General features: G+C 39.8%; 2 protein-coding genes across 2 annotated transcripts in view; one reads left to right on the top strand and one right to left on the bottom strand.

Annotated features, from left to right (window-relative positions):
* Positions 1–2,303, top strand: part of RAB20 (RAB20, member RAS oncogene family) — a 21,428-nt gene extending 19,125 nt beyond the window's left edge. Inside the window, exon 2 of the mRNA XM_026068030.1 lies at positions 1,234–2,303. Within this exon, the coding sequence (XP_025923815.1) occupies positions 1,234–1,766 (533 nt within the window). The 3' untranslated portion in view covers positions 1,767–2,303. The remainder of the gene's footprint in view (positions 1–1,233) is intronic.
* Positions 2,304–9,310: 7,007 nt separating this feature from the next.
* COL4A2 (collagen type IV alpha 2 chain) lies at positions 9,311–111,586 on the bottom strand. Its single transcript, XM_026068029.1, has 45 exons — positions 111,512–111,586; positions 63,792–63,926; positions 63,665–63,709; positions 61,379–61,495; positions 60,567–60,638; positions 58,863–58,898; positions 58,716–58,778; positions 56,347–56,382; positions 55,639–55,680; positions 55,037–55,111; positions 53,608–53,652; positions 52,367–52,429; positions 51,536–51,580; positions 49,524–49,577; positions 49,186–49,252; positions 47,691–47,792; positions 47,112–47,267; positions 45,408–45,500; positions 44,939–45,105; positions 42,349–42,421; positions 42,154–42,260; positions 40,508–40,709; positions 39,683–39,742; positions 39,137–39,199; positions 35,654–35,761; positions 33,156–33,377; positions 28,896–29,057; positions 28,078–28,248; positions 26,905–27,048; positions 25,425–25,550; positions 24,877–25,058; positions 23,916–23,979; positions 23,317–23,391; positions 22,584–22,691; positions 21,519–21,626; positions 20,256–20,327; positions 19,723–19,848; positions 18,165–18,281; positions 16,418–16,579; positions 16,193–16,291; positions 15,320–15,466; positions 14,597–14,713; positions 13,578–13,769; positions 12,953–13,239; positions 9,311–9,853 (listed from the first exon to the last, which is right to left on the bottom strand). Exons 2-45 carry the CDS (start codon positions 63,873–63,875, stop codon positions 9,599–9,601), a joined length of 4,911 nt encoding a protein of 1,636 aa, XP_025923814.1. The 5' UTR covers positions 63,876–63,926; positions 111,512–111,586; the 3' UTR covers positions 9,311–9,598.
* Between the last annotated feature and the right edge of the window lie 18,716 nt (positions 111,587–130,302).

Raw genomic sequence — 130,302 nt, 5'->3', positions numbered from 1 at the left:
CTCTTCCCTCTTCCCTCTTCCCTCTTCCCTCTTCCCTCTTCCCTCTTCCCTCTTCCCTCTTCCCTCTTCCCTCTTCCCTCTTCCCTCTTCCCTCTCTTCCCCATTTATTCACAATTCTGTTCTGTAGTGATCTCAGGCTGACTCTGAGGACCAGCTGAAATCCAGTGTGCCTAATCTTTTCTCAGTTGGGTTTTGGGAATTAAAGTGAACATGCTACAGCAAAATTCTACACATTGCTGCTGATTGGAGTAAGTTGCAGTTCTCCTTGGGAGAGGAAAATACTGTTTGCCTTTCTTCTGTCTCATTTCCCGTGGTCTCTTGGAAGCTACTGAAGAGCAGTGTTTCCTTCCCAGAACTTTAAGAAGGGTAAATTTTGTCTTCCAAGAAGCAAATTTTAAGGATACCATTAAGGCTTTGCTGGAAGTGCTGTTAGAGATTCACTGAATGATGAGCAGGAAGAAATGTTTTATTATTAATTGTTGGTGGTTGTGTGATGGTCAGAACAGCTTCATGAATAGATAAATTACTGTTAAAATGAAGTTAGGGTTCTATATTGTGTGTGTTTAATGTTCTTAAAAAAAAGTGTAAGTATTTACGGTGGGGCAGACACATAATAGTGCAGGATTTATATGGCATTATTAAAGAAGAAAATTCCTTTCCTGTAAAGCCAATGTACCCTGAGAACTGTGAACATGTACTCTAAGTATAAATTGCTTACTAAATCCTTCAAAACCTAGGAAGAAGTGGGTTACTGACTTTGAGCCAGGGTTTCTGAACTGGATTTACTTACAAATTGTGTACTGTATTTATACAACTAATATGCTAGTTGAGTTTGGAACACTGGAACTTAATTTTTGTTTGTAAATGGTTAGATAGGTGGAATGGGCCATCTGTTGATGCAAGCAGGGTAGCTGTTCATGTGGCATAAATAAAATAACATGCTTTCCCCCCCCAACTGTGAATGCTGTGCCACACTTGCTCAGTCACTCATCTTTACAGATTCCCTCCTCTAAAATTGAGTACCCAGTGAGCTTAGCTGTTCTGTGGCACTGTTGCGCTCTTAAGGAAAAACAGAAGGAAAAACTGAAGATGGTATTAATACCGCATTTTCACCTTGAATGCTGCATCCAAATCGTGAAACTCACCTAAAAGTTCTTAAACTCTTTTACTCAGTTAACAACGTGGCTTCCAGTACACTAACTTTTTTTTTTTTTTTTTTTAAACCTTTGCCAGGACGGGAGCAGTTTCATGGCCTTGGCTCTATGTACTGCCGAGGAGCAGCTGCTGTGATCCTCACGTACGATGTAAACAGCCTCCAGAGCCTGACGGAGCTGGAAGACAGATTCTTGGCACTGACGGACACTGCAAGCGCTGACTGCATTTTTGCTATTGTTGGAAATAAAGTTGACCTCACCGATGATTGTGCTTTATCACCCGAAACAGAGGATGAAAATAGACCTGAAAAGTCCCTTGCCAGCTGTGGCTCTATCAAGGTGCGAAAACAAGTCCGTGCGGAGGATGCGATTGCGCTCTATAAAAAGATACTGAAATATAAAATGCTGGATGAGAAGGATGTTCCAGCAGCTGAGAAAATGTGCTTTGAGACCAGTGCCAAAACAGGGTATAAGGTGGACTACCTCTTTGAAACTGTCTTTGAGATGGTAGTACCAATAATTGTACGGCAGAAGGCTGAGGGATCACCGCAAACTGTAGACATTACTGATTACAAACCAGCAAAAAGGACAAAATCTGGTTGCTGTGCCTGAGCGACTTAGGTGATGTAGGAAAAGGGAGGGATTGTTCACCATAGCAATCTGAAGAGTAAGAAGTGCTTAGAGTTCACCAGAGAAGACAAAGAATAGACTAAAATGATGTAAGAAGAAAAACAAATCTTCTGAACATTAAAGGTTTCTGGGAAACTCTGTTTATGAAAATGAGAATGAGTGAAATTATGGAACAAGACTTGCTGATTTCAAAGGGCTCTGAAGACACAGTGCATGTTTGTACAATTGGTAGTGACAATCGTTTGAACAGTCTTGAAGGAGTCTTATTTTTAATGACTCACCATTTAATGTTGCATGTAAACTATCTGTTTATGTACTGTATACTGCTTTCACATGACTATCATCTTTCTGCTCGTGGTCCTAACTTTGGAAAATTGAATGGTACTTTTTTATTCTCAAAAAAAGAAAATCCAGATATAATTTATATTTGTAGCTAATAAAGAAATTACAGTCTTTTAATGTCAGCTATGACAGTGTAAGATTCAGAAGCTGTACTATTAAAATCACTGTGGATATGGACTATTCATTTGGAGACTTTATTAATGTGAATTCTGCTTCCTTTGGGGGCTTTCATGTGTTAACAGGCAGCATCATATATCTTGCTGCTTTAGTTGTAAGTTGTAGGAGAAAGGTTTTCTGTTCGTTTTCTTTCATTTGTAATTATTTTTACTGTGGCTTGCAAAGTTTGTGGGGAGGGAAGGAAGCTATGGTTGGACTTTATTTTGCCCTTTTTTGCAGACACCTCTTTATGACGACTATGTGATATCAAGGTGTTTAATACCTGTGTGCCTTCTCCCTGCCAACTCTGTAGTTGTGTCCAGGTGAGGCTGCAGCTTTGATTTCAGCAGCTATGCATGACATTGCCTCTACCTGGAGGGAAGTGAGGACTGGCATTTTCTGATGTGCAGCAGGCTAATGCTGTGGGAAGGGAAGAGAAACTGCCTTTTGTGCAGTAGGAAGGCACACAAAGACACACTAATGAGGTGTGTGGTTTCTCTTCTTGCTGCAGTGAAGAGGACGGGCTGATACTGTTCATAGCGCTTCCCAACCCTCTCAGCTACAAAGTGAACATGTGCAGTGACCCAGGATCTCACACAGAGACACCATAACCATAGTGAAGAACTGTCAGTTAAGTGGAAGGAAAAAAAAAAAAGAAAAGGCAGCTCATGTGTTTCTAGTTCTGCAAGTTTTTGGTGGGCGACTCCTGCGTCTTCCTATAAGTTCTTCTGGGATCAGTTCCTAGAACTGAAGGGCTGGTTGTTTTTATGTTTGATTGTTCCCTTTCTCTGTCCCACTCAATTCATAGTTCTTTAGTGCATATGGAGACAATTCCCAAACAAATAATGAATTAAATTACTACTGAGTACGCTTTAAACATTTTTTCAAAAATATGTCCTACTGAGCAACTTGCTGCAGAGAAACTAAGCTAAAGGTCAAAGCAGTTTTATTTTCCCCTTTCAAGATTATGCACAGTACATATTAAATGTGGTGAGGAATAATGGCTCTTGAGGAAAAATCTCTATCACATTTAAGAGTGGTTCCTTTGTCATCTTTCGGATTTGCTAGGGATCTGCAGTTTTATGCCTGCTAATTTGTCAGATACTTAAATGCACCTGCTCTGTGGTGTTGACAAAACCCAGTTGAATACAAACAAAAACCTCCTAGCTAGTAACAAAATTTCAAGGCCAGTGTCTAGTCTTTCATCAGAACTGGGAAAAGGCAAGGAGGCTTCAAACTTCAATCCTATTCATGACCAAAGCAATATGCCAACACGTTTGTGGCAAGTCCATAGCTGTGGCAACTGAATATGCAGGGCTCAGAAGCTGCTGTTGTTCCTTGAGAAATGTCTAGGGGTGCCAACCTGTGAGGGATAATGGGGTTGCACAGCTGAACCTGGGAGACTAAGTAATACTTGAGGGTTATTAGTGAAAGATAATGAGAAAATCTGCGTTGTTAAAGGTGCATATTAGTCCCATTTCTTTACTACTTTTCCAAGTCAGATTGTGCCTTCAAGCAAAACCTGAAGGTTTCTGGAGTTTGATGTAGGAAAGAAAAAAATATATATATAAGTAATTTAAACTCTGCTTCAGCTGAGCTCCATTTTACAGCACTGTGTTGATGCTATCTATATCTGCTGTAGCTGTGTCTGTGCTATCTGCAAGCATGATTAGAGAGCCCAGTTCACCTGAAAGTATACAGGTTTTTTTTCCTGTGTAGTGGTGCAGTCTTTTTTTTTTTTGAACAGGATAGAAGAATAATATTACAATCTGGCCTGCTCCTGTTTCTGGAATCAAACTGTTTAGGTTTGTGCTTATTTAACTGTCCTAACATTAATTCATTCCTTCCCCTGCTGCTTCTGCAGTTGCATCCTGATATTGCAGCACTGCTAAAGGCATTTTTTCCTCCATACTACACAATTCTACTGGAAAAATTCTGCTTGGTTTACTGAAGCTGCAGCATAGGGACTAGTAGCTGAGGAAATGGCACTAACACACGTGTTCTAATAATTTTTTTGGTCTTAATATTGACCTAACAGTTAATGTACTTTTGAATAGCAATGTGCCATCTGATAGGATGCCATAGGCTTGATTAGTAGTAAGCTGTGACAGAGCTGCTCTTATTTTGGATGCTGGAACCTGTGTTAACAGTCATTTTGCTAAGTATTTTGGGGGAACAACTCTTTCCTTATTTAAGTGAATTGTACTTGTGTGGATTGTTTGTAAAAGTGACTGTCTCAAATGATGAGCTGGACAAAATTCAAGCAATATTGGAGAACTGCTCTTCTGTGGTGCGTGGGGCTTTTTAAATATCTTTATTGTTACAAAAAAGTCAGGGATACCACTGGCGCAGGAGCTGTAGCAAATGTTATTGCTGGTGGGTTGCTGTGGGGAGGGTGGAAACAGGACAGAAGATGGCTTAGCACCTACAAACTCTGCTGTTTGTATTGAAGTGGCCTGTCCATGCAATGTAACTTAATTTTCCAAAGAACTGAAATGCTACTCTCCCTATGTTGAAAATTCAAATTCCCTTAGCCTTGAGGTAGTATGTTGGTGTGTTCTTTGGGATGTCTTTGCCATGGACTTGTTTCCGGCGAGGAATTCTTCTGCGTCCTACCAAGTGCAGTGAGTGTTTTCTCTCTGTTTCTCCAAGGTTGTTTTCCTGTTAAAAATTTTAGTGCACAACCTGGACTTGGGCCATTTGTGGCTGTGCACTCCTGGAGTCGGGTGAAATTCCTCATGGATTAGAGACAGAGTATGAAAACAGAGTCCCCAAGGAGGGGACCTCATTTGGCAAGTATTTACTTCTCCTCTCTCTCCATTACATTTGACTGGATTGTATGACGTATTTAAACAGTGAGATAAGAGACATTATTTGTGGTCGTTCTGGGTGAACGTGAATTGCTGGCCTGCTTGTGCCCCAAATGACACCCAGGCCAGGGTGTGAACCGCGTGGGGAGAGCAGGATAGCTGCACGGGTGCAGACCTGAGGAACACCTGCCAGCACCATGTACGCACGCCTTGCCGGACTGGCACCCATCTGCAGCCTGTCCCCTTCCCTCGAGCTGCTCCCTGAGCTCTGCCTGCCCTGCGGGACTCGGGAAGGCAACGCCGTGCTTCCCACCCTCTCTGAGGTGCCAGCAGTGCAAGGCTGGCATAGCTGGTAAAGCTCTGTTGGGATCAGTGCGGTCTGAGTTTTGGGTGTTCCTGAGGGGGGGTGGTGCTGCGAGAGGAGTCTGAATCACCCAGATGCCCTTTAATGGCTCTGAATGTGGCAGAGTTGCTGCGTCATTTGTTTCAGCATCATTGTGCCCTCGCCCATGTTCTGAGCACGGGCGGGTTTGGTGGAAAACACTGCTATCTGCATTACTTCCTCTCTGGAATTACCCTCCCTGGTCGCAGGGCTCAGCGAGATGTTTGTTCCTTTTGTGGCCGGCCTCTCTTGCACAGAGATGGGGCTAGCTGCTATCCTGCTCTGACCCGCAGCCTCCCTGTGCTCACTTGGGCCATGCAGATGGCAGTGTCCGGCAACGTTCCCAGCCCCGAGCGGTAACAGGCTGCCGCTGACGGAGGTTTGCGCTGCCTGAAGTGATGGCTGGGCTGCAAAACCACGTTTGCACTCTGCATCCGCGGTGTGGCAGCTGCTGGGCTCTTTTAGGGCGCGTAGGACCTCTGCTGCCATTTCAAGCTTTGGCAGACTGAATTGCTCACCGGGAAAGAGCTAACTTCCCGGCATCCCTGCTGTGAGAAGGTGGTCGGACCAGGGGACATCCAGAGGCCTTTTCCAACCACAAATATCCCATGATTTTAAGGTAGCTTTGCCCTTCCTGCACAATGGGGGAGCCCATCAGCGCTTGAGCAGTGACGTCCTCTGGCATCGCAGCGCGGTGATGGTGCTCAGGTTTAATTCCCTCATGTGCCCTGCCAGGCTGGCTAGCAGACATCACGAGAGCAACTGCGTGCACATTTAAAGCATGACAGGTACGTGTTGTGGAGGCAGCATCAGGGTAAAGCAGCAAAGGCAAGCCTCAAACCTCCAGCATCCAGATGAGATGCAGCCAAAACTTGTAAAGCGGTGGCCCTGTAAACTCTGTTGTAGTAGCCATTTGACACCTGCTGTCAGAGAGTCATGTTTACCTCTTGCAGTTTGCTAATTTTCCATTTCTGGCTGCCTTGGACAAGTCCAACTGCATAGTCTGTAAACAGACTCGGCAGACTTGGTTAATACGCTCTGAGAAAAATGTTGGTGAAAACTCACATAGTTACATTGACATCACTATACAAATGCCAATAAACTGATGCACTATACCCTACAGAAGGGGAATGTAATCTTGTTTGATTTTTCTGGGCTTAGGAGTATGTTACATCTTAGGATGTTTTCAAAAAGCAAAGTGTAGGAAACTGACCGCGTGTTTTGAAGCAAAAGATCTGATTGCTAGTCAAGAACAGGCAAAACACTTGTGTTTTTTCCATCCCAAGGCTGGAGCTCCATATTTGAGTGAAGAGATTGTTCTGTTTCATTATAGCTGTGTTTTTCTGTATAAAAATCTTTTAAATTCCTAAGAGTAGGTGCTTTGGGGATGTAAACTTGTGGCTAAGGAGTGATTTGAATTAGTGTTCCTCAGTGCTCTGTAGTGTGCTCAAGGTTAGCTCCCAGGGTGAAATCCTCTGGCTGCTTGAAGTAGTCCACGTGTTTTTGTGTGCCAGCTCCTTCCCCTTTTAAAAAAAAAAGTGATTAAGCATGCTTTGGGAACTTGGAGATAAATAACAGAACTGAAGTACATGACGTACAAAAATGAAGTGCAAAAGTTCAGGTCTGCATGGCACCATTACTGTTTTTTTGTTTTTTTTTCTTTTTTCATTCCCTGAACTATGTGCCTGACTTCCTAACTCAAATGCTGTACTGATACTGTGCTGAACAAACTTGTTAGGAACAGATTATATGATGTCAGTGAAAAATAAGATGTAAAGCAACTCTCAGAGAAAGACCTCTGTTTTACATGCAGAAAAATTAACTGCACAGAAAGCTTAGGCAACGTATTAGCCACTAAAATCCAAATAACTAGCTCTTGTCCCTGATTTAATCTTTTTAACAGATTTGCATAACCTCTGCATGAATTCCCTTAAAATATTTACTGTGCTGAGTGGCACAGTAGAAGTGCACGTTGTAAAAGTCTTAAGTGATGAATGTTTGATCATCCCACAACCATCAACGTCCAGCAAGACCTGGAAGAGGTAAATTAATGATTCTAGGGCACTTGTTACTGCCATGTGTAATTTAAAGTGACTGGCAAATATGGGACAGCTTTGGCTAATACTGCCTCCAATATCTTTCCAATTCTGAGCGTTTTATTTAGCTGAAACAAATACTAGTGTGATGTTCATTAGGAGGATGCCTTTTATGCATATAGATGGCCACAAAGCTGATTTCAGGATCTGCTGTCACTCGGTAATTTCTCTGTGAATACAGCTAATCTGGGTTAGAGAGTGTGTTAGCTGAGAACTTTAACTTAGTTTATACTTTCTATATTTTGCAGAGGTAACTTGTTAAGTTTGGTTAACGTTGGTTTCTTGAACATTGTAGAACATTAATAATAATTCACTTTAAAGTGCAACATGCCAATTTTTCCTGTCTAACAACAGATGAAATACTATCTTAGTAGCTCAGCTTAAATATGTAATTCTAGAAACACAACTTCCCTTTTAGATCTTTTATAAGTGTCATGAGAAAAACAAGTGTATAACTGGTTGAAGAGTTCAAATTTTAGTGGAAAGAGTTTTTTGGCCATGCTTTTCTTCTGCCTTAGGTGCAAGTAAAGTAATTCAAAAGAGTAATCAATATGTATTTGATAGAAAAAAACAGTTTACAAAATAGAAATTGTCAACAAATAGAGGTGTAGAAAAAAAACAAATTTTATTTTTGATACAGCGAGGATGGAATGTAATTACAAAAGCCAATAGACACCTGAAGCAGGAGAGAGGTGAACTGCTGAAAAAAAAATTACCATTTTTTTAAAAGTCTCTTCAATTTCAGTTTTAAGTGTTCAGGTATATAACCTTACTATGTGAATAGAAAGCGAACGAGTGGTTTGAAGTTGATTCTTTTTTTTTCCTCTCTGGCTGCAGTGACAAACAACTTGCCTTCTTTTTATAGAAGGAAAGAGCAGCTTTTTGGCCATTTAGCCTAGCATGCAGTAGCGTGGTTCTCTATAGGAAAAGATGGTGTCAGGCAGATCTGCTTCCTTCCCCCCTCCTTTTCCAAGCATGAAGGTACACTGGTTGTCATAGTGCCACATGTCCCCAGCCACCAGGACTACGTGCCTTCAGGACAGGCAGTTGGCAGGTCTGAAAGGTCTGGATTTGAAGATAATGTGGCATTGAGCAATGCACCCTCCTGGAAAACTACCCCACGTGCAATAGCTGTTTCAGCAGCGCACAAATAAAATCTGTTTGTGATGACTGGCTTGGTTTCAGAGGGGAAAAGCTGCAATGCAAAAAATACTCAGTGTTGATGCTGTGTGCGTAGTGTGACACAGAACGAACGTTCACAACAGAACAGGAATGCAGGAGAGCATTTTAGCGATCCTTTGGTCTGGGATATGTCTAGAAAAATTCATCAGGCTTTTAAAATAATATGCTGATTTTTTCATCATAAAGTCTAATCAAAAGAGAAAGAGCACTGCATTTAGCGGTTTCTAGTTTTGGAACACCTGTGGGCTTCTCTGCTATTGCCAATGCTAAGAAGATAAAGTGGGGTGAGGCTTGAAAAAACAAATACAGTAAAAAGATGATTGTTTTGGGTTTGTTTGAAATGCCCACACATAAAATACTGACATCAAAGTCAGGTTTTAATGCTGGATACAAGCCTTTTCCAGAATATACTTTCAGTATTTTGCAAGGGTTTAACACTTGTTTTGATCACTGTACATTAATTGTTTGAGTGAACTACAGCTGTTATTGTTTACTGTTATGACAAATACAGTTAATAGAATAGATACATATATTCTTTTAGAGTAAATGCAGTGGGTATCTGACCAAGGTAACCATTTATTATTGGAAGTTTTTTGGTGTTTCAAAGCTGAGAGTATTTGTATCAGTTGGCAAATGACATCATGTTAGACTAGCAAAATATATATATTGTATAGTAGGATAACACAGCACTATGTATGTGTGTTATACTTAATTTGTGTTGCACCTAGGGATGAGGTAATAAGTTAAAAAAGCACCAAATGATTTATTCATAGGTCTAAACATCATAGAAGATTTCACTGTATAAGAACCATGGTATAAGCAGGTTCCTCATACTATGAAGGACTTCTATAAATTTTTCATACAGACTTGACATCTGCTGATATGACTTCGGATGAGTCCTGCCTTGAGTGTATCTGCTGAGGGCTTGCTTTGGAACGGCTGATCAATCGTAGTGAGCCAGAAGCTATATTTATTTGCAAAGTAGTGACAAGTTCCACGTGCGCCATTGCATTCAATGAAAGGAGTAGCTCTGAAATCTTCCAGGCAGCTCCCAGGAGAAACCAGCGACTGTCCTCCACCTTCATCACCAGCCGCAGTGTGCTAAAGGAGACAAGGAGGGTAGTGTTCAGAGTATAGCCTCAGGCAATGCTGTCAAAAACTTGCACATGGGGAAAGGGAAAAAACAGAGTAGAATTGCTCCTAATTTTTATCTCCAAAAGCTTAGAAGCAGAGAGAGGGCTAATCTTACACCTAGGTAAAACTTAAGGGTTTGGCTATACTTTATCTATGCAAAGGAACTATTTCATATGGTGATGTCACTTTAAACTCTTCTGACAAACATTTTAAGATTGTCACTGTTGGAAGTTGTTGGAATTGAAGACTAACTTAGGTAAGAAGGGCCCTCTGGAGGTCACTTCAGCCAATCCCCTGCTCAAAGCAGAGTCAACTTCAAAGTTGCATTAGGTTGCTCCAGGGCACTGTCAAGTCGTGATTTGCTCCAAGGATGGAGATCCCACAACCTCTCTGAGTAACTTGTTCCTGTGTTTGGTTGCCCTCACTGAGAAGAATTTGTTTCCCCATATATTTAGTGTAATTTTACTTATTGTAGTGTCGTTAATACTCTGCATCACATAGGAAGAGCACAGTGGGGAAAAATAGCCTCTATTCCAATAAATAATCCCCTCTATGCCACATTCATTGACAGTAAATTAAACCAAAATTAGGCTTCTTTAAACCACTCAACTGTTACCTTTAACATGCACTGCTGTAATGAACTGAATGTTACTTACTTTTGTTTTGTCAAAGGCATCTCATCTCTAAAAAAAAACCCAGGCATTTCTTGTCTCCCTTTAAGAACCATATAGCTGCATTTTTAAATGAAGCCATTTAATTTTCTGTTAAGAACTGAAGGAATTTGGGATATAAATAAAGCAGCCTGAGAATAAAGTTGATCAATAGTTTTGCAAATGTAGGGACAAATCTACTGGGCACATTCAATATGTTTTCCTGACTTTGTTTTAATAAACACCATATTATTCCTCATGTATGAACAAAGGTGTACACCTTAACTGCTTGGCTTATGCTGCACATATATGTGCTCATATAAAGGAGTGACAGAAGTGGCCACCTTTCAATAGCATAATGGACTCTGATCTTTGGCTGGTGTTACATGTTGCTGAGGTCTAGGTATTTTTCTTTAGTTTGTTTGTTTTTTGTTTTTTTCCCCCCTTTTTAGCCCAGTGGTGAGCATCAGCTGTCTTGCAAATTCTCAAGATCATGCTAAGCTGAAAGGCTGTCATGCTAAGCTGTGAAGTTCAGGAGCTAACCTATTCTTTTATCCCTCTGGAAGAACAAAGCTTGTAAGAACGAGGGATAAACTATTAGTAGCTTTGAGGTTTTTGCAGTGGAAGCTGGAGAGCAGTTAGTAGCAACTTCCCATGCTGTTTGATCACTGGCTTGGAAGCAGGCCTGCTTGACAATGAATTTGGCATTCCTACGCTCAGTGTACGATCTCCCACTGTAATTTCTGTAATATCTATTCTTTTATTGGCCACGGCTTTTATTCTTCTGCAAGACTTTTACCACCCTACCTTTTAAGGACACATTATAATGGAGTGCCCTTCTTACATGAAATCTTTTTGACCTAGCAGGGCTGCTTGGGCAAGGGCCCATGACTACTCCCTTCACGACTGGGCCTTACCCAGGGGAAGGAGGTGACAAATTTCAGCCAAGGAAGCAAAACAGTATGTACTCTGAGATAACCATGAATGGGTGTACTTTTCCTTCAGCAGTTGCACAAGAAGCAAAAACTTCACCAAGTATGTACACCAAACACTTCATTTGCTTTGAACACTAGCTGAGAAAAATGTGAAAACTTATCTTCTGAAACTCTTCCCAATATATGTTCCTTGGTACTGGCAGACTTTGTCCTAGCAAACAATTCTTGCCAAGGTGACAACTTTGCCCTTAACAATGCTCGCTATTTACATGGGGCTTTACAAATGTTTAGTTACTCCACAAGCATTCCAAGGATTAATTATGAGATTGGTATCAAATGTGTTTTACAGAAGCAAAAGAAAGGTCAAGTGTAGGGCTGGTCAAAAATTTTATCATCTGCCTCAAAACTTTTTTTCTGTAACTAAATGAAAAATATCAGCTTGCTTTTTACTTTTATTTCTGAAAAATTAAAGCTTTTGCCAAATAAATGATTTATGGGAAAGGCTGACTAAAGTTTTTCTGTGATGTTTTCTTCCAGAGAAATCTTTTTCTTTCCTCTAACTTTGTTTACTTGGGCATTCAGTCCAGTGTTTACTGAGTTTCTAAAACAGGCATGCTGTTGCAGGTCTTGCCTCTAGTCTACAGCAAGCAAGTCAGGTAAGTGAATGTGTGTCAGATCATTCCCATGAACATATTCTAGCTGCTGTTTACTGTGTTAGCTCTTCTGGGTGCTTATGTGATCCCTCTGTATAGCCTAGCTCCCACAGGTAACAGTTTTGAGTTTAAGTGAGCAAGAAAAGCAGGCGGCGACCCTTCATTAGGTCTCCTACTGCACATCTACTGCTAAACTTTCCCATAAGATCCCATTTCCTAGTTAAAAAAAATCACAAGATTTAAGAGATTCTATGAGCAATAGGATATATACAGCTCCTGTTGCCATTGGAGATGCAACATTGTTAGTTTTAAAAACAACAAGAAAACTGTCTCTCTCTTTCTAGACTAGGTGAAATATTTTAGCTTCTAAATCTTCTACCAAACATCAGTGATTTTGAGTTACCAAAAGGAGGGGAAAAGTTTTTTTTTGTTTGTTTGTTTTGTTTTCCAGATCGGTTTCTTAATAGTGATACATATCAGTAAATCCCACTTTTCCTCTAGATATGAAAATGCTTTTTAGGCTAATGTTGCACCTCAGTGCATTTTTATTTGCTTATCCACAGCTGTCCCTGTGTTCTGCTCTCAGACACAATTCTGTGTATAAAGTAAGGACTTCAGATGCTATTCTGACAAAGAGGTAATTTTCTCTGCAATTCAAAAAATTTTGTTTCTCATCTGCTTCCTAGAAACTAGCTTTGTAGTCCTGTTTCCTCAGGACAATGCATGGTTTTGGTGTTACTGGACCTAAAACAGAACAGTTTTACTAGTATCTAAGGCTCAAACTTAAAACTTAGTGCCGCACAAAGTGTAACGTTGGAGAATAAATACCATAAGGAAGGAATATCCAATCCACAAGCTGCGCCAGCCTTCAGGGCAGCGAGGTATTGAAGCTTCTTGGCTATGGACAGCAATGGCCACAGCCGGGGCCTCACAAACGGAACAGCGACTGATATATGGTTTAATTTCTTCTTCTGCCACAGGCATCATTGGAAGAGGTGCTGTAGTTGAGAGCCAGTAGGATTTATCATTTCGATTTGCATAATAACAAATATCTCCAGGGTTACAGTAGAGGAAAGGCATAGTACTGAAACGAGCCAAACATGAGCCGGCCAGCCCTGTTTAAAAAAGAAAAAAAAAATTATGGCTATCCATTCTCACAGAAGATGATGCACATTTTCAGCTTCCTGCACCTCAGTGTGCGTTAGTAAAACCCTGCGTGCCGTAATGTTTCCCTCGCTTTACAGTTCCCCTCAAACAGCCCTAATGACTTGCAGGATTTCTCCCAGGGGCACTATATGCAGACATACAGTTTTTATCGTATTTTGGTACTTCCTAAGCCTATTTGCCACAGTCTCAATTTTCTCTCTATTTTTTTTTCCTTTTTCCCCAGTCAGTGGATATGGAATGGAGACTTCTGCTGATGCCAGTAATTCCTAGGGAAACGTAGACATACCTAGGTCCTGGTTGTGTGCTTTTTCTTGTCCTTCGAAGTACAGTAGGCTGTACCCACTCCACAGTTTGTTCATACCAATCGGACACATTGGCTCTTGCTCGGACTGGCTGTGCTTCACCAGCAGGTAGCCGATGCTAACACTGCGACCTGGCATGCCTGGCAGCCCGGGGCTACCGGGGCGGCCCGGCTGACCTTAGAGGAGGGGAAAAAAAATAATACAGCTTACTTCAAGAGCCCACAAATGCGCTGATACTAGCTGATGTTTCAGCTAAGCTGCCTATAAACAAAGCTCAGCTGAAAGATACCATCTTCTTATGGCAAATTATTATTAAAACAGCTGCAGTTTTGGGATTATGAAGTTGATGGGTGCTGGATCAGGCTCCCTGGTTTCTAAATGACATACTTCATTATCAGAGACCGGGAAAGTCATATATAAGGTTCTGATGAATTTTAGCATCCCTTGTACAATACAGATGAACATATTTTTCCTTAAAAACATTTTACTCATTCAAGATTAACCAATGTTTTTTGAGTTTCTTGCATTTGCTTCATAGAGTTAAAACTATGTTCTGCAAATACTTTTTTTTTTGTGTGTGCTTTAGCTAGTTAAGATGGTAATGTTTCTGCTTTTTGACTGAATAAGCACACAGGTGTTTCTTTTATAAATATGTTCCCTTAAACATTACCTATCACCTATCCAAACATTTATTTACATGAATGTAACTGCTAGTAGAACTCTAGGCAGAAGTAATTAGAGACAACAAATACAAACATACACTCAGATCAGAACAAACTTATTCATATGAACGCACTGAGCACTACTTCTAACAAAACTTATTCTGAAAACTTTGGTTTAAACTGCCTCCCTAAAAAATTAGTCAGTGGTACCTTGTGAAAGAACTGTGAAGACATAAACTTTCTCTTCCTGTCCTCCCCTGGCCAGTGATACAGTAGCTACAGAACAATTTATGGCAGTGAAATGGGAGAGAGGGAAAAAGTGCTTGTGCAATATGACTTACCTTCAAATCCCACCGGGCCCTGAAACCCTGTTGCTCCTTGTTCCCCTCTGACGCCGGGAGGAGCTGGAAGGCCGCCCCTGCCCTGGGGTCCCGCGTCCCCGGGTGAGCCTCTGAAACCTTGCACCAACAAGGGTAATGAGCACAGTGACTGCAGTGATAGACACACGCTACCCACTTTAAACTGCTCTACTTGCACATGTTCAGCCCTATCTGCCAGGTTTACCAATTTACACTAAAAGCAAGATCCTATGGTTCTTGCTCAAAGAGCACTGACTTCACTGGAAAAGGCTGCAGTGATCAAGACTACACGAGTCCCACAACTCTGACCTTTCACTCTTGCTAGCACCACACATCCCTGATGAGGTCAGTAGGCCAAGTGTGCTGCGTCAGGTTTGCACATCACTAACTGCGTTACCTTCCCTGGGTCAAAGCATGCTCTCATGGATGCACCCATTTCCATCAGAGACTTTCAGTCTGGATTTTAATGAGATCCTTGAAAGATGTTGCTTGGGTTATGTGAGTGTTGCCAAAGTTTTCTCCTGTCTTGGTTACAGTCTGAATGTTAGGACAAGGAGGAGGAAAGCCAACCCCCTAACGTTGAAAGACCCAAATTTGACTCTCCTTTCTGAATCGTAGAACTTAGCATTGGAGAGAGCCAAAGCAGTGCTCTGATGGCCTCGTTCTAGGGGGAACCAAGCTTTTCTCTGAGCGTGTGACTCTTACCTGGATCACCCGGTGGGCCCTGAGGTCCCATGTCTCCTGAGCTTCCTTGGGGTCCTATAGTTCCACGGGGTCCTGGTGAACCTTGCTCAGCTACCAACCTTGGAGGAAGCGGGGGCAGCCCAGGAGAGCCTGGAGGCCCCTGAAAGCCTGTAATAGGAAGCAAGAGGAGATAGTTTGACAAAAAGCCTTGTATTTCTTTAGTGTGCTTTCATCTACAGACTTGCTGTTGCTTGGCTGCAAATCTGAGAAAGGGATCATTTTCTGTAATTCACCACCTTGGGTACAGCAGCTATATTTACTGTACTGGAGGAATGTGTATGAAGATGGGGAGTGTCTTTTCTTGGACAGCATAAAGATAAGCAAAAGGAAATCAATGATGCTATCGCTCCCTTAGTTATGACATTGGAAATTGTGACGTTTCCCCAAAACAGCCAACAGCCCTTGGAAGTGCAGCATTACCTTTTGGTGAGCTTCTGGAGACATAAGTACATGACAGTTCATATAGATGGAGAGAGGGATTTTTTTAATATTTCTAAATATCCAGTAGGCCTAGTCTGCAGGTTTAGCACAAGTGTTAGTTTAAATCACAAATGTTTCCTTTTTTTTCCCCCCTCCAAAAATGGCTCTGAATTTGAAGTTGGCACCTCGAACAAAATAAATTTAATTGAGGCAAACAGTAAACTACCCATGTTAAATTCAGATATCTGTCCACGGGAATTTGCCAGGGCTCACAGAGAATCATGTAGGTTGGAAGGGACTCCAGAGGGCATCTAGCCCAGCCTCCTGCTCAAAGCAGGGCCAGTCACATTGGCTCTGTGTAGCTGCAAAACTAGCAGTTTAGAAAGAGGCAAGCATCTGATTCTCTTTACTCACCAGTAACTCCTCTATCCCCCTTGGGTCCGCTGGGTCCCAAATCACCTGGAAATCCTACTGTGCCCATAAAGCCGATGACACCTTGTTCACCCTTATGACCTTTAATGCAAAATGACACATGGTATTATTGCATTTCAATGCAGATCATGTGAATTCAAGAGTAGTGCTACTAAATCTGCGGTAGCACAGAATGGCCCCCAGATGACCAGCCTTCCCCACCCTTACCTTTTGGTCCTGGGTACCCTGAAATCCCCAGTCTTCCTGCTGGTCCAGGATCACCTCTAATTCCTTTTGGGCCAATTTGTCCACTCACACCTGCTTGTCCACTTTCTCCTTTGCTTCCTGGTGGAGACGGTATCCCAGGCTGCCCCTGTAGCCCTGGGTAGCCTGTTTAGAGCACATTGGGATTATAATCTGATTATACTGCCTTAAAACCTGGACATATGGAGAACTAACAGTGCTTTCTAATTGTACCCTGTCAGGTTTTATTTCCTTAATTTAAGCAGGGAGCTAATGCTTAGTGCCTCAATAGACTCATTCAGCACTCCTACTACTCCTGCTATTAGCCTGGCATGCTCTTCTGCTGCAGTGGCAGAGGAATTAGAGCTAAATCCCATAAAGCATGGTGTCATCTAAAGCCAGACTCCAGCAGAACTGAGGTGTCTACTGAGATACAGCCTTTGAGGAGCTGCTCTTCCCCAGCAAATGCCCCACTTCACTAAGTGCCTCCCTGTGGGGTCCTAAATTCTCCAAATAACTGGAGGGAAACCAGACAGCACTGAGGTACCTGACTCAGTGCCTGGTGGTAAATAAGGTTAGGACTTACTGTTCCACTTCAGTGCTTCAGTTGAACATCTGGCTACAAATAAGTATCTCATTCTGTCTTGAAATTATGGTAACAGCATTTTTTTCTGGAATTACCTATTGCCTGAAGCTAAACCTGGCAGCTTTTTGTTCAGTTACCACCTCTGCCTGATGCAAGATGTAGATTTGAACCTTGTTTCCAAGGAGAGAGGGACTTACTAACTAAGGTTTGGAGTGCAGCATCTGCCACTCTGCCTGTTAAAGTTGGATCACATGTGGATAAGAACGTGAGAAGCAGTGGGCCAAGTAAGAGAGCACCATGTCTATCTCAGCATTTCAGCTGGGAGATGGTGTTCTGGTGCTTACTCTCCTGACTGCTTCTATTTTTATTTTTTTTTAACCCAATGACAGTCTGGGAAGTGGGAAGCAGTATCCAAAGTTAGGCTAACTAACATTCTCTTTGCATTTGAAAACCTAGGTATTTTCTTGGTTTCATGGCTAGTTTACCCATTTAAGTTTTTGCTGAGTTTACATTAAAACTTCCATATGTCATACAAAGGTGACACTGGGACACCTGTAACTTCTGCTACAAGTGCTTCACTGTGGCACTAAAGTTTGAAATAATTGTGCAGTCCAGCAAACAACAGGTATATCAGCTTCCAAATATACAGAGCCACAGACTGGTTGTCTCGAGTATACGAGAGAAGCAGGCTCATGCATGGACTTTTAGAAGGAAGAAGAGCTAATGCTTTCCCACATAATATAGTTTGCCTAATAATTTTGTGTAGGAAAAATTGGTGAATGATTAAGATAACATTCCTAGGCTTGCAAGTGTGCAACCAATCTGAGATTTTAAAGTATTAAGCTAGCATAATGCTTCTGAAAGTTGTTAGAAAAAATTGGATCATTAAATCCGTTATTTGAATGAAAACCAAACCCTTTCAAGACAACCCAGAGGAACTGCCTTTTGCATTGGATAGTTTTATCCCTATTTGATATACCATGAGTTTTCTCTAAAGCTTATTCATGGAGTATCGAGACATGTACTTTTGTGTTACCTTTAATAGGGATGCTTTACTGAATCAAGACGAAAATCACAGTGATTGCTGTTGCCTTACACTGTAATTAACCTTCTATTGTTGTCTGAGGGGCACAAGGCATGAATTACCTGGCACTCCGTCTAGACCTGGAGAACCTTTATCACCAGGATATCCTGATATATTTGAAATCCCAGGAAGCCCTGGAAATCCGTCCTGCCCTGGAACGCCAAAGGGTCCTTGTGTTCCTGAAAGGAAGAGAATAAATAATCAGCACTGCAGGGAAAATGCACAGCTGCAATTATACAGACTCAACTTATACTAAGTATGAAGAGTAGGATTTTCAAAATAAAAAACACCTGCAGCTCCTACTGATTTTTGTTTTATTTTTTCAGACTATGTTGCACAGTTTTTTTTATAAAAAACAAAAAATTAGATCTGCTCCGAAGCTCTATGGATAGCTAATTACATCTTACTGTGGTAATAATCTTGTGCCTCCAGGCAAAATATTTTTTCAAGGTAAAATATATTCTCAAAATATCCTAGGTACATGAAGCAGAACACAAAGCAGCTTTGCACTTCTGTGTCCTATGGTGTCAGGGATCACAGACCCTTAGGTTTTTTTGGTTCAACTAAAACCAAATAATCTGAATCCAAGGAAATTCTCTCTAGACGAAAATTGTTAATCAGCCCACCAATGACAAATTATCCTTTTGAATGGAAGACTGATGCAAGTTGTCAGGAAACCACAAAACCCCTTTTGGCTAGTCAATATTTTAATAAAAATTTATAAATATTAAATCCTGACAAACAAACATGAGTGAAATAAGCCAAATAGCTGCTTCTTCCAGGACTTGGCAGTAAATCTCGAGTGGTGTTTGAGAAGACACAGCATGTTAGTAATAACAAAGCATAATACAAATAAACAGGAATAAGCCACTGAAGAAAGCAGGCAGAAGCAGTATGGTTTCATGCATATGCCAGTCCTTATTCCTTTCAGAGCCAAAATGTTGGAAAACTTTAAAAAAAAAAAACTGCAGTCAGTTGATTCATCCATAACGCCAGCCTGGTGATTCCCTGATGGGAGAAGAACAGCCAGTGGCGAGCGTCGCTGGGACAGTTGCTGCTGCAGCAAGTGGGGCTGAGCGGGAAAGCTGTGTGGTTGCGCAGCACGGGAGGTGACAGCAGGAGCAAAGGGCTGTGTGTGAGGACAGCGCTCAGGGGAGATCACAGCTACAATCACGCGGTGATGGACAGAGAGGCTTTCTGAAGAAAGATAAACAGGGAAGGACTTGCAACAAAAAGGGGGAAAAAAACCCCCATAAGCACTGATGTAACTGGAGCCTCTTTACACACTTAGAATAGTGTGTGAGCTGGTGGCCGGGAGCAGCTTCCGGCCTTTGCAGGGCGCTGAGCTCGGTGGGCGCTGCAAGGTGCCGCTGCTCCGGGGGGGGGCCCAGCCTCACGTGGAGGGGGCGGCTTGTGCAGCATTTAGCAACACACGTCTCCCCCTCTGAGCAAGGGCTGCCTGAGCCCTGGCAATAAGGTCAAATAATGACCGTCCCCACGTCGGGCACTGCTCCTAGAGTCGTCCTACACAGCTGTCTGTACTATATTGCATTTCATGAGATTTTGCACACCCACAGCTGAAATGAGGAATAAGCAAATCCCATTCTCCAGAGCACGAACCTGGAACACCTCTGTCTCCCTTTTGGCCCGGAGGTCCTCGGCTGCCTTCAACTCTGCTTGGTTCTCCTGCCTCCCCTTTGTCACCAACAATACCTTGGAAACCTGCAGTGCCGTAGTCATCTGGACCTGTTGTGGAGTTGTTTACAATTAAGCAAAAAGCTGAAAGGTTTCTGGGTGTGATAATATCTCAACATGCCAATGCACATGTACAGAGAATGCTGTTTTACTAAATACATAAGCCTGTAATGGAAAAAAAATTAACGGTCTTAATGCTTTCACTTTACAAGAGCAAAGGAATTATGATTTGAAGTTGTGGTCTAAGTCATCTGTGTTGCAGTATGTAAAATATATTTAGTTGTTTGCCAGATCCCACAATAACAAGACAAATTCCACCAGGGCCTGATCAGCACACTGGGCTTTGCATTGACACAGTTAAGAAAGCTACGTTGCAAAGATCTCACACATCAAACTTGCAGCGTAACAGCCAACACAATAAAGTGCCTGTAAACAGGCCGAATAAAATTCTCACTTACCTGGTGATCCTGGTAAGCCCTTAGTACCTGGTAAACCATGTAATCCACTAATTCCTCTTGAGCCAGGTGAACCTGTTTAAACATTACACTCAAGATTATTTTAATAGTATGTATAAGACTGTACATATTCTTTGGCAAAAAATTGAAGTGCTTGATTAAATACAATTCTGTGTCAAAATCTTTTATATTACATGCAAATGAATTCATTACAATAAGCTTATTAAACAAATACACTCACTCCATATTTTTTGACAAAGTTTAGTATTATCTAATAAACTAACTATGAGATTTTTTTTAAAAAAATCTCTGATCTGTCTGGTAACAATCTGCTCTTCTACTCTTGCTACCACAATTTTGTTAATACCATAGTTTTCCAAAAACCTCAAACCAAGACAATTATGGCATAATTGTACACTCTTAAATGTGATTATAAAGCTGCTGTTACAAGTAAAAATTATCCCATCTGTTTGTACCTGTCTAAGAGTTAAGCATGATGTTTAAGCTAGACAGGTATCTCTGTAATCAATGGACAGAGCTACATAGCTCTGGGGGACAATTCAACCTGCACAAACATAAGTGTCTGTCCCTCTCTTCACTGTCTATAAAGGCAGCTTTCATGACCATATTAGCTTAGATTTCATGCAGATTCAGATAGACGAAACTCACTAAAAACAGGGCAATTTCTGGCTATCCTATAGACAAAAACCTGCTTACTTTCAGGTATTAAGGGATCAGACCAAAGAGATTCTGTAACCTGTGACATAAACAGTTTCGTTTTCAAATATTGCCTATATTTTGATAGCAGAATTATGTTTGAGTCATAAGTCACCTTTCCAACTACACATGTTGGATCAGTTAACTGTTTTTGGTGATGATGTAGGACAATTATATTGTTTGCTATCTAATGCCACATTCTAATATTCTAATACTGTATATCACCACTCTTGCTGCATTTTAAATAATCTTATGGGTTTTTTTAGCTGTCATGAAAAATGAAAATATTTACTGGAAGTTACTTTCTTGGTTGAGAGGTCACAATCACTTAATGTGAACCCCCTTACATTCCAGTCCTTCAGGGCACATAAATCACAGTGTAACCACACAGGTCTTCATTAAAGCATCTGAACTTCACGAGTAATGAATGCTTATTACAGGGAGCTACGTCACCCTGAACTGCAAAAAGACCCCTTTCTTCTTCATCCCTAAGGAACCACAGCATGCGCTCACAGTGAAATGACCAAGTAGCTAGAGTGGTACATATACCTGCTTGTCCGGGTAAGCCAGGCCAGCCAGGAATTCCCTTTACACCTTGGAAGCCGGGAGTCCCGGGGCTTCCTTGCTGCCCTGGTGGGCCGACCAGTCCTGGCAAACCTATACAGCAATTATAAAATATTGCTCATGAGTGTCCTTAAAACATGACAGCCTAAAATGCTGACTTGTGCTATCGTTGTTCTCACAGGTAGTGAAATGAAGGCTTTTTACCCTGAAGTTGTTGTACGAAATGACACCATTCATCCAAATGTAACAAAACTCAGGAAAGAAAAGGTAGGAGGGACAAAGTATGCAAAACAATTAATTAAAATTTCATGTCTCTGATAACCTGAGAAATATAGCGGGCTTCTCTTATTAAAACAATCATTTTACTACCATTTGCACTTACAATAAGTAATTTCATTTGCGTGCGCCTCAGTTTCCCCTTCTGCCCAATCTGTTTAGTCTTTCAGAATGGAAAGCTGATCCGACTAGGTTTGTTCTCAGGGAGGTACCTACCAAAACTGCTCCAATCTATCTCAGCTGGAGTTTCTAAGCCCTATATGACAAACATGTGGAACAGCTGGTCTGAGAGAGCATTTTCATGCTCTTCCTACAACAAGATATGTTTTTAAGCTACAAGTTCATGATCCAGAGCAGAACCTGGCTTCTGTTTCCCTAAATTCTTGTACAGTCAGCCAATTAAACTGGCTTCATAACTGGGTCCTGTGGGATATTTTATTTCATTTATGTTGGAAAAGAGCATTGAAATGCCCACTTCCTTATAGTATTGAAATAGCATTAGAATACTTGAGTATGCCAGCAATACAACACTTTGACTAGACACATGACCACTATAAAAAAGGAAAAAACAGTATGATCAGGGTTCATCTTTTGAAATTTCCTCCTAATAAGTTCTCTTGGCGGTTCCACATCTTTTTTACTGCTCTTTATCAATTTACAGAATGATCAGTATTTTAAAAACTTAATGACTTTCTTTTCAGGGAAGACAGTATTTTTTCTTTCTCTTCTTAACCAGTTTTACTCTTAGGAGTGTTAAAAGGAAGAATATTTTACCTTCCTGTCCCACAGAGCCAGGGATACCCTGGATGCCCTTGAGGCCTTCAATTCCTGGGAAACCAGGCTCGCCCCCTTCTCCTTTTTGTCCTGTGCCTCCTCTTAAGCCTGCAACAATATAAAAACCATATATCCTCTCAATAATTTCTATATGACCCGAAGCTAACAAGCGTAACATCAGTTGCCTACTGAATGGGTCCTGGTCTTGCTGCGCAAAGAAATTCTTCTTATTCAGTGTGCTTGTATAGCCTGGGAGAACAAATAATCTTCCATAGCATGTTAGCCAATCTGTCATTAAATTTGTTTTAAAAAGTACTCCCCACATTATGTGGAAAATGGCAGTGTTATTAAAGTGTGCTGGTTGTGCTGGGATAGCTCCAATTTTAAACCACTACCTAACCAATTCAATCCAAAAACGACCTGACTTGGCCATCCTATCTTACATAATTATGGCCTGATATTGCTCCTTTTGTCATCGATGGCAAAATGTTATATGAAAATGTTTTACTAGAGTTGCATGTGATTGATGTTTACTGCCATACCTGCACTTTCAGTTTAAGAGGTAAACATAGCACATATTCATTTCAATAAAGAAAAGACACATCTCTTCAGGAGCCGTCATGAGAACATAGCTTCTGCAGCCGTCAAAAGCACGTGCTAAACTCTCTGTCTTTGCCTCTGTGGACTTTTATATATGAAAATAATACACCCAGAGTAACTGTGAAATTAATACCTGTTAAGCCTGGCACACCAACTTCCCCTTTAAGTCCTGGCATTCCTGGTAAGTTTACGGTTTCTCCTGGCTCACCTATTTCAAGGAAAAATTAACAAACGAGTGGTAAAGCTTTAATTCAAATAAATAATTCCTGTTATTTTGAATAAGTTGCAGCTTTCAAGGCAAAGTTCACTGATCATTATCTTTCTAGAAAAAAGTGATAAAATTAAAAAAGAAGGAGAAGTTAAAGAAAGGAAAACATAAAGTCTTTAGAACAGATCCTCCTCCCACCCCACCCCGGGATGGACTTATTCAGGGGCAATACATGTTGCATGAAATTAACAATATTAACCTTTTCACAAATGTCCACATTTACTATATTATGCTGTAAGACTATATTATGCTTTAAGACTGTCTTAACAGTCTTACAGTGTGATATACTCACTTACCACAGTCTTAGAGTATGACATACTTAAGAGTCTTAGGGTATGATATACTCATTTACTATATCATACTCTAAGACTGTTTTAAGACTCTCTAAGACTCTTAAGAACTTAACGGTGTGAATTTGTTGATTAACAAATACAAAGAAAGCTTAGACAAGAGAACAAACTCACCTATTTCACCATGTGAGCCAGTAGTACCAAAATGGCCTGAAATTCCTGGAATACCCTTTTCTCCCTATTGTATGATGAAAGACAGACAAAAGTTTATGAAAATGAAGATTTGTTCAGCCTTCCAAGCAGCACAGTTTGGAAATATTAAAGAAGTTCATTGTATTTATTATTTCTGAGTTTCTGTAGTACTTAATTTCAGCCATTTGGCTAAAATTAGTTAAACCAAACCAACGCAAACCAGGTGATAAGTTGTGCTGGCAAACAGTTAAATTTGAAATTGGGAACATTATATTACGCATATATAGTAGTGCCAGTTTTGAATCCTGCAGCCCTCAGTTAGGAAAAAGTCCCATTGCAATCTAGAGGCAAACATACCTGAGAAAGGAATGCAGTTTTTGAGTCTGTTAAATAAAAGGTATGTGTGAGTCTGTTGTTAGGCCTTTTGCAAGGCTCTTTTTCTTTTTTAATGTGACTTATTTTGCTGTCACACTAAATCTTGGTGAATTGCTCAGATTCTTAGACTTTGTATTCTTAGGACGAGTAACAGTGAGTGAGTAATTTATAGCTGTGGCACAATCAGTCTTGAGAGAAAGGGAAGAGTAAGCCTAGTGTTGAGAATGATTTTTACCAGCAGCTATGGTAACAGTACCAAGGAGCTAGAAGGAAGATCTGGGTCCTCATCAGCTAAAAGCTGGTGTCTGGAATTTGGATAATGTCTCCCAATGAGAAAAGTAAGGTAAAGATTCTTAGGAGTGCTCAATGAACAGTGCAAAGATCAAAGGAAAATATTTTATCCAGAGGATGCCTTATACCTTTGGCCCCTTTACTCAGTTTTTATTGTATTTGTTACCTTTGTACTTTAGCTGCCAGGCAGAGTTTTAAAGGTGTGAGAGATGCTCACTAAGCTTTTGCTGAACGCCAGCAAAAGGACACTGTTACTCCCTCTCGGACATTAACTAACCCTGCCTCCTGTGCTCCCAGGGAAGCCTCTGATGCCAGGAGAGCCAGCTGGACCAGGATACCCCTTCAGACCTGTGAGTCCTTTAGCACCGATGTCCCCTTTCACCCCAGCTACATAACTGGGATGCCCGGGGGAGCCGGGAGTTCCCGTCTTCCCAGGGAGGCCGGGCATTCCTTTACTACCTGCGGAGGCGGAAAAAGAAAAATGACTTAAAATATAAAAGCAGGGAAGGCTGATATGCCGTTCTCTGTATGCAAAAGTTATGCCGTGCTGGTGGCCTTCTCTAAGCACAGAGAGAAGGCACCGCAACGCTCTAGTATAAAAAGGCAGTGCACACAATAGCGTAAATACAGAAAAGATTTCACTGGGGGTGGCTGTCTGGGAAACTCAGCCAGGAGCTCAGCTTTTATTATCAGGGAGTTTTTTGGGTGGGCAGCAGCACAGTGGTACAATGAGTGAAGAATATTTAAAATGGTAACAGACACAAGTATTTAGACACCGATCAACAACCCTGAATGCGCTTGCTTTATTTTGCTCCGACCACTGACCTTTCAAGCCAAAGAATCCCTTTGTGCCAATTTCTCCAACTTCTCCTTTTTCACCTTTAACTTCCTTCAGCATGCCAGGCTTAAGCTCTGGGGGTTCTCCTGGGGGGCCTTGATCTCCACGGTCACCTCAAGGGAAAAAGACAACCAGATTTACAAAAACTAGTTGGGTGCACCATGCTGGAAAAAGAGCGAACAGAAGAGCAAACTTAGCAAAAAGTCTTGGGGTTAATGGAAGCTATGGAAAACCTGCTTGTACAAAAAGGGACCTGTATCAATACAACATGTCAGCAGAACAGTTAAGCGCAAAAAATGAAAAATGAAAAAAAAAGAAAGTTAAAAAGAAAAGAAAATTGAGTTAAACTGTTGTACATACAATTCTGGGGAGCTGAACCCAGGCTCCTCTCTGATAGATAATTTACCTCTCAGCAGATCAGTTAGGTATCATGTGATTATAAAAGCCAAAAAGCACACTGGAGAAAGCACAGAAAAGTAGGTTAGTTCCTGTGAAAGGGAAACTCTCAAGTCAAAGAGGTCTTTAGCAGACAGGCTTGGGCAGAACAGTGTTTGGATTTGTAAAAAGCTATTTGTTTTGTTCCTCTTCTTTCTTTGGAGATTACCAGTGACACCCGTAAATATCCTGAAGAAAGAACCCAAATAGACTGCGTGTCTGTCTCTTTGTGCAGGAGACAGGCCACCCATCTAGGCTTGTCTCCTATGATTATATATTGTCCTATAATACACCATAAAAACTTTTCTTCACTAAGTTAGGTTTTTTGACTTGAGGTGCCTAAAAGTGATATAAGTTAACCTGCATTTAGCTAGCAGCGTGCTGTTTTCTTAGTTGCATTTTGCTCAGGTATCCACTGAATTACCGGGAGCACTGCTTTGCAGCCTTTGAATTTCAGGCCAGTTTTTCTTAAGTATCTATCTCTAGGTCCCCAGAACGAACATTTTGGCCTTGTGACAAAAAGTGGATTTAAAGATATTTCTATGCAAGGAAAAGGGGACTGAGTTACAGTGTTAATTTCATTTTAAATGCTATGTTTCTGAATCCTGTCTACTTACTTGCATGGTTTTCTGAATATTTCAGTGCCGTGCCTTTGATCTTTGTTACACATTTTTAGGTGCCTTCACAGTGCAACTGATGCAAAATCTAAGTACTTTCCCCCAAATCACCTCATCTTTTCTGGCAAAAAGCTCCGTTAAGTGCTGCATGTGCCTAGCGGTGCCGCTATCTGAACTCAGTCGAACAGCAAGGTGTCTGACCCCAAACTAAGCATGTTTTATATTTGCAGACAACCAACCTCTCCTTGAGCCTAAAATCCAGGCCTCTCAGACTGAGGCCCATGTGTGAAGTAGATGGAGGAATTTCTGAGCTAAATTTACCATGTCAAAAATGTGTCCTCTTTATCTTTGTATCCTTGTAAAATAGTTCTTCATATGTGAAAAGCAAACACCGGTAACACCCTTAAGTAAATACCTTTAAAGCCTTGTGCGCCCTGTGCACCTTTATCACCCTGCGAGCCAAACAAGCCAAATTCTCCTTTGATTCCTTTGATTCCTGGTCTGCCTTTTAGGCCCGTCATGCCTTTGAAGCCATCGACGCCGGGCGAACCCCTCAAGCCTTTGAAGAAGAAAGCGGAAGAAAATTGTTGCATCACTCAAACAGATTTCTGTGGACTAAGTAAATGTGAGCTAAGAACGCAGGACTAAAACTATATGAAAAGGGCAGCGCTGCAGGGCTTGGTTTTGGTGCCTTGCTGCATAGGGGAATCTGCAGCTCCAAATTAGGCACTCGAGTTCTCTGCTTCCCCAGAAGGGAAGTCTGTGGACATGGCAAGAACTAAAGGGCTGTATCTGAAATACCAGTTCAATCCCTCCTCTAGAGATGAGCTAGTACCTAGTTCCACTCCAGTCATCTCCTCTTTTTGAAACAAGAGGTGCTATTTTACCTGGGACATTCTAACTACAGATCTTCATTCGTCTCAAACAAGAAATGACCAAAACTCCAGAGTAATCCCAGGCAGAAAGTCTTAGCTGAGTCTGATCTCCCCAACGGATGAAATTGCCACATGCGTTTTAGGCATGCACCTCCCCTTTCTGTTTCAGTCGCTTCCACGTAGAGCTGAATTCTGCTGAAACTCTCCGTGTGGCGCAGACACCTTGCATTATACGTAGCACTTTTGTAGCTGGCAAGTGAGAATCTCACCTTCTTTGTATAAAAGATTAGTATTCTGGTAAAATTCACCGTTAAGGTCCTGTGTCTGTAGATGGCATTGCTCAGTATATGACTTGCCAACCTTCAAAAATTTTAAAGCAAGGGTTTGGGGAAACATCTCTCTTAATTCCACTGAGAGTCAGTGGGCCTTGGACAAGGGAAAGACTTTTGGAGACAGCAAATAGTAAATACAATCTATTTTCAAAAGGAGAAATAAAACTGCCATTGCCCTTCTAGACAGGGCTATGTGTCACAAGCTAGCTTTTAGGCAAGCATAACACAGGGGGAAACAGTAACAGTGATTTTGAAATATATTTGGCCTGTGACCATAATTCTACTGTTTTAACAGAGTTACCCCAGCAGCAAATGTGTCCTGTTAATCTCAGAATAGCTTCGAGCAATATATATTTTTTAATATAGCTGCTAAGAGCTTACCTTTTTCACCTGGAAAGCCATCCATTCCACTTATGCCAGGGGGACCAGTCACACCAGGTATGCCCTGTAATCCTGGGTAACCTGTTTCACCTTTGTCACCAGACAGACCTTTCAGGCCCACGGGACCAGGAAAACCTCTTTCACCGTCTTCCCCCCTAGCCCCAGGTGGACCTGCAACGTGAATGTGGGAAAAGGGAGATGAAAAGCATTCTGAAATACATGACTACTTCATACAAGGTAGCTAGACAGATTGAAAACTGCTACCATACCACATTGAAGGTGAGGTGGAGGGATTAGGATTTTTTTCAGCAAACAACTGCAGAAATGATTATGAAGAAAAAGCAGCTAATCAATTATAAAAACATTTTCTTAGATAAAGTACAATCTTGGTGCTACAAAGCAGATCACTTCTTCTCAGAGGACAATTGCAAACCAGCCTCGTTTGCAGTTGCTCTGTCAGTCTGGTTCTATACCCTCTTCTAACTTTTCCCTCCCCATCCTCTTTAATTTAAGTCCTTTTTCCATGATGCAATTCCCATTTTCGCAGCTCTGTTCTCCCAGCCTGTTACCAGAAAGCTCTGACCTGGCCTGGCAGATGGCTCTAAAAGGAAAAGCAGCAGCCCTGACAGTGAGGACCATCGTCACTCCCACCGGTATCTGCGACATCAGCATAATTCACAATCACTGTCCATGAGTGCCTGCATTATTACTGTCATTTTGCTGATTGGGAATTAAAGCATGGCATGTACCACAATCCCAAGATTATGGTTGCCCAGGCATAGGAGGAGAAGTGATATAGGACAGCAGTAATTGCTCACCGACTGGTCCTTGTGGACCAGGCCCACCGTCTTGCCCGGGATTTCCTGGTGCCCCTGGGAATCCATGCGTTCCTGGTCTTCCTGGCAAACCGACCAAACCAGGGAGACCTTGGGGCCCCGGGTCACCTTTGGGTCCTGGCAAACCTGGATTACCATCCGATCCTAAAATACCAGAATCATGCATTAGAGAGCATAAATATCTAGAGAGCTGGTTATTATATATTACTTCGCTAAGCTGGTGTGTATGCACTGTTCTTTCAGAATACGTTTCTCCTCCAAATATTCAGTGAGTACAGGAAGATCAAATTAATAGACTGCTTATTAGTTCTTAAATAACTGACATTATCAGTACTAATCTCAATGTTTTCATCGGAAAGACTGACTAGGTCTGTCAAATGAATGGAAACAATTCAGCATCAGATAGACATAGGCAGAGCAGGTTTCTTCCATTTTTGACTCCAGTAATTCTGTAATTCCTGAACTCTCTCTTTATCTCTTTATATATCTTTGTAAGAGTTAAATAAGACAGCTGACAGAACTACAGAAATAATGCTCTAAATGTTTTCTGAAATGTGGTAGGCAGAAATGGGAAAATTTAAGGCAGACAATGTGTTCTGGTTTTGTGTTATTGCTCAGAAATTTTCAGCTAATGTTGTTATAGGGCATTATTACAAGATTCATAAATATTCCTAGGCAAAACAGCCCTGGTCCTACAGTATTTAGTGCACTGGAAATTAACATCTTTACTAAATAAAAGCAACATGGGTGTCAAGTCCTTCAAGATTAAAAAAGTAATGCCTGCTTTGTATTCAGAATGGAGAAGCAGTAGTGTATGGGACTTCAAAAGTACATAGCACATAAAATGCAGGTCAAATAGGTCTCATTTCTTTCTTCAGCTCATATCAGTGTATGCCCATTGACTTGAATGTAGCTACATGTGCTTTACAACTGAGAGGAAAATCAGGTCACATCAAGTGAGTTTCCTCAATAATAGAATAAAGATTAGAGCTCTATTCTGAAGCACTAATGGAGCAGATGATATCAAGGAATCACTAGCTGCTTCATATAAAACTAAAATAAAAAATAAAAAAAAATCACTCATACAAAAAATTCATGTGCTTTTGGAGCTGTTTGGCCAGAACTGCAAAACACATCAAGAACAGACACGCTAATCACAGAATCACACAGAATCACAGAATGGTTGAGGTTGGAAGGGACCTCTGGAGATCATCTAGTCCAACCCCCCTGCTCAAGCAGGGTCACCTAGAGCACATTGCACAGGATTGCGTCCAGGTGGGTTTGGAATATCTCCAGAGAAGGAGACTCCACAACCTCTCGGCAACCTGCTCCAGTGCTCTGTCACCCTCACAGTGAAGAAGTTTTTCCTCATGTTCAGATGGAAGCGTCTGTGTTTCAGTTTGTGCCCGTTGCCTCATGTCCTGTCGCTGGGCACCACTGAAAAGAGTCTGGCTCCATCCTCTTGACACCCTCCCTTCAGATACTTGTACACGTTGATAAGATCTCCTCTCAGCCTTCTCTTCTCCAGGCTAAACAGGCCCAGCTCTCTCAGCCTTTCCTCCTAAGAGAGATGCTCCAATCCCCTAATCATCTTTGTAGCCCTTCGCTGGACTTGCTCCAGTAGTGCCACATCCCTCTTGTACTGGGGAGCCCAGAACTGGACACAGGACTCCAGATGTGGCCTCACCAGGGCTGAGGAGAGGGGGAGGATCACCTCCCTCGACCTGCTGGCAACACTCTTCCTGATGCACCCCAGCATACCATTGGCCTTCTTGGCCACAAGGGCACATTGCTGCCTCATGCTTAACTTGGTGTCCACCAGCACTCCCAGGTCCTTCTCCGCAGAGCTGCTTTCCAGCAGGTCAGCCCCCAACCTGTACTGGTGCAGGGGGTTATTCCTCCCCAGGTGCAGGACCCTGCACTTGCCTTTGTTGAACTTCATGAGGTTCCTCTCCGCCCACCTCTCCAGCCTGTCCAGGTCTCTCTGAATGGCAGCACAGCCCTCTGGCGTATCAGCCACTCCTCCCAGTTTTGTATCGTCAGCAAACTTGCTGAGGGTGCACTCTGTCCCTTCATCCAGGTCATTGATGAAGAAGTTGAACAAGACTGGACCCAGTACTGACCCCTGGGGGACACCGCTAGCTACAGGCCTCCAACTAGACTCTGCACCGCTGATCACAACCCTCTGAGCTCTGCCATTCAGCCAGTTCTCAGTCCACCTCACTGTCCACTCATCTAGCTCACACTTCCTGAGCTGTTATGGGAAATGTTTTTTTTTCTTTTTTTTATGATAGATTAAGATATTTTTTCATTTGTTCATTTTTTACAACTTTTTCATTCTTTAAGTAGAGCAGTTTAAAGCAAAGATATGATGATGCAACTGCTCTTGCAGCGCTCTGGTTCTATGGATACAAATCCAAGTTTCACAGCCTATCTGCCACGTGGTTAAAAGCTTTCCAAAAAAGCTTACAGGAAGCAAAATAGAAGTCTAGATCCTTTGCTGGTTTGGTTTGCTACAGTGGGACTAACCCTGATTTTGCACTACCTGAGCCAGCAGCAACAGTCCTTCACATGCAGGAAGAGTGAAGGCCACCAGGTCTGAGCTCAAAAAACAGTGAAGGGGAAAGGGAGAGGAGGGAAGCTGCTGCTTTCTACACTGAGGAGCACTTCTCTGTGATGAGGGGAGGAGGAGGGATGGGGAAGAGGATGGTGATGCCCTCATAGGAGAGTGCCACCGCATCAGGGAGTATGGAGCAGATGATGCAGGTTTTATCCAAAACAAGCTATGATTTCAAAGTCCAGTTTGACCAAATTTGTTCCAGTCCAGCCCAAGTGACTACCACAGCAGAAATATGTATTCAGGTTGGGAGGTTGGCAAGAAGAGATTTAGGGTCAGATTCTTATTTCAGACATGCAGGTAATGCTTCTTCTCTTTGCTGTAACTATTTCTCATTGTTAGTTCTACAAAAATGCTTAGAAAGGAGGTACAAAATGATAGACTTTTTTCTTCTTTTCAGTCTATGTTTTATCTTGAATTTCTTCCCCTTTTCAGAAAACTGGTCTAGAAGCTTTAATGATGTTTTCTGCCTTTTTTCAAACTTAACACAGCTTACCACAATGCCACAGAGCTTCCTTCATTTCTTTTGTTCACTCTGTGGCTCTTGTGAAGGTGAAATCAGCTTTACTTGCTTCAAATCATTCATGAAAAATGACATGCTCTTCTTTTCTTTTTTTATTTGTATCGAAAATCATGGGAAGACTCTCTGAAATGAGTCCCTCTGATACACCTCCTTGCTTTGATTCACTGACATATTTACTATTCCTTCTTCACTTCTCACTTGCATCGCAACAGGGCAAGGCAGGATTCACAGTCCCAGTTTTAGTGCGTGTCCAATCGCTGCTGAAACTCCGTAGCAGAGGGTGCTTAACTCCCATATGTGCTATAGAAAATCTCTTATAAAAGTCAGAGACCTACAAAGTCAGATTTTGTAGAGCAACTATGATTTTCTTTGTCTTCTACAGAGACTTTAGCATGGTTTTTAAGCTCTGTAAAATAATGAAATAAAATGAACCCCAAAGTCATGAATAAATATAGAAAGTTATCTTTCACTTGTTCCTGAGTGCCCAAAGACTGATCAGGTAAAAGGATTCATGAACATTTTACTATAGGCTATATGTATAATATCCTATCATGCTAATTGGACCTGAGAGGACCTCAGTTAAAATTTACAAATTCTGCATTGGAGCAACCTGCTATTCTGCAAGGCCATATATTATCTGAACATTTTGGGGAGTGTGAAGTAAGCTCAGTATTATGCAATACATAAGTAAAATGTCAGAATAATGACCACACCAGTCTAGCAGTGTTACTCACGTTGTTACAAACCATTCCCTTAACTACAAAGGTAAAAATGAAGAATGCGTCTGAACACAACAAAGACGAGCAAAATCTTGTTCTTTGGTATCATGTTGTAGCTGATTTCACTCCATGCAGTGTGAAGTGCAGTGTTGGTCACAACCAATGGATCTCCAGAAGCTGTTTGGAGGAGCCAGGCATTTTGGTAACTACATAAGATACATCAGGAAGGGATGGGAGACCGTCTGGCACTGGGATTTAATGCTTAGATCACGAGTAGGTCTCATGCATCCTAACACAGACTCTTACAACTCCATATCACTGGTTTGGCTACATTTATACCTCAACTCTTAGTCAAATATTTCTTTACTTGAATTAGCAGTTACCTCTAATTCCTGGTACTCCTTGATCTCCTGGAGTGCCTTTCAATCCAGGAAAGCCAGGGAGTCCAGCATCCCCTCTGGAACCTGCTGCTGCTCCTAAAACTTCACCAGGAATGCCTTTCAATCCTGCCAATCCAGGAGTACCGGATTTTCCTGTAAGGCCTGGGTGCCCCTGTAGTCCAGGTAAACCATTTGGGCCCCTGTCTCCTCTGGGTCCCGTAAATCCTATAAATAAAACGGTGATTAGGCATCACAGTGTTCACTACAAACGCTGTAGTTCAAATCCCAGAAATGCCACCATAATACCAACTATTGTACATAGTTATTTCCCTTTGTTTAATACCACAGGTTTCGGATAAAAACTAACAGTATATAAATGTTGTAAGAAAAGTATGTATAAGGACATTTGAGCAAACATGGAAATTGGCAAAACTTACAAGATGTGCCTCAGGATGTCCATGTACCCAGTGCCCAGGTGATAAAAGATCCACAGTGCCACAGACAGTCACTCCCATGTAAATATTTTGAATTGGCTACTGCCAATTGCTATTGCATTTTATGAACACCTTATTCTATTAGGCCACCAAAATTGTTCCTGTACACAAAAAGTCAGTTAGACATGCAGTAGGGGTAAGGTGTTCCTCCCGCTCCTGGCAAACTAGTCTTTCAGCTCTGTTGTGCCTGTCCTCCACCTTGTAGCTGAACAACTGGGAGGGAGCAACTTCCCATTACCAGAAGTAGCAGGAGAAGGTTTCTTGCGGCCTGCGAGACTGGACCAAGACTGGGAGTTGAGTATAAACACTGGTAAGAACAATATGGAAAAAGGCTGAAGATTGGTTTGAGTGCTGACTATCCTGTGGCCTTGGAGCCATAAGGTTGAGGAGCACTGATTTAGCATTTAGAGCACTCTGCAGAGCTTGGCAGGGAAAATATGGGTTCATGTTCCTGCCTCAGGCTGCACAGAGCCAGGTTTATGTCCATAACCCTTTCACATTAACCAGGACATGCATGAACCCTTCTTTCACCCTTCTCTTTTGCCACTACATGTGATGCAGAGTGCGTGCTCTCCTTGGGTCAAATCAAAAGCTGAGCACTGCATTTGAGAAAGTTGGTAGCACTTTGGTATCTGTGAGGATTTAGGCCTTGGAAAACAGAAGCAGAGAGAGAATTTCTAAAGAACTCCCAAATTAAGTTGCATCAATGGCTTCTGAATTATGCTACAGATAAAACTCAGTGCCTGTTTCTCTGACCAAATTAACCTGGTCAACCACAGAGACGTAAAAGTGCTTTCTCTAGATTAGAGTAGAAAATCTGCAATAAGGGACTGTCTAAGCAGCTTTCACAGATCTAACATTTTTTCTACAGTGAATGTGGGGAGAAGGACAAGAAGATCCATATTGTTATGAAGATACTCTGGCCTAATTCCTTTACCTTGCATATCACCATACATTTTCCAACACAACAGGCACCTCCAGTCTCATTTTGTTCCAAATTTTGCTTGTTCCTTGGGAATCTGAACTGCATTATCTGCATTGCCAAAGGGCCTTCCCATCCACAGTAGGAAAGGCAGTAGTCTAATAAGTTGTATTTTGGTATTGCTCACTCAGAAATATGCATTCATTTTATTTTAAAATGTATTAATCAATATCTATGCAAACTTACAAAAAAACCCCTGAGAACTGCAAACATTTCCAAACCAACCTTAACAGAAAAAAACAGAGATTTCATTATAGCTACAACATTTCTGAATTTTCTGAAAACCATCCTCTTTTTCTACCTGAAAATTTTTTACAAGTGGAAAACAGATAATGTTAAACCATTCATTTCAGATTTTCTGGCAGTAACTCTTGCTGGACCGACTGATGACCTATGAATATGCCCAGACTGTTTCTGCAGCTTATGTGTGTGTGCAGTAGGCCTATTTTATACTCATATGACTTACTGTGCATGAACAGAACAACTATACATGCAGTTAATTGATGTGTCTTGGACATGCTGGAATCCCTGGAAAGATACAGAAGCCCTGGATTTAATATGCGCCTATTACAAACTTCTATAAGATGTGACAGGCACTGAACACTTGCAAACACTTCGTATCACTGTTTAGAAGCAGAGTCACTTATGAGTAAGGTGACTAGCTGGCATTCTGTCTTTAACATGTCCAGTATAATTTATATTAATGCTGGAAAGAGTTAACTAGAAACATTAATACTAGTATTTTCTCCCTCTCTGCATCATTGCACTGAGTATATTCCATCTGGAATCTGACGCATCTTAGTAGTGAATTTCTTTATTTCTATAGCAACTTTATGAGATTTTACTGTCACATTTATAATTCTGCACTATAAAGCACATTTGAAGGTTGGAATCTATGTTATTTTTCATCATTACAGAAGCAGCATGAAATCCTTGTGGCTTCAAAAAAAGATGAATCTTGGATTCCTGTGACTATAGAAAAGAGGTCAAAAGTAAATAAAGAATGACTAATTATTTCAAGATACCTGGAGGACCTGGGACTCCTTCCCGACCTGGATCACCCCGTGTACCATTTAGTCCTGGATATCCCACTGGACCTGGATCACCTGGGAATCCTCTTGCACCTTTTGCACCTAAATTATATAAAAGAAAGTAAAGCAAGTGAGATCCAAACAAGCGAAACAGAAATGTGCATATAATGGAGGCAAAGATTGTGGTGAATATCATAATGAAGTATTTCAGGATGCAAAGATTAATTTTTAAAAATTTAATTGGATGTTGTACACTGTAGATCTTTAGGAGCATCCAAGGTCCCAAGACATGGATGAAATGCTAGACTAAGTGCTCTACAAATGTGTATTAAAAAGACTGCTGCTGACTTCAAGACTAATGATATGGAGGCTACTAGAGTGAATATCATAAATCTAATAGACTTTTGGAGACTTTTTTAAAGAATGTTTTGTAAATTAAGATTTTTAACTTAAAGTCAAAAGGCGATGTCAAAGGAAGAATGCTCAATGGAAACCGACATAGGGGAGAGGCTGTAGGAGGAATTAATTTTTTCCTTCCTTGCTAGAACTGACCACAGAACATGAGCGGGGTGGTTTAAATAACCACAAAACAGAGAAATAAGGCTAATGGTTAGATCTAATCAGCCTAGGGACAGAATACAAAGTAACTTGTCTACTTACTATGTTTGCAATAGTGCAGGTCTGCAGCTTAGATAGTCAAAGAAGGGCTGTGCCCTGAGAAAGTGTTCCTCTGGCACTGACCTCATGTTCATACTGAAGTTCCGGCTTCAGGAAAAATGAAACCCTCACTTCCTTATGACGTAGTATTTGATATTTCAGTAATGGCAACTGCATATTAGTGTTTCTTAACATCTGAAAGCTTACAAGCATTTAGTAGGATTCTTTTCTTTCTGTTAAGTTTGTAAGGTTATACTATTTATGCATTTTTTCATGCAAAAATTCTATTATATTATTCTCATTAATATGTTGTATGCCAAGATCAAGATATTTGGTAATGTTTTTTAAAAATAATTCCTAAGGAATGCTTTGCTTTTTCTTTCCGAGAACTAGTTCCTTGAACTCCAAGTTCCCAGATCATACTTGAAGGTCAACAACATGCATTAACATTTTTAGTGTTGTTGCTTAGCATCATCATGAATTACAACTCATTTATTTATTACACTGAAAGCAAGTTTCTCTTTATTCATCTCTAACTATGACAAAATAATCAAAATGTCACTTGAATTTTGATGCTTTTTCCATTTTAGTTTTCTGATTTTCTATTATTTAGCCATCAATTTTTGCAGTTTTAGTTGTTGTTCATGAAGGGGAGAAGGAAATTTTAAAAAAAGGTTAGAATTAAGGAGCACATAAACAGCCTATGCAGTGTGAATAGCATTTTCCTAGTGCAATACAGTACCATTGTTCTCTTCCCTATATGAACAATAACTTCTCAGAAAGCAATTAAACAGAAAACTCCTAGGCTTTCAGGTCTCAATGAAAAATTCTAATGTGCCTTTTACCCAAATAGCATCTTAGTCTTGTTTCCCATCTGTAATAACTGACTTTCATTCATTCTGCTCAGAATTGTACTAATTAAAAAGCCATGTTAGAGAAAGCAGGCAGCAGATGGAGAAAGCAACCACTGCTTATCACATATTTCAGTAACTTATTATGTGATGTTAGCTTGTGTTAACATGTTGTGCCAAACAGTAGTAAGAAAAAGTTTGTATTTTAGAACAATGTTCAGTTTGCAAACTTCTAAGTGGTATGGTTGCAAGAGAAAACAGCTTAAATATCTTATCAACAGCAATCTTGAGGGGAAAAATACAACATCCTAAGAAGACAATGGTGATAGCATAAATTAGGCTTTGGTACTTTTGTGACAATATAGTGATACGGGCAAGCATTACACTCCAGGAAACTATGGATGGAGCTATAGCAACAAGAAGCTGAGAAAAGCTGTAAAAAGCATCCTGTTCTTCCCAGTTTTCTATCTCCAGAACTTTCTCAGGTTTAAAGGAGGCTATAAACACAGAATTCTGTCCTCAGCTCAGCAAGGGCACTTTTCCTGTTGTTGGAGGGCAGGGAGACAATAAACGTTAAAATTACTGAGATATAAACTGATGAAAACAGAGAAAGAGCTGTTAAAGGGCTAACCAAAACTCTAAAATATGAAACACAAGAATCAGTGGTGCAGCACCAATGTACAGCAGTCTTAGAGTGAGAAATTAAATCTGTCTGCATTCGCTGAAAGGAGAAACTTAAAGCTCATATAAATGAAAGCAGAAACAAATCATCCTACTCAGGAAAAGTTACAAAGATCACAAAGAAAAAAATCTTTAGCAGCATTGATCCTAGTGCTCAACTAAGGCATTAAGACTAAGACAACATAAATCAGAACTATACATCATCTCTCAACAGAGAAAAAATGTCTCCTTTTAAGAGCCATGAATTTGTGATAAATCAATTCATAGATGCCATAATAAACCTTGTGCTGAAAAAATAAAAAGGTTGACCTTAAATATTATAGTCCAGATCTCTGACCTTGGCTAAGGCACAGAAGGTGCAGTTCAGGAATGAGTGCACCAAGAATTTTACATATCCCAAACTCTGAAGGACCAAATCATGTTATTTGTCAGTATCCCTGTCAGCTGGAGATGAGAATTATTTACTGAAAATCAGCTTTATTACTTAGACTGGGAGGAAGCATGCTTATAGGAACTATCAGTGGTGCTTAGAGGCCCACCACTGAGCCTCTTTGAGGTCTAATGTTTTGACCTCTTAGCACACCTTGTCTGTGTTTCTCTCATTCCCCATCTCACATGGTCCTTCATACTCTGTCCCCACCTCCTCTCCCTTTATGAAAGAGGTGAGAAACCCTTGTTTCTGGGATTGCCAGATGATCCCTCTGGGCCTGGGTAGATGAGCTCTGCAAGGAAGGTGTGTGTGGGAACAGACAGTGCAACTGCATGGCATCAGACAGCCTGGCCCATTACGCTGAGCTGTATCAAACAGTTTAGGCTGACCCTTGTTGAAGGGCTGTGTATATCATGTGAAGAGAAGCAGTGAGAAGGACCTGTCACAATCCTCCATTGCAACCCCCTCCTCCAAGGTTAACAGGAATTATTGCCCTGCTCTTAGAGGACAGGACTTTCCCTGTGAGGTGCCCAATCAGCTCTGAGGGACGGCAGGGATTTCTTTCTCTCTGTTTACTCTCACTTACATGCAGCGGTGAATAGCAAAAGGAAGGCACTTTCTGTTTCTGTTTCATGGCTGAAATTCATCAGCAGAGGCAGAATTAGCTCAGGAATGGTGCAGCCACCAGGGCTGCATGCTGCTTACCACCCCTCTGCCTACTTCAAGTTAATGCTTTCCTCTATTGTCACTTCCTGGGCCTAAAATACACTCACTGCTAAGACACAACTTTAATAGGTTTGGCAAGATCTTCCTCAAAATGTTGTGCGTATGGGAACAAAAGTAAAGGCAAAATGTTACCTGTGGCTCCCGGCAGTCCTGGCTGGCCTTGGGATCCCTTTGGTGGTCTCACACAGCCCGCGCCTGCAAACAGACATGATTAGTTGCATGGTATGCGCTCACACACTGTCCCTCATCAGCTCTGCATCCTGCAGTTGAGACAACATCATTAAAGCTGGTGAATTAAATTTAATGGGCAAAATCTCAGCTTAAAAAAAGCTGTCTTCATTTTATAAAAGGAATTTGCTAATGGTGGCATTTCCTGGGGAGCATTCATGCTGAGCTCCACCCCAATAACGCTGAACCAAGAGCCATTCTTCTGCCTCTTTTATGGGGACTACAGTGTCTGCTCTAGTAAGACTGGCAAAGCAAGGGTATTCCGACTTTATAGATGGCTGTTTTTCAAAACAAAGAGATACTTGTTTTCCCTGTAGGCAATGTTTATTTTTGACCTGAAGTTTACAATCAAGAGTGTCCAAAGTAGTAATCAAAAAGAAAGTATCAAGCCATAAGAGCAGCATAAGACTAAATATTAAGGTATTTTCAAGCCACTTCTATGTACAGTACCTGACCAGATTGGCTCAGTTCCATCTCCTCTGGAAAAGTCTTCAATGATTTGTCCACAGTCTAAGAGTGCAGAATGGGAAAAGATAGTTATCATTTACAAGTGAAGAATTCTAAAACCTCTTCAGTTCTAGCCAGTATCTATTACAACATCATATAATGTATTCTCTTAACTATTGTGCATTGGAGAAACCACATGAAACAAAAAATTATAAAACATTGGAACTCTTCTACCTGTATATTTATTAGAGCCAGGCCTGAAACCTAATTCTCCCACTGTTAGAAGCCTATGTTCCCCCTGCAGTGTACTGGGTGTGCAGGTGCCTACTTCGGCTTGCAAATTCTGCCAGACACATTGAAGCTGAGCAACACAACTCTGAGCCAAAGTCTTGTGAATATAGCCCCAGCATTCTTATGCTGGGAGGAATGTGGAAAGCTGCAGAGATACCGTGACATCTGGAAGGACAGATACACGATTTTCTCTGGCCAATTAAAAGGTTAAGTTGGATGGGGAAGACTAGAGAGAAACATCTGTGAGTACTCTAAAGGACAGAACATTGCTCTATTGCCTTCAACTGCTCAAAAAAGAATAGATTTTACTCACTGATACTGACACAGTCATTTACGCTATTTCAACACTTGAAATGAAAATACTGGGAAGTATTTCTTTCTTCAAGGCTTCTGAACAACTAACACGGTCAATCCCTTTTTACCCATATAATCTCCCAGCAAATGCTGTCTTTTCAACAGTGATGCTGTAAAGATACTGTACACAATCCAATAATGGTCTCTCATGGCTTTGATACAAGACAGAGCATTCACTCTTACCTAGCTGGCCAGGCTCTCCTGGCAGCCCAGGCAAACCTGGAGGTCCATGGCTTCCATCTGGTCCACGGTCACCTGGAGGACCACGGTACCCTTTTGGGCCAATAAATCCTTCACCTGGCAGGCCAGTTTCTCCTGGAAAGCCCTTTGGGCCCAATTCTCCTGGATAACCGGGATCACCAAGGAAACCTCTGATACCATCACCCTGTGGGAAGTGGATAGAAGTGGTCACTCTTGACTTTGCTGCGAAACAAACAAAACTCAAACAGTTAACTACTCTTATGACTAACATTTTATAGGCAGCTACTCCTCACATATCACATCCCAGCTATTTAAATCAATACGCAAATAACATATATTTGAAATAATCAGACTTCAGTTTAGATCCCACAGCAGAAAAGGTACTCAAGATGCACTCTCACAGGGAGCATCCCTGTAAAAAGGCTGGCCAATGAACAACATTGGGCAACATGAATTACTAAGGAGGACAACCTTACTCCCCCTTCTGTGAAGCTGCAAGTGGATTTTGGGGAAACCACACACATCACTACAGAGCTCCTTGCTCTGCTGATTACATGTGTGGCTCTTGGTAGTCTGATTGGAATGTAACCAATATATTCTCACATCCTTCTCCTCTGCTCTCCATCAAGAAAAGGGAAAGGGAAAAAATTAGAAACATAATGTCCTCTTTGTCAGAGCAGACAGAAAGACAGGAACTGAGGAGGCAGACAAAGGTTACAAAGGTTACAAAAGGTTACAGGATAGGGATAATATTTATCAAGACTAATAATAATCATTAGAGTTAGGTGCAGCTGGTGTCTGAATCCCAGCTAGTTTTGGTGTGGCATTTAGTTTGCAAATCTTAAGAACAGCTGGCATAAAATTGTGCCCAAATAGGTAGTTTTGGGGGGTCTATTATTCTAGTAATATTGCTGCAATCTTAAATCAACATCTTATGACCAGAAAATGTTTCCGTCCTTAGAAGTAGTAAAAAGCATCATCTCTACTGGTAGCAAAAACCACTGTGGTCCAGATTTGATGTTATGTCTCTGGCCCATCTTGTGATGGAAGAGCATCCTAATGGTCCAAACCAGCATTTATGATAGGCAAGGCAAATTGCACTTGCAGGGTGCTCTTTTGCCTACAGTGGGACACTAGAAGACCAAAAGATGTCTAGATGTCTAACTTTTAGATGGCTACAGTTAGTTAGCTGAGATGCTACCAAGCATATGCATGATGACATAGCCTACATTTTGAGGATGTAAAATTGTAATAATTTTTACTTTTCTGTAACTCAGTCACAACAAATCTGTAGAAGTTCTGTGACTTTGAGTATCTCTGAGATAAAGTTAAAAGGAGGTGGTAATAAATGACTAATAATCACTAACAAACCACTAATACCAAAATGGCCTAACTGGGTTATACAGTACTGCTTATTTGTTTAAATAAAATGGGAATGAAAGAGAACAGTTGTTTTAAAAAACCCTGAGAGTAAAACTGATGTTTGATATATCAATAACCAGCAAATCTAGTTTAGTTGTGTATCACTATCTGCGAATGAAGGACAGTCAGGTGATGATAATTTCTCAGAATTAAATTCATTAGTAATTGAGTGTGGCTGAAATGATTTAGCTATATTTGCTACTTACTGGAAGGCCAGGTTGTCCTGGTAAACCATCTAAGCCATCTCTGCCTGGGAAGCCATCTTCACCTCTGACACCAGGCAGCCCAGGATCTCCTCGAATTCCTTTGGTGCCTAAAGAAGAGCTCTCATTGTGAGACTAGTCCCTCATGAAAAGTATGAGTAATTGCAAAACACATGCAACATGAATTTTTTACGCTACCTTTAGTAGTTATGCGTAAAGAATCTCCCTTTTCTCCTTTTGGTCCAGGAAATCCATGCGGACCCAACAATCCCTGGTGTTATCCATATTGAAAAAATAAACAAACAAACCAAGAACCACTTAAGTATCAAGATTTGTATTTCCAGTGTCCTGTCTGCTCTAAGTTTACTTCTTTTCTGTTACTTTCTATGAATAATTCCCTCTTTAGTATTCCCATTCTTGTGCCTGAACCTTTATTAATATGCTCTAACTGTGTAAGGCCACTGGAGCAAGGTCTTGTGGCATGACAGGGGTGCTTCTGCATGAGGAAGGCTCTGGTAAAAGTGCTGCTTCCTATGAGCTGGAGTCCAACAGATGACTGCAGCTGGAGGATGGACTGCATCAGAGGAGGCATGGTAGATTACTTACTGTTCACCAGTGAGGGAGTTGTGGTAAGCAACTCTTCGGCACCACAGAAACACAACTCAAGGTTATATTTGTCTGTAGGCATTCTCTCCTGCCCACCACTACAAATAACAGCCCCATAACTATCAGTGGATTATGCTTCACAACACTGGTGTTGAAAAGTAACATTTTCTTCATTTACGAGGGGCAAGAACTTAGGCACAGAGCGATTAAGTGACTTGCCCCAAACCACAGAATCGTAGGAAGGTTTTGGTTAGAAGGGACAGTGGAGGTTTCCTGTCCAACCCACCGCTCAGCGCTAGATACAGCAGGTTGCATAGGATCTGGTCCAGTTAAGTTTTGAAAATCTCCAAGGATGGAGATTTCATCTCTTGCAAATGCAATTTGTGGTGAAGCTGAAGACCAGGCTCTGTGATTCCCGATTCCTTCATATAACACAAAGGTCTCTTTTTGAATATCTCATCTGAAAGTGGCATTGCTAGCTTTCTGGCCAAGAACCTTAGGGTCACAGGACCAAACCAATGGTAGGTGCCAAGGCCCAGAGGTTACAGATTCATTTACCACTAGCCATTTTACATCAGTTAGTTCTGGATAGTTATATTCATGCTCACAAAAATATAAGCCATGTATGTTAGATTTTCCCTAGCTTCCTCTTACTCAATTCCAGGGTATATATTGAATGAAATGAATCTTCCTGATACATATATTTTTTGCTTAAAAGATTCCTCTGCCATAAATTATTTAATAGAGTATCTTTTCCACCACGGTCTTTTACCGACTTTCTGCAAGAGTTTCTTGTGTGAAAAGCATGTGTGGAAACTGTTTCTCAGCTGCTGGTCATGTCAAGAATACAGATTCACAATTCTGTAAGTCTAAAGGGGGGATCAAATCAAAGTAAAAGGATCCTGGTTTATCTGGACATATTTGAAAACTGTATGTTAATTATCAATGAAGCCATGTCTAGATGCCAGTGTAGAGATTTTGTTTCAGATGTTCCTTTTTGCAGGCCAAAAGGAATCCCAGAAACTTGCTAAATATGCTGAATTATTTCATTGATTATATAACTGCAGAGTTCTTCAAGAATAATTGCTGCAATAATTACATGATTTTCACTTTTCTATTTTTTGTTTTCAAGGTTTAGATGTTGTGTATAATGCAATTTTAGCACACAGGTGTTTTCCAAATGGTTTACAGTTGTTTCTCATCCTTCTTTTCCCATAAAAAGGAATGCCCATTACTTAGGATCAAATTTTATTTTCATGGAATTGATGTAAAACTGATCTAAATTAAGTTAATTCATTCTCTATAAATGTAACATGTTTACAGTCAGAATTATGGAGTTCATTCTGACTAAGAATATAAACCAAGAATATTTAAGCTAATTTTTCCTACTTCAAATTTTCTGCAGACCAGAAGTTTAGATACAGTTGGGGCTTTGCTGCTGAGTGATATTTTGCTATGCTATGGTATGTCTGCATATATCTTAATTCTATAATAATTTAAAATTGAATTATTGAGTAAAGATATTGAAATTCTTCAATTCAAAAGCAAAAAATAACTTGCAAAACTTTAGGTAAACCAAAGCTTCAATACTTAACTGTTCAAAAGTATTTTTTTCAATTTTTTTCCCCCGTGACCCTGGGAAAGTAGAACTTTTCATAAAAATATTTCAATTTGCAGCAAAAAAAATCTTTTTTTTGTTTTTTTTGACATCAACAATCAAGCCAAAATTTATTTTTAATTTTTTAATGCCAAAATAAAAAAACTTGAAGACATTAAGTTTGCTCCGACATCTTTTCATAACCAAAATCAGTTTTGGGTCAGTTCTACAAAAATTTTGTTCTAACATCTTGAGAGAAGATGTAACTTCCTGAAGTCAGTTCTGACTGTGAGAAAACATGATGCAGTTGGCATACCATAGCACCTTTAACTGTAAATAATAAGCAAGCAATCATTAGCAAAGCAGTCTTTGCAGAGTTATTCATTGGTGGCTTTTAAGAAAGACTTAGTGTATTATAAACAAGTTTGGCAAGTTGACATATGCATCTTCTTAGAAACAGGTGTTTTGGAACTGCTGAAATTGTTATCCTGCTAGTTGGCCAGATCATGATCAGTACTACAGCTGGTCATCAGCTCATTTCTAGTAGGCATATGAAACCGCACATTAAAGAAATAAGTATCTTACTTTTGCCCCAGGATAGCCAGGAGTACCATGTCGACCTTGATCACCAGGTTCTCCTTTTCTCCCAGGCTGGCCAGGAGTTCCCGGAAAACCACGTGGGCCAGGGGGACCAGTAGAGCCCCTTCTGATTTCCTCACCCACAAGGCAAGTACCACAGTCCCCTTCTTCGCCTAAGAAAATGGTTTGGAAAGAGAAGAAAGAATGCTCTGTCAGAACAAATATACTTTCACCTGTATCCATAATATACATATCTGAGAATACTTGAGAACTTTCTCAAATACTTCAGAAAAGTACTTCTTCCTTTTTTCATATAAGAAACTTACACAATGTTTTCCTCGTTGTGTTAGCACCAGACCAAATTCATTGGTCTCTGTGTACATCATGTTTAGACAAAACTCAAACTGAATGCAATGGGAGTTTTACGCAATTGCATAACAGCAGATAATTTGTACACCTGTTTGTTATAACCTGCCTTTAGGTCCTTTTGGTCCTCTTTGCCCAGGAAAACCTTGTGTGCCAGTTCTACCTGGAGTCCCCTGCTGTCCTTTTAATCCAAAGAGATAACCTAGAAGGTTAATTAAATAAAAATATAAATTAATGTATTGTATTTTTACTTTTCTTCTCTTTCCTCCCTATTCCTTTGAGCTGCACTGCATCTGCATTTTTATGCTTTCACTCAATGTCATTTACTGCCTAACCCAGTTTGTTCTTATCTACTACCTTCTCTCTTTTTTCTCCTTCTCACAGCTTCCCACATACATTGCCAGTAATTTCAATTTGCACAATAATGGCCTATCTGCCCCCTTCCTTATCCAGCTCTTCACCTTCCTGCCACTCTGTACCAACACAACCACCCAAAAGGGCCATTTGCTTGCCTCTGCCTTCCTAAGCCCTGTTTATTTCATCTGTTTTCAAAGAATTCACCTTCTTTGATATTTCTTAGCAGTGATAACCCCCCTGATACCAGCTTGCCTGTCTTTTTCCTCCCTATAGCTATGATTGTACTGCAGGAGAGGTGCACTCCAAGGTACATGGACCAGGAACTGACTGGAGCACATGGCCCCAGGCCCAGGTTTTCCTGGGCTGGAAACCACCAAGAGGCATACACGGACAGTATATGCTCAGGTCTCATCTCAGTGCAGTTATAGAACATGGCCTCAGCACATATATGGCCCCAGGACCCAGGAAGTGGTCCGCTATCACAAACACAACCTTTGTAGCTTCGGGTACTCCTGGTCCTGCTCTCCCTCGGCACAATGTATTTTGCAGTACCACAGACTACCAGCTCTGGATCACTTCCTGCAATCCTTTTCTCCACGCCTGCTCTTGCACTGTCTGACACTTTTCATAGAAGCATAGAATAACCTAGGTTGGAAGGGGCCTCCAGAGACCATCTGGTCCAACCCTCTGCTCAAAGTAGGGCCAGACTTATAGTTAGAGCTAGTTCCTGAGGCCTCATCTAGCTCCTTGTTGCAATTTGTGACCACTGCCTCTTGTCCTTTTGCTGTGCACCTCAGTGAAGGGTCTGGTTCCATTCTTCCTGTGACCTCCTGAGAGACAGAGGAAGATAGCAGTAAGCTTCCCCTTAGCCTTCTCTTCTCCAGGCTAAGGAAGAAACCCATCTTTCAGCCACTCCTTGTGCATCATATGCTCCAGTCCCCTAACCATCTTGATGTCCCTCCATAGGTTAGTGTCCTTCTTGTACTGGGGAGACAAAAACTGGACTTTTCTGCAACTTCTCATTTTAATCTCTATGTCTGTTGAACATGCTGTTTACAGTCAATGTCCTCCATTTGAGACGCTGTTCAATCTGTCTTTTATCTCTTGCACACTTACTAGGACCCTTTTACCAGAGCACTGGTATACGTCTTTTATCTGAAACTTCAGCTGTAAAAAAATCTCTTATTCACCATGACACAAATGCAAGTCTGAGCATGAAATCTCCATATCCCTCCCACAGGCCAGCCAGGTCTCCGTATTTCAAATTTGCCAGGATTGTCTAAAAATCATGCAAACCTTTCTTTCATCCATGAGCATACAACTTTTCTCTCCTGTGTCCCCCCACCAGCCATCCATTTTGTTTCATTCCCTCAGTCTACTTTTTCACTCTGCCTTGCCAACAACTGTCTATAAAGATGCTCCTGTGAGTTCTCATCATTTCTCTTCATGCACTTACCAGGAGATCCACGGGGACCAGGTGGACCACGGAGTCCTGGTGTGCCGTGCTTACCCGGAAACCCAGGCGGGCCTGCCTGATAAGCAGGAGAACCTATTTCACCTTTTTCACCCTTTGGTCCCATTTCTCCAGGTAAGCCTGACTTATCCCCGTCCCCTGGAACAGAATCACAAGCAGGGGAGAAGCTCAGCAGAATTTCTTAACAAAGCTGCACAAAGAGCAGTTACATAATGGAAGTGAAAATTCATGCAACTACATCTAGCACACAAAGAAAAATAGAGACATTTAGTGCATAGCAAAAATGGTAACAGCATTTTTCACTCAAGCAATCAACAACAGCTATTGAAGCAAGTAATTGTTATTATCCCTACTGCAGTTGCTCTGCCAGAGCCCCATGGGAGCCGAGGCAGGAATGCAAACTGCACCTCTGAGTTTCTGCCCCAGCAGTTAGTTATCTATCACATTGTATTGCATATTACACACAGCACCCCCCACCCCCACACACACCGCCCCAACCCCATTCCAATTACAACCTGTTGTAAAATTCAGTTGTTAAAACACGTGATGCTGGCATATTACCATCGGAGAATCCAGGAAGACCAGGTGCTCCAGGATCTCCTTCCTCTCCGGGGTCTCCCTCTGGTCCAGAAGTACCTGGAAAGCCTGGATCACCTCTTGCACCTGAAAGACATCCCCAGTTCCATAGAATACACATTAATGTGATGCTGTTTGTGATGCATAAATACTGACTTGTGATATGCTGCAGATTGCTCAACCTACTGTAATTTTTAAAAAGTAAAAATTAAGAACTTCAGCTGCTTTAGAATATGATAAATTATTTCTTAAAGGCAGCTTTAGAGATGTAGAAACCTGCCACCTCTTGCCACCTCAGTATGAATGCAGTCTATCTGAGAGATTTCCGTAAAGCCCTAACATCTGGGGCTGAGCATGTCCTGTAGCAGGAATGGTGTGGAGCCAGCAGGCCCAGGGAAAGGAAAACATCTCTCTGCACTTTCTAATATGCCCCTAGAGCCATGTTGCTCCCAGCAGGCACAGGAGGCCAGCCCTCTGAGGAAAGCCCCTCCTTTTCCTTATGTGAATCAGTCATGATAGCAGGTATGTATGTGAGCTTTATTCTGCTCTCCAGTACCAAAAGCATGTCACTGGGTCCAGCTGTTGCATGCAGAAAGTATCATGCTTTTTGTCAAAGGTCCACAATGTCAGAGGACATGTGACATGTCCAACACGCTGCCTGCTTTCTCCTCTCTCTGCACAGTCTCTCCTGCTCCTATAACCTTGGCAAGGTATTCTGGGTGCTTTGAACAATGTCTGGGGCCTTTTACCCTCTTTTTCAGGGAAGAAGGGACCCATATGTTGTTAGTCTCTGGCTTTCAACAAGACTGGCAAACTCAACAGGATGAGAGCCCAGGCTTGAGCAATGGCACATGATCATCCTTTCTGTTTGTTAGCGCTTCCCCTGGCACAGTTTTGGCGTTGGCAAACTGACATGCTTCCTCTGTGTGTTTCTGGTCTGGTCAGCCAGAGCCGCCACTGCTCTGCAAAACAGCTGACAGTGAGTAGTACAAGCCTACTGAAAAGATCACAAAAAAAAAATTTTCAGCTTAAAAAAGGAAGAAACAAATCTCCTTCTATTCCTCAGGACTTCTTTATATATATATATACATATATATATATATATATATATATTAGATTAGATGTATGGTCTCTGCTCTGCCACCATTGTGGCATTTAATCCAAAGACTCTGAAACAGGAACAAGAACACATATCTCCCATTCTTCTTTTCACAGTACAACTATGTCACACTCTTTTTTTGCTTATTTTTTCTCTGTGGTCTCAGGAATGCATGGATGCCTTTTGTATGGTAGTCCAGCATCAGTAGGGGAGACAGAAAGAAGCCGCTTGCCTGCAAAAAGGTGATTAGGGCAGTCTCTGGGAAGGTAACTATACCTTCTGGAACAGTTTAAGGAGCTGAATTCTCAGGATTTCATGCTTTTGATCTACGTGGAAGGTGGTCCATGGATAAGATAAGTAACCTAAGCAAAAAAGACATACCTTTTCTTGGAATGGGGTAAGGAAGATAAGAAGTTGGTCCTGGAACACCTCTCTCACCCTGTTCTCCCTGTGTTAATAGAAATTGAAGTATTGCATTTAAGCATGTTATTTCAGAGGACTTTTTTTTAACAGAAATGTATGCCTATGAAACACAAAGAAACAAGCTTTCAAAAGCAATGATGTGAATTTTAAGAAATCTGACAGACTCCAAGTTAATGACAAAACTGGTTGTTCTACAATGACAACAAGCACTTCAATTGTTATTACATTACAGGGAAGAAAAGAAAGCAAAATTACACCTCATTTATTGCTTCTAGCAAATGAAAGTAAGGCAGTACCTTGCTTCCTCCAGGACCGTAGCCACCTGGTTCACCATCAAGTCCTGAAAAACCCTGTAATACACATCAAAATGGTTCACTTTTTCCTTATCCCCAAAAGGATAAAATTATTTGGTCTGTATCAGCTGGCTTCCACTGCTGTTGGGGTGAGAACTGTGCAACAGAGCTGAACAGTTCATCTTCCCTGGAGTGTAATAATGAAGGTAACACCATCAAGTGTCCTTGTGTTTCAATGTTCCATTTGTTGGACCAAGCCCAACTCCGGTCAAAGGCCAGGGGACCTGCTGTGGCGCAGGCTCTGCAGCTCCTGGCAATGTGCGGAGGGATAGAGTGCCTACCCTCGCACCGTCCCCTTGGACATCCCCCTTGCGCTCTCCTCCCCTACTCCCTCACATCCATGCTGGGCACACTGTATCCCACAGAAATTTTCCATCCCCCACCACAACAAATCACAGAATCAAAGAATCACAGAACAGTTGGGGTTTTGAAAGGGCTCCAGATACCATCTGGTCCAACCCCCTGCTCAAGCAGGGTTAGCTAGAGCAGGTTGCCCAGGACCACGTCCTGTCCAATGCTATAACGTTTAAGGTCCTGCCCCCTTCTCTCAGCTGAAGTGTTTGAAATCCACTTTGGAAAAAGAGTGATGTTAAAAAGGTGAACTTTTAGGAGAAAACAGGGGCCAGATCTTTAACTGATATCAATCCACACAATTTCACTGAAACCAGCAAAGGTGTGTAATTCACACTAGTTTGGTTATTAGCTAGCATTTTAAAGTAACTCCTGAGTTTCACAGTGGGGTGAACTCCTGCACAGAGCAGGAATTTAATAACTGGTTCTACAAAACATTTACTCAATTTTAAAGCACTACAAATTCCACAGCACTCAGCAAGATACCACAAACAGAACCATATGCATCAAAGACTTTTCCATAATGGCAACTATACATCAAAGTATCAGAAGAGGAAACTGTTAAGTAGTAGTTGTAAAATCTCTTTACACTAGATGGAGCTGGCAGTCTAAAAGTGAAGCTGGGGGATCAAGTCATTCATGAAAATACAACAAAAATGTGCTTACTGGTGAATAGCACATTAAGAAGCCCATTCCTTTGCATATACATATTATAGAGTGATATTCGTCCAAACCAATGTACACTCCACTAAAATTGTTGCCAAGATTCACTTTCAATAAAAGGAAGCCCCTGAAGGTTTCTGACTGAAGAACGAATATAAATTAAGGGAAAGACAGTTATTTGGCTTTAATAGATTTTGCATCAGTCTCTCAATGTACATATTACTGATTGATAGCATTTTTCCTTCCCAACCACCAGGTTTTGTGACTGGACTGAACAGCTGTGAAAATTTCATGTTATTATTGTCCTGGCAGGACAAATCCTTAAACCAACTAAGAACGGGGAAGCATGGAGAAGTCATGCATCCCACAGTTATTTGAATATCTCGTGGAAGTGATTTCTAATACCGATTGAAGAGGCCTTTTTCTGAACGCAGATAAAAAGTATGAGCTCTTCCATGTCTGGCAGAATTCTATTTTAAATATTGTGTCTGTTTCTATGGCGACAGAGATTTAACTGGTTTATTTATCAGTTTCCTTCTCTTCTTTCATTTTGCTTTTTGATATTCAAGATGTAACACAGACTACAGATTTCAAGCACATCTGCAGAAAGCTAATTAAAAGACTAAGTTTCTGCATGGCAGGAAGAAAGTTATAGAAAGCATGGTAGTAGTAATGGGAACAATGAATATGACACTTTCTCATGGTGCTCTGAAAACGTGCTCATATTGAAATGGCAAAACACACTTTAGTTATAGGCCTCCTTTTTTATTTCAACTGATGAGGAAACCACCTGACCCAAAATTACAATGATAGATGAATCCAGATGATATTTACCAGACCACAGCTGGTATAATTTCAGGCAGAATTTGTCCTCTGCAGCTTGCTTTTCAGACAGCTTGTCTAAATACACGTTAGAAACAAATCTTGTGTGAAATACTCACTCTTTCTCCACTGAGTCCTGGAAAACCATTGATACCAGGCAGTCCCTATGAAGACACATTAAAATTAGCAAAATAAAGTGGCATCCTAACAAATCTTTTAAGAACCATTATTACTTCTTAGATAAAGTAAGTTTGACAGTAAGTTTGAAGTTCTAAAACTAACAGTCATAATTCAGATATACTTTCAATGAGATACATGTATGATGCAAACAGAACAGATCTGAAGTTTAATTTAATATTTGACTTTTTCCACCTTATATCTCTTGATCAGTACATTGAAAGTGATCATGAAAATTTTAAAGATATCTGATATTTTAAAAAACATGTGTTGAATACTATTCTTATGTTGTTTATGCACTCTAGAAACAGTGCAACTAAAAGCATCCATAGATGCTACAAGGTAGCAGCATTTAGATATGCTTTTTATTTGGGTTCACAGAGTAGCTGTAGTCAAACTCATGTTTGTTAATCATCATGCAAAGAGAGCTAAGATGGTCACAGTGACATGAAACTCGGGACTAGTAGAGGAGCTACAGTGAGCGAGTACAGCTTTCTGCACCTGCTGCCCAGTGAGTGTCACGAATGGCTTCCCAGTGAGGACATACGCATATCTGCGAGTCTAGTGGTGCCCTCCTCCCTTTACCATTTCAAAATGGCCTTTTCCCTTTCCCATACCAGTGAGTTCAGAGATGGCCTTTCTTTGGCATCCATGGGCTGACAAACTATCATTTCTATGGTTTCTTAATCTGTTTTTTGTTTCTAAAGGAAAACTCTCAGCTTGGTCTTGCCCCCATTTAGCTGGATGAATAATGCCTTCAATGAGTGACTCACCCTTTGTCCTGGGAAGCCCATTACTCCTTCTTCACCTTTTTCAGGACCATAGATAAGCAAACCCTAGGAAACATTACAAGTCAGTTCAGCGTATTTGGATGTTATGTGCAAAACAACTTTCACACTGACTTTATAGAAGCTGAACAGGAGGAAAACATCACTATAACACATGGAGTGACTAATAAGAGCTAAATGTGAAAGAACTGATCTCCTTAAAATTGAGTGTAACATGCTTGCTTCATTAGAATAACAGGATTAGGCCATTAGACAGAGGACAGGGTTTCCCTCCTGCCATCTCCCACATCTTTATTTCTTCTGTAGTTGTGACTCTGAAGAAGAGCCAAAGCAACTGTTTAGCTATACAACCTTTTAGGCAACTCAGCCCATGTGCAAACTGTGGCTTCAGAGAGCTATTTGGCAAATGGAGGCATGTTACCATCCATCCTACCATTAATAAAAATGAGAGACACACATATCCCTGTCTGCTATGTCAGCATAAAATCTACAGTATTTCTGTTGCAGTCAATAAAATACTACATGTATAAAATCTGAGGAAGAGCTAAAGAACTGGCTAGCAACTGCATGCTGAAGGCATAAGGGCTCACACCACAGCCACCTCCCATAGCCTCACGGGGAAGTTGAACAGACCATCTGAGAAAATAAAGCTCTGCAGGATGCTCAGTGAGGCAACCCTAATTGGTAAAGGCTGTATTTTAAACCATCCTCGAAAGCAAAAAGGAACCACTCAATAGCAAAACTATTCAGAAAATCTACAGATTGCCTGTGAGTTAACTAAATCACATTCAGTCAAGCATGGTTGATAGCTCTAAATGATACAGCAACACAGGGCATTACTGTCCACTTAGTCAACAGACTTAATGACCAGTGAGACCAAAACACTATATATGCTGGACTGAAAATGTTTGATAACATTTCCGCGCATACTTATTTAAAGGAATTTTTAAATGTAGCAGACCAGTAGAAATACAGATATTCATTATTAGTTAAAACTAGAATTAAAAAAATACGTGAGGGAAAATCTTATTTTGGTAAACCAATAAGAGAATGACTGATTGCACTGTGGAGTACTTATACATCATGCTGTTCAGTCTTTCTAAAGCATCACAACTGGTGCCCCAGATTATGTTGTTTCATATCCACATCACATAATTTAAATGAAGAATGCACCAGTATTAACTCCAATACTGTTATTTGCCCTTGACCTTCTCCACTTGACTTACTGGGATTCCAGCTTCCCCTTTTTGTCCAGGTTCGCCTCTTTCACCCTAACAACAAAGAAGCAGCATTCAGATATGTTAGCTGTTCCCATTTATATCTTAACAACTTTTTTTACAACACAAAGTGACAAATATTTGGCAAGAGAAAAAACACCACTCTTGTACAGTTCTTCAGGTATATGCTCATCATACGAAATGCATGTTTTTGATGTTTGATAATTTTTTTCTGAAAAGCTTTCTAAGAATGTGAACACCGTAGGATGTCTCCAGGTTTGCTGCTCAAATTTTAGGGTGACAAGTGCCAGAGAAATGCCGATAAATAAATACACATTCTCCCAGTTCTACCTACCAATTATCTGCAAATGGTCTGATCAGATATAGGAGTTTCTATTAGGGTGAGATAAATTGTAGCCTAAAATATGCTCACTATATCAACTCCATCTCCATTGACTATAAAGGCTGTCCAGGCAAGTAACTCATATGTAGATGTCTCTGTTTAGTCATGGAAATCCCAATTTGTATGTTGCTTAATGCAGACTGCAGATCAGGAGTAACAAAAGTTAAACTAGCTGATGATAATACCTGACTAAAGCATGATTTTTAAATTTGGAAAGAGGGATTTCTGCTTTAAGAATGACAAAGATCAATTAGTGACTACAATTGATCATAATTTCTTTGTCTTTTGATATAAAGATCAATGTAGTAACTAAAATTTCAGCAGACTAAAGTCTGCTGAAAGGATGACTGAAATCAGCATCACCTATGAAGATAAGGAATACCCACAAATGGTATCTTTGGCAGGTGTCAGAACTATCGGTACCAGTCAAAGGCACATTTGGATCTTTCATTATCATACCAATTTACTTCTTACCTTTCTGTCCAATGTGTGTGTGCCACGTGAACTTAAAAAGTACTGGTCTGGAGGCTGGTGACTGATATGAAATATATATACAGCAAGAAGCAATATATGAGAATAAACTGCATCTTGCTATAGAGGATTTTGCCAATATGTATGAACAAGTATACAAATATCTGTACCATATAAACATACACGACAATTCAGATCGAGTCTCTAAAGATATGCTTCTTTTAAAGCAGGATAATTTCACTCACTATTAGGAAAAAGAAGATACTGAATGACTTCTAGGCTGAAATTTCTGACTGTAGAACGAGAAGATGCCAATGATGGTCAGTAGTTGTGTACTACAGTTTACTTCAACAAAAAGAACAAGTGCTTTTTTGAATGACTTTACCTATCATAGTCTCAATAAATATTTCACAATCCAGGCTATGGGAAATCAGCATATTTCTCTTTTCATGTGCTTATGTTTTCTAAGTACTGCCTCTAAAAGCATGTTTGTACAATAATTTAGTTTTGATACAGCAGAGCTCTTAATTCCTCATGTATTTTGGCAAGATATTGCGTAGTTACCTTATGTTTGTCAGAGGGGACACCCATCAGTTCCCTTGTAGGAAGCCCAGGTGGACCTGGAGGACCTGGGGGGCCCTGCAGGGAAAGCAAAAAGGTACATTTACTAACAATTACAACACCTTGTGAAGTTGTCGATCTGCACAGGATCTAAGGAACTGGAACAAAATAAGCAATGCGGATTTGCCTCTGCTAGTAATATGGTTCTAAACCTCTAAATAAATTGACAGCAAGAAACGAAATTTATTTTGTGCTGTGATTAACWTTTAACAATACTTGCTCTTGCACTGAAGGCTTCCAGAATGACTGTAAAGATTATTGCTTTATTTAAAGTAGCCTGGCTCCATAAATTTCAGAAGTGTTACCTCTGATTTATGTTGGTGTATGAGGATAGTTAGACATAGACATGTAAAAGCGTAATTCAGTTATGACATTCATTATGAAGATTATCATTATTTTCAAAGCTAATACTTGTTTATTTTTCAATATAGTTTTGCAATATAATTGCAAACTAAAGAAGTATTTAAAATAGGGCCATTTATAAATAACAAACTACATCAACTTTTTCTATTAGTAGTGATATAAATTCATTAGTTTTCCTTTACCTGTTCACCTTTTTCTCCATAGAAACCAAGGCCCCTGTTGCCCTGCAAAGACAATAGGTCAAGATTTACTAAATGTACATCTCAGTACCTGTAAAATTTAAATTTAAGCAAGCTTAAAGGCTGTTTCAGGTTTAGAATTCTTTAGGACACCACTGAAGAAGTGTAATCATATAATAGTCTAGTTATACTTCAAGGTATTTTTATAGATTTAAAAATATTTTTACAGACTTAAACTTTCAGAAAGAAGGCTCTAATTAAAATCTCATGCTAGCAGTGTTTCATATAGCAGGCTTTGAGTCATTCTCTGAGTAATAAGGTGAAAAGATCAAACATTTCTTCTCCAAGTTTTTTAATAGAACTAAATGTTAAATAAAATACTTAAGTAGGTTGGAACAATGAACTCATGTATTTCTTCCGCTGAGATACAATGGAATATTGTACAGACTGCAAGGATTCTCTGTTCAGAGGAAGCTACTGTGACTACAGTAGCAAATTAAATCTGGCTCTAGAATTGGTTTAATCATTTCAGGGTAGGTGATCCCTGTGTAAGATTAACTTCTTGTGGTATGCAGCCAACACAGAAGTTCTTGTGCTCCACTGCCTATGGTGCAGTCTGTGGTTCTTTCTTTTGCTGGCTTCAAGTGGGTCTTGGATCAAACCTCAGGGGCTCAAAATCAACACAAACATAACTTCCACACAAAGACTTACTTGTGGTCCTGGTGGTCCTGGGGGCCCTGGAGCTCCCTAGGGAAACACAACAGGGGAGAGAAAGTTACCTGTCACTTAGCAATGAATACATGTAGGAGCTCAGTTACTTTATGTCTGAAATATAAATACACATTTAGAAGGTGGTGCATTCCTTAGCATTCAATCTGCTATCCTTACTACACTAGCTATGTTTACTAGTCTGAAAAATCTTAAGTCATACAACAATCTTTCCTAACAGCATAAAAGTCTCCCACTAAGACCTAATGAAATCCTATTTTTATTTCAAGTAATAAGAATTTGCAGTTTTGGATCCTGCTTTAGCAAAATTTTAAGTTTATGCTTAGAAGTAAGTATATCTGATGGACTGGTGTCCTGATACTGAATCATTCTGTAAAGAACGAGGGACCCAAAGGGTTTTTTTTTGTTTAAGATTACCACCTGCTTCTCAGATTACCTACTTGGTATTGAACAGAATGAAATCAAAGGAAGATGTTAGGAAATAAAACAGTAACAGAAATAATGCTGCCAGAGAGAGTCTTGCAAGAAGATCAGTAGGAAAGCTATTAAGCGGAGAGTGTCATCTGCCTGACTCAGTCAGCTAAGGTGGATAATGGGGTCCAAAGGACTCTAAACACTAAAAATGCTGCCAAATGTCGGAAGGGTGGGGCGACTAAGAAGCAGCAGCTGTTCAGAGAGGAAGATGGTGAATAAGAGGAGTAAGAAAAGAGAGAGAACGGCAGATGGAACCGCTCATTTACAGAGCCCAGAAGGGGATGCAACTGGGTTAAGCAAATCAACCACAACCTGCAAGGAAAAGATAACATTCAGGTGAAACCAGGCCACTACTGTTTTAAACCTTCTCTGTCTTGCTATGTACCTTTGTGTGCATAAACAACAGACTTGTTCTGAAAAAATTACTTCTGAATCAGGCTTGATCAGTTAAGAAGTCTTTAAAACTGCCTGGTCTGCAGGGCAGATGCACTCTGTAGGGCATCCCACAGTGTTGAGGCCCTGCAGGGACCTGGTGGAGCTGAGTTTGCCTTTGTGTGAGATCTAGGACATAGAGAAGAGGAATGATGCAAACTCAGACATGGGAAGTGCTCCCAGGTCCCACAGGTGAGTCACAGCTTTAGAGTTGTTAAATACAGTTAGATCAGCTGTTAACAGCTGGGAGATGTGGGGATCCATCCACTCTGGAAGAATGTTCAAAAAAAGATGTTGCAAGGATTTCATCCAGAGGGATGGATGTACTCATGGGGCTCAGAAAATGGTACAGCTCATAGTGCTCCTTACATCCATGACACTGCACTGGGAATAAGAGCCATTGTAGGCTGGAGGTCCTGTGTGAAGCTCATGGCTTCACTTTAGAGAGAGTGCAGGTAAAGGACTAAGAAGATTTCCCTTCTGGGGGACCAGAGGAGAAAGAAAAGCTGCAGCTTATCCCAGATGATAAAGCAGGCACAGCAGAAAATTAATGTTGGAAAGGCTTAGCATGCTGTGGATCTAGTACTAGAAAATTTGTGGGTGAGGGGAGGGTCCCTGCAAACACCTGTGGAGGCTGTGTGTAGGAAGTCCTGAATTAAAAGAAAATACATTATGTTTCCAAAATCAGTGACGTAGAGCAGTTCTGAGGTGAATATTGACAAAACAAAGAGAAAACACCCAATAAAGCAAATGCTATACAGCTGTCTTAGAGGGGGAAAAAAAGCAAACCTAAAGGAAAATTAAATACATTGAATTTGAACATTTATTTAACGTTAACCATGCTAATAGGAAGTGTAGAAAACGATATCTGGAGAGAACACAATGTTCGCAAAGAACTATTCAGCAACAGTAGTCAACTCCAATGCTGTAACTGTTGATTTGTGAAAAAAAAAAGACTGAAAGAAAAGTTTAAATATAAAATTGTATTCTAAATACTAATGAAGAAAGGTATCTATTTAATCTTCTGTAGGAAGTGTGGACAGCTAATATACATACACTTTAAGAGCAGAAAATAAAACATATTTAGGCCCTAATCTCTTTCACAACTCCTTGTAGGGGGATGCAGACACTTAAATGGACCACATTCAGTTATCTGTACCAACTAGACACTTTTCAGGACCTTGAAGAAATAAAGTATAAATGAAGAGCCTCAGGCAATACAGGATGAAAGAAAGTATACTTCTTTTTGAAATATTCATCCTTGTAGAATTAGTGTCCCACAGTACTTTTCTCTTTCAAAGTTTTAGTTCCAAGGATACCTACTTATTATTTCTAAACTGTTTTTTCTATCCATTTGCCAGGTTACAACCCAACATAATGAATCTTGCTGAGATGATTCTTCTCTTAGGCTAATTTCCTGTAGAACATATTTCAAACATACTTACTGGTCTTCCTGGCGCTCCTCTTGGACCAACAGGTCCTTGAATACCCAGTGTACCCGGAGGTCCCTTTAAATAGAAAACCATCAATCAATATTGTTCTGATATTGGATGTCAGTGGTACTTTATCATATTTGCTGTAATACTACTTACTTGAAAACCATTGAACCCTGGGTCCCCAGGTTCTCCCTAAAAGCAACAAAGAAGCGAAAGAATACAGTAAATACTAAATACAACACTGAATAAAAACATTTCTTGTTCATTGATTAAATTTTGTTCTCCCTCCATCTTACAAACTATTTAAAATAATCATAGCTTATAATACTATACAAATTCTTACCTACAGATGCATGCAATACAGATTTTGATATTGATAATCTAATATGTTTTTTTACACATCAATTTTATACTTTCTATATATACTATAATTGCATGCAATATGGTTGGAGGGTACAAAGCTGGCTAGAGAAGTTAGGGATCCAAATTACAAGGATGAAATGGACAACAGCCTGTGGTCAATTCTCTTTTGAAAACCCCATCTAACCAGTGGCTTAATTAGGGATATAACCTTAGCTGAAATGCACAAGTTGACTGAGAACATTTTTCATGAGTTGCATGGGAATTACCAAATCATTTTGAGTCTCTTCTGAGTCACTGAAAAGCATTTGGAACATACTGTTTTCAGTGACCACATATTTTAACTGCAGTACATGTTGAAATGTTTTTGGAAATTGAATCCAAAAATGTTCTAGTGCAAAGACCTTTCAATACCCATAAATAATGTAGTATTCAGTCCAGACACTTTAATCATTTTGAATAGTATCTTAACTTTTTTACATATCTAGCTAATTTGAGTATATTTAATGGAATAATTGTACCAAGTGGTACTTGGTACCATAATTTGGTACCAAATACTTTCTGGAATGAATATAAGTGTCAGTATCTGCTCCTTGACCATCATATACTTGAGCAATTTCATAATCCTTACTAATTATTAGCAAGTGATCACAATTTAAAGGGTTGTTGAAAGGAAAAAAATCATTAAAAATACAGGCTATCTACAAATATGTCAAATAAAAACATATTTTGGCATTTATCACTGGCACAAAATATTCATAAATGATGTCAGCAGACCTCTTCTGTGCTGAGTACAGCTCTGAGTCAGTTTAAAATGAAGGCTGTACTTTATGTAAGTTCGTCACAAAGACAATTTATACTCTACTAATACATGTTATCTGCTAACATCTGATACTTTCAAAACACACAAAATTATATAAATGACAAAAAGGTACAACACATGTTTTAAAGGATTAGATACAGTAAAAGCATCCATATTTGGAGGTTAGATAACTAAATTACATACTGAAGCATATTTTATCATAAGTCAACCAAAATTCTGTATGAAAGTTATACAGAAAGGACACTAACATTAAATAGAATCATTCAATGGACAAAACTATGACAAAGGAATGATTCTGCCGTGAATGATGCAAAGGTAGCCATTGAACAAAGAGGGCAATATTTGAACTACAACACTTGCATTTCTATTTTAAAATACAAAGTTATAAACATTTTAAAATCAACAGTTTTTCAGAGTTCTCCACTGTCTCTGCAATCAGTGTGTAGTTTGGAATTCTTTGAGACTAAGCGAGTGGACATCTCTTCCCTGGAAACCAGACAGGCTTTACTGTCACCAGAGAAAGTGGAAGTTGCCTTGCAAAACCTACAAAAAATCCAAGTGGTCCTCTTGGAACATGGCTTTAAGAATGTAAGAAAATTAACTCACTACCATCTATTTTTAAAACAGCAATGGATATGAATTTATAATTTATCAGTGCACAAGAGTTATATACGTACCCTGTATCGGCTGGCAATGTCTGGTGGTAGTATATAGGGCTCCCCCTTCTGGCCCTTTGGTCCTTGGATTCCCTAGATTGACGTGACCAAAAAAAAGAAAAGTAAGCTTTTATATTATCTGTGAGTGTATAAACAGAGTAATGAAAAACATTTGTCAGCTTTTTCATGAGTATATACACACCACTGTTTAAATGCAGAGACTAAGCCTAGCTCTAGAAGTTCATGGTATAAACACAAAGTATTAATCCTCACGGCTACGTAAAAGAATGAATTCCCAATTAAGGGGAGGAGCTTCCCATTACTTGGGAGTGATATGGGATAGCCCAGTCTCCTGGCTCAAACAGTAGCTGGGGTTCCTCAGGGCTGGGTATGTGACCTGGGAAATGCAGGAGCTCCACACTTCATCTCAGCACAATCCTCCACAATCGCTTTAAAAGAAAGCCAGCAATTTCTCTGGCAGAGCCAGATGAGCAACAATAAATACGTCTGGGAGCGGGCCGGAGAAATAAAAGGTTATGAGTTTGATATTCTTTTTATCATTGCTGGATAAAGATGTACACGTTTCCCTGAAGTAATCTCCCTGCAGGACCTATGGGATAGGTATAGCTTTGAGCAGACCTTCTAGCCCTGGCTGCAATTTAATAACTAATCATTGTGCAGTACTTCTACAGTAGGGCCACAAGGATGCTATACTACGTCAAAAAGGAGTTCCACTTAAGAGCTCTCCCATTTGATTTCCAACACGTACCTGAAAAAAATTCACCAAAATAATGATCATAGCTGCAGGTGTTCATACACTGTCAGCTACTTACAATGGTACCAGGGAAACCAGTGAGTCCTGGACTTCCTGAGTCACCAGGGTCACCTGCTGTCCCATTACAGCCGTCATGACCCGGTTTCCCCCTTGATCCTGGCTGCCCTGGATGACCCTGTAGAGAAAAAAAAAAAGTGTTTATCTATCCATCTGTTTCTCATTTTCCTTTTCCTGTAATCACACAGTATTTAGACATTCTCACATTAAGCCCAAGGCTTGGATCCATGGGAAACTGTGATTTTCAAAGAAAGAAACAGACAGTGCCTTTTTTTTAATATAGCTGCAGCTTGAACCAGATGCCCCAGACAGCATGAAAAAAATGAGTAGTGAAGGACCTTTCAGAAAGGGTAAGAAAGCTATGTTCAATGCAGTCTCTGTTAAGCAGAGAACTAAACCAGATGAGGCTCATGTACAGGGAGTTACCGAGAACTGGGATTGTTAAGGATTATGTTGCTTTCAGCACTTCACACTGGAAAAGTATGAAGGCAAGTTCCTTACTGGCTATGAACAAGCTAGAAAAAAAAGTTATTGGTGCTTTTGGAGCATTTGGTTGGGTGTCAGGATGAAGCTGTAAGTACAGACATGGGGAGAAAGCAGAGGGAGTAGGGGGCACTGATGAAGTTCCCCACTGAGCATCTGCACCTGTACCTGTACAAACTGTACCTCAGTACAGGAAGGGAGGAAAAAGTTACTCCTGTCTTAAACTGGATTTCCATTGCTTCAACTACATTCATCTCATTGCAGTTAGCTCTGGCTGCACTGGGATCTATGGGAAGCAAATCTGACTTTGAGTAGCTCTTTCATCCAGGGGACTCAGTCAGAAAAAAAAGAGATTAACATAAACAGAATACATGTCTCCCTTCTCCATTACCTAGAACAAGAGTTTTCTCTTTGGTTCCGCTCCCCTGCTTAGAAGAAAAAGAAATCTCTCCATGCCCCTGCCTAGCTCCATCAAGTACCGTCATTCCTCACTCCAGAACAGGTTCAGGCTTGCCACCATCCTATCTTGGTCTCCAGCACCCCATCCTAGTAGTCTGCCATTACTGTTCCTACTTGTTTCTTCCTATTTGCCTTCAGATTTATTTCTTGGCCTGAGAAAACTGGTTGGGGAACATAACTGAGTGGGAAGGGCAGGGGAACATGAGGGCAGGTCCCAATAAGCATGCAGGTTGGAGTAATATCTGAGGGTATTCTATTCCTCCTAATGCAATGTGCAGAGATCCCGAAGGCTGTGCTAAAAAAACTTGCTCAGGTAACAGAAGCAAGTAGTAAATCACTCCCTTCCTTTACAAGGGAGTGATTTACTATCCTTCCCAGGAAGTCAGAGCACTTAAAAAAACCTCAGTATGAAGTGGTGAGATGAACAAGATCCTTGGCTACAGGAGTTTTAATAAGAATGGTAAAGAGGGTCTTCTGCTTTTCCTTTAAGAGGGAGAAAGAGAGAGAGGAGGAAGAGTATGAGAGAGAAAACCCTGAAACTTGATATGGAACTTTTCTGGAAACAAAAAAGGGTGAAAGTAGAGTGGATGTGGATGTGTGGGTTGCAGAGTGAGGCCCTGGTGTCAGAGAGCACTACAAAGGAAAACCAAGCCTGGGAAATCTGTCCAGGGATTCCAGTGACTCAGATTTCTTTGTTATTTTATGACAGAAGAAGTAAAGAAGTGTAAGCTGGGAAAATACCGCACTGTGAACTTAACCCAGTTTTCCTCTGAATATTTCAGTTTCAGGGACCCGGACAATTTGTTCAAAGTTTGACACTATTTAGTGCTTAGTAAGATTTTTAAGACTATCATCTCATTCATGCCATACGAGCTATAAAACAAATCACAATGGTTAGTATTCTTACAATTGTTGATTTTTTCTCAGTGCTTTACAACTCTGAAATAATTAAGGAATGAGCCACTGGTGTCCTTTGCTCACATGTCTAAGAGATGCGAAGTATTTATCTCACAGTTCTCTCTTACAAAAGAACATGCTTAGCTGGATAACCTCCACAGACACTGGAAACTTTCTTCCTCTTTTGTCCCTTTTCATGGATTTCTCCATGGATCAAAGCAAATGGACCTTAAATATCTGAGGGAGTGAGACAGGGGGCAAAAATTCTATTCTCTTTGTTATACATCTGCAGTTTCACTTACTTTAAGAAATGGCATTGGCTTAGAAGTGTGTATATGGCTGAGGCAGAATTTAGCCCAAAGATTTTAATTAAAGTACAAAGGCGTTAAATCAATCTGAAATATCTGCAGATGGTGATTTCTAAAGCATGAGGTAATTGGCTACTTACAGGAACGCCATCTGCCCCAGGGAATCCGGTCACTCCTCTTTGCCCCTACAGTAAAACAGCACAATTAGAATGATGTTCCATCCAGTATTTTGTTCATTAGCTGAAACATCTGATATTGAGAAGTTACCATTTCTCCTTTGGGTCCACTTATTCCTGGAGGTCCTCTTTCACCTTTGTGACCTTTGGGACCTTGCACTCCTGGGATTCCCATCAATCCTGGTGGTCCAGTGAACCCCTGCGATCCAAGGAGTCCTGGCTGGCCCTGATAAAAGTAATAAAAAAGCATTTATCTAGGAACAGTTGTAATGCATGAAGCTGGATTAGTTATCACTACTGCAATGGAGTCAATCTCTTGAGGAGAAAATAAACAAAGAATCTCACTCCAGCAGACCAGACTCTTTGATGAACGTCATCTGGAAACACCACGCGGAGAAGCTCTGAGAACAGTGACTGCATTGTGCCTGACAAAATCAATAAATGGAAAATAAGACACAAATCAAGAAAAAGTTCTTCCTACTTGAATATTCTCTGTTACTCTACAAAAAAAAGTCATTTCTCTGCAATAAGGAGAATTGGCTGCTCAAGAGTGATACTCATTAATCTACAACATAACCAATTACAGTACACTCCAAACAAATAAAATATGCTTAATTGTGAAATCTACTTAATGGACATATTTCTTACAAACAGAGCCAGATATTTAATAGCAAGACTTTCTGCTTTTGTGGGATGATATTTCTGTTTAACAATGGAGCCTAAAGATGAGTAGACATGCAGGCTATGAGGGTATGGCATCCACATAAGTTGAAGAGTTGCACCCAGGGCTTCCCCATCATTAAAAGTTCCCTCACAGTGTTGGTTCAGTAAAACAGCACTAACGACTCTCTTCAGGCCACTTCAGACATTGTTTAAAAATAATCCTCTATTGACTGCCAACATCACAAGGCTCAACAGGGAAAAAGATCATTTTGAAACGACACAGTGGTGGTTTTAAGTAATGGGGTTGTGACAGTATGTCTGAGATTTGTGAACCAAAGCATTCGAAAACCATTCCAAATGGAGTGTCACCAGCAGCACATATGTTTTGTATGCTCTACAATGCTCAGTGCACTAATGTCACTTTAATAATAAATCATGGTAATCTTCTCTTGAGAAATATGCTTGAACAGTGTAATACACCATTTATCAAGACACTCTAATTAAGTAGATTCTAATGAATGTATTTTTAAAATGCAATTAGATTTTTCAAAGACCATTCTACAACCACATCAGTATCTCACAAAGCAAGAATTACAGCAAAACGTGAACACTACTGTATATACAAACAAGCTAATAAAAACAATAACATCTTATTTTAGCATAAAATACATATCTTATTCCACCTACAACAGCTTATTTCCTTTTCCATGCTCACCCATGCCTGGAAAGAAAGAGTTAAAAGATCTTGTAAATCCTGTCCAAGTAGGATACTAGTTTAACTTCATTTAATGTCACTGAAATGGGGAGGAATGAAGGAGGGAAGTGTGGGGACTGAAAGAAATGAACTTCAAAATATCCTAGTTCCCTTGAATTCAGAAAGTAGTATTCAAGATACAGAAAAATACCTTACTGAATTTTAGACAAACTTTGCTTTATTCTTGTATTAAGGGATAGGCCCACTTGTGACACACTTCCAAAATATCATTGTCAACCATCTATTTAGAATGAAAAGTCATCTATTGCAGCTCTATGCAAAAAAACTCTAGTTGTTTGCATGACAAACCCCAGAACAAACACTGTAACTGAAATATATCTTACTTCCGGTTTAAAAAAAAATCAAATTTCAATATAGCTTTTGTGGAACACTGACAGTAAAGCAGTCTGAACATGTCTTTATATTTTAAAATTGTATTGTTTCAAATGAGTCTATACTGAGAAGCTGGCATAAAACTCAGCACAATTTTTGCTTTGAAAAGAGCAGGAATGAGCCAGTATGCAGACTGAATTACATTTAGTTCCTCAGGGACTAGCCACCAGTATGGATCTCTTGCACCTTATTTGCTCTACTGTTACAATTAATCTGACAGAACTGAACGCTTAGGAGCATGGCTAAAGGACACAGTGGATTTAACTGTTTGAGTTGTCAGAGTGAAACAGAATCTGTCCTGTGCTTACAATAGCACCCCTACTTCTAGAGCAAGCCTGCTGTAAGGGTCATGGGGAATATTAGGTTTTAGGAGGCCAATGTCTTTTCATTTTTTATGTTAATAAACTGAGAAGAAACAAAGGTCATATGAATAGATATAAAATATAATATGATTCCTGTTGGCAGGGAGGCATACACATCCGAACAAGTGGCAGCTCATTTACTTAGGCCAGTCACAATTTGCTATTACAGAGGCATATTTCTCCACATTAATAGTTTTCAGCTTGTTTTTAATCTGTGAATCTCCGGAAATTATCCTATGGTGGTGCACACCCTTGTCTAGCCAGATTCACAATAGACACTATTTTCTTAGTTACCTGTCTCAAACGGAAAGCTGCTGATTAAAGTCACTACAATAATCTGAACCAACATGTACATCAGTGTGAGCTCTGTGGTCAGGAAAAAGAAGTCTTTCCTGCTGCCACCTTTTCTCTACTTTTCTTACCTACTATGGTAAGAGAAAAAAGAGACCACCCACCCATATCTGGAAAAGGACCTTTAAGAGGGAGAAAGTGTATATCACACACCTGTAAAAACATCAAAACACAGAAAAATTATTCAAATTCAGTTGTGGAAATGCATTTGAGCTGGCTCAAATTTCAGTTTTAATTTTGAGAGGTTCTGAAAAGAAATCTTTTAGTTCCTTCCACAAACACACAAAAAAGTTGGATTCTGTGTATTGAAAGTGTTGCTTCATTCTTGCATTGAAGTAAATGAAAGCTGAAGGTGATCAAATAAATTCCAGAAGCAATTCATCTACCTGGGACATGTAAAGAGTCTTTTTAGTGCATATACACACTCATTCCCTGCGCAGCAGACAGAATGTAAAACATTTATTTGCAATGTCTGATAAAATGGCAGTTATGTTCAGACCATCAAATGGGTGCATACGTCTCTCCAGGGGACATGCAGAGCAATAATACTTCAAAGCCAGCATTACATGGGACACAGTTACATCACCAATTCTGATACCAAATACCACTCTCCCACTTTCAGTCCCATTTTTCAATCTCATATGGAGGAAGGAGTAAACAAGGAATGGAAAAAGAAGAAGAGAGCCAGTGCCCCTTCCCCATGCTTTCTTGGTAACTATTAGAATATTTGTTTACTGAGAAATAGAGGTGTCCTTGGGTTAAGTATTCTACATTATTATTTGCAATAAAGACAATATAATTGATCCTTCTGGGACCGGTTTATCAGAAGGCTAGAGCTAGAGATGGAGGAGTACTTAATATCATGAAAATGTTTGTGTAATTCTTTAGCCAGTAAGTAATTCAGCTTGTTAATCAAATTAACTTTGTTAACCTTTGTTAACTCAGACGTGTCAACTTTTAATCTACTTTCTTTATCTTAGATTTTCTGTTGAACAAGTTTGTCCCTTGTTCATTAGCAGATGACCTAAGAACATTCGCTCTTTTGCAAAGGTCATTAAGGAGATTTAAGCAAAGACAATCAATTTGAAAGGTTGAGTGATGCTTTATTTGACTAAATTATTAGAGTCCTGAATTTTCCTGTGTGAAACATGTGCATGATACTGCTCTGGTTATGCTCCTGGAGGTTCATAAATCCTAGAAAAGTCTCCAGAGCCCTGACATCCTCTCCAGACAAAATTTTCAGGTCAAAAAAGAAGGCAAGCTTAGGGAAATATGGTACCCCTATGCGTCATATTTTAAACTACTCACAATATACTTTCTCTGATGCTCTTTTTTCTTAAATGAAAAACGAGCAATGAAAAAATGTGTTATTGCCCATCCTGTTCTCTGGTAGAAGGTTTCAAATTTTGCTGAGGTGAACTGGGACTTTTTCAGAACCCAGACTACGCAGTCCTTGTCAGGAGTACATTTACAGGCCAATGTTAAGAGGCTTACAGAAGAGTGTGTGGCATATTATCTGACAATCACCTCGTAGGGAGCATGTGGAAAGAAAAGGAAGAAGTGGGTCAATGAAATATCTTGAAGACTATCGAGGAGTTTTACCTTCCTCTTCACTCTTATACTAAACTTCCATTACTGTTCACATGAATTGCAAAGCTATCAATGTCAGGATATACTTCAAAATAGGCAGTCCCTGCTATGCTCTTCCCAGGACCAACTGGAAGAGGTCTCACACAACTCATGTGGCCAGCACAACCATGTGCGAAAATATATTTACAGAGAGGAGCAAAGGTAAGAAATTTAGGAAGCCTGGAGGAAATCTTCCCAGAAAAATGTTTGCAAACTTGTACATACATCGGTGCTTGTTCAATGAGGAACATGAAAGAAAATGCCATCATGGTTGTAATTTAATTTAATAACTGTATTTTGTGATTAAGTCCCAGTGGACTTACGAAGATTCCAAACAGACTTCTAAATCTGCACTGAATGTTTTGGAACTATAATTTTAAATTCCAACTCTTTTAGGACCAGTCAAATAAAAGAGATATCATGCTGTAATGATTTTTTCTTTCTAAATTACTGACAAATTTAGACTGGAAACATAACTGGTAGAGGAAGCTGTGCTAATTTTGAGAGCAATCAATTGTTCAAGTTGTTAGACAAATAAAGATAGAGTAATTGAAAGTCCCTGCTCCAAAGAGGTTAAAATACAAAGACATCCTCATGAATTGCCAGGAAACACCCTTGCTGATGTGCATATATGGGGAAGCGAGAAAATTAGTGATTCGGAATAATGAGGAGGTAGAATTAGAATTACTGCATAGTTTCACTGTAATTGAACCCATTTCACCATATTCCATCATAGACTTTTATTTTGTAACTACTTCTGGTATACGGAAAGTGATGATTCAGTATTCCCCAAATGGAAATGACTCCTGTAGGTCATAATTTATTTAGCAATGGATATGAAGAAAAGAGGTCAGCTCCCTGACATTTTAAAAAAGGTCATTTCTGAAAGAGCAAGTTCACTTCCTGTGGCAGTGGTGATCTGAGTGTGTGATAGACAAGTGGGAGTGAAATTTTTGTAAGAGAAGTGGATCTGGAACAGTTACTGCAAGAATAGATGGGAAAAGGAAGTGACTGCAAGAACCTAGATCTAATACCACTAATAGAAGAAAGAAGCAAGCAGAACAGAAAGCAACTCTCCAGGGATGGGAATAAAGTAGGTTATAAGGAAAATAGGCAACTTTTGAGCTGATTAAAAGGGCTAATCCAGGAAAAGGCATCCCAGCAGGTGCATAGGAAAGAAACTGAAAAGCTTTAAATGTAACATCTGAGAAAATGAGGAGAAAACTACTGTCATAGCTAAACTGCTCCCAGTAGGTGCACTAGTTCATTTAGAATCAGAATGCTCACCTCTGTGCTGCCTTATACTGCCCAGTACAAGACAGACCTCAAGAAAGCGCATCGGACAATGCCCAGTGACTATTTACAGAACCAATTCCAAAACAAGTTTAAGACCCATAGGGTCTGTAACATCTATAGTTATTTTTGCGTAATCCCTCCATGGCATGGATATGTGTGCAGCCTTTCTTTCCAGTCAGCCTGACTAAACCCACATTTTTCATTTACACACACTTTTCCACGGTTACTGGAATAAACCAAGTTCACAAACACCTTGCTTTCAAGGCAGTGCTCCGCTGTACAGCTTCACAACTTCACACAACTTCAGCCACCCATTAGCACAGTGTTTACCACGATGCAGAAGAGATTGGTACATTTCTACCCCACGGAGTCATAAATGGATTATGCTTTACGTTGATAATTTAGTTAGAATGGTTCCATGTGTCTCAGCAACTCAAAGTTCTGTTTCAGCAAGATTTAGACAACATTGTGCAATTCTAACAGGGATAACTAGGTCAAAACAAACTACAATAAGCTCATGAAATCCAGCTGAATAGTAGAAAATGTAAATACACAAGGCAAAATGTACTGAGCAGCTAATGCTATTTACTGAAAAGAAAGTTTATTTGGGAGAAAAAAAGCTTGAAGTTTGTGCTGACTTGGTTGTTAAACATATCAGCATTTCATTTCTATTTCTATGTCTTCAGGACACCAGTAATGATTATTTTCTAAAAGATAGACCATCAACCTTGATCTGCATTATTTTAGCACAGGAGAGAGAATTCAGAAGCTCCTCACTAGATGGCACTAACCCTTGCAGCTTGAAGTGATGTTAAACAACACAGGTGCACGTTTACAGACTGCATTAAACTTCAGGAAATCTGATAAAGAGTTCAGGTAGGGTCAAAATGTCTTTGTGCTAGGTCTAAGGCAACAAAAGCAGAATGCTTCTGCAAAATGCCTGGCAGTGAAATAGCTGGGAAAGTTAGAATTAAATGGAATGAAATGTATCATGAAAGAGCACAGCATGGCTTCCTTAAGTGCCCTATGTTTAATTGTTCAGTCTTTTTGTCTTGTGTAATAAAAAAACATAGTGTTCTAAGAAGAATGAGCAAAACTTTTATTGTTTTACTTCTCCAGTGGATTGCTGGATTTAAATTTAATGCCACACATCTGCATCTTCTTAAATTTATGCTCTGAATCTGTATTTTACTGTAGAGCTGGAATCAGCTTGTCACCATGGGTTACCAGCATTAGGTATGGAAGGACTTGTATGATCTAACTTGACTATTCATAATAGAAATAAGTCTTTTTTATATGCCTTAAACTACATGATATTAAGCTCTAAAAAACAGAGTAGCACTGAGAGATTCAATAGGCCTAAAAAAAAAAAGTACATGGTTTATGGTTATTTCTATTTTTAATTCATCTTTCACTGCTTTACAGAAGCTTAAAAGTAAAAAAATATATATAAACTTTAAGTTAAAAATAACTAAAAAATGAATTTAGTTCAGTCTAGTGGCATGGTAATAATTTGCTGCTCTTTCGACTACATTGTCTGGACATGCAACATTTTCTCTCAGGACAGCAGTGACCAAATGACATTAATGTTAATTCCAGAGCAGTGATTCAGCTTGCAGAAGTTTTTTTTTTTTTTTAATTAAGGAAGGAATAAACATTAAATCGTCAAAAAAAACAGCTATGAAAGGATTCTCTTTACCAGAAGCCACAGTTCTTTCCTGCAGTCAGTAACTGAAGTAATTTTGTACTGTTCTCTGTTCCCACGGTTTGATCTAATTTGTGATCTTCCAGAAAGTTGCTATGTCACCCAAGAAGATAAAACATGCATAAAAGAAAATACACACTGGAATGTAGGTCAAACACTCAAAAGAACCAGTTAAAAGTTTCTTCATGTCACAAAACACATACAAGTACGTATCAGAAATGTTTTCTGTGTTTTGCAGAGCTGCTTTAGAAAGAATGATACTGGGGCCATGGCAGCGTTCCCTCAAAGATAAACATCAGAAAGGGCAAGTCTAGCCAAAACCGCAGGAGGATTTCCATGCTAAGTCTTCAAAAGGTCGTTACATGGAGGAAAGAAGAGGAAGAAGGACGAGAAGATATGGGAAGGAAGTGGTGGGCAGAGGGGAAGGGTGCTTTTGTTTGCAGAATAGGAAGGTGATAGCTTTGAAAACCCCCAAGCAGTATTGCTGCTAAGGTACGGTTGCACAAACCAACTGTAAGGTGGCAAGCTAGGGTCTGAGTTTGCAACACATCAGTTTCCTGTGGAGTCTGCCTGCATTTGTGTTCTTACTGTGTAGTAAATATGAAGTATCCTACCCCATTTTCTGTGAGAAGTAAGCTGTAGGAGGGTCAGCACGCACACGCAGATAACAGGGGGTGTAACAGCTGACAGGCTATGTGTTCACAGCCTGGTTTATTTCATGGTAATTCACTGGCACAGAAATTTAGGATCAGAGTTAAGACATAATTACCAAATATATCTACCTGGTGAGCATGTTCTACTGTATTATGTGATAGGACTTGTACTGACTTTTTTTTTGAAGTATGGTATTTATTAACAAATGCAGACATTTATGTGTCTACATTCAGTGTAGTCATCCAAAGCTCCCTTCAAGGGAGGGGATCTTATGGCATGATATACCCTAATGCAGATATTCAGACTAGGTCAAATGAATGCACCCTGAATGTGGAGAATACTAAGTGTCACATAAATACCAGCACTTCTTTATAGCTTCTTAGCTCACTTTCTATCATCTTCATTTAAAGCACAGAAACATTTCTGTCTACTTTGGGCCCTACTAAAGTATGGTGCTCTGGCAGTGAATAAAGGATATAAAAGTATCATGGGGAAATCTGAAGATTTCAGAAATCTTTGGATTCCAGAAGTCTGCAGAGCTAGCACGGCTGGGGCTGGCTTGACCCTGTGTACTCTAGGCAGATGCTTTGGGTCAGCGTGGGAATGGAAGTGCGATGAACGCAGTTACTCATTTTTATGTTGGTTAAACTGAGGGCAACAATCTAACATAGTTATAAAACTTGGAGTTCAGTAACACAGTCAGGAGTCCATGTCTATGATGGGAAATAATTTACTTCTATTGACACGTAAATATTGTCCCTCTGGATTCTATCTAAATACTAAGTCTTTATTAAAGAGTTAACTAAAATAACTAAGTTGATTCAAAGTAACATTTCTAAAACATGAACAGTGAACTTGAGATCACGAGTTAGTGATGTTTTACAGAACACTACCATAACATGTAGTGTTGGGAAACATTCATTATCATTTAATTAACTGGAGAAGGTTAGTTTGATATTCAACCAAGAAATTCACCAGAGAGAAAAGTCATCTTGCCAAATTTGCTCTTCCAACCAGACAAATATTAAGATAATGGGTGTGTAGCACGAGGAAGCAGGGAACTCCCAGTTACTTTGAGATAGTTATGGTATCATTCTTACATACAAGGGCAGAATTTGGTTATGGTACCTATTAAATGTTTGACGGAATATTTTGAGGGACAGTGAATGTCTCAGGACATTTTTAGCACAATGAGTATGCTTTCAAAACAGGAGAAAATTCTGTTCATTCAGCACGGGTTTTGACAGGATTAAAAAGGCCAGACGCTTTGCAGGGCAACGTACAACACAGAGTAATTCTCCTAATCTGCTAAAATCTACACTGAAATCTTATTTCATTCTTTGCATTTATTTCATTAACCATTGACTTTACAGGGTCAATCGTCTTTTATTCCTTTTATTAATTCACAATCCACACAAAATAGCAAAAACGTGTATAATAAAGTGAGCCAGAAGTTTTATTTCAGATAATTGTAAACTTGTTGCTTGGCTATTTAGGATCTTAAAAACAAGACAACAACCAGCACCTGCTTGTATTAGAACATTCAGTAATAAACTCAAAAACTGATCTGCCAGCCCAATTGTTTTCAAATGGCTTTCATTGGTGTGTGGGAGTGTTCTCAAGATCTTAAAATTCAGAAAGTTCAGCGCAGATGTTTTCTGTCAGTAGGCGTTGGAAGCACCAATAGTAACATCTGTTCACTTTTCATATTTGTGAGAACATTTTTTTTCTGTCCAAAAACCATTCACTGTTGAAATTTCTAAATTGTGCAACTGGCCAAAATGTTAAGCTCATTAGACTCCATGAGTTTAAGAGTATGTGAAATTTAAAACCCCTGCAGGAATTCAGTCTATCATATGCCAATTTTTCCATTCTCTGCTCCTCTTCTGTTTAAACAAATCTGTAACTATTTTTGTGATGGGAACAGCTGTCAAAACTGACTTGATCATTCAAATGCAAGTTACTACTGGCTGATTTAGCTCTCAAAAGAATTTAATTCTCTTACAGAGGCTGTGACATTAAGATGTTCTGTGCATTGGTCCCCCTTATACATCCTCTTTACATGGGAGCCCAGAATATACTAGAATATTCTAGCAGCATCTGCAAAGGACTGCGTGTAGACCTTAGACACCCTCACGCTCCAGTTCTGGGAATCTAAAGTTTGGGACGGTCTCTGAGTTCCCCGGAAGCCCAGATGAGTGGGCTCTGAACTGCGAGGAAGGACTGTGGGCTTTGAGATACATGTACAGCATTGTGAAGAATCATTGTTCATGCAGAACAAGTGAAATTATTTTTCTGTTAATGCTTCTGGACAGATGGGTCTCATGAACAGTAGGGTGCTGTGAGATCATCTGCATGAAGACTGCACAGTTGTTTTTCCTACAGGAGCTGCTAATCTTGATGTCAGTAACAATGCGGATGCTCTACAGATTTCAGCTATTGGAACTCTGCTGAAGCCTGTTCCTGAGTCAGCTGAAGATAAATGAACCCTTATGTGTCCCAGTGGATGTGGCTTGTTAACACTGCAAATATTCTAATGCAATCACTTTGATGGGCTTTAAACAGAGCCCAGCTTCATGGGTTTGCCTCCACAATCAGTAAATATTGTAAATGTTCTATAAGAGGTCTTGCCATCTTTAGGTAATAAATGCTAACACTGAAAATTGACAACAGTTGTCTTTGATACAACACAAACAAGTTTCCTGTTTTTTGTATACACAGCCTCATGGAAGATTTTTATAAGTTGACATTACTAGATAAAGCTAAAAGATCTAAGAAAGCTAAATGATCTGGGGAAAGTGCTATAGCAACCGGTTACTTGGAGAAGTCTTTGTGGTCCCACACAGGTCTGTCTCTTTCTTTTTTCCTTTTTAAATCAGGAAGAAGGAGATTAAAAATACTTTGCTTTGAGTTCTAGAGAACTACTTGTATATCATCTAGCTGAATAAAACACTCTCTTTGTTGAATGTAGCTTATGGCAGCAGTCCAGAAGAGAGACAAGAGTGGAGTGTGTATTTGAATAGGATGATATAGTATTCCAGATCCATATGAAAGCCCTAATCTTTCTATAAAGCCTCCTTTGAGGTAGCAAAGAAGCCAGGAGCGCCCACAAGTCTTCTGCGGGTTCTAAAATCTCCTCATTCATAGGAAAGAGAATATGTTTTAAAGAACATCGGAAGCAGATATTTCTATGACTGTTCAAGGAGGAAACTCATCTATTATTTCAAACTTCTATTTCAAAAGCTAGCGGAAAGCTTTAAACCATTTATGGTAGACAGTCTCGGTTCCTTGGCTGGTTCACCAGAGGATCAGAATGAGAATCAGAACAAACCATTCTTTTTGACCCTTTGTTTCTTTTCATTCAGCAGATACTGAGGGAGTGAAAGTACTATTAATCTGTAATGATAAGTTGTTTTTTTCTTGAAGGAGATCCCATTACTTTGACAGGCCCTGGAGAAAATGAAAATGGTTCTCTAACTGATAGGAAATGCAGCCAATTTAGAGGAAAAGAAAAGCCTTCCAGACAAGGAGCAGCAGCAGCAGGAGCCTTCACATTCCAAGGGAATAACAGGGATTGTTAAAGAATTTGTCATGACTGCTAATCTGGGTCCCATCACTGGGGAATGGTTTGAGGCTTCAGGTACAGGACTGAATCTTCAGGATTTTAGATTCTGATTCTGGAGTGCCTCCAAGCTTTGTTAAATTAATGCCACCTTGGAAAAACATAGTCTGCTTGCAGTATTAGTTGTGTCAAAAAAACCACTTGGCTTGGTCAATCTATAATAATGTAATTGTGGAGATGGTTCCAGCAGTCCAGTGGGAGAGACCGCATTTACTGATATGGAGATTTAAATCGCTGTTGATGACAGATCAGAATGTTTCAGGTCACAGGTTAACAATGACAGACTGCCATAATGTGGATGCCCAGATGAGTCACTACAGACTAAGCTGCGTGTCAGCCTCACAGCCTCTCATATGCTCTATGGTAACTGTCCACGTCCACACTTTGCAGCAAACCTTCTTTCACCAATATGCTACTTCAGACAGACAGTTGAGATGTCCCATAAATTCAAATCTCAAGGCATTTGATGGACATATGGACATTTCTGACATTCTAATTAATATCACAGAACAGATTATTCCAGCTCTTTGACAGAGCATGCCTACAGTGAAATAAATGGCGCACACCGGCTTGGAGAGAGTGTGCACAGTCCCCAGTAGGCACAGACAGTGAAAATACTGTTAGTGTCTGTGCAGATAAGAGCACATAAGAGATAATCTGCATGGGTAGAAGCTGAATGCACAGAAACTTAAAGAAGAATGTGAGCATACAATAATAAACCAAGCTGTTCCCGTCGTAAGACTTTCTTGTGAAGAGGAACAAAAATATAGGGACATTTCTCTTACAGAAATTCCCTAGCATGACTTAGCTCATGAAAGAAAAATCATGGCGTCTTCAAGTACATTCACATGGAGAGAATGGACAGTTTGAGATCTTTGAAATTATTCACAAGACAAATCCAGGACAGGCAGTGTATAGAATTTAATTACCTACAGTCACAATAAGGTTACAGATAGCCTAGAGAGTCGTAACCTCAAAGTTATCTCAATAATAACCACGATTAACCAAATATGGCAAAACATTTGACTTTCAGAATTCTCTTTAAGAATCTGAAAATTAACTGTTTACCTGGTCTACAGCTCTTAATTTTTTTCTGTCATACTCGCAGAATTTGTGCATGTCTATATGTGTATTTATTCCCCCTTCGGGTTGTTGTCTTCAGATCTCTGTAGATCTAACATAAGCTGTAAAGCAGACTAGTTTCTTTAAAACAGATAAGGGTGGGGAGGGCATTCCTTGACATGTAGTGGTATAGCTTCACTGAAAACTTATTTCTAGTTATACCAGTTGATTAAAGCAACATTAGTTGCATAATATTCACCGAATTGCAATGAAGAAAGCCACAAAACTGTCTATTTGCATATTCATTTTGCTTTTGATGATTCTTGATGATTTTATCTAGTTTTTACACATGGTCACATTAGATACATTGAGAAGACGTAACTAATTCTAAAAAATTTAGAATACAACCCCACAGGGATTACTCAAGCCAGGAAGAATTTTAATGAAGCATCATACAAAAAGCTTGCACAGCTATCAGAAAGCATACAGAAAGCATCATTAACTCTGATAGATTGTGGATGCAAAAATTAAAAACTCATCAAAACAACTTCCTCTCAGGAGTCAATAAAACTATTTTACTTTTGAAGAGAAACTTAGTATATTATAATTCTCCAATTAATTTTTAGTTATTTATAAAAGCCTATCTAGACATTCAGACGTGGGTGCCTTGGATTTCAGATTATCAGAGAAATTCAAAGTACTGTATTTATTTCATGTAAAATAGACTTATGGGATTTCTGCAGAAGTCCCTCCTAAACCCAACTTTCCCCAACAAATTAAGATATATATGCAGAAAATCTAAAAAAAAATTGTGAAATGTATTTTGAAAATATAGGAAAAGTGTTCAGGAAAATAGCTGCAAAGATATTTCAAGATATAGCAAAGTATTAGACTCTAGGATACTGTTTTTCAGTTATTTGCTATTTCATTCAAGTTATATCTTAGAGAACAGATGACCTCTTTACCCAGTCAAATATGTAAACCTTGATAGTAGGAACTAGTGATGATTTGAGAAAATTACTAATTGACAGAGGTGCTAAGAATCTTGCGCCCATTTCATGACTGTATGACTAGGAATTCATTGTCTAAGGGAGTATTTTTACCTTCTGCATAATTCACTTTTGTTCTTATCTTCTTAGTGGGAAACATTCACCATTCAACTTCTCTGTGCATACAGCCTCAGCAAATGGTGATCATGGGCTCCAGCAGGTCTGAGGCAAAGAATTTACAAATCACAGACAAAACACGGGTGCCTGGAGGCTCCTAGTTTCCACAAGTTACTGTAGTGATTCCCTCCTGCACACTTTATTACTCCAAAGTTGTTTGGTGAATTGTTTCTTTCCGGTCTTTTTAAGAGCTATTAATAAAGCACATGCATTACTCCATATATTTGTATAAAGATACCACTAACAATTGGTATGTTTTTAAGAAATACAGCTTTCAACTTATAATGAGATATGAACATTAAATTCTACCCTGACAGTCTGCAAGGAGCTTTTTGTTCACTATACATGAACAAATTATTAATATTAAGCAATGACAAAAAGGTTGTAAAAAAAAAAAACAACATTCAAAATGAATCAGGGCAAAAGAGATGAAGCCATGCCAAGTGACAGCAGCATTTCTAAAGCCTTGGCAGCCATATGTCAGCCATTAATTCTTTCTGGAAAAGTTAGAAATGATATCTTGATTAAGCACTAGTTGCAGTGGAGAAGACCAACATGGAAACCCCTGGGAGGAAAACTGATAGATAAAGCCTGACCCCAGAACATGATGCTATTCAAGTGCACACCTCCATCTCCCGCGATGATGTTGTTGCCTTTGTACCATATTTCATCTATGGAGAAACAGGGAAGACTTCTGATGGAGTGTTCACAGGACAAAATGGGGAACCCATTGTAAATGAAATAAAGTACAGACAGCCTTTTTGCTTTGTTTTTGCTCATTTCTGTACTGCTTTGTTTATTTCTGTACTCTCTCTGAACACAGTAACTATTTTATTAAAGAACAAATGTACTATAAGATTTAGTTTTACCTTAATGTTTGCCTAATATTAAGAGTGACTGCAGGATGAGCGGGCCAAACTATAGGCTTCTCATTGCCAAGGGAGTGGGAAGGGAAAGTAAGTGCATGCTGATACTGCTCTGCACTCAGAGCTCCCAGGCCTGCGGCACAGCAGCAGCGGTACTTGAGAAGTAGCAGCACTTAAAAAGAGAGCAGGCTTGTCTGTCAGTTCCGAGAGGTGTTTTTTCCATGGCAATAAGATGGCCAGGGCAACCCTGGCATTTATCTGCAGGACTGTGGCTTGAGACTGGTCTTCATTGACTTAACAGCAGTATCACTCCTTTGCAATGAGCTGGAACATGGGAAGCACAACCTTAGGAATACACTTCCCTCCAGTCTGCGTCCAGCACCCCCTCACACTGACCTCACTGAAGTCAACACAGAGTCCTCTTTCACTCTTTGCAGAAACCTGTGCGGGGGTCATAATCCCTATCCCACCTCAAGAGAGAGGCAAGTCTCAGACAAGCCCTTCTGCACTGAAGTGAATTTTTGTCAGTTTTGTATTTGCTATTTTATTTTATTGGACTGCTCCATAAGCTTCAGTGTCGGCAGCAATCTTTGAACACGGAGATAAACAAACGTTCTTAAAATTTCTATCTCTTCAGACAACTTGAGTAGTGTTACAAGGAGTATATGATATGATTTTCAGAGACTCATTCAAGGTCAACTGTCTTGCAGCCACACCTACTTTTTATTTGTATTTATTATTTTTACAAACAATTGTAGGAGGGGTGTCACAGAAAAATCTGTTAAGCAATTTCAAGTACTTAAAAATTCCTCTTTTTGAACACTCCTATATATCTTTCAGAAGATTTAAATGATACAACATTGAATAATCATTTGTAATAAAGTTGTGGTCCAAATACTTCCAAAAGTATCATGTATTAATTTCTTCCTTCAAAGAAGAAATTTTCTACTGCAGATTCTTGTGCAATTGATACAGCAGTGGAACAGCCCTGATAGTTCATAGCAGCATCTGGAAGAAGAGCCACCAACCAGCATATCTGCATATGCTGCTTTCTTACAAGTCAGGAAGCCCTTGACTACACCCCACTGGCCTGGTACTTCAGCCTAGGAAATGCAGGCTATGAACTACTTTTGGTTAAATTAACATCAGGTTCATTTCTTAGCAGAAGTCCCTCAATTTGTTTTGGGGAGAGAAGTGTGCTGCAGGGAGCAGCTGCTTTCCTCACTGTCCCTTGTAAGGGCCAGGGAGGCCCAAATGTGAGTCTAAATCTAACAGAGATAAGTGATTTTTGGTGGTGTCAGGTTAATGGGAGTGCTCAAATTAAGATGTCCCAAACCATTAGCTACTTCTCACAACATCTGCCAGAAAATTTTCTTTATCTTTCTTGCGAGGCAGAAATAAGGCATACGACACAACTGTCTCTACACCAGCTGCTTCTGGGTCGATTTCCATTTCTGGGGGTGGGTGGGGAGAGGTGATCTTCCTTTGTAGGGGCTGTCCATCTGCCTTGCCTAGCAGAGTGTGTGGTGATATCCTACGCTGTCATATCTTCCTTCTGTTGGGTCTTCACGGGGACTGAGAGCAACGGTTTAGTGCTCAGTACTTGTATCCCTGGAATCTGAGTCAGTGATGCCCATCTTCCTCTACCAGGGAAGACTTTGCATCTTCATGCTATTGATTTACAGTAGGATCTACAAACATTAAACATGCACAGTTCATCTGCAGTACTCAGTTTCCTTTACAAAGTAATAGAAAACTCATAACAACTGGGGGGACTCATTTCAACCACTGCGCAAAGACAACGACACTAAAACTGTGCATGAATACTATGAAAAATTAATGTTCCAAAACCACTTACTTTCACAAGTATGAAATACAGAGCTCCTTGTTTAAGTTCTCCTACACCATTCCAGACTACTCCCTCCTCATTATCTCCACAGAAAGACTATTCATTCATGGTAAGTTGGTTTGATTAGTTCGGATCATTTTCCATCATGGTTCACATGCTCCATTCTACTTCCTACAAAATTACTTACAAGCTGCAATCACAGTGAAGAAGAGTTTTTGACTCACTCCCATTTACTTGCTCAAAAAAAAAATCTGTCTGCGCTGCCCAGTTCCTAAACCCACCAAAATAATCATAATACTGTCATGTTTTCATGCAGTGCTGCTAGTTATGCATTCGGAGTTACAACTGGAGAAATAAGGGTTAGAAATATTATTAGTAATTATAACCAGACCCCTGCAATAATCCTCTTCAAGAACCTGATCTTTCAATTCTTGCTTAGACAGACTTTACATGATATGAGTGGGAAATGTCTGTAAGAAAGAATCATGGAAATGATGTCCAAATGATGCAGTTTATCAGTTTAAAACATAGAAAAGTAATAGGTCTTCTTTTGTCAGTTGATTTTATAAGTTTTTTTCCAGATTATGCAGTAGCCAGAATAAACTAAATATACCCCATTAGGTGACATACCTTTTATCATTGAAACATATTCATTTTTACATTATTATATGTTTTTACATTAAAAAAACTGCAGATAAGAAAATTTACTGGCAACTGATACAAACATTCTAATCATTTTTGGTTAAAATTTTATTGGTAAACAATAAACTGTAAAGAAGCAGAAGTCTTTTCTGACGCATTTGTAAGTAAATAGACTGCAAAACATATCTTCAGACAAATATCAATGTGGATGGATAAACAGTCTGAGAGAGGAGGTTTCCAAAAAATCTCAAGCTGTCATGTAATATTAACAGGAATACAGTGTGCTCTTGGCAGCACTACTCTGAGCAAAATGTTATGACCATGGATGGTAAAGCAATGAATAAACTGCAGTTAGTCCTGTTCATGAAGCACTTGTTTGAAGGCTGTACAGTAATGCCAAAAAATCTGTAGAACTAAGTGCTACTAGTCCTACAGATCCTAAGTAGGCCATATAAGAACTTATCACTCTCACTGTTGTGAAAAACCAAACCAAAACAAAAACTAAACCACTGCATACTTTATAACATTTCTAGAACTACAGTGCTAAACAAAGCTGGAAATATAAAGAAAATAATGGTAGCTTTTGTTACACATGAGTCACCAATTTCTGAGGGCAATCCAAAGAGAATTTAGCACTGGACTGACTTAGGGAGCCTTAGCAACAGAGCTGTTCAGGATTATTTCACTGAATGTTTCCTTATCAGAAGACACCACTCTGTCAGAAACAAATTCTTGGAATGTACTGGTTTAGATGACATTGGGAGAAAAAAATTGGGAAAGAATTCACCACTCCAAAATGGAAGTTTTGGTCAAAACTAGAGATGGTCCCAACTCTTACTAGTGAATTGCACAATGGCTACAGTACTTACATGCGATGTGGGAAGCTCAGGTTCAAGTCGAGAGCACGGCTATATTGCCATGTCTGTATTTCTGTTTCTAACTGTGGTTTCATATCTCAGTTCTTAAGTCTCAGTTTTGCCATATTTAGGAATAAAATATCTCAAGTTTTGAAAATGTTTTAGGTCAGCAAAACCAACTCTATTTACATTTGTTCTGCCATGCACTAGCCAAGAACAATTTCCTAACTTTTATGCTGGGGGACAGTATGTTCGAATCTTGCCGCCTCCTGTCCTTTCGCACCTGCTATGCTGTGAATGGAGTTAATGTCACCAGGCTGGCTCTCCTGGCCTTCTTCCAGCCTAAGATTTCCTCATCTTGGAGGGAGCCTCTTCAGCTGCTCCTATAGAGGAACTTTAATTCCACTTTCCCCTGCTGGAGTCTTGCAAAAGAGGATTTAGCAGAAATCTAGTCTTCCTTATTTTTCATCTAATTCACAACAGTTCATTAGCTTCCGACTAGTATGGCTTTGATAATTAAAGTGAAGGAGATAACAGCTTGCACCTATACTCTTAATTTAAACGTGATCTTATTGTCATTTAACTTTTATTCTCCCAAGTTGTCCTGTAAAATGAAGCACATTTGTACTCTGCAAATCAAAATTCAGACTTAGATTTATTTCTTTCTGAAAGAATTAGTGAAAAAGGAAAGGGTATCCAAAGGGCAGTACAGAATGAATACAATGCTGGAATAGGACATACACCAACATGCAGCAGTGGCTTCAGAAAAGGTCTCCACTGGAAGAGTAGAAATCTGCTAGAAGAAGGTTTTCCGGATCACCTCCTGCCATTTAGAGTTTTTTTTTAAATGATAACAAGGTACTCCTGATTTCTATGCCTTGACTTCTATGCTTTTCACTATAAGACTGTCTTGATTTGGGATTATTCTAGCTTTCAGTACACAGACATAATCACTGTTTAAACAATAAGGATGTTGCAACAAACTCTATTGCCTTGTCATCCCTGCTTAACTCCACTGAGTTCAATTAAATCACTCCAGTACTAAACCAGTGCAGCTGAACTGGGAACAAATTTGGGCCTAACATCTAACAGATGTGCAATGGGATAATTTCCAATGTCTTCTTTTTTCTTAGAAAGCAGTTTATAGTAAAAGCTGCTTTATCTCCAATTCCTCATAGCTCAGAATCTTTCACAATAACAAGCTTTAGGAATAACTTGGGAATGAAAGAAACCACACTTATAACAAGATGGAATAACAGCTTTACTTAAAATACAAACTGTTTCACATGCTGATTCATATCCATATTATATAGAATTCTTCCGCTTAAAGCATTCCAAGAAATCAATGAAGTCAAAGAGCATGGGAATGTACTGTTAGATCCCAGAACAATCCATCCAGATTCCACTATCAAAAACCTGCAATATTTTGCAAGGTTGAGATCAAGCCTGATATTTTGTCTAGATGATACAAAAAGCACGGTGATTTTTTTTTAGAAAGCCTAGAATGCATGCATTTAAACAGTACCATTTGTGACCATTTGTCTCGGAAAAGTTAAACAATGTTGGATTTATGAAAACAATGCTTTCTCAGAGAACATGTTCTATTTTCTCTCAATGTATATGTGAATGTTTAGTTGCATAAAATTTGTATGTGAACTTCTCTGAAAGCAAAGCTCTAAAAATAAGTAATTGAAGCTTACTTGAATGCATAGCAGAAGTAGGAATTTTGCTGAGTTATTACATGTTCAGCTTTTTCACTCTGTACCTTGTCTAATGTTAGGACCCCAGCTTCTGAGATAAATATGATTCTTATATAAACACATTCTTTCCAACAATATTCATCTGGCTCTTTGCATCTAAAAGAATATGAAATGTTACAGAGCTCTCAGCACTTCATTCTCTCTCTCATTCAGCAAGCAAAAATAAATCTTTTCTTTCTCTGCTGCTATACAATATGCAGTGCCAGGAGCTGCAAAATCCTTCCCTTTTCTAGTAGTGTCTAGCGTACTTCAGAACTCTTTGTTAGCCCCAGAAGTGAAGAAGTGTTAAACAAAGTTGCTACTGCATAATCATCTCCTCCCACATAAACTCTGGCAATAGATTTAATATTCAGTTGCACTTGAAGAATATACTTGTTGAGATTAATGTGGCATCATAGCTGAGCTGCTTGCATTATTTAGAATTGCGTCAGCATCCCTGCTAAAAGATCCAGCTAGGCTATTTAAAACACATTTGAGCAAGGCAAGAAATCAGATTTTTCACAAATAGTGCCCTCGAGTTTTCACAAGTGGGGAGGTCTTGATTGCTGTCCGTCTTCAAGGAAAGACATCCTTATACGCGCAGGACAAAATCTGGCTCCTCTTTTTGAATTTTGGCAAGATACCTAGGCTACTGTCAAATGGAGGGACCAAGCACAGCTTCCCAACTTGTGGATGTGGATGCTCGTCCCACTCATTTCCTGACTGTATACCAGGAGGGGACATAGGTGCACATCACCTCCTTTTTCCCTTTTCTCTGCCCTGCGTTCTACTGGGAGAGCACCAAGCTCATGAGGAAGGAAGAAGAGAACTTGTGGGGCACCTGTACTCCAGGGCTAACTGCAAGAGGACCTACAGTACACTTTAGATGCTACTCTAATGAACTGGCACCAAACGGTTACATGGAGACAACAAGCAGAAATTCAGAATAATACAAAGATTTCATAGCTAAGATACTGCATTAACACTCTCTGGACCTGAATAGTTTAACTCTCAGCGCCATCATGGATCTCCTGCTTAAAACTGGGCAAAGCTCTTCCAATTGCATCAGCAGATAACATTTCCTTATGTAAAGTCTTTGTCTCTTTTGCTTAAATAGGCAGCACATTCTGCAGTGGTGAAATGATATCTTATTATTATTTACATTACTCTTATGCCTAAAGCCCTCCCTTGAGATTAGGGCCAAATTGCTGTGTGAATAACAACAGTAACAGAACAGATATAACACAGTCCACCATACTAATTTGAAATTGTGCGTTAAAGAAGTCCATGTTTGCATTATTGTTATTTTATTTTACACAGAAAATGTATTATAATTTTTTGCATGAATTTTCTTCATAGTAAACCCATAGTAATTGCAAGAGTGTTCTGTTCAGCTGAACAGGAGTAAACAGTCTCTCACATACGCACCCAAACATGCCCACAGGCACACAGAAAGCTCTTCATGTCCAGCATGCAGGTGTCCACTTTTGTGGAGGAGGGGAACCACAGTTCTTCCCCATTTGCTCATCACCCTTACTGTGCTCCGGCTGAGCTCCATTCGCTGGAGGTCCACCTCCAGGGAGAGAAACGTGATATGGGAAGTTTTCTATATTTAGATCTGAGAACAACTGAGAAGCCCAGCGTTGGCGGCACTGAACAGCTTTTCTGCCTATTGCAACATCTACAGTAGCCTTGAAAATTTATGCTCTGTGTAGCAAAGGGCCATGCTTCTTTATCAGCTAAGAGTTGGCTTATTCATTGGCTGCATTCAGAGAGCAGTAATGCTGAGACAAGAAAGCTTATATCAGAAAACCAGACCTTGATCCACCAAACCACCATTTTCAGTTACATCACTCCAGCTGTAATATATCACTTCCCATAAAATCCAGACTATTTTTTTTCTCTGTAGTAAGAATAATGTATTTTCACGGCCGAGTTCTCTATAAGCATTTGCTTCTGACACAGAAAACTAAAAAAGAAAAGAAAAGAAAAAAAAAACTTTTCCTGTTTCTGTGTATAACTACGTGTGCCAAAAGGAAATATGTTTGGACATTATTATACAGCTTGCTGAGAAACTATCTTAAATGTGAAGTTTCTTCTTTCCTACTGGCCATTTTAATTCCTTAAGCATTCAAACTATTTGCTAATTAGTCTGTCTCTCTTGTTGCTTTTTTGTACTTTTGTTTTTAGTTTTACAAAGTAGTTACTATGAAAATAATAACTAGTTGTGGACACAAGGATTTCTTTCTTTTTTTTTTTTTAATTGAAGGTTCCTCTTCTTATTGGGTGGGAATGTTAACATATTTCTGGGAATATCCTTGTAGAAAGTGGGTTGGTAGAATTTTGTTGTGAGTTTGTCTGAACAGCTGGGGAAGTAAAAAGACTGAGGAAGTCTTTTTGTGAGTAACTGTACCAGGTGTTATTATTAAGGACTGATCCATCCCATTAAAATGAGTAGAAAATAGACCTCATCAATCTTACATTGGGCTTAAAGGCTTCAACTGTTTTTCATTGCAAAATCTATTTTCCATTTCCCTGTTACTTTGCTATAGCCGTAAGAAAACAAATAAACAAATTCAAAGATGCTTGTCCACATGTTAACATATTTAGGTGGTTTTCAGACATATGCTCACAGAGTTGCCAATATGACTAGAAACAGAAGATAAAAAGTGTGGACTGTATGTGGGAACACGAACTTTTGATAAGAATCCTGTTGTGCAGCATGTTGTTCTAGTTGGCACTAGCACTGCTCTGATATTGCACAACTGAACTTCACAGCTAAAACACAGAGGTGGAGTGGCTGTTTCTTTTAAAAAAGGTAACTCTCCTAAAATCTTCCAACAGAAACATCTTTCCATCTGCTGCTATAGTTTCTTTATCCTGAAATTGTTCTGAGGAATTTCCTGTTTACTCTCAAACTCCTAATTTATAGATCACGTCCTCCAACACCAATGGAAGAGTTTATGTAATTCCCATTCACTGAATTCCTTCATTATGCTCTCTTAGAACAAGCTGGATTATTATTATCTTAATGTGCATAAGTTCAAAAGGTTTAGCAGTTCTTTGTAATGAACATTTCTAGAAATTGCAATTTAACTCCAAGTTACTTACTGACTATTGCCTGATTAAAAAACAAAATTAAATTCAAATTGCTGGAGTAAAATCTAGAGTGTGTCTTGCAGGGTAACATTATCATTAGTTTTGAATTTCCTCATTTTGTTGGTGCTTTCAGTATGTGTTAGTTCTATCTGAAACAGCAAAAAAAGTAATGTCTCCTATTCAGTTCACTTCTTAAATCCTTCTCCTCGTCTGTCTCTGTGTTTTATGTCTGATCTTCAAGTACTGGATCAGCCTGTATCAGACCCTCCAGTGTGACAGCTGAGAGAGCTATAGGTGACCGATGCAGAAGGGAAAGATTTGTAAATACTTGCTTATGGAGTTTCTTCTTTACCATTTCATGGAGCTGGTAAGACAGGCAGCATTCCCATGAGGTATGCTGTGTGTCTCATCCCTAGCTATCCAGATCCTTCGTGGATCAGCAGAGACTGGGACCTGGCTATACAGAACCTCTCCCTTTTCCTCCAGCCTCACGTCCTTTACAGAAAGGTTTCTACAGCAAAGGACAGATGCAGAAATCCAGTCTGTGATGTCTGTCCTAAGCAATATTTAAGGAGGAGGATAGATGAGTCATTTTTTCCATCTAACAGAAACACGCACTTCCATCCTCAGCCCATCCAAGTACAGGGATCCTTCCCGAGGCCTGGGAAAATGGAAGAAGAGGGAGCCGTGGAATGACATTACCCCAGGCATGGAGCAGAGTATCTATCACTGCTACTCCATGCATCACCCAGAAAGCATTGTAAATTCCATAGTTAGAATGGCTTTAGAAAATTGTGATTCAGTTTATTTACTAAAATAAGATTTATATTGCTCAGTCCATGCTCCATTTTTAAGTGGTTTGTTGAAAATCTTCCAAAGGATGACTTGGGAACCAGATTCATTTTAGCTTAGCAGAAACTTTTTAAATCAAGCCAGCAACAAGTAGAGGCTATTTGCTGCTGACCAGCCAAACTCAACATGTAACCAAATAATACTCATCCCCTTTTGCCCCGACTCTCTGTGTTCTTCTCTGAAGTAATGTGGCAGGAAAGGTCCCTTCAATGCCATCAAGAGAGATCTAGGAGCTCACTGCCCGCAGCATAAGAGACTGAAATTCAACTGAATGGTCTATTTAAATAGCAGCCCGACCGTGTTTGGTGGGTGAATCAGGCATTGTTATACCTCCTAGTCTAAATTGGCCTTCAGACAAACAAAACATTACACTGACAATACCCCAATTCCCTTAGTTTCCAGCAACTCTGTTCAAACATAGAGAGGAACACAAGCACTTCAACTTCTGTTCCATGACAGTTTATCACAGATCATGTCCACCACATAAACGTTTACAGAGAATGGACTTAAGTTGTCTTCCCCTTGTGCAACACTGAGTCCTGCTCCTTTCTGACTGCTTTCCACTGCCACCAGGTCACTGTCTTCTCCTGTTCCCTGCTGCATCTCTCCTTCTAGCCTTAGTCCCACCCATCTACTGCTGGTTTCTAGACAAATCACATGCATAATCTTACTCTTTCTGCCTCCTTTACATTCCACTTCCCCACCCTCCTTAAATCTTTTCTTGAAATAGCCAGTTGGCAGGAAGATGATGGTCATCAAGTGCACATTCCTGCAGAAAGAAGCACCAGCTAAAAGCGATGGGCGGGGCTGGCATGGGGATAACCAGGGAGAAAAAGAAAAATAAACAGGCAGTGAAAACTAGGTAGGAAAACCTAGTCTAAATTAGGGAAATCCCATGTCTGGTAGCCTGGATGGCCAGCAAGGCTTCAGTGAAGCTTGGATTGAATTAAACACCTTGCCTTACTTCTACTCTGTCACCCAGTCTTAAAAGATAGACAGCTCCCTTCCCTCCCCCAGCATACACAAGTATATGAGGAAGGTGGCTAGAGCATTTTGGTAAAAATTTTTAAGAGAAAGGACTTTTCAGCAGAAGAAAGTACATATCAAAGCACAGCTAATTTTCAGAAGACATTGGGAGGTAATAAGCAGTTGTGTTTTGTAGAGGAAGAACACATTCTTGCCTTTTTTTTTTTTTCCCTCTAAACATGGATTTGAGGTTGATAAGGGCAAATGAGCTCACCTCCCAGTAGAGATAAAATTCCACTCATACAACTGAATAGCTAAAAGACAGTCCTAATCACACCAAAACTATGCCAATCAAAAAAAGCCCCAAAACCTTCCCACAACCCTCCCGCCTCCCACCCACAAAACAGAGTTCTCACTGCTTTGGAAAAACAGCTGCTGACAAATGTGAGAGCTGTCCATCTACTGAGTTTTCTAAATGTTATGCTTTTGCTATTTACTGGTGTAGTTACATTGCAAATGAACTTCTTAGTCATTGATACGTTCTAGTAAAATTTTGACCTAAGCAAAGCAGTCATTTTGGCCAATTGGCTGTGGTTGATTAGATTCCTGTTATTTTTACTTTGTTTTGACTGGCTTTGAAACAGCAGTCCTAAATAGGCTTTTCTCACTTTCTGGAATCTTAGGAGGAGTTGAAAGAGGTATCATAGTGTATGCGTATACAGTATCATGGTTCCATGCAGAGCTATGCAATTACAGGCTGCCACTTATACATTAATACCTCCTTATTCTGATTTCTTACCCAGCTATCAAAACAAGATGGACTGTTGTGCCAACATTCCTTCCACACTTTGATAATGGAAATGATATTAAAACCCAAAGGGAGGTACACAATTTCCACAACTCCTGGTGAATGTCACATTCTTCTTGTGCTCCTCACCTTTCTCCAACTGGAGACTGCAGTTTTTGGCACCTTTCTAGAAATATTCAGAGACTCCTTGGTGGTGTGAGGCTTTGACTGGGGACAGAAGAAACCTCCTAGCGAGAAGAGAAGGGAATTGTCATACAGACCGACAGTTCTTGCAATATTTGCTGCAAACATAGTCTTACAGTCTTAGGGAATAATTCTCCACCTCCTATGACTTAAGTCCTCTAGGTATAGCTCCCACCAAAAGGAGTTACTTTGCAATGAATAGACTTACACTAAATATTTAACTGTAGTATTGATATGTACTCATTTGTCCAAAACTAAATTAAAATCTGAAGAGATGCCAGAAGAACTACATAATCAAAGATGAAAATGACAATTGTCTCAACTAGTGACCTTTCTCACCTCTGAATTTTTGAGAGGCAAACAACATACCAGGACTTGTAAATTGGACTATACCCCATAAGACATATTAACTAATCCCTCTGCTGTTCTCCGCATTGATAAGAGCTTGGCCAAAATGGTGTAAGTCTAGTTGTGGACACTGCATTTCAAGAGTGAAGAGGAAAATAATAAAGAATGATCAATGACACAAGAAACTACCTACAAGTAACAAATGAGTGAATCTGGATTTCCTAACCTGCAGTAGCAAAGATTAAGTGGGGACATAACAGCAGAGAGACACTGGCAGATATACTTTAGATATAAGGACATATATTCTAATGGCAAGAATAGTAATTATGCAGGCCAGCTTGCTAAGGAAGACCATGGAGCCTCTGTCACTAGAGGTCTAAGAGAATGATAGACATCTATTGCAAACAGTAGCAGAGGTAGCATACCTTACAGTTTACTAGGGCATTTCAAGAATCTATGGACTTTCAAAGAGATCAAAGCCTCTTTTTGATAGAGGATAGGCACTCCATATGCACATAGATAGCATTCACTGTAAACAAACAGGAAAGTTGAAGGTAAAAGGAGGGAACTATGGATATTTTCTCTGCCAAGGATGAAAACCTCAATCACAGGGGTATAGATCAAAGGACAAGAACCAAGTTTTCAAAAATACTCAGTATCAAACCCTGTCGTGAAGCTCCCCAAGGAGCCCTCAACTCCCAGTTAGTCACATTGGTAAACAAGCATAATTGTCATCACAATGGATAGAACTAGCTGTCAAATGCCTCAAAAATCTGTTTTACTTAGGTAACTAAATGAGTACTGAGCTCCTGAAAGATTCACCTTACACGACTTCCCTTCCAACAAACCAAAAGTCTGTGGCTAAGCCAAGAACGGAAGCTACATTTCCTGAGAGCCCTAAGTTATAAGCAGGACAGCTTACCTTAGAAACACTGCACTAACTCCTGCTCCTCATTTCTGTTCACACTCTGGCTGCAGTTGCAACTCAGGTGCTCATGTAGCAATTACTCAACTATTGGAAGTACAGCTGGGCTAAAATCAGTGCTGATTCACTTCAACAGGGCAAACTACAAGCTGTAGTGGGTTAGCTGCTGCTTCATGAGCTAGCTGCCAATCCATCTCAGGAGCAAGGATAACTTAATATAGTATATATAAGATGTAAAAGCTTTCTGCTTTTATATTTTGGTAATAACTTCTCATATACTTGCACATTACGCAAAGCTGATACTGCGATTCTCTACTGACAAAAATATTACGTGTATTAAAGTGCCATGTTTCCCACTAGGCCTGAGAGTCCCAGAATGGTAATAACCTTGACAAGATTGTGCTTAGCAAAAGTGATTATGTGTTCATGTGTGGCACTTTAATGTAATGACACAATCTGTAAGTACAATAGCCTATGTTTAAATAATGTTTCCTTACAAAGTTTAAGGCATACAACTAAGGAGTTAAGTAGTTTCCATGTTTGTTTTTCCTGGATCCTGTTCTGAGACTATCTTCCATAGCTGGAAAAGGTCAACATCCTACCATTAATACAACATTATTCCCACAAGTTTCAACAACACAAAAAAGCTTTCATAAACAAAAACCATTTTTTAATGCGGTGCATCATGAGCCATGTTTACTTGTGCTGTTATTTTGCCAGTACCTTATGGTTTAAAAAAGATAAGGCTATTAGCAGAATTTAAAATACATATTTTTTGATCTTATTCCACATTGGGAATGAAAGAAAATGTTACTAAACTGTCCTCCCAACTTCCTCTCTTGAGAGGTCAGGCAACTTGGCAATATATCACTTCTGAAAAAAAAAAAAAGTATATATATATATACACATATTTGAGGAGTCACAACATGCAACATGTAGAAAAAAGATTATACACTATTATTCAAAGTTATCTGACCTTTGCTCTGAAAATAAATAATGACATTAAGAAACTAGTTTGAAGTATTTTTAATAGTTATTACAATAAAGACTTACAGATTTTGCCATAATCAAAATGCTCAGAGGAATTCATCCACTTTGACTTTTAACTCACTTTTTTCCTATGCACTGGTTGGCAAACACACTTCATCTGGGAAATGCACACACATTTATAGTCTTTCTATTTCTCAATTTTATATAACACTTGGACAGAGTATACACGAAAGCAGCAATGAGGTACTCACATGACATCTGGCTAAAAATGTAAAAGTACAAAATATTAAGACAACAGAGTTTTCTCTTCCTATATAGTTTTCAACTGCAGCACCTGTTTGGATTACTCATTTCTTCATAATCCACATGATTTACACTCATTTTTCTCCAAAGAATGAATGTGAAAAACTGGTATGTACTATCCAAAACATAGATCCCCTTTGTTTCTTTCCTTTAACCTTTCAAATTCAGTGTGGAAAGAATGTATTCAATAGTGGTATATAAAAAAGTACATAATCCTGTGATAATCTTGAACTCTAAAAAATATAAATTGCTCCCGCTACCATCTGACAGTCTAATTGATTCTGTCTCTTCTCCATAATATACTTCTACATAATATACTTTCCAAAAACAATCAATAAGCTGATACATGCAGTCAGTTAGCAGTTTTTGATGAGAAATGGTAAAGTTTTCTAACATGACCATAAACACTCTTCTGAACAGTCAAGGCACCCTTCAGACCTCCTGCACTGATCACATTGTCTACGGACACTGGATCATGGTATAGGTCAGACCCTGGTCTCTGGGCATATATCCTTGGTGAACTTCTTCTTTGAAGGACTCTTTTCCCTCCCCAGCGTTTCATTAAGGAAATGTATTTGGTGTCAGGGAAGTGATTTTTGACATTTGTATGAAACCTCGGCAAGTTACAAACTTTTTAAAAATTGCATCTGCTCAGCAAAGCTTTTTGCTTTCAGCAATCGAAACATGGGACAATCCAATTGCTATTTAGTGTGTTCAAACCCTCACACTGTGTAGGTAAGACCAGGCTCTGCAGAGATGGAGCATCTCATGTAGGTATGCCTACTGTATACCTGCATGATCATTTGTGCGGTGAAGTATCAGTCTCACAGAGGCTTAGGTATGTTCCCACCCCAAAGCTGCAGAGCTTCAGGAGAATTTTTGCTATAGTTAATCTTCCAGACCAACATGGGATGGATATGAAAACTGAGAGCAGGTTTCCTGTCTCTTCTGCATCAGGATTCAGACAGCATGGAGCATACAGAATGCATAGGGGAGAAGACAGGTTGGATTAAGATGTTGGGATAAACTCCTGTTTGGAGGTATAAGAGAATCCATAGTAAGTTTGCGAGAATGACTGGTAATTGGAGTCAGAGAGGAAAGATGGGTTCTGCTGGTGCAGGAAGACTGGGACTGAGAATACCAAAGGAAAAGGGGGCTGAATTTTTTGAAAAAAGGATGGGAAACTGATGAAAGAGGGACTTTATGGTAAAATGAGGACATAGATGACTGGTAGAGATGGAGAACAATGCATGAAGTAAGTGCTTCAATTTTCAGCCTGTGCTTCAATTTTCAGCCTGAATAGTTATAATTTTAAACATTTTTATACATAATACTGGGTTGCACAAGAAATGTATTACACAACATTAATGCTAGACAAGCCAGGCAGGATTTTGTAACTGAATGTATGTTTCCATCTAAGCCGGTTCCGCTCAGCAGTATCAGGGTGCTGTAGACTGCCCCCCCTTCCGAGAAAAACATGTGGAGAGCAGCTGAGGAAAAGGTGGAGCTGTGACTCTACCTCCTACAGTGTGACTGCTAGAAGGGATGCCTAGATATTGGAGGAATGTATTTTTTCTCTTAAACAGTGTCGCAATTACTCCACTCCACTTCCTTCAGTGAAGCAAGGAAACTGCAGGTACAGCACTGCTTCACTGAAGCACAAGGCTTCCTGCGGCTTCCCTGCAACCTGTACACAACCACTGCAGCGAGCGTGAGCACCACAGCGGAAACTCCAGCCAGGAGGTACGATCACCCTAATGGAGTTATGAGTAATTAGTCCATACATTTTATTTTGGTTGAAAGATACTCAGTAAATCCAATCAGAGGAGTCAGATAACATAACCTTCCCCTGAGAAGCTTTCATGAATGCTTTGCTCAGATTTCAAATTTATGTTTGGCTAGTTCTCACCCAAGCAAGAAGTTTTGTTCAGAGCCCTTCACTAAAGAGTCCTAACTATAGCTTGGGTAACCCAAAAGCTGAATGACTTTGAATACTAACAGACACTTACTCTGCAACATAAACATTGAGTTTAAAGATACAGAGAGAAAAAAGGCATGCAAGGGACAACCACAGATCATCTAGCTGAGACATACAATACCACAAACAAAAGGAGAGGGCCAAAATCCAGAAACTGACCTTGTCATACAGTAATTAAAGTAAGAGATTCCTGGAATGATTATCAGAACGCACATTGCAGCACATAACAGAAAGCAAATGCACGATTCATACTCCTCATGTTCAGTGTCCACCAGCCACAAAGCAGTAAAAATACCTCTCTCAGTAACAGCAACAGAGGAGATTACCTAATTTCAGAGACACAGCTGACTGTAGCTGTAATCCGGAGCTGTAATCCTGAGGAGCAGAAACGTCTGGCTAAAAACTGGTAAGAGCCAATGTAGCATTACAAGCAGGCACGGCATCACACAAAGGCATATGCACTGACCGTAGACTAAACTGTGCTAAGCTTCAGGGTCATAAACAAAGCAGGGGATTGTTTCACAGCACCCATCAGAATTTATTCTTAGCATAGTGGTTTGCCCAAATACTCAGAAAGCAGAAACGAAGTAAATGAAATTCATCAGTCATCAGCTGGCTAGATGTGGCTCCTGCATCCTGGAGTGTTTTAAGGGTTGTGTAATACTTTCACTCCAAGGGGAAAAAACACTTTTTACTAGACAAAGTGTATTTTTCAATTACTGACTCTTAATATCACTTCATTTTTGAGTTTTGGTTTTTTTTTTTTACTTCCCTCATGACACTCTAAATATTACTGGATTATTTAAAGACTTGCCTTTTACTTGGTATACATATCACTACATACACTTCTACCATTTTTCTTTCTAACTTTAACCATTCTTACTTCAGCCCATTCTAGCCAACTTAGGGAAACTTCTGACAGCTCTATCATTACATCAAAAGCTTTGTACCCTTGGAAATAAGCACTGCTAAGAAGGAAGTCTTGATGCTGATTTGCTTTGGAGCATAGTAGATTAATACCTTTGGGTGGTTTCATCTCAATTCTCCCTTGAAAGTCAAATTTAAGCAGAGATGGATATTTCCTATTTCCACTACAAGAAGCTGAAAGGTTCTCACAAAAGGGTAAGCTAGGAGCTTAAGCATTTCCTTCTTGGACCCACTGGAGTGTTAATGTTGTAGATTTGATTTAAAACACCTGTGTCTTCCTTGATCAAACACAGTAAAATCTGTGATATTTCTGCCTTCTTATGACACACACTTTGAATCCTGGATGATTTCGTAGATGCTTAGCTAGCTCTTAAAAAGTCAAACTGTATTTCTCACCATATTTCAATTCTGAAAACTAATCAGAGTAGCAACTATGATCATGATCAAACTAGAAGTGTCCCTCTTGCAGTGTTTCAAATAATTTGAGTATTTGTGGAAATTGTTGCTGTATGTTCAACAAACACACATTTATGGTGGGATTCCTCCTTGAACTTTTTATATATACCTTTGGCTAACATGATTCATTCACACCACATGCTTAAAGGATATCATGTATTCACTCAAAACTGGTTAATTCATAGGTATTATAAGAGCTTAGGACTTATTTGCTTTGCTAGTGAGTGAATTCTGAGGAAGTTCAGAACTTGAACTAAACGGCCATTTAAGGGGTAGCCTTAAGCTAGACTTAGATTTCAATTCATTATAAGAAAAGATGATAATACTTGAGAAAACACAAGCCGATTAGTCTTCCTTCTGAAGCCTATAATATATCTTCAAATAAACAAACTGCAAGAAGAGAAGAACAAATACAATCTAATACTAGGTATTGAATTTTATTATGGGGATGCTTTTAAATGAGCAGAAAAAGAAATTGTGCTCCATCAGACATGGGTAACAGTCATGCAGCTTCTAACTGCATATACTTTTGGAGGTCTTTAATAGAATTTAGTTATAGAGAATTAGGAATATGAAAGAGATTTTACAGTACTAAAGACCTCTATATCAAAGATCTCCTCTTGAAGCAAAGGATTCAAAGTGGCTGCAAGAGTGTTTCAGCAACAGCAAAAGCCTGGCAGAGAAGTAAGCTTAGTCCACAGAAATGAAAAAGAAACTTGTTGGTTTAGTACAAGATGCATGAACACATTTAGCTTTTCAATGATGTCTTATTACGTGAGGGTTTAGTCAGCCAGCTAATGTTCTGATTTACACTATGTAAAACATCTGTGAATGACCTTGTTACACAAGGTATAAATCAGCATAGGTTTTTGCCTAGGTCTAAGAAGAAATAGAGAAGGAAAATCCTTACAGGGAAAACACAGACCATAATGCCTGTGAGAGGAAGAGGAAACAGCAACCAATATTGCAGCTGTGTAAATGCACCAAGACTACAGACCTCTGCAGACAACACGATATGTATACTTAGATCAGCTGGGTCTTTTTAAGCAGATAAAACCAGTATTTTTTAAAGTGTACTTACTGAGAATGGTATTTAGCATTTACTTAGTTTTGGTAAACATGAGGGAACAAACTGTCAGACTTAGAGAGGACACAGTGAAATTATTCAGAGGATTTTTGATGATTAAATGGATATATAACAGATACAATGAATATTGGCTAGCAGAAGCTATTATCTTACTCAATAAAATCATTACTGTGATAGCAACCTGTTATATATACACTTTAGCCAAGAAAAAATACTCCTGTGGGAGCAGAGACACATCTTTCCAGCGAGTATTGGTAACACTGAAGAGGAATATGCAGGAGAAGGAAGAAGCGTCATCTTCAAAACTGACTGCAACCCCTCTGCGTGTTCCTTGCTCTGCAGCCCACGTACCATAGCGGGGTGAGGTCTTAGGCGTCCTGTTGAGCTTTCAGTGTTTGCCTCATTGAGCAGCGCAGGGCTTGCAGCACACTTCCATTACCACTGCGGGGGCATCAGGACCCTCTCCAAGAGTACCTCAAGGCGAAGAGACTCCCTTCTCTTGGCCTAGGTGGCAGCCGCAGATCGGGACTAACCCTACCAGACTGGCTCCCTTTCACATATCAGTGCGTAGCTGGAATAACTTAAACAGCTTCAGGGGCATGACACGAGATGAAGGTGGCTCAGGCAACAGCAGAATCAAGCCCATTCTTTAACATACTTGACTGAGATTACTGTTGCAGATCAAACCTTGGCGCTCACAAAGGGGCCCTGCATCTTTAAAAACATCACTCCAAAACATACCGTTCCTCTCCTGAAGAGATGCTCGAGTGGTTGTGCCAGGTAGAAAATATGCCACTACATTTCTGCCGGGCCCTGGGGAAATAGCCTTCCAGGCATAGGGGTGATTATTTCCCCACTCAGACCTAGCCTTGCAGATACAATTGCTGAGAACCACCATCACCTTTTATTTTTTGCCTCCCTTTTCTGCCAGGAGAAAATCTTGACCCTTCCTACCCTGCACAAGCTGTACTGGGGCCTGAAGGAAAAAGTGAGGGGGAAAGAGGGGGCTGCTGGCTTATGCACCCCCCAGCAACGTGCCGGGGATGGGAGGGAACAAGGGGGCCAGCGACCTCCTGCTCCTCGTCCCAGGGCACTGACCCTGCTCCTGGGTGCATAGAGACTTTCCTCTGCATTTTTGCTTGAAGGCACAGCAACAGCCCACCTTTTAGGCACTATTTTTCTATGGTGCTCAAAGGTCTGTTGTTAACAGCAGTTATATTTTGTGATGGCATTTTTCAAATGGCTTTACAATTCACCAAGTGCTTTTTTTAGGCATGTGTTTTTCTCCTTAGGCTGTTCTGTTTTCCTGAGGGCTTTAATGTTTTTCCTCATCTCCTTTGATGACAAAACCCTATCATATCCTGAGGAAGCTTTCTGGTCCTTCCCCCTTCTCCCTTCTGTTGATCTATGTATGATTCTCCACTTCAACTTCTTGAATTTTGACCCTGTTATTTAACTGGATAAACTGACTTCTTTCATTTTATATTTTACTTTATATTTCATAGAACATCTGCTGCATTTTAGAGTTCACTGCATGTATTTTTCAAGCCACGCCATAGGATCTTGGCAGTTACACATGACTGCAGAGATTTTATACACATATTTGAAGTACAGAGGAAGCAATTAAAGCATATGGACCTCTCCCATACAGTAGGGAGCACAGTACAAATCTTCTCACTTGATTTATTATAACCTTATGTTGTTTAGCAAAACCAACTGCGCAACTGTTTGAAAGATATAAGCCAGCTGAGAAAGGGAGAAGACCTGCAGAGAGAGCTGTGGGTCAGGGAAGCTTGAATATTTTCACTTGGATGAAGCAGTACAACTCTATCAAGACCACGTGGGAAGAATCAGTTATGAGGGAGCGGGGTACAAATTCTGCAGTTTGGTTTGCGGGGTTTTATTGATGTTATGACAAAAAGAAGACCAAATGGCCCTGTTCAGCTTGTGCACTCACCTTGGGCTCTGCCCCATGGCTCAGGCAAAGGAGGCATGCAGTCCCTGGGCCCCCAGTTGCACAGCAGAAGCTGCCCTGTGCCACGCATGGGAGCAACCCCTGCTCCTTTGAGGAGGTGATGAAGGACAAGGCTGGGCTGCTTCCTCCTGAAGAGTTTCTCTTCATCTGCAAGGAGGCAGCAGCCGAACAGGCACTGCGGTTCTCTCACAATTTTGCCTGGCCAGTCTGCAGGCCATGCAGAAGGCAAGTGAACCATCCCCACAACCTCATCTGTGGCTGCACATGTAAGAAGATGACTCTGGCACGGTAACTCTGTGATGGAAAGGGAGTTAGTCTCACAGCTGTAAGGGACACTCTGGTACCAGCACAGTCATATTTCCCAGGGACACACTGGAAACGTTCCTTTTGGAAAATGTGTTCTAACCATAAACTGTCATGCCAATGCATGCCCTCATTAAATACCAAAATAATGAATATATACAGGTCCAACGGCCACAGAGTGATGCCTCAGGGCCCCTCACAGTTTGAGTTCTTGTGCATTTGAAAGAAATTGTCATTCTGTCCCTCTGCGTGTGTGACTTTTGTTATTACTGTGCAAGTGCTAGCAATGCTCTTGGCACCGTGCAAAGAATGCAAATGCAAATAGTTCCTGCCCCAAAGAGCTTACATCCTAAAGAAGACAAACATAGCATGTGGTGAAGAGCACAGACCTCTACGTTGTTGGGGGGAAGAGTTTAGCTCACAGAATTAGCTTATTAGCTTCCTATTCTGAGCGACAAAGAAGTAAAGTCTCTCATGGGAAGCCTTTGATACAAAACTGGTGAAACTGCACAGGAAAAGGTGCTACATGTAGTTTAGGATAAGGTTGGGGCAGTGACAGAAATGTCATTAAAATAAGACAGAAGTAGAAGATGTAGAAACTGAGAAATAGTCAAAAGCAAGAGGTAGCTTTCAGGGGAAAAAGACATGTTTGGGTCCGAAGAGAATAGTAAGGACACATCCCAGTCCTTATTACAGTGGGCAGAAAAACTGTACTTGGAATGGACTGAAGCATTATGAGCATTGGGGAGGATAGTGAGTACAAGGATTTTCTTTTTTTTTTGCTCTTAGACTGACATTATGCTCTGCCAAGAGCCTTGGGTCCAAATAGATAGGCTTAGATAAGGCTTGATAATATCTCTCTAATCAGTGATATTGTATTTGCAAAAATGAGTTTTGCTAACTACCAAAATACGCTGTAGACACAGTTAAACATAGAAGTATATTGGACGACCATGACCCATACAAAAGAACCCACCCAAAACAAAGAGCTTTTCTTTGATGGGCATCTACGACAGTACTAGACAACAGGGATTCTGACAGATTAACATAATCTTTTCATAGAAAAATAATTTTAGCCTGTGGGAGAAAAAATGCTGCACATTTTCAAAAGGGATATTTTATTTGTTTGGGCTTTCAGGTTATTCACCGTCTAGAGCCATTCTCCATGCCTAAAACAGAAGTTTCCTTCATGATCTTTCTGCATACTCCCACTGTGAATATATGATTGTCGGATATTTTAATGCTTGTCAAGCCTTTTTTCAGATCTGTGTAATGGAGGCATTTATATGCCCTCTTCATTATGCCAAGACATTGGAAAGTTGTATTTAGAATACTTACATACATTTAAATTGAAGTAAATATGGAACATTTTCTCTCTTAAGTATCAATGAGAAAATACTGAGAGCGGGATTAATCTGCCTAGACAGATACTGTGCATTATGACAGTCTGCCCATTCCCACATTCCTGATCTACCAAGGTCAGACTCAAAGGATTCCATTAATATTTTAATACTTACCAAATTAGACAAAAGGAAAATGGGTCAATGTTAGTTGGTCCCATGTGACAAAACCACAGAAAATAGAAACAAGCACCATTTGAGAAACTTGTAAAGCCCTGGACACATGTCATGAGAAACCATTTACACTCTCTGGAGTGTAATTTAAGAGCTAAAAGATGACCTGGATTATCCCCCTTAGATGCCTGTGTGGACTACCCAATTACAGAGAAAGGCTATCATTCACAGACTGAATGTTCTGTAAACTACTATTCACAGTAAGCAGAACTTGGCCAAAAGTACAAAAAATATATTTGTGCGGTAGTTGTACCATCTGAACGATACTTGAATGTCAGAAGTCAAAGCCTGATGGTCTAACCAAACAGACAATACATGTGTCCTAAAACAATCCAGACAGAACGTTTCACATTCATAATGAAGTGTAATTCATATGTGAAAAACAAACAAAAATATCAATGATACATGAGAATGTACCGTGCTCTACAGACAGAATGAGTGAAAAACTTATAAATACATACAGAGTCACAAAATTGTTTAATTGCATGTACTTATTTTCTAAAAAAGGTAAAATATACTTTCAGTATTTCATAGGAAGATGGTAAGGAAAAAAATTAATTTGCTGTTTCAGTTTTGAGCTGTTTTTGCTGTTTCAAATTTGCTATTTGTTGTTTCATTATAGTAATATTTTTAAATGATTGTGAATCATATCCAGAGGTTTCTTATTCTAGTTTCAATGACTGAATCTTATTCAACTTTGTGATCAAGACAGCTTTCCATTGCTCATCTCTGGCAAGACAGCTGGCTTTTAAAAATTTTCATTTCTGTTATTTCTTCACTACAGCTAAATAAGTTTTATTTTATCTTCTGGATAAAATGGTTCTTCATTTCTTTTCCTACACCAACAAAGGGTGTTTCATCTTGCTTTTTTTCTCTCTCATTCAAATTTGTAATATGCAGATGGCCAAATATGCCTTTAAAAATTCTGTCCTCAAAATAAACTCCTAAAATACCAGTGAAATATCTTCTCAGCTTATTAACAAACTACTCTGAGCATTGTTTTCTTGTTTGTAACAAGCCCACAGATCAATGGAATATGTCGCTAATGCAAAAGGCATCAAATGGTGTCATTTCAAATACAACAAGAGCTGAACCCACACTGCAAATAGAGTTAATCCAGGACATTAATTTCAGTCTGAATTTTGATTAAGACACAACCTTGGTATGCATTTTGATTGATTATACTAATTCCTGAGCTTTGACCAACACTCCTGCATTGTTCTCGTCACACTGGTTGAGATTGCAAAGCTCTGAGACAAGCTCATGGGAGAAGTATCTGCATAGTTCTGACCTAAGTCAACTGGTTTCAGAGAAATAGTACATCTGTATGAATGCTGTGCTTTGTTAGCTATTTTGCTGGAGATAATGTGAATGAATATCTGAAAGTTTTAAAAGATGAAGTTGAAAATGGGAGTAAAAAGGTGGATGCATATTTTTGACCACTCTTCAGTCAAGTACCATTCTTTTTCTCCTCCACTGTTGATTTGAACGTGTTTTAGAGGAATTTTGCTATCAGGGCTGAAAAGAAGACAGAGAGCGCAGATTGTCAGCATGGGGCATGCTTAACAATACCACAGCTCTTTAGATTACAGGTATATAATTTTTAAAGTTTACTTTAGGAATCAAACAATGTTTCGTATCTGGCTGAAGCTGAAACACTGCAAAAGAATATAAAAAAGAGAAAAAGGACAAAAAATTCATTTTTGGTTAATGTGAATATTTTCTTTGATTTGAGAGACAGATTTCATTTCAGTTTTATTTAACCTTTTAAAATCCTTTAAAATATTCTGAACATTTGCAGATGAAAATGTGGTTTTGTCATGAAAATTTTAAGTGGTATATTTCTGCATGTGTCAAAACATTTCAGACATTTGTCTGAAACAGCTTCCCAAGGAAATCTTCCACTGACTGTTCCCAAGTCTCAGATTTTGTGTAGAATGCACATAAGTAAGGAGGACTCACTATTTCTCTTTCATGGGAAAGTTATCTAACCTCCGTCCACCAGTTCAAAAAGATCTCTGATGTTGATTAAACATGTATAAACAGAGTTAAAGAAGAAAAGGAAGCATGCATATTTCACTTAAAAAAATGTCAGGGCAACTGTACTAAAGAACAGCAATTAGCAACCAACATGAGTGACTAGCTACATGGCTGATTGATAGCCACTGTAGCCCAGGTTAAGCAGTTTTGAGTAAATACAATATTAGGTCAAAAAACAGACATTAACTTTCAGACTGACTCAAGTCAAGTTATTTCAAGCAAACCTGAATTCTGCCTGCCTTTGATACCTAATTCTAGAGATTAAGAGCCTACTTGCTAACAGTTCATGTAATTAAGCCTTAAGCCCAAGATTTAGAAGTCTATGGAACAATGTCAAGAGCCTGGGGATTTATGTATGCTGGTAAGGCCTTATATGGCAGTGTTTTAAAAGGATAAACATAAATAAAAGCGTATATTTGAAACTGTATCTTCAAACGTGTATGTAAAAGGGAATGAACCCTTGTAGCTGAGAGCAGAATTTAGTTTCACACTATTAAACACATTTTTGTGGTTATATACTCTTTTTCCCTTTCTTTTACAGACACCATTAAGCTGCTTTCCAGTATTATCTTGACTAGCCTGAGAAAAAAAGAAGAAATCTCAACATACCGTACCAGACTTGATTCCTTGATCAGTGATCCTGAGGTACAGTATTGAAATACTGAAAGCTACCTTCCTGTCAACGCTTAATGCTTATTAGCACTATAGATACGCTGCATTTAAATCGGCTACCTTTACAAATACCTTCCCTCTGAGGGCAGCGTCTCCCTCTGAAAGTTTTCAGGGAGAGAACACACTCAGTCTTGGGCTATGAAGCAATATGAAAATTTGAAATATCTTTTTTTGGTACTTCATTCCCATTCCAGTGCAGAATCTGACAATACTTTTGAAGATACATGACCAAATTCATTCCCAAAGTTAGCATACCTTTGCATAGCAAACAGTGCTGGGCAAACAGGGCAGTTTTCAAATCATTTCTGTTTGGGGAAGGGGAGACCAAAAAGAGAAATGCAAGCAAGGGCAGCAGGCTGCAAGACACATCCTTGCTTATGTGTCACCAAGCAAGGCACATAAGCTTGGTGAATTCACCAAGCTCAGTGGGGTTTCTCACGGCAGTTGGTATGTGTTTGGGTGTCTGCTGAGTGGCTTCTTGAGGATGTCTGAAGGGTGCATGAACTAGCAAGGTTGTCCCATGACCCCTACAACGGGGTGGTGCTTGCACAGGCCTAAAGTTGGCATCAGCCTGTATACAGAGGCTTTGATCAGCTTGCTCTCTCCCCACAACTCCTAGGTACATCTCAGGGAGGCCAGATCTTTCTTGCTGCTACTTAGCTTAATAAGGATAGAGTAGGGAAAGAGAAAAGTAACCCTACTCACCCAATCAAAGGAGAAGTCATAGTAGTATAAGCTTTCAAGAACAAACATATTTTAAGCTCAAACTGCAGGTAGAAGCTGAGCAACACAGCAGGGACCATTCTGTTTGCTGCACAGAGAGCACAATATGTTATTACCCACCCCAGACGCAGGCTTTGTATGTGGAGCTGCTGGTCTGGGGAGAATGGATTTGTGCTCCATGGGCAAGAGTGGCTGAGCTGGAGCAGCTAAGGGAAACAGGTGCATAGACAAGGCCTGCAAGGACGTCATGGAGCAGCCCCACCTCTGTGGTGACTGCCTTAAGTGGCCACCATTGAGATCTCTGATGTTGATTAAACGTGTATGCAGAGGATGTCAATCTCAGGGAAGGAGGATAATCAGCTTAGAAGGAGGGATGAAATCTCAAATTCTTTCCAATCTCCAGTCAATTATAACATCCGTTTCTTCTGAGGATGCTCCTGGAGCAGAGGGAGTTTTCCAGGAGAGGAAAAAGCAAGTGAAAGTAGTGAGAGGTTTGATTATTGGACACAGATAGCTGGGTTTGCAACAGCTGAGAGGACTGTACAGCCTGCTGAGAGCAAAGGCAGCAGAACCCAGGAGATGTCCAGATAAGTATTTGGTGGGGTAGAAGGGAGGAACTGGTCACAACCTATGTTATACCACTGATGTAGGAAAGTACAGCAGCGATGTTTCAGGGGGTTAACTCAAGTCTGCTGTGTGGGAGACTGAAGTCCAGGAAAACTCTGGAATAAGAAAAACCTGCATAGAAAGAATGGGCTGGACTCGTCAAAACAGAATCAGGCTGCTGATTAAAAAGGTCACAGAAAAACAGTTAAATTAGAAACAGGGGGATGACTGACAGGTATGGTGGAGCACCTGGTTCAGACTCAAGCAACTTGTGAGAGAGACATGGCTAATGTTCAATCTCTGAAAAGGCAAGGAAATAAACAGCATAAATACAATAAACAGGAAATGTAAATAACCATTTACAATGTCAGTTGACTGGCACTTGCAACAGAGAATGAGCAAAATTTCTAAGTGCTTCTACACTGATGCTAGAGACCTAAAAAATAGGACAAGGGAACTCAATTTCTGGGCGACAAATGACAACCCTGATATAGCAGGCACCTTATGCTGGTGCAAGGAGACTAATATGCGGAATACAGTGCAGCTAGGCTGTCAACTTTACAGCAATGATAGAAGAAGAGGTAAAGGCAGGGGAGAGGCACAGCATGTGAAGGATAATACAAAGCATAACAGAAAAAAATGCTGGGGGCAAAGGGGAACATTAGGGAATCTCTGTGGGTGGAAGTAACACAAAGGTAGTACTGCACTTGTATTTAGGACTCTCAGCTTATGACACTAATCGCAAAATGTTCCATGAAATTAGAGAAGCTGCAAAACTAGGACTGGTACAAAGAGTGGCAAATTTCAGCTACCTACAAATAGACAGGCACAATGCCTCATCTAGCTGAGACATGGACATAAATATTTTTGACACAAAAAATGACTGCTTCTTACAGCAATGACTCCTGGAACCCACAAGAAAAGATGCCTCTCTGGATTTAGTCTTGCATGCTGCACAGGACCTAGTTCCAGAGATATTAATGGAAGAACTACTCTGTAATAGCTTCACAATACAATTGGACTTAATATTGTAGTGGGATGGAGCAGGCCAAACAAATACATCACACAAATATCTAATTTCAAGAAGGGGAACTACATAAGAATGAGACAAATAGTAAAAACCTAAAAAAAGCAGTCCCAAAGGCAAGAAGCCTAAAGGAACCTGGAGGCTTTTCAAAAATACTGCATTAAAAGTCCTGGTAAACCGTGTGTCACGTCTCAAAAAAATAAATAAAAAAGTCCAATAAAAACCCTGCATAGCTCCTTAAAAAAGCTAAAGATGGCTATTGGAGGGAAAAAGACCAGCATTTACAAAACTGCTGAAATGAACAAGAAAGCCCATAAAACACAACAGATCATGCGTAAATGAAAACCAGAATGACTAAAAAAGAATGTGAACATCTTGCAAAAGATCCTCAAGTTGATAGTAAAAAATTCTTTAAAGGTGTACAAGAAGCCATCTAGGGAAGCAGCAGTATCACATGATGACAAAGGTTTAAAAGGAGCACTCAGGGATGATAAGGGCATAGTAGAGAACAGGTCTTTACTGCTGAAAGTGTTTGAGATAGTCCCAAATCCAAGCTATTCTTTGAGCCAGATTAATTTCAGGTAAATATACAGGAAGTATTAGACAAAATAGGTAGGGCAGATGTTAATAAGTGATCAGGGTGACCATCACCTGAGACTTCTGAAGGAATTCAAATGTGAAATTGCAGATCTGCTGGCCAAGGACCTAGTAGCCATAATATATGCAGATTTTCAAAATGCCTTTCACAAAGATCATTAAAATAAATTCCCTTGGGGTTGCAGAAGAGGTTTTTTTATGGACTGAAGGACTGGTTAAAGGATAGGAAGAAAAGAGCAGGGCTTGATGGTTGCTTTTCACAATGGAGACACAACACCAGTGGGGCATCTCAGAGATGGGTGCTGGAAATGGCTTCAGTAAAGATTTCCACCAGTGACCTAGAGAAAGAATTGAATAGTGAAACATCCATGTTTGCAGATGATACTAATCTCTCTCCGGTTGTCAAATGCCATGCTGATGATGGGGAGCTCCAGAAGGACCTCACAAAACTGTGTGGGTAGATAAGCTTCAGAGGTCATTGGGAGTGATACTGAGAAGAAAACAGCAGGTATCAATTTGCTGCTAAGACCTTGGTGTGCCTATAATCCTAAATGCTGTGTGCAGTTCTGGTCTCTCACCAAAGGGATGGAGAAGAGCGGAGGTATTAGGGGAGTGAGTGCTGCCTTCTAAGGCTAAAAGGGCTGGGACTCTTCATTTTGAACAGGAGAAAGCTGAGAGGGGATATTATTGAAGCGTACAAAATTTTGAAGCAGTGCACAAGGTAAATGCAGCACTGTTCTTTCCCAATCCTTACAGTACTAGAAATATGGAGTACGCAATGAAACTGGAGGGAGACTGGATAGTAATTCTTACCATGTGAGTAGTGCACTTGCTGCCACAGCAGGTTGTGAAGACAGAGAGTAACAGCAGGTTCAGAAAAGGATTAGACAAGTTCATGGAGAGCAGGTTCCACATGGGTACTGAAGGAATATATAAATAGGGAAATGCTCCCCCCAGCCTCTCCTACTGTCACTGTTGGAGACACAGTAGTGGGCTAGATGAATTACATGGGAAGACATTTCTTATTTTGTAAAAATAAGGTAAAATAACAGATTTCATCAGATATATCTATTTACCCTAACAGAGATTTACAAAGAAGCTATGACCATTATACCAGCCAGACCTTGGTTAATGGTAAAGTTCAAGAATTACTCTACTTAGAAGTTTATAAAATGATTTTATTGAATTTATACATTTCCCTGAAGATATAAGAATGGAAGTGACCTTAGAATATTTAAGTGCTGTATTTTGGTTTTTTTTTTTTAAGTATAGAGAAGAACATCTGCCAGACACAGTCCACGTGTTAAGACCTAAACTTGTACACAAAGCATTTATAAGTAAAGTTCAGACACTAGATTTCACTATAGCATAGCACCCAAAAGCAGAGGGAAATGATTATAAGTGAATTGGTAATAGCTTACTCCTGGCTATTGCACTAGTAAAGGCAATACAAAATTTCTGTAAAAGAGTTTTAGTGAACAAAATGGCCTTTATGGGGACATGAAACTCTCTTTTATTTCACAGTTTCTATTATTCCAGCCCCTTACAGAAACATTAGCTAAGTGGCTCAAGGACTGTTAGATGCTTGACTCTGACAGAAAGTACAAAGTGAGATTTCAATAGAATGCATTTTCTCACTCTACAGAGACATCAAAAAGATTTCCATTCACTTCCATTTTCTACAAAGCCTTCTAGGTTGATTATGAAGAGAGGTACTACTTCAATAGACCGAATGTTGGTCATTGTACTGAAAGGATTTATCATTTCCTGCATAAGTGCATTAATGTTGTAACAAATTTTAAAGGTGTATATAGTCTACTCTGTCCAATATATGGTTTGCAAAGAGCTTTAAACCTCAAAATTTTAAGAGCTGCAATAAAAATCTATGGGGAAAAAAAAAAGAAACTAGAAGTTTTTCCTTATTTTTCCTTTATTCACAGGCCTCAATTTTATTCAAAATAGGATTTTAATACAATGTCAGTTCTTCCCTTATCTCCTTTCCCTATTTTTCAGGCACCTTAGTACTTATGATATTTTCTCCACATACCTCTTAGCAAGAGGATGAGTCGCTCTCTTCCCTCTCCCTTTCACCCTGTGCCCTCCACCGAAGGTTTATATACGCATGATTTCTTTTCATCTGGATTTGAACAGTCCTGCAAGAATTTTTATTCTCACTACAACTTGGCTGAGCTTTTTGCCGGCTGTGAAAATGGCCAGATAATTGTGAAGCTGCTCCCTGAGCTTGGCACCAGCAGCCCCAGCTGGAAGCACCTGATTAGTCACAAGGTATGTTTAGGCCTTTGAAGACTGGATATTTGTATCCAGCTAACAGTAAATACGCATCTAGGTTTAAAGTAAAATAGCTACCCTGCAGTGAAAAGCAACAAAGACTAGAGCGTCATTAGAAATTAGAGAAAACCTGGCTCATGGAAGAAGTTCTCTTTATTCTTTGCTCCAAAGGTATAAACTCAAAAGCGGCAGAGGAGGTGGTAACTTCAAGGGGATAGTGTGTGGCCCTAAAAAGACATTCCTGTAGAGAAACTCCTTCAAGCACTGGCTAGGCATTTGCTGTGAATTACAAAATGTGGTTATTAGCAATTCCCTGTGATTTGCTGAAGGTTAGACTCAGACCCGTTTTCCTCATGGAAATGAAGCAGAAAGTGCCTTTCCCAGGTGCCTTCACAGCCCCTGGAGCAGCTCCGATGCAACGGAGGAGCTAACAGGTTGACTGCTGGATTCTCCTTGCTGCAGCCGCTCCTCCGCTGTCGCAGGAGGCAACTGAAGCTTCTGCTGCTTCCTCTCCTTGTCCCCACTGGCTCCCATCTAGCTCTTCAGAGAAAGCTTCATGGCTAAGCCCAGCCAAAAAAGGGGAGGAAAAACTGAAAGCACAGTCGAGTGACACCATAATTCTTTCTCGCAGGCCTGCTGGGTGCATGCACTAATTTGGGCAAGGTGGTCTCTTGTCCCTAGGAACTGCCTATATGAAATACAATTCAACTTTTCTGTGCCTTTGTGCCTCACTTTATCTGTCTCAAACCAAAAGCAGTGTAAGACAGAACCACAGGGCTTCCAGCTGTCATACATCTGGAGACCTGGCACAAATGACCAAAGTCTAGCTGAATCCTCATACGTGTAGATAGACAGTGCCTCTGTGCCTCTAGCACAGAGCCCCCAGATGATGTCAAGGGGAAATTTTTGTAAAGAACACTTTATTTAAACAAATGCCCTTGGACGAAGAAAATAAATAAAGCATCTTTATCTAAGTGCTGTATCTTAAGAATGGAACTGAAACAATAGCAGAAAATGAAGTAGAAACACATATAAATAACAAGCGGGCATTTTTTTCAGATTTTTCTACTTTAATAATTTGCAATAGTGTTTAATACTCCACTGCACTTACATCAGTCAACAGTTTCTGATATGCACGCATTAGCAGAAATCCAAAGAAAGTGCTTTTGTTTGTCTGGTTTTGAGAGATCTGTTATGAAAAGAATGTAAATTTTCATAGAGTGGTAGGGCTGATAACTGGCTGCAGACTTTCACAGCACTATTTTTACCTGAATTCCAGATGCCCTGTAAGTGACAGGTCTGTTGTATCTGACCCAGAGAGTCACCGAACAAGCAGGCTCTAGCAAACTTCTCCAGGCATTCTTACAAGTGTAAACATGCAATATGTCTATTGTGCATGGAATGAGTCACCTCAAACAGCAAGTGTGTGTCGTGCCAGATGATACAGAGTTTTTGTGAAAATAAATATTCCCTTTGAGCATTAGCATGAGATCAGAAGCTACGCCAAATTTAACTAGTCTCTAAAGGCCAATCTTGTTCCTTAAACCAGCTGTTTAACCGAGGTTTTGACATCTGAAGAGACCAGTAGACACAAAATATATGCAGTGTATGCTGACTCAGAGTGAGGTATGTATTTTCCAGAATTAAAATACAATTTCTGAAGTGTTATAAAATTCTTTAAACTACTTTCTCCAATATTCCTTCACATCTTGCACAATAAACCACAAGTAGCAAAATATAAATTATATTTTGTAACGTACTCCTTTTCTCTTTTTTAGTGTATATTTAATGGGAGCCCAGTAAGATTAGTTACTGAGGTTACTTTGCTTCTCTGACATCAGTGAAAAATGGAGAGGGAGCACATTAAATCTGCTCTTATCTCCTAATGCAGATACTAAGCAAATCACAGGGAGCTTCTGGACGCTGGCACCAGACTGATTCTCTACTTGGACAGTTTAACATTTTCAGCTTTTCTAACGTATTCATTTACTTTTGTTTGGCTGCCTCTTCTCTTGCACACTTAGCAACTTGTTAAATAAGACTCATTCAGCCATTAAGGAAAATGAAAAATACTTTAGTTACAAAGTTGGTAGTTTTTCAACAGATGACTATTTTCACTAACTGTAGAGCAGAACAAGTACATCCATGCTTTGGTCTTAGAACAAAAAAAATTCCTCTGAAAAAAGACATTAGTAACATCAGACTTGAACCCATTTCATACAGCAACAGTTTTTGTCTTTCAGTGCTCTTGGAGGGATGTGGCAGGAGGCACTTGCTAAACTTAATGTGCTAAATGGTCATGGTAAGGCAATAACAGCAGGAGAGAGCCCAACTGGAAGCTGTGTGTCAACAGAGGGTTTATTTGTCTTATTTCCATTGGTTTGCCATTAGACTATCGTAATGAAAAGCAGACCATGAGCAGATCGTGGTCAGGGGATGGGAGTATATAACCATTACAGTGCTTATGGCATGGTAACCCAAGGATCATCTGACTTCCACAGAGACGTCAGGACTTCTGCTGTAAACAAGAGTGTTCCCTGCCTCCCACCTATACTCTACTTTTCCTTCCACCTTTTCTTCCACTCAGACATGGAGTCAAGCTTGAGGAATGTGATGGAAACTGAACCTGGCAGTGTGCAGTGTGGAAGGAAGGCAGAGAACTAAATAAGCTTATGAGGGCTGCGATAGCAGAAAGAGCATATGACCTGCTGCATCTCTTTCCTGACCTATTCTTAGAGATGGGTGGATGGAAAAGGCTGAATCATCCTCTCAGCTGCAGAAGACCAAATTGTACAGAAGGAGCCTGCCAGCCAGGGCTTTAAGCCATATAGGATAGAAAATGGCCTATTGCTTGGAGCTCTTTGTGGCAGGTGGCTAATCCCTCCCATCCCACCTCCCTTCCTCTGCCTCATCTCCCACTATTCCCCAAAACTGAAAAAAAGAGTAACAGCAAGAACCTAACACCACAAAGTCACAGGTGGTTCCCTTCCAGTGGGGATTTCAGGTTTTGCAGGCCTGGTTCCTGCCTGCTTTAATGGACATCACATGTATCAGATATCTTTTATTGGATACTATTTCTTTAGAAATATTTCGAGAAGGTTACTGAGTGGTTTTGTTTACATTTATTTAGCACTGTCCCACAATCCAGGAATGCTCTAGTATATAATATAGCAGGATGTTTGTCCCTAGAATTCTGGTCTAATCAGTTCATTATGGCTGTGAGGTCCCTTGGTTGTAAACTTCAACAGAAGAACATGCTATACTTTGTAACAAAGTATTTCTTCAAATCAACAAGTGCTGCAATCTACAGGTGCAAATATACAAGTGTAAGATGAAATAACAGAACTTTTTCCTGAAAAAGAATAATTATTTTAATATCCTTAGCTCTGACAGTCTGACACAAGTCCACCTACAACAAATGGTGTTGAACTGGTACCATGAAGAACATCTGAACAGGAAAAAATGTTACTTACACGGCCCCCCTTTTCAGGGAAACACTGACATCCTCCACTGCAGTCTCTTCCTCCACATGGTCCTGTGTAAGTCTTTCCACCCTGCAAACCAGAAGATACATAAAAAGAAAGTTAAATGATATCAATTACAGTATCTGGCACAACACAGTAAGCTTTGATTCCCAGACTCCCTGGGAGTTTTCTCAAGCAAAGACTTGGATCAGGTCTATGACTTCTAGGTGAAACCTCTTTAAGTCATGCTTAGAAGCAGCAGCACTGAGTGACTTTCCAGTTTCTGGAGATCAGCCTCAAGAAATATAATGTTACTATATTAATTTCCCTCCACAGTTTCAAAATTTTGCAGCTTCATGTTGAGCAATATGTCTCACACATCTTTTTGACACATGCAACAGATATCCCTATCACAGACACGCAGCTGCTTGGATTCTTCAGGGACACAGTCTAAGTCCTGTGTCACCATGTAGTGCATCCTTCTATGCATGCTCTAAATTGTCGCTACGTTTTAAAATATTTATGGGAGGGCATAAAGGAAGTCTTGGGTATCATGTTCAAAATCACGAGCCAAACTCCTCTCTTTTCCTGGCTGCCTATCCTGGAGGTCCCTACAACTTGCTACCAACTACTCTGATCTAGACTTCAGACGTTGATTAAGTAGGTAACTGCAGTTGCATGTCCAGAACTGCTTTGGCCTGGACTGCATGTATATGAATACAAAATATGCAACACCCTATGCAAATCCTTGGATGGACCTGAACAGGCAAGCTCAAAACATACCTAATGCACACCAACAGCACAAAATATAGCAGCTACTGTCACTTTTCTTCAGAAACCTGACCAGAAAAGAAGATGCTGTGCATGCTATGGTATAACTTTTATAACTGTAATTCAGGAATTAGGAACACAGTAAAGACCAGCCTGTGGCCCACCTGAGCTCAGAGGTTTGAAACCCTTAAGAGTACCCCAGCGGCCTAATAAGTAATCTGGAAAGGAGGAGGAAAGAAGGCGAGATGCCTCATCATTATTTCTGAACCTGTTTTGCCCCACAGCAAATAATTAACAGATCCACAGAGAAACGAAAGATGGACTGTAGTGGAATTGAAGTCTAGAGGAAGCATGTCTTGGAGCCACAGGGTTGCCGCTAATTTTCATGTGCCCCACTCCTTACATAAAACCAAAAATACTCCTAAGAACAGAAACCAGAAGCAAGGCACCCTGTCACGAGGGTACAGAGTCAGGCGCCATTCTGCTTGCTCCCCTCGTAGCCTGGAGAACTGGGAACCCTTTGCTGCACCATGGTAGGGATGAACGCCTCCTTCCCTCTCCCTGCCTGAGCATGTTGCTTCTTGAAAGGTGGGTGACTTGGGTACAAACAAGCCTCTAAAACAAAACGGGTGCTCTGAACTGCCTTGCTGCTGTTCAACAAGGTGGTCGTGCTGACACCACCAGTCGCTGCATTACCCCCCAAACAGTATGCGTTTGACTCCAGGGGGGAGTGCTGAGTTCTGGATTTCTTCCTGCCCCAGCTTCGACTCAGGGACCTAAAATATAGCAAGGGACTGGCACTGCCCCATTCAGCATTTTTCATGGACTAGCTCTCAGCAATTCCCCGCTCAACATGTGGGGTTGTTGGATCACATTTCTGAGGTATCCAGGTCTCTCTTTACACTGTTGAGGACCTGAAAACACCACTCCAGGTTTTGGACTCCACTGGATGAGCTGAAGGAACAAAAGGTATGAAGCAGGTATCTAACAGGCATTGCCTAAGTTCTCCTTTGGCTTATACTTACACAACAGGCTCTCAATATATTATGGCAAGCAGAAATATAAAGTTCCCCAAATAAATTCTTTTGTTTGTCACGAGAGGTTGATGGCTGTGCCATAAGATTAATTTCCATATTCAATAGTTTTAGACAATAAAATATTTTAGTTTCAGTTTTATACTTACTTCCCACATTTAATGAAACGAATAGGCATTTCACATTGATAAAACAGGACCACAGAACTGAACCTATGCCCCCTGCTATTTAGAAGTTAGATGTTTGATTCCGAAAATTATCTCATGGACATAATAGTGCTCTGCATCTTGCTCTGAACTCTACTTTACGTTTAAGCTAGTATTTAGAGGAAATAATAAGCCAAGACCATTTTGTGAACTCTAGCAACTTGTTCAGGCTGGTCTGTCTGTTAATTAAATGATCTGACAGTCACAAACACAGTTTACTAGAAAACTAAGCTTACTATTTTCATGTCGCTTCCCTATTAACCTATTTGCAGATGAAATGGATCTTTCTCTCATGTCCTTTCATTTCCACAGAGGTCCCCTCTTCCCCCCCTTTTCAGAAATCCAGAATAGTTTTATTCATTTCCACGGGTGCCACACAGATGCCTGTGTGAACATTTTCCTCTGCAGGACTAAGGTGTTCGCTAAGGAGCAAGGTACTAAGGAGTGCAGCCATTAATAGAAATTCATTATGAACTTTTAAAGAGCTGTTCTGGTTGGAGCTGTAAATAGCAATATATCCTGGCCTAACAGTAACAGACCAACAGATACAATAATTTAATCATGTGGGTTTTCAATTATGCCTACTGCGAAAATAATAAAGAGAACAATAAGGAGTTTGTTTCTTTCTTAATTAGCGGAGTGACTCTAAACTTGGTAAACTGTTGCTAAGGAGAAAATCGAGTATGAATCAGAACTATGGCAAGATATTTGTGCACTTGTGAAAAAAGGGAGGCTGCTAATATTAATTTAGACTGGAAGAAGTTCAAGGTCTATTGTTTGTGTACTATCCATCATCCAGCATTTTAATTTGCATGTTGCAACAACAGCAGCAGCTAATGTGGGGATACAATTGTTTTCTTCCACAATTTTAGGAAGCTTTTTTTTTCTTTTCTCATTTTATGTCCTTTTATGCACATAGATTCATCAGATAATGAAGAGGAAAATTAGGAAGATTTCTCCAAAGGTAGGGAACTTAACAAGAAAACATTTGAGACCATTGTTAAATATGTCTTTTCTGGATTATACTTGGGCTCTCCTTATAGCCTAATTTTGGCTTCTTCATTTTTTGACTGCTAGTAAGAGGACTCTGGAAGCCTTTAGTCACATGTAACACTTTCCATTTTATCATCTATGCATGTTTATAATTTCCTGAAGGCAAATAATTGCACCGTCATTTAATCTGACATTAAGGGGAAGTTACAGTAGCAGACATTACGGGAAGTTACAGTATAAAACATATAAAACATTATAGTTTAAGACTTTTTTAAGGTTAAAAAATAAATTTGTTAAAGGCCCTTGTAAAACTCTGATGAAAAAAATTATATGCACACAGACACACAATTCACATGAAGGGAAATCAAATGGGAACATAATTAGCAATAATTAGAATTCAAAAAGCCCAGTTAAAAACTTAGAGATGGACAATGTAGTTTTAAAGTACCACAAAAATGTTTATTTCTTGAGGAAAAAACATTTCTGGGAATGTAACACCAATGGTGACATCCAGATGTAGATGTCTTGACCTGAGACAGGTGCCTGGACTACCTTTTTAGTCAGTGGGGAAGACAGGCAGTCTTAGGACAAAATTCACCCCATTCTGATTTTGGCATCTATACTGACCACTGCATTAGTCCCAGAAAGTACTTACTGCTCTCTGTTAAGCATAATAGTGGGTGCAGGTGACTAGCTTATACAGAGATATCTACACTGCAGAAATATAAAGAGAGGGAGGTGGATCTCCTAATTTAGTCAGCATGGAGTTAGATTTTGAAAACTGTGTTTGCAGCAAAATGGTATTCTAGGATCTGTGCAAGTAAACTGGAAGGATGGCAACTTTCTCAAATCTGAGGTTATCTACTGACTAAACATCCAAATCCAGATCTTGCTAATTTTTTGTGTGATCCAAAATTCTGCTAATCATTAACAAGTCTGGAGTCTAGGCAGGCTCTAGAAATGGGGTTTATATAATCTAATTTAAGGTATCTGTGATATAGACATCTACAGCACATCATCTGCCGTGCTGTTATAAACAACACAGGGAATTTAATCAGAACTATTTTAGATATTTGAGATAAACCACACCCTAGAAGGGTCAGTTTTCCTGGCACAGATTATAAAAGTAGCCCAGCGTAACTAGTTCAGATGTATGTGTCTACACTGCAGATGCCTAGATTCAGGTGAGATGAATCCCACACTAAGGGTCTCAATCTGAACACCCCTGTGAGTAAGAGGTGCTGCTGGAACACCAGGCCTCTGATGGGAACAAGGAGTGTCAGGCAAACCATTCAAGGGCAGAGAGATAATGTGAGCACAGAATGGGTTATACTGTTGCACTGGCATGCAAGCCGTCTGTGCACTACATGAGAAACTGCTGAATTAGAATTAGGTAGGGGAGTCGAGGCTAAAGCATGGTAATTCTGTCCAAAATGCATATAATGTAAATGAAATACAACCAGCACGAACTGTAGGTCAGAAATCAGTTTTGGAATATAAGGCTGTCTCACCTAGATAACTATCAGTAAGACAATGTTGGGCCAAAATTCCCTAGGTAACTGTCAGAAACACCGACTTTGGGTATGATTGTAACGAAATTGTGACCAATAAGGAAAAAGTAATAAGGGGTGGGTTGTTTATTTGGGAGAAGTCTGGGTGGAGAAAAGCAAATGCACAGGTAGTGTAAAGGTGGGTTTGGGAAAAGAAAAAATGGGGAATAGGGTATTAAATCTAGTGAAGAAAAAAGAAGTGGGGGGGATTTTCGGATGGTAGGAGTGTGGATGCCTACAAGCAGCAGTGACGCTGACCTGTGGGCCCAAGCCCCCAGGGCGCCCCTTGGACTGCCCATGGGACTCTCCATCATGTCTGTAGCTGAAAGACTTGGCATGGGAGGGTGGGCTAAGAAGGGATAAACTTTTAAGGAAGGATATACACTTTTACCCAGATACTCAGTGCAGGAGTACAGGCAATAGAATTGCAACTTAATAGCACTTATGTGCTATAAGATTTCTTTATAGTAATATAATTGTGTAATAATACTAATATTAACAATAAGCTCCTCTAGTACAGCTGGCAGGGCCATTTTGTTTCTGGCCATGCACACATGTATGTGCCACCCTGGCCACCTGGGTTCCAGCTGAATTACTCTGGGATCTAAAAACAAGGCAGAGTAACTTCCCAGCCGTCTGAGACTATAGCTAAATAGAAACTACTAAATATAAAGGCCAGAGATAGATCCCTGGCCATGGGGTCAAGTGGCACAGACTAGCTTATGTCCACACTGGTTAGAGCCAGCCTTCTCTAGAGCAGATTTATTTTGCAGAGATAAGAGCAGTCCAGAACAGACAAAAAGCTGAAATTCACTGTCTGTCCTCTTTCAGTCAGCAGTTTAGACAGATCCACAGGGGCCTATATGAGTATGTCTTGCTCACAGAACCTGACCTACCAGCAAATGTGGTTGTACCTCTTCTATTTTTAAAATACAGCTGGAGAAGATGATGGGGTGGAGGAGGAATGTATAGAGCAGCTTTCCGCTGCACCATTCATTGCCCATAACAGTTTCGCAGGAAATGGGAGACTGAATTTCAGTTCTCCGACTGACGAAATCAAACATGCACCTACCCTCGGGAATGCTCTAAGGAGCAGGCCATGAACTAGGCTGCAATGGATGGTGAAGGGGGAATAAGGAAAGAAATAAACGGAAAGGGAGAAGAGGGAATTTTCCAACTCTCCCTTTAATAACATTGGGTCACTGTGCTGAAATGAATATAAGATTCATGGTTCAAGGGACCTGAACACAACTTATACACAAGCAAGAGAAAACATGCAAGTGCCAGCTACGTATGTAAAGCCTGCATATTTGCTTCGTGCTAACACATTCTCTTTTTTATGCATGTGAAATAGCAAGCATAAAATGTGGGTGTCCCAATACAAAAAACTTTTTTCGCTCTCTTGATTTCTCACAAAATTTTTGTCCCAAAACAATATCGTTTATGTTAATACATCTTCAGGCAACAAAAGACAATTTCTTTTTAGAGAATTCATAAAGGGTTCTGGTTTTGACTTAAATCCAGTTTCTTTCAGCCAAACTCTTAAAAAAATACTGAAACATATCCTCAGGTCTCTTTAAACTTTGCCACACATTAATGAATTATTGATTACTAATCTTGACCACATTTATGTAATTGCTGTCTCTGCATGCCCATTCAAGTACCTTTACTCTAATGGATGGCATTCTGACAAAGAACAAAGGCAACCAGAGGACAGACCTCAAAAGAAAGTTCTATGAGTACATAAAATCCAGGAAATATAAGCCATTTCCTGACATGCTGCTCAAAAAAAAAAAGGAAGTTATAATAAAAATGCTGCAACCTGGAATCAAAAGATTCTGCACACCCACATTTTCTTTGGTACAGTTTTGTAAGTTACAGTTGTGCATTAACTTCCGTCTTGATGCAGCCCGATTCTATTCTTTCCATTAGTCACAGCAGCTCCTCCAATTTTTACTGACAAAGATTTTAGGTGGTCTGGGAACTCACTGAAAAGCTGATCTACGACTCAGGGTGCTGGCATGCTGCATGCCTCTGCAGCATGCAGTGGGTGGCATACGCAGATGCTTCATGTGAGATTTTAGTTCGAAACTCAAGTAAGGATTCCAAACATGCCTCTGAAGCAGCACACTGTATGGCTGTCAAGAAGACTGGCCCATACTTCTGTTGTGAATCCTTATTTCCACATTTGACATTCAGTTGTGAAAACTCATATTAATTTCAAGTTAGTCTATAAAACCTCAATTTATAGGCATTTCATTTCCTGCTTCCTTTCAAACAAATGGAGAAAAATTCAAATATGGTTACGTTTGGTTATTCCTGTTGTTGAGAAATCAGACAGATAGGAACTTCATTGGTTTCAAGCATAATTGCACAGTTGTATTTTCTTAAACCCAGCTTTTAACTACTTAAAGAGAGAAAACATTTGTTGCCTGGATGCCAGACTTATTTCTCTAGAAACATCTATAAACAATCATTCAAAACAAGTATGGAGAATGTTGTCAGTGGGGGAGGCCTGGATTAACCAGCATTAAGCCCAGGCTGGAAAACGCTCTGTTCTCATAGAATTACAATGCCAAAGAAGGAACCAGTCATCTGAAGCTGACTGCTTGCAATCCAGCAGCCCCTAGTATAGTGGACAGTAAGACCACTGTGAAGGCCTTAATTGGCGGGGGAAAGGGGGACATAAATTGGCACATTCAGAGAGGAAGGAAAAGATGTGGGTGTGGATGCTCTCTCCAACTGTTCTGAGAATTATTTGACTAAGAAATATTTCTTTCTTTCATATCTGTATGGAAGCCAGAATCTCTTCTAGACTGCATGCATGGCAATTGGAATAATTTACTGTGTGACCTCAGTATCATATGAATGTTTACACTTCCCACCAAAAGTAGGGGGGGCAATGTATTTACATATCCTTCAATGAGAAAAAGCATGTAGGAGGACACTGGTCCCAGGATGAACACAGAGACAATGCCACCAGCCATATTCAGAAAGCTGGTCTCTTAACAACTGCCTAATTCAATCTTCACAATGTAATGAAAAGAGCAATGCTTGTGGCAAATACTATACTTTATTGATTTGCGTGGAGTTTCAAATGCTATTTCTCTTACTATGGAGTGTATTGAGAAAACTGGAATGCAGGTCACTGAGCAAGCAGCTTGCTTCAGTTCTGAGTCCAGATGAACATGCAAACGTCAAGAGGAGGAGCACACAAAAGCAGCACAGCTCCTAGGCTCTGAGATACCTGGGCTTGGCGTTTGGGGGTGAGGGAAGGCAGGGCAAGAGAACACAAAGTCTGTGATGCTGAAGAGTCCTGAAAAGACATAAACTTGCCCTTTCAAATATGTCTCAGCAACTGTGTCAAGGGCAGTAATGGGAAACATGAACCTGTACCTCTTAGAAATGAAGCTATAAAAGACTTTCCTCTTACGGTCCAGCTTGTAGCTCTTGATTATATGAACCTTCTGGCATGAGGCCTTGTTTTGGAGGCTGTAGTTTCATTTCAAAATGAAACTTCACAGCTCCACAAGCTCACTCTATTTGGGGCACTATTTACCATCCCCTTTCCAAATTATAAAGTTCTCTTGTCCTAGTTTACAGACTGTGCCTCATAACAACTGCAGAAGCCAGTCATACTACAGTGTGAAGTTACCCTTCACGTTTTCATAAAAGCATTTTTATTTTCGTGGCTTTCCTCCCAAACACATATTTACCCAGGAAACCAGATGGAATCCAGAAGGAGCTGCTGTGATATAGTAGACATTAAAAAGAAAATAAGGTCTTTAAGAGGCTCAATCACAGAGTAAATCTTAAAAGTTGCCTAAATATACAGTACAGATATTTGAATAACTGGACAGGTGTCTTGCCCACTTGCCCAGCACGGGGTAGTCTGCAAACAGTGTACTTCCCAGCAAGCAGCATATGCCATGAGATAGTTTTCTGTCAAGAAGTCAGTGAATAGGGGCTTGGTATTTTACAGGTACAGACACTAGATTCAGCTGCATTTTGCTGGATTATTCCTCACGGAGACGATTATATGTTATCCTAAGAAAGGAATATGAGATGGGAAAAAAACAGTTAAAACACTGTAAAATGTCAAACAACAAAAATGGTCACCATTATATAAATATTCATCACTGCTGTTTATTTTGGAATAATATGCAATGCTATGGAAAACTGCAATGTGCTGCAGCTCTCAAGATCTAACTGAGGAGAGTTAAGATACAGAGGGCTTTTCCTAGAATAAAATTGCATCCAGAGAAGGAAGAACAAGGTCCTCTGTGACTTCCCTATTTAAGACAGGCGATTTTGGTGCCTAAAGGAATGACAAATCTTTCCTTAATGATCAACTAAGGCTTGAGCATATGTTAGCAAGAGAGAGGTGATGTTGCAGGCAAACTAAACTCTTTGAGAAGTGTGCTGCCATGGCTGAAGATATCTGTAATACTTCTTACAAAGGGGCAAATGTTACAGGGTCATCAACTGACACCCAAGACCTAGAACGTTTACAGAGAAACAATAAAAGCGTTGCTCCTATGAGCAATCCATTTTCAATTTTACCAGCTTAGGAATCATATCTGCTCACAGAAAAAAAAGAGATGTGAGTCAAGTAAGAGTTTGAAGCTGGAAATACATTGATAAAGGTAAGCAAAATAAGGTATGCAAATTATTAGTTATTACTAACTATTATTAATTCAGGTAAGCTAATACCCACTGGCTTCCTTGATTATAATGCGAGGTCAGACATGTGAACATGTAGATGCCTAAATTTAGGTGACTTAATTATCCCTCTGCACAAAGAGTCAGCTCATACTTACAGCCAAATCTCAGAGAAAGAAGATGCTGAAGCGGCCAAAGGAAAACCTGGATTGCTAAATTAAAATTTGTTTTGATACCTTTTTAAACTTGATTACACTCTGGCAAATGCATGCTTTTAGAGACGCATATTATTTTAGTCTTTTATCTTTTCTTATATGACAACTGATTCTCATTTACCATACAGCATGGCATTCCTCATCTAACAGCATGGTGATCTTTAGAGTAAGAAAGAGCACCGGGACATCTTAACAAGAGCCCTGCTTCCCAACATATCATTCCTAATTGAATCTGGTTAGGTGGTTTTAAAAACTAACACTACAGGAGTCAGCAGAAGTGTTTTCTAGTTATGATGACCAAGAAAGCTATCTAATGTGGCAAAGCAGACCTATTTACTTGTGTCTCTAGGGAGTCTGTGATGACAAGCTATACTAGAAGGCACAGTTTGTTTTTCCTTTAATTTTATTCTATTAGAAAGTCCTATGCAAACTACTATGCAATTTGTATTTGATTTGCACAAGTGTAAATGCCTATGTAAGGCACAAGTTAGTGGACAGTGTAACCACCTGGTATGTTCAATTATATTGCACAGTGGATCAAAAATATTTTCCATAAAGCAATGAGGATAAAAGAGACTGTCAGCCATTAATCTGAATTTGGCTTTTGTCCAACATTTTATATTACTGAAATGAAATCCCCCTTCCCATCCCCAAGTACAGAAAGCCATTTGTTCACATATTAGTAGCACAATAATGAAACACAGAATCCACTCATTAAAGTAGCAATTTCTATATTTAACTACTTTTATTTTCTGAAGTCTAGTCATTTTCAGTTCTGAAAAGACATCCAAATAATGATATCATTTGCTTCAAACAATAGAAAGTCTGGATGCTAGTCTATATATGGAGATGTTTTAGTCTATTTATAAACCACGCCAGTTATTTGACCTGTCTAGTTTACTCACCTACGTAAATTGGCAAACTTACTTAAGAACATATTACTCTTAGTGATTGGGAAACCTTAAAGTTGTTAAATTATATTTCACATGTGTATCCAATAATTCTAAAACTCATTTGCACCTATTACAAACCTAGAATAAACAAACCTGACAATGTAGGAAAGATTTTTGCTTTTGAACAAGCAGCAATGCAATTGCATTAGCAAGAGTTAGGGATTGATATAAAACAGCTGTACAGCTGTTTTCATGGCTGTCTTCTGTATTTGTTCAGTGCAGTGCAATGGTGCCAGGTTTTCCCGAATGTAAGCATAACCACTGAGATTTTATTCCAGTTTCCTGGTTTCCGTAATTACTTAAAAATGCCTGTTTGTGTGTGAACTGTATTTATATATTTAGTTAGTTAGCCAGTTTTCCTCTGAAGAATAGCTGTATACAGCCATAACCTGCTGACCTGCTTCTTATGTATTTGGAGATCCTGGGAGGTTTTTTTTTTCTTGGAGGGGGGGAGGTTGGTGACAGTTTTTGATGGCTTTTTTTAAACCTGCTGTGCCTGCAAAATCAGACATAACTGAGAGGGAGAGAGAGAGTTGAGTTGGAGTTCTTCTTGCAGAATTATTTACTAAATTGCAATTAGATATATACAGCAAGAACTGGAACTTAGGAGCTATCACTGATAGCATAATTTGAAAGGAAAGGATTTGTACAGGTTTATCACTGATGGCTCAGACTGACTGACACTGCTTTTATCAATACGTGGCGATGGGTAAGTGTCTAGCCCAATATAACCCTTACAGTTCTGGCTCAGTTTTCAGAGTTGGCTGTTAGACAAATTACTGTACTGGAAATATTAAATGTGGAAATTTGCTATGCAACTTGTCAGAACTGCTTCTCAGGATAGGGCTGGTATTTCCTTAAAAGTAAGAAGAATGGATAAGATATTTGCAAACTGGGAAAAGAACTACATTTGATGATGGAAGGGTTTATTGCTCACTGCTTGGTCAGATGCAACACCCACCATTTCCTTTCTATTTGAAACAAGAAAAAGACCATGAGAACTAGCTTTCTTACTGACCTATTTCATTTTTCAGTTCAGATTCCAAAACATAATCTTCTCCCTGAATCTTTTACTCTGCTCTGAGCGGATCAGATAAAACTATTCAGGTCATTGAATATCAGGAATTTAGTCACTTGTGTTCTCCAGATCCATTTGGCCATTTCAAACTGGAAAAAGTCAGCAGGATGTGATTGCAAAATAGCAAAACATACAGCTGTAAGTAAATTTTTTTGGAAGGAGTCCAAAAAGCTCAATAAATATCTGCTAGAGTGATTACCGTGAATTTCTACTATTGAGACATTTCTTTTTGGTAAAGATTTGGGTGAAACAGTGTATATATGCTACAGGATTTAACACACCAGGACTATATGCAGATCCCACTGCAAATTTTGCTATTTGTAACGGGGTCAAACCAGGCAATCTGTATTTCCTAAAATACAGAAAAAGGCATTGATAAAAAAGATCTCATCCTTGCGGATATAAAAATTGGTAGTCAAATACAAGTGATAATCTTCTTTCTCACCCATATACTTTTGATTTGCAAGATGTCTTAATAAATTTTCACAAAGAGAAAAGAATGGACCTGGAAAAGCTTCTCCTATTTTTAATTTGCAAATGAGATGTCCCAATATGCACCTGAACACCTGAAAAATTATAACAGTGGAAGCAGCACTATTCCTGCTGATAAAAATTGCATATTATTTTTCAGTTCCCATTTGTACCAAAAAGCTGTTTTAGTTACTTCCCTATTCAGGAGACAAAATCCATAGTTCAATGTAATGCTGATTTTATTTTGCATATTTGTGATCAGCTGATGCCAAAATCTGAAACCTGGAATGGATAAATTAAGTTCTCCTTGATATCAAAATAAACAGCAGAGAGTTTTTCTTTGGATATTTTTTCATCCTTCCTACTCACTTCTATTTGAACTTCTTGGAGTGATGGTAAGTTTGTCTTTGTGTTTTTTTCTGTTTTTGTTTCTTCAAAATATCCAATTGACAATACAAGAGTGCTACCACAGCCACAATTCTTCACCATGAAATGTAGGCTCAGGTGAAAACAGTGTGCAATTTACCTTTATCCAGAATAAGAGAAAGGGCTCTCCTCTCCCATATGCAGTATTGACTTGTCACTTAGAACCTGCTTCAGTTTAGCAGCTGACCTGATTTCTGCAATATTGCAGAACTGAGTTGAATGCACTTTCCCAGAGTCACACGATGAGCCACTGATTCAGCTTGGTCTAGGACCCAAGACCTTTCTGCCTTCCAACCCATTACTCTAACCAACAGACAAACACTGTCTTCATTGCTGCAATAAGTCTTGTGGCTCAGTCTCCACACCAAAAAAGCTCTTATCACAGAACAAACAACTAACATACTGGGATTATAAACAACCAAATATTAAGCTTCTTTAAACTGACCGAAGTGATGTCATCTGGCCTTTCTTTCACATCTTTTTTCATTATATGCTTGTCTTTGCAAACATATCTACAAAAATCCTGAAATGTTCATGTCTTGGCATGGAGCAGAACACAGATGAGAATAAAGCAAGAAATACACCTGTATTTCATTATAAAAAAAATGAGATTGGCTTGACTTTTAAAACAGATAGAAGGGACCCTTCAGCACTCATCAAGTTCAGAAGTCTTAGTGACTTCTAAGCGATGCTATATTTAGAACACATTTCCTGTACAAACTGTATACCCCACATAATTCAGGAGGAATAATTTTGAACTAGAAATCCAGAGGAGGGAAACAGCAAACAGGATTTCTGTTTTCAGCTTTGCCACAAGCATCTTTCTACAAAACTTCTCATAAGTGACGTTGATTCTAAATGTTGAGCTGGGATGTCCAAAACTCAAGAATGAAGCTTAGAAATAATTATCAGTAATGATGTGAAAATAACCTGGAACTGCAACATTCATATTAAAGGGTCACAATACCACTCAAAAAAACCTTCAAGCTCCATCTCCTTGCTTGCCTCCATGAGACCTCACAGATTATATCTCATGCATCTGTTTGGAATAAATCTTCAGATTAGAGACCAATAACAAGACAGTCACTTTCTTGGGCAGATATCACCCTATTAGGTCAGGCCACTCAAAGCTACCAAACAACATGAAAACCCAGTGGCCTTTCCCTAACGTAAGACACAAGGCTCTGCCAAACTCCAAAGCCCGTTAGAGGACAACAGCTCTCCACATGGGTTGACTGAGGAATGAAGACTCCAGTGAATCATTATTATAGATATGCCTCAATCACTGTCAGACCCTTCTCCAGTGGACCCTTTCTCTCCCACATAGGGTTAAAGCTCCATTTTCAGTCATTGGAAGGCAGCACAGAAAATAATCTATTTGTCTTGCCTTTCTTTTCTCTGATCATGGAGAAGTCAGTTTCTATGCCATAGTTTGTGAGAAGAACAGATCTTAAAGCAAAATGTGATACATTTCTGATAAAAGAACTCTGCTTTGTCCTTCCTAACAGAATTCTCTCTGACAATTTACTTTTATAAAAGAGACTTAATGGTTGAACTGCTGAAAGAATGATAAAATAGCCCCATAAGTTGCCTCTTAGCTATATCTTTCTTGCTCTGTTCTTTTCATCTAAGCCACCTCTAATAAATTACTCCAGCTGATTTTTGAAACACAGCTCTTTTTTGTGAATAGGTAACAGTACTGACACACAGCAGATCAGTAATGAGGTTTCAAGTCCTATCATGCTTTGTCAATAATAGCTATTGTTCACAAATGGCTGCCACTGAGCAGTATTCTTCGAGGTGCTGAGCACTGACTGCTTAGTGCCTGCAATTTGCATGACTAGAACCTCATTCCTCTTTCAAAAGAGATAAGCATCAGCCCCCAGAAAATTCCCACTATTTATATGACTTCGTTTGTAAACTCTCCCTTTTTCTGTTCCGAAAGGTGAGCAGAAGGTTTCCTTAGTCATAGGATTCTGGAACCTGTTTAGCTGAATTGGAAAGATGCTAAAACAAGTCTTGGAGGCATCTACTCCAAATAGCATCTTCTTTATTTCCTTTGCGTGTACTTACACACACACACACACACACACACACGTAATTGGTTTTCCAGCTGTGAAATAGAATAGTTTTTTTTTCTGGCTCTTTTTCCTTACTTTTCTCCTTCTTCTGATGAACAGATCTCTTGGGTTTCCCTCAGACAACTACTTTTCAGCAGCAGGAGATCCCAGATCAGCTGCCACCTTTGCTTCAATTTCAATTTTGTTGCTGAAGCACAATCTTTTAGTTTAGTTGCGCCATTTCTCTATAGCTCCCAGTTTTCATGACTCTAACTTTTCACACTGTCCATTCAGAATATTTATTCTGCAGTTTTTACTTCTGATAATCTAAGAATAATATTTTAATTTCCCCAAGCATTTTTGATTCTTTCCCATTACATTCCACATGCTCTTTCTTTCTCTCTGTACAGCATGTGGGTCACCAAAGCATATGCAGAACTCCCTAAAGTAGATTACAATCACACTCACATTGACCCTTACTTCATGGTAGTGATTTCTGCTGTCCAGTGTTATGGAGAATATTTGATTTAGTAGCTTAGGAGAGTACTTCTTCCTACTAATGTTCATGTGCTTGCCAAATTTTGGAGTCTAGATCATTAGTTGATGCAGGTAGGCAAGATACTAAGACTATGGGCATGACAAAAAAATCCTTGAAGACCTTGGAATAAGAATAATAAAGCCCCGCTACGGATTTTCCCCTGAACATTTACCCAGCAAGAGAAAGGATCTCTACAATTACAAACCTCCTAGAATTTCTTGTGGCTTCCCTATGCCCTATCTCTTCTCACTCTCTAATCCCCCAAATCTATCTCTTAATGCAAATAGCCAGCATGTCTGAATGAAGTTGTCCCACTGAATCTAGTCTTTTCCCTTGATCATGAAAACTGAGCCTCTTGTTGCATGCTAGAGAACTTCGTCACTGTCACAAAGCATGACATTCACTGTTGTGAATTCCTGCTATGTATGCTAGATCCTATAGCAGAAGAGAATGTTTTTTTCTGATTGTTCTGGTTTTTCATATCTTTAGATAACTAAGAAAGCATTAGTTCTTATGTATTTTCTCTGTAAGCCATAGAAATAATATAAAAATCAAGTAAAAAACTGCTCTTAAAATCTTACAGTGATAGACCTCCCAATTTACTTATTTAACACTTCTAAGTCAAAATTGCATTATGCTACCCTTGGTACAAAGGCATAACACAAATGTGATTATTACCCCAAAGTGGTAACAATTTAACTCTCTATTGTCATCTTTTGCTAGCAACAGAGGTCCCAGATGAGACATGACTTACATCATAGAAGACAACAGTTTATGCCAGATGCTAAAAGAGCAATAGGATGCATTACAAAAATAATCTGGGGGTTTGTCTTCTGACAGAAGATGCTAGTTATTAGCCATCCCCCATTTCTTATCTTTTCCTTTTTTAAACATTTTCTGCTTGTGGTCTATTCAATTTATTTTCTTTAGGCCTGACACTGGTCCAACCTAAGGCAGCTGTATGCTGACCATTTTTTTCCCTATCATGCTACACTGTATTCAGCTCTAGCTATCACAGCGGAGCCTGTGGGGAGAGAAGGGAGGGAAATACTTGCTGAGACCTCCCTTCCACCATCAACAGACACTGGGGAAGAAGGTGGAGAGTAATACAGCATTGCCACACTTTGCTGTGTCTATTTTGCCAGAAATAGCTGGCACAGCTGGCAAAAGGGAGGCTAACTTATTTCTCACTTCCCTCCCCCACCCCCATCCCAGGAAGGCAGTAGGAAAAAAGAAATTGTTCTTCTGAATTGCACATCCGTCCCATGTCTCCTCCTGGGAAGGGACAGCTATTTCTTATCGTGGCTGTTTTACATCACTGAAATGTAAAGGGAGAGTTCGGAGGAAGGAAATGAGAGAAAAGACAGAGAGACGTCTATGTTTTAGAGCATTGGAGGGAAATGCTGTCTACGTACCACATGGTGGGGTGCGGGGGCGGGAAGAGGAATGCTGTAGGTAATGATAAGCTAGAAAAACTCCCCTGATACAAAAATAATTTTTTTCAGTGAAAAAGAGATCTTTGATCAGCTATCTGATCTTTGGGTTTTTTCTTTTTTAATTACAAGCAAATATCTTTACATTATTTCAACCTGTAAACTTCTCCTTGTCAACAGTGATTGTCCTCTGAGATCCTAAAGAATATTATTCATGCGTCAAAGATACAAAGGAAAGAAAAACATCCTTTTTTTCTGTTTTCTAGGACACACTGCCCCAGGAAATATGGACTTATGGCTAAATCTAGTGTAAATAATGTCATTTGGTAATACTTCAGCAAATGGCAGTAGGGTTAACTTAGCCTTCCTGCTGGGGATCATAAAAGAACACATGGGTACTCTGAGGAGACACAAAGGAACTTTAATTATCTCATTTAGAAGAAGCTCTTGTTAAAGTACACAGACTTGAAATACGTGAGGAATAAACTTCAAAAGATCTGGAGTTAAAGATAAAACACCCAAAACTCAGAGTACTTATCTGAAGCTTATCTGACCTATTTGATGCTCCTAAGTCTGCAAAATAATACCAGAAATCTTGTACAAGCCAGCTTTTTGTGATAATTTCAGAACTTCTAGAGATTTGATCTATTTGGTAGCAATTCTTCACCTCTGGACTTTGCTGTAACACTGAGAGAGTGGTATGAGAAAACGAAAATCAGCAGCTTATGAAACTCCCATCACCAAAGTCCTAACAATACATTTCAGAACTATGACTGCATTTGGATGTTCCAAATTCCTCATTTAGGTGTGTTGCTACTGCACTGATGGGAACTTAGACAAATTCGGTCACTTTTGCTTTGAAAGCATGTGGTCTGAAGTGAAGAAGAGCAGTCTTTTCCCAAGAACTCCAGCGGACAACCAGTCTAGAGCCGAGAGCAGGAACAACCTCTGTTGGCATCTGCTAGAGAGGAAAGGGAATTGAATGAGCTGGAACCACAGACCAGGGCTAATCAGGCTTATCTGAACATTTATTTTCTAGTATCTGGGGCTTTTCTGTTAAAAACAGCTAAGTTAAAGCATGGAAGACTGTATGTACAAACATGTTGGCAAAAACATAGGTAACTTCCCTGTGCCAAATATATCTGGAGCAAATGGCAATCCTAATAAACTGTTCATGGGGCAAAAAGATTCCAGAAGGATTTTTCTTTTCTTCTTTTTCCTTCAGAAAATAAAGAAGGCTTAATTCAGTCAGCCTGTTCTGCGTGGCTGGGACTCTGCGTGGATCCCTGCATCCCTGCGCTTTTTCTAACGGAACAGAAAGACTGCAGGGATTGCGGGGAGGTAGGTGCAAAAGCCGAGAGAAGGGAGTTGTCAGGAAGCCGGCTGCCAGAGCAGTAGTCACAGCTAGCAGGAGCAACTACTGGCAAAACGAGTAGTGGAGCTCAGCACGGCATTACGCATGCAAGCATTAGGGCTGGGGCAGGTTTGGCGAGAAAAGCCTGACCGGGGCACCATGCTCCTGTGGGACAGGAGGATAAGAGCAAGCCACCTCAGCAGTCATTCATAACGCTTGCAGGACAGTGTGATGCTGCGAACATATTCTGCGAAGGCAGTTTTGCTTCCTCTTGTGGATTACTTAGGTTTTCCAGAATGACGTATGACTAATTGGGAGGTAGAAAGAATAGGGAAGTGTAAAGATTTATTTATTTAAGCCCTTCTGTTTAATTCGGTGTTCCTGAGGAGGGAAGTACTGCTCAATAAGTGAGTGTAATTTAGATTGTCAGATTTCTGGGTGGAGACTCAAACTGGTGCTGTTTGTTTGGCTCCGAGGGTTTTTTTTTTTTGGTAGAAAGAGCTAAAATTGATTCTAACCTCCACTGCTTCTTGCCAGAGGGATTTCTCTTATGTTGAATTAGTTGTTGGGTTGGCCATCACTCTATCTGAATGATGTGAGCAGATAAGGACCTCAGAAGATTCAGTGCATACAGGCAGGTTGATACCTAGTATCAATCCAGTATAAGAGCTATGTCATTCACACACGCGGTGAGGCGTGATTTATGACTTGCACAGTTCAGCCAGGAAAAGCTTCACAATCACATTGTCAAATTACACTTCTGCAAATGGAGTGCTGCCATGCTAAAATACAGACTGGGAAAAACTCAGGCTTTGCCTTTCTGGCTTTATTTATAATAGAAGCTTTGTGAATAAAGCATACATGTGTAAGCCAAAAATGGCTGTAATGCAGACCTGGCTAAAGACTGCCAAAATAGACCCTTACATTTAACTGGAATGACTGAAAGAATGCAACTGAGATGGCACAACGCAATATTTTCCATTACTTCATAATGATAAGGTTACTTTTAAATATTAAATGCCATAATAAGATTATTCAAGCACATGTTTAAATCTT

Source organism: Apteryx rowi, unplaced genomic scaffold, assembly GCF_003343035.1.
Source record: "Apteryx rowi isolate R43461 unplaced genomic scaffold, aptRow1 scaffold_267, whole genome shotgun sequence".
Lineage (NCBI taxonomy): Eukaryota > Metazoa > Chordata > Aves > Apterygiformes > Apterygidae > Apteryx > Apteryx rowi.
Note: the sequence above shows the minus strand (reverse complement) of the source record. Positions and strands in the feature narration are given on the sequence as shown.

Bases quoted from the DNA above. Each gene is read 5' to 3' on its own strand.
- COL4A2 (XM_026068029.1), bottom strand. From the start codon at position 63,875: ATGGGAATCCCAGGAGTGCAAGGTCCCAAAGGTCACAAAGGTGAAAGA. The intron at 61,496-63,664 runs GTAAGTAGCCAA...TTTTCTCTACAG, and splicing joins CTGGGGCAGATGGCGTTCCT to GGTCATCCAGGGCAGCCAGG. The intron at 45,106-45,407 runs GCAGGTTATAAC...CCATTTTCTTAG, and splicing joins AGGACCAAAAGGACCTAAAG to GCGAAGAAGGGGACTGTGGT.